Genomic DNA, 115,609 nt, shown 5'->3' on the forward strand with positions numbered 1-115,609 from the left:
AGATGGAGGGGAGTGAGTGAGTGAGTGAGTGAGTGAGTGAGTGAGAGAGAGAGAAGGAAGGGATAGAGAGAGTGGTGAGACAGAGGTGGAGATAGATAGACAGCCACGTACAGAGAGGAGATGGAGAGAAAGAGACAGAGGTATGGGGAGACAGAGATGGGGTGGTGGTGGGAATAGAGGAGAAATATACAATATATGTGGAGACAGAGAAGAATGCAAAGGAATGAACCACCATGAGTAATAAGACAGAGAAATAGAGCAAGAGAGACAAAGAAGAAGAAAGAAAGGAGAAGAGAAGAGAAGATGTTTTTTCTGGGAAAAAAATAATAAAATCAAACTCGCCTTCAAAAAGAACTTTCCAAATACATTACAATCCCTTGGCATTTCCCCCGCAACAAAGACGACCCAATTCCTGATAGACAACACCATAAAAGATGTCTTTCAACACAAGACACTGAAACGCCAGACTGCTTTCACTGCACAGTCCACGGGGGAATCACTCAAAACGGCCTTGATAACTGACCCATTGGTCAGTGTGTGTGTGTGTGTGTGTGTGTGTGTGTGTGTGTGTGTGTGTGTGTGTGTGTGTGTGTGTGTGTGTGTGTGTGTGCACGATTGATTTATTATGGAATATCCCTGCATGATCATATCTCTTTGATGGCGTGTGATCATCTAATTTATACGTCTCCCAGATCTCACAGAACAATACACTTCACAGAGCTTTATTAGCATGCTGAGAGATGTCTCTTGTATTGCCATAACAGATGCATAACGGCACAACAGCAACTATCTTCATACACCACTATCCCTTTCCATCTCTTGCTCATTCTGTCTATCCATTCCTTTGTCTCCCTCTCTCTCAACATTTCTGTCCGTCTCTCTCTCCAGGCCTCTCCCTCTCTCTTTCAATGTCTCTCCCTTCTCAACCTCCATCACTGTTCTTTCTCTCTCAGCATAATGTTTGACTGATTGGCTGGCTGGCTGCCATGAAACCACTGGTAACTGACTTAATGAATTGACTGACTGACTGACTGACTGACTGACTGACTGACTACTAGACTGACTGAATGGAAAAGCAATTTGACTGGCTGGTTGACTAACTGACAAATTGAATGTACAAACAGCCAACTGGTTAACTAACTGAATGGGAAGCTGATTGGCTGCTTGGCTGTCTGAACCACTGCTTGGCTGACCTCCTGACTGGCTGAGCAAATAGAGGGCCTGACACACTGATGCAAGATATTTTGTAATTTAGCTGAAGTTTGTAGAAGTCCAAACTCTGCCAAGGAAAAGTGGATTGTCACGGAAATGTTAACCTTACTGGAATGATCATTTGTGGGAGGAAAATTAGCATGGCTGAAAAGAGTTCTAAGTGTGATGGAAAGGACATGATGAAGCAACAGTTAAATGAATTAAACAAGCAGCTCTTTGCGTTAGATTCTTCTATATGCAGATATAGTCCTTGCAGAGACTGAAAATGAAATGCTGTTTGTGTATCAAGTTTTTACAAGTACTTAGCAGGACTTACTTGAGACTATGTTTGATGTCTTGTCGTTGCCTCAGATATGCCTAAATTATAATAGGTGTAAAGTCTAAGAGGATTGTGCTTATATTTCGTTTGACACTGATTGCCATGTGTAAGTTTACTGCATGTGTTCTTTCACTTTCAGTATGAGACTGACTGACTATGAGCATGTCAACCAATAGAATTCTCATGGGAAAATATTCCCAGCATATACTATGTATGTTTTATACATACATGCATGCCTACTGCTGCATCAAACATAAATATGTACACAGGCAAACCCACACTGGATGCACAGGCCCATTCCCCAGACCACAAATAACACACACACACACACACACACACACACACACACACACACACACACACACACACACACACACACACACACACACACACACACACACACACACACACACACACACACACACACACAGAGTAGTGATTTGTTCTGCCCTCTGTGGAATGTTGACCAAATGGCTTACATCCCTCTGCTGTCTCAGACACATTGAACCCCTCCCCCAACTCTCTCTCTCTCTCTCTCAAAGACCACAGACAGCCATACACACCTCTCTCAAAGACACTGAAAACACCACATACACACACACTGACTCAATGTCTCAAAAGGACACGCACGCGCATTAAGAACCACAGACACATATTCTCACAGGTTGACAGACATACACACTTGAAGGACCACGGACACACACTCACACGTAACCTCAAAGGTTGCCATGCTGAAGAACAACATATCCACACACACAGTCACACACACAGAAAACTATGCTCTTCATACCAATCAGAGCTGATCTAATTAAAGTAAGTAAAGTTGTTATGCACACCACCGCCCCACTGTTCATGTACACACACACATTGGAGGATCATGCACATTCTCATTTCTATGAATGGAAGTAAAGTTGCACACACTGCATTCATTCAGGTAACAGTGACGTTATGCAGAAAGACAACTTAAATATGATACAAATAACACACACACACACACACACACACACACACACACACACACACACACACACACACACACACACACACACACACACACACAACCTGGAAATTACAGTTCACATGAAGATTACGATCTTATTTCCATTACACATTAGACTCCCAATGAGCAAAATGCAATTCCGCCTCTCTCTCCCCCCCGCTGTCTGCTTCTCTCTCTCTCTCTGTTTGTTTAATTACGAAGAGAAAACAACATTTGATAAGTAATCTTCCGATGCAAGGTGATTATGTATTTCCTCAGTGCTTTAATAGCAGTGATTTAGGCCTAATAGGCCGGAGGTGAAAGGCCTCCCTTAGTCCCTTACTCTATATGTCGACTCTACAGTACAGTGAGAGGGCTGAGACAGCTCCATACAGATCAGTAAACTAAAGCTGTGTGTGTGTGTGTGTGTGTGTGTTGGAAACTGCTGTGGCTCTTGCCAAAACTAAAAAAAACACACACACAGACACACACCTTTCACACGTACCTCTCTCTTTCATACTCCTCCTCTCTCTCTCTCTCTCTCTCCTTTACCTCTGCATCTCTCTCTCTCTCCCGCTCTCTATACATATATATATATATATATATATATATATATATATATATATATATATATATATATATATATATGTAACACTCTCATACATAACACTTAATCATTAAACACTGACTCTTGTACACATTTCCCAGGCCAGAATTTGGCGCCTGGGCACGTGTGAACGTGTGTGTGTGTGTGTGTGTGTGTATGTGTTGTAACTACCCACTGGACACTAAGCAGCCATAAGACCACCACCGTTTAGATTTGTATCTCCTTCAGCAGTCTCTCAGTCACATTTTCCCAGGGGCTGTGTGTGTGTGTGTGTGTGTGTGTGTGTGTGTGTGTGTGTGTGTGTGTGTGTGTGTGTGTGTGTGTGTGTGTGTGTGTGTGTGTGTGTGTGTGTGTGTGTGTGTGTGTGTGTGTGTGTGTTTCCAGATGACTGTGCCCGGCTTTTCCATTCTCCCTCCTGTTGCGGTGAATACAGATGTCACCGACCTACAGTTACACTGCTGCTACTACCGCTGAAAGTTCTCAATGAGTGGGTGAGAGAGGGAGAGAGAGAGAGAGGGGCGGGGGGAAGCAGAGAGGGTGTGGGGGGGGGGAGAGAACACAAGAAGTTGGAGGATAGTATCCTATACCTGCTTACAAAATCTTCATAATCTCACATCATGCATAGTTGCACACAGACTATATATTATAAACACACACTACCCCCACACCACCATACACCGATAATTACTATCATTTAAACCGGGAACGCATCTGTGTCATCTTTAGATTTCTTTGGCTATTCAAAAATAGCACATATACAAGCTCATAGCGCAGCACCGAGTGCCGCGCTATGAGCTTGTAGATCTGCTATTTTTGAAAAATCTTGAAGATTTGTGCAAATTGTTGAATGTGTATTTTTTAAAGCGAACATTTGTAACTCAAATTTTTGCTTCTGGGGGTCCCTGGAACAAAACATTTTCAGATGGGGGTCCGAGGATCCTTACAGTATATTGCTATATCAGTGGTGTTCCAACTTTTCCATGTCAAGGAGGACCCCCCAAAATGATATGTATTTGGCCGCGGACCCCCATCTCAAAATATGTTGTTCCAGGGACCCCCAGAAGCACAGATCGGAGTAATTGTTTTTCAAAAACACATAAATATATTCAAAGATTTGCACACACTTTCCACGATTTTTCAAAACATAGCAGATCTACAAGCTCATAGCGCGGCACTAGGTGCCGCACTATGAGCTTGTATATCTGCTATTTTTGAACAGCCAAAGAAATCTTAAAATGACACAGATGCGTTCCTGATGTTAATGGATTCATTCAAAGTCAACCGTGGTACCACCACTAGCACACACACACACACACACGCCGCGTGATACCGTGAGAACCGGGGGAAACGTGGCCCTCCGGTCAGCGGACTGCACAGAGGCGGAAACATCCGAGGCTGACCCCTCGTGTCAAGTCTGCACACCAACGGCTGGACGTCTTATCAGTGCCCCGCCGTGCAAGATTAAATAATAAATGACGTGGAAGACTACTTCCCCCTGCAAGAAATAACAATGGGAGTACTATATGTGTGCATTAGAAATGCAGGATGTGTCCTTTCAACTACCACATGACTATTGTGTTCTATAGGGACTGGTTCATTGCGAAATAGGTCGATTTTAAAAAAGCCACAGTCAGTAATGTGTATGTAAGATATCCATCCATCAACTCCCATGCACATACCTATTCGATTCTGTCTGCTTTACAAGATGCTTGATTGTTTCAGTGCATTTGCCAGCATTATGCTACCGTATTTAACCCATTAAGACCAGGAAAGAATCTGTGTCATTTGAGCTTGTAGATCTGCAATTTTTGCAAATCTTTGACTATATATATTATGAAAAGCGAACATTTGTAACTCAAATCTTTGCTTCTGGGGGTCCCTGGAAGTGAATATTTTGAGATGGGGGGGTCTGTGGCCATATACATATCATTTTGGGGGTCCTTGACATGAGAAAGTTTGAGAACCAAGTATATAGAAACATGCGTTTTTTTCAAAAAACTGTTAGGATCGAAACTCACTGACAACACCTCTGAGGCTCTGACAGATTTCATTCCATTTGCTTTGAACATCTTGACTCAATGAATGGCCATGGCCAGCCCTAGCAGCTACCATTACATCAGTGGCTTTTTTTGTGAGCCTTTAATACTTGGGGACTGACTGACTGGACAATTGGATTAACATGTTGGCTGGACCAGACAGTCCACAGTTGAATGAAGTGACTGGATTCTCTAGACTGTGTACAGTAACAAGACACTGACAGCTGACTTTACAGCAGTGGTGCAAAGTAACTAAGTATGTGTACTCAAGTACTGTACAATTTCGAGGTTATTTGTACTTTACTGGAGTATTTCCAATACTTCTACTTCTACTCCACTACATCTCAGAGGCAAATATTGTACTTTTACTCCACTACAATTATTTGAAAACTTTAGCTACTAGTTACTGTGTAGATTTTGATAATTATTACAAAACATACATTAACCACTTCAGCCCTGAGCTTGTAGATTTGCTATTTTCAAAAGATTTGTATACATTTGAAAACATGTGAAATGGGACATTCTGCATAATGAGCACTTTCTACTTTTGGTACTTTAAGTATATGTTGATACCAATACTTTTACTCAAGTACATTTTTTACAGAGCATTTCTACATTGAGGTATTGGTCTTTTTACAGTAAAAGTTACTTAAGTAATAGTGCTACTTAAGTACAAAATGTGAGTAGGTACTCTTCCACCACTGCTGACAGCTGACTCAACAGCATCCAAGGCAGCAGCAGCAGCACAGCCCCGGATATGAGCTTTAGTCTCGGACAATAAGAACTTCTCACTCTTCGCGTCTCAAGATGCAGACGTGCTTTGCAGTCCAGTTTTTAGGGGAAAGTTCCTCTCGAGCTTACAGAGGAGTGGGATTTTTTGTCGTTACTTTTTCAGCACGAACACAAAACACTTAGCTATACGACAGTCAAAAAGTGACCAGCAGTGGCCACGCAAACTGAAAGATATGCAAGAATGCAGAACACAATCCACATTGTGTTCTGCACAATCAGAGACGTTGCAAACCGTTGCAAACACACGCCACCTCACAATAACATCAGGACACACACACACACACACACACACACACACACACACACACACACACACACACAGCGCGAAGAACAAAAAAAACACTCACTTTAGTGATGATGAGGGGCTCTCCGTGCTCCAGACCCCCTTTCAGGGTGAACCCCCACGGCGCGCCCCCGACCAACTGGACCTGGACGTGGATGAAAGACACGAGCTGCTCCACCGTCTCCATGCTCTGTGGAACCGTCTGGAACCTGAAACCCCGGGGTTCAGTGCGTGGTGCCGGGTCCGTGGGTCTCGCTCCTCCACCGGCTCTCCATCACATCACCACGGCTGAGAACTAAATGGGTGAGAGAGGGAAGGAACTGGAAAGAGTGTGTGCGTGTGTGTCAGTGAGAGAGAGGGGGAGGGCAAAAAAAAGAAAAAGAAAAACTTTGCACGCGTTCCAAAAACTTCCAAAGTGAGGGAAGCCTGTCCCACTCTGTGTTGGAACGGCCGGGTGTGTGAGTGGCAGCCGCGCCAGCCACTGGCAGAGAGGCGTGGCTCTGTGTTGTCCAATGGGAAGTGCCCAGAAGGCGGGACCAGGGAGTATCAACCGCTACATTGTATCAGCACAGCAGCAGCGGCAACATGAGTGACAGTGTTGCCATGTCCGCTTAATATAAGCGACGTTGGGTTTGTTTTTTCTTTGTAGTTGCTTGAAAATATTGGTGGTTGCAGTTTTTTGGGCTTGACTTGTTTGTAAAGTGTAGTGTTGTTGCTTATTTGGGCTTTTTTGGAAAGTGTAGTGTTGTTGCTTATTTGGGCTTTTTTGTAAAGTGTAGTGTTGTTGCTTATTTGGGCTTGTTTGTAAAGTGTAGTGGTGTTGCTTATTTGGGATTGTTTGTAAAGTGTAGTGGTGTTGCTTATTTGGGATTGTTTGTAAAGTGTAGTGGTGTTGCTTATTTGGGCTTGTTTGTAAAGTGTTGTTGCTTATTTGGGCTTGTTACCTAATGTTATTTAAACCAGTGTTTCTTAAACATTTTCATGTCAAGGACCCCCAAATCAATATGTATTTATTTGTCTGCGGACCCCTATCTGAAAATATTTTATGCCAGGGACCCCATACAAGATTTGCATTGTTAAAATGTTTAAAACTTTATTTTTATTTTTTGAAAATAGCAGATCTACAAGCTCACAATGCGTCGTGATGCGATGACTAGTGAGCTTGTACTGTAGATTGGCTATTTTCAATATAAAGTGCTCATAATGGCTAGTGCCATTGTTGCTTCTTTTGGGCTTATTTTCATAGACCTGTTTGATTATTTCTCTCACAAAATCTGGCAACACTGCAGCATGAGCGACACATAATTACAACAACATAGAGTCACCGTTCATTAGAAACACGAAACCTGCTACTTTGTTGCACAAAAACTACTGCATAGTGCATACTGTTACTGTTATCAGTGTAATTTCACGCAACGATGCTTTCTGCCCTTCTTCCACAATAGCTATTATTTGGACTAACTTTAACAATATACTATTCAGCCTGCGTGCCAAGCAGTGGTGGAAAAAGTACTTAAATCTTTTACTTCAGTAAAAGTATCAATACTGCAATATAGAAATACTCTGTTACAAGTAAAAGTCCGGAATAAAACATTTACTTGAGTAACAGTACAAAAGTGTTGGTATTAAAATGTACTCTAAGCACCAAAAGTAGAAAGTACTCATTATGCAGAATGTCCCATTTCACAAGTTTTAAAATGTATACAAATCTTTTGAAAAATAGCAGATCTACAAGCTCACAATGCTTGGCGATTTGAGCATTGTGAGCTTGTAGCTGGCTATTTTCAAATGGCCGAAATGTAAATAGGGCTGAAGTGGATGATGTATGTTTTGTAATAATAATCAAAAAGTAAGTACAAGTATAATATTTGCCTCTGAGATGTAGTGGAGTACAAGTAAAAGTACAGATTGTTTTTAATACTCCAGTAAAGTAAAAAATCCTCAAATTTGTACTTACAGTATAGGACGTTACTTAGTTACTTTCCACCACTGGTTCCAAGCCTAAAGCTAGTGGTTCTTAAACTTGTATTTATTTATTTCAAGGACCCCGAGTTTGGTATGCATTAGGCCACGGAACCCCATAACTCTGAAAGTGTAAATGGAACCAAATGTACCCGCAAGGGTCCATTTGGTTCAATTTGTATAGTATACAGACCTTTATGGGTCCATTTGGTATGGGGATCCTCTGGAACATCCTTGGTTCAGTTTGAGAACCACTTGCCTAAGCCAATTGGCAGTGGTTCTCAAACATTTTCAAATGCACCCCCCCATTTGGGGGCACCATCAAAGTTGGTGCCAGGCATCCCCATGAGAGAAGATTTGTCAAAAACTTTCCAAAACAGCAGATTTTTTAGCTTGTAGATAGGCTGTTTTCCAATAGCCGACACATAACATGGTTTGTTATACATAAGAGTGTTTAAAATAGCCAAACTGTTCCTCATTTTGCTGAGGACCCCCTGGAACCAGTGGCCTAGTGTTGTACAATGAGACATTAATGGCCTGATCTCACAGTTTGGTGAGCAGATATGATGTGTGTCTGTGCTGACTGCATATACCGTACATACAGTTCTGTTCTTTAGGCCAAGAATAATATTTGACAACACATAACCTACATTTCTGCATGAGGCCCCATACCAGTCGACCTGTTCCGACACTTTGCGAGCGTTCACAGACAGTGGAATGCACAACATTGTTTCATTATTTTGATTTGGTTTAGAAGTAAACACAAATATATTAATGTTATTTTAATAAAACATTTCAATGCTATGTACAGCCAGCAGCAGTCATTGCTGTCAAAGTTTTCCTCAACAACGTAATGTAAAAAGTGAAATATCAAATAACTTAATAGATGCAAAGTAAGCATTGTGGTGTTTTTCCATCATGTATTTATCCTGCTGCTTGATGTTCGTATCGCACAGTGAAAACAAAAAAAGAAGCCTAAATATCACAATGTACTTGTTTGGACAAATAATACAGTTTCAATTTACTGTTACTTTAATCTCCCGTTGTGTTCTTAAGGACAGTACCATCATCAACAAGTCCAAATCCTTAGCATTTATTGTGCTTGGTGAATTTAATGTTTCTGATTCACAACCGTTTATATTTTGATGTTTTGTTGACATGTTCATGCCCACAGCAGTGCATTATGTATTTGCTCTCTATTATAGGCCATACTTTTCCCACACACTCTCTCTTTCTCTCACTAGACAATGGTTGTGATTGTACATAATAACTGTTGTTGAGTGCTACAACAGAAAGAGACACTTAAAAACTCTTTCCCCCTTTGTGTGTGTGTGTGTGTGTGTGTGTGTGTGTGTGTGTGGTGTGTGTGTGTGTGTGTGTGTGTGTGTGTGTGTGTGTGTGTGTGTGTGTGTGTGTGTGTGTGTGTGTGTGTGTGTGTGTGTGTGTGTTGTAAGAGAGTCATATGATGAATGAGACTGAGATGCTTGTACTTGTACATGCCCAGGCAAAATACCTCTTGCTTGGACCTCAAGAACGGTCAGTCAGCTGAAGATGATGATGCCTTCCTAAGTACAAATTGTATAAGTGAAACAAACAAACAACAACAACCAAATGCATTGAAACCTCCAAATACGTCCAAAGTGGTATCATAATGGACTAAAACAGTTCAAACATTTAAACCATGAGGTGGGTGTTGTGGTAAGTGATCCATGACGCTTTAGGTATTAAGATGTGTTTTATACATGACACTGCCAACAATGCAGGCCCTTGTTTTCAAGTGCTCTCTAATGCACAGAGCTTACCTGCTTTCATTCCTGCTCGCATTCCTGGCAAGAAGCTATATAACTGCATGCCCCGGGGGCATAACGGGGCAATAAATAGGCCTACTGTCTGTCCCCATCTTCGTGTACATTCCTCAGTGTAAGACCACCACAGGCTGAGGAGCCACCTGTATCCCTGCAACGCAGGACCACCAGTATATTAAATGATTAAAACCAGTGCTTCATCGAGGAGCCCTGTCATTCCTTAGGAATCTCCCCCTGGTGTGTGTGTGTGTGTGTGTGTGTGTGTGTGTGTGTGTGTGACACACACACACACACACACACACACACACACACACACACACACACACACACACACACACACACACACACACACACACACACACACACACGTGTGGTTAGACTGGGTCTTCGGGTCATGTGGGAATATAAACACTAAATCTCTTGCAGAACATCCCAGGATTCTTCTGATATCTAAATAAATATTAATTATTTCCATACTTGTTGTGACACTGCAGTGGTATGCATACCATGGTGAGCAAAACATTTAAAGATTATTCTTTTGTTTACATGCAAATACATACCATGTTACAGACCTTAAATCCTGGTCTAAAATGTATTGAAATGCATGGTTTCTTTGTCTAGCCTTGTGTCTTATTCATAGTTGTACAGTTGTTAGGTATTTTATATTGTTTTGTAATGTTGTGTAAGCTACATACATACATGCACCACAAACCTGGAATAAAAAGCACATAAAAGTAGGCTACAGTTCTATACAAAGGGATGCTAAATAGGATTAAACCCAAGAAAGCACTATGGCTTATTTCCATTGGGGCCCTGACTCCTGTGTATTCAATTCATCGAAACATTTAGTGACAGACAAAAATATACAATACTATGCAAATACGGGGGATGAATATAAAAGAGTAGTAATAAAAAAAGAAAAATATGTAGGCTACAGTAAACAGTTGGGGAGGACACCTGTGAGTGCGGTTTTGAAGGAGAGTAAGGATTCACACTTTTTTTTTATGACTGTTGGTAGGGCATTCCACATTTTGGTGGCATAGCAGTAGATCGAATTCAACCCCTTGTTTGAGCAAAATCTGGGTTGAATGTGATTTGTGGAGCTCCCTCTGGTGTTGTGATTGTGGACGTCTTTGAAGTAGTTTGACAGGTAGGCTACATGGGTGTCTTTGACTTGAGACATTGCCAGAACAGGTGGTGTAGTAGTGTATCTTGTAGACCAGGCCATTGCAAATTGTTCTACTCTGTCCTCTACCCTGAGCCATCCCACCCTAGCAAAATGAGTAATCGGTAATGGTAATTGGAAGCTAATTTGCGGGAAGTTGATTATTGTGTAAAATGGCTCAGCTGATTGATCGCGATTTAGACGCTCAGGTGATCGGATGATCGTCTCTAGATGAGATCACGCCCTCCCTCGGCACCACATACCACTATGGCCGCCCCTGTAGGCTAGCCTTGTGGTGGTCGAGTGGAGCTCACTAGCACCGGAGGTTTTTAATATGAGGGCCCCTGTATTGAATGTCTTGTCGTGTATCGTGTCGTTGATGTTGTTGACCCAGGTGGTCATGGCCTCGCCGCGCAGCGTCCGTCGACAAGACTTCAAAAGACACAAAGGTCTGCATCATCTGCCGTTAACGGCCGAGCAGCAAGCGGACCAGAACCTCCAGTTCATGCTCAGTCTGTACCGCAGCGCCGCCGGGCCGGACGGCAGGCCCAAGAGGCATCGCATGTTCGGCTCCAACACGGTGCAGCTGCTGAGACCCGCGGCGTCCTCTGTGGACTACCTGTTGGCGTCTGAAGGTGAGCGGTCATAGGTGTTCATAGCCCTGATATGACAGTCGTGGATGGACTTCAACCTGGTGTTTGCACTTTCTCCATTTACGGCCCGTACATCGACATAAACGTTCAGATGTCAAATATAAAGTGCTTACCCCATGGCCACGGATGTTACAATTATGTACGGCTCCTCAGAAGTACCCTTATCTTCCGTATTGTTAAATAAAGAGCATTTTAATCCGATCGACGGCCATTTTCTGATAGTTATAATGTATCAGAGTGCAATACACCTCCCAACCGATAGGGTCGCATACTTGAAAGCGTATAGAAAAAATACGAAGAAAATGGCCACCGATCGGAATAAAATGCTTTTTATTGAACAATACGGACAATACGGGTACATCTGAGGGCCCGTACCTAATTGTAACATCCGTGGCCATGGGGTAAGCACTTTATATTTGAAATCTGAACGTTTATGTAGATTTACGGGCCGTAAATGGAGAAAATGCAAACACCAGGTTGAAGTTAATCCATGACTGTCAGGATATGACAGCCATGTTTCAGGGCTAAGCTAGTAGACTAGACTTATTAAGTAACTATTAACTTCACATTTCAAGTTCATTGACGCCTCCTGATAATGTTAATATCCGTCAAACGTGATAATGAATCCATTGTAGAAATAATTAGGCTGATAAATTGCTTTGAGGAATTTTGTAGTGAACCATTAGCCACATCGACTAATTTAATTTCAGTACAACTGTGTGTGTGTGTGTGTGTGTGTGCGTTTTATTTATTAAATGTATTTAATATAGGTCAGTCAGTTGTACACCCCACCACATCTTTAATACAGTCAGAATTTTGCTGTGAAAGATAATGAATTTCTTTGAACAAATACTGAAACGCAAATGCTAAATAGTTTTTTGAAAGTGAAGCATTTTCTTCTAGATACCTTTTATCTCTCAGAGTTACTACAAGGGGGCAGCCAAATCGTTGTGTGATCGGACCACTTGAACCCCACTGAGCATCCCTATTCTGAGGAGAACTTTAGCCAAAAATAGCAGATCTACAAGCTTGCAAGGCGTAGATCAGCTATTTTTAGCAAAGAGGTTTATCGTAGAGGGGGGAAAAGAGCAGACTAAGTACAAAGTGAAAGGTCAAGTTTACTAAGTATTGATGGTTTAAGTCAGTGGTTTTCAACCTTTTTCGCGTCAAGGACCCCCAAATTGACACATAGTAGCCCACGGACCCCTATTTGAAAAAATATGCCAGGGACTCAACCATTTAGGTTTATTGGGGGTCCCAATCGACACTGTATCACCATTACCATTATCAGTGTTCATTGTACAAAATGGAACCAAATGGACCCGTTAGGGTCCATTTGGTTCCATTTGTACACTCTCAGAGTTACAGACATATAAGGGTCAATTTGGTTCCTAACTATTAATTTGGCTGGGGACCCCCTGGAACCCCCTCAAGGACCACTGGTGGTCCCCGGACCACTGGTTGAAAACCCCTGGTTTTAAGTGATTAAATGTCTGGAAATACACATTAACATCAATCCAACACGTATGACAGTGCTGTCAAACAAGTCTATGAAGCTATGTATGAAATCTATGAAAAAGTTAATTCTGCAACACATTTTTATACAATGTGTAGTCTCCATAATCTTCATAAATGCAAGGCTTCATGGGGTGTGTAATTGATTGAAAATACGTAATTTTTGGGGTGAACTAACTAAGTATTAGCTCTATTTATATCTTAAGTCCTTCAAAAAGAGCTGGCTGAATAGCAGATGGACCTAATCATTTACTCTAGCCGCAGCAGGCTAGACATTTTCCACATTTCCACATTTCGCATGTAGTTGTTGTTCTAGCTGTTTTTATATTTGACAAAAATGTTGTTATATGCATTTCATTTAATGTAATGTTTATATTTGCTTTTGTATTGCTCTTATTGTATTACTCCCTCTGCAACCTCCCCATGTGGCACACATATGCATAATTGTAATTGTTAAATCTATCCTTTTGGACAGTTGTGTGTATTGTACATATCATTGCTGTTGGGCAGAAACTTTCTATCTCCATTTAAACTTTTTTTTTTTGTAAAAACCAATGCCCTACTTCGTCGTAGTGCCACTCAAAAGTAGCAAAAATAGCCCATCTACAAGCTCACAACCTGTCATAGAGCTTGTAGATCTGCTATTCTTGCTTATTTTTCAACAATGTTGAAAGGGAAAGTGGTTAAGTCTGTCTGTTTTTTTAAATAGTGACTACAATAACTATGGAGCCTTTGGAACACAGGTTATTTTCTTTTCCATTACCTGGAAAGTAACTATTTTGGACATACAAGGCTTACATCCAACAGTGACGATATGATCATTGTCATTAACCACTTAAACCCCAGCATCCAGTTTCTGGGGATAACATTCTCAGAAAATGGCACATCAACAAGCTTGAGCTTGTTGATCGGCTATGTTCAGCGATTTATATTTAGTGTTGCAGAGCGTTAACACAAGAGTAACTAGGTATAGAGCCTTGAGGGACTCCGGTCAATCGGATTTAAGTGGCAGCTTGGAGGGAATTCGGACGAAATCATCAAGATCGTGCACTTGGTGACAAGTTTTAGATTTTTGGCATGCTGTTAGATATGGCCATAAGGTTTTCAAAATTCATCGGAAGCAAGTTGGGATCGCGCCCTAGTGGTCTGTTTCCAATGAATCCAATATTAGATAGGTTAGTGTATGGTTGAAACCCCAAATAATTTATAGAAGGTATTTTCAATGGATTCTGTTACTATTGGGTATGCTAAATAACATACTAAAAAATGAGGAAAATCAAACTCCTGTAAAGACATCATTTTCAAGATGGCGGGGGCTTAAAATGCCAGGAGCTTAAAATGCCTATAAACTGGGAGGGAATATATGCCATCTTGAAAACGATGCCTTTCCAGAAGTTTGATTTTCCTAGATTTTTTTGTATGTTATTTAGCATACCCAATAGTAATAGAATCCATTGAAAATACCTTCTATAAATTATTTGGGGTTTCAACCATATAGATTGATTCTGATTGATTCTGATATTGGATTAATTGGAAACAGACCACTAGGGGGCGATCCCAACTTGCATCCGATGGTTTTTGAAAACCTTATGCCCATACCTAACACCATGCCAAAAATCAAAAGCTTCTCACCAAGTGCACGATTTTTCTGAATTCCTTCTGGGCTATGGTTAAAGATGTCATGTCAAACTCTCCTAATCCCTCTCTCACTCTCCTCTTCTGTGTGTGTGTGTGTGTGTGTGTGTGTGTGTGTGTCTCTCGCCCCCAGACCACCAGTACACATTCACAGTGGAGTACAACATTGATGGCGTTCCCTTGGAGCAGCTGGTCAGAGCTTCGTTTGTCCACCTCCGCTCGCCTCCCGAGTCCGACGCCACCCAGGGCGGCCCGGCGGCGCTCCGCTGTCGGGCTCAAATCACTTCGCTGGGCGAGGAGAGCCGGAAGTCGACGACGCCCCTGCGCAGGAAGCTAGTCACCCTGGAGCCCCACGACCGGTGGACGGAGACGGACATCACGGCCCACGTCAGCGGGCACATCCTCCAGGACGAGAGCACGGGGGCCCAGGGCCATCACTTGACCCTCACGGCCCAGTATTGGTGCACCGAATCCGGGCCCGTCGGAGGGCCACATCCCGCCTCCTGGTGGCGGCCGCTCAACTCTGGAGGCATATACGGCACTCCGCTCATGGGTTCGAGGGAGAGGAGCAACCACCTGGAAGTCCCTTCTCTCCTTCTGTACCTGGAGGAGGATCAGGATGTGGACGAGTGGATGGAGGAGCTGCTAGGGATGGAGGTGGAGAACGACGAGGCTGGGGTGCAGGAGCCGTCGCTCCTTCGCCCCTCCAACCACCGCTACCGCCGCTCCAAAGACTCTGCCAACAACTCCTCATTGTCATCATCATCATCATCAACTTCAACATCATCCTCAGGCCCCAACCGTCCCTCTCCAGATATGCTCAAAGGTGCTTCTTCGCCAGAATCGCCATCATCCTCCTCATCCTCTGTCGACCGCAAAGGCTCCACCCCGCGCAAAGCGAGCGCTCCGGCGGGCCGCTGCAAGCTGCACTCGTTCCGCCTGTCGTTCAAGGAGCTGGACTGGGGCCACTACTTCATCGCGCCGCCCATCTACAACCCGCGCTTCTGCCGCGGCGACTGCCCGCGCATCCTCCACTACGGTTACCACTCGCCCAACCACGCCATCGTGCAGACGGTCATCAAGGAGCTGGAGGTGGGCGACGTGCCGGCGCCGTCGTGCGTCCCGTACAAGTACATGCCCATGAGCGTGCTGGTGGTGCACAAGCGCAAGGTGGAGTACCGCGAGCTGGAGGACATGGTGGCGGAGTCTTGCACGTGTAGGTAGGGCCTCTCTCTCTCTCTGTTCTCTGAGTAGGGCTGGGTGATATGACTTGAACTATTATTTAATAAAATTGCAAAAATTGCAGATCTACACAATTTTTGTACACCACAACAATTATGCTTGGTACAATGTATAATATAGGGTTAAATTATTATTACAAAAAAATCAATTTGAAGTGTTTGATGTTGATTCATTGATATAAACAATTAAAAATAATTAGCAAAATCGATGAATTGCCCAGCCCCATCTCAAAACTTTGTGTAGCACTTTCAAATCTGTCTCTCACACACACACACACACACACACACACACACAACGTGCAACAGTTGGAGTTTTAAATGAATTTACTTGTGAAATGTACAGTTTCAAACAATAGCCGCCATGTTCTGTGGTGTCCGTGTCATTGTTTTGGGTGTGAGAGTGAAAGCAACCTCCTGCACGTGAAATGACAGAGCATGCACTTAAGAAAATTAACAAAACCAAAACCATTTGGCTCAGATAGGCTCACTCACACCATACTGAATGTAATTCTGCCTCGAGCTTGCCAGCGCTAGCTAGTGGGGTGGAGAAATGGATTATTTGTCTGGCGATACAATAACAACTACAGGCTTAACGGAAGTGGGGCATTTGGTTTGTCTTCATCAGGAACGCATGGATTGAGAAACTTTTTAGCAGCTAGCAGAGTTCTGTGTTTGAATGTTAATGTTTGTGTGTAAGTACTCTGTACATATATCGTCTGTATCTGTTGAGGTTTGTCTGTCTTTAACGTTTTAAGGCCTTGCCTATTCTCAGTGTGGGCTGTGATTCGGAAACATCCGCACAAGGAACAAGCAGCTAAGCCCATACATGCAGTATAAAAGTTGGTGTCAACACTAAGCACAAAAAGACAAAAAAAACGAGTGCAATTTAGTGGTCTGACTCAAGGACAAAGATAACGAAAAGGCCCCGAAAAGGCCCGATCACAGCCTGTCTTGATTGTGAAAAAGAAAAGTATTGTAAGTGAAAAAATGTATAAAAGAAAAGTATTGTAGTTTATTGTGAATTAAATTGAAAAGGCTAATAGAATAAAAAGGAATGTTTTCTAAAAGCCTATTTGTTGTTTATGACAAGAACGGTAAATCAGTGTTAATGCTCTGAGCAGAATATATTCCGGTTATGCTCTTCCATATTCCAGATATTGGTGCTTTGGATGTAGTACTGCTTTCTGTCCAACAGATGGCACACCTGTACTATAACTAAAATCTGCCGTCTTTTAAAAGAATTGCCTCACACATCACGCAGTAATAAACTAATGGAGTCCGGAGACTCCCGGGAGTCCATGGAGGGTTCCAGGGGGTCCCCAGCAAAAGAAGTTAATGTAGCATCACAATCATTTAAACCACTTTATCCATTTATATGTTGGCGATTCAAAAATGGCAGATCTACAAGCTTGTAGACCTGTTGGCTATTGAAAAATAGCAGATCTACAAGCTTGTAGATCTGCTATTTTTGAAAATCTTTGTTTTAGTGGAGGTGCTAAGCAACATTTGACTTCAAGTCATGATGCAAAGGTCCCCTTTGGTATGGAAGTACCTTAGGGCCATAGGAAAAGAATTATCCAAAGAGACGAGTTAGATCACCCTTCTTTTTTTTTTTATAGGCGTTTTTAAAAAATGGCCGCCGACAATTAACCACTATTACACCAGACCCCATATCTTTGCTTCTGTTAGAGCTATAATAATAATATTGGTGTCAAAGTGTACATTTTTGGGGTCAAGGAATTCAATTAAATAGGTTTCAATGCAAAAAAACGAATACTTCATTAATTGCCATGACAGCGGGGGGTAAAATATGCAAATTTCATTAAAAAAATACGTTTTAACAGGGTAACTTAACCCCTCCCCCTCTAAAACTTGTATTTACTTGTCCCTTTGTCATGGAAGTACCTTAGGGCCATAGGAAAAACAATATCCAAAGACACAAGTTAGATCACCCTTCTTTTTTTTTTATAGGCGTTTTTAAAAATGGCCGCCGACAATTAACCACTATTACACCAGACCCCATATCTTTGCTTCTGTTAGAGCTATAATAATAATATTGGTGTCAAAGTGTACATTTTTGGGGTCAAGGAATTCAATTAAATAGGTTTCAATGCAAAAAAACGAATACTTCATTAATTGCCATGACAGCGGTGGGTAAAATATGCAAACTTCATTAAAAAAATACGTTTTAACAGGGTAACTTAACCCCTCCCCCTCTAAAACTTGTATTTACTTTTCCCTTTGTCATGGAAGTACCTTAGGGCCATAGGAAAAAAAATATCCAAAGAGACAAGTTTGATCACCCTTCATTTTCTTTATATAGGCGTTTTTAAAAAAAGGCTGACGACAATTAACCACTATTATACCAGACCCCATATCTTTGCTTCTGTTAGAGCTATAGTAATAATATTGGTGTTAAATTGTACATTTTTGGGGTTGAGGAATTCAATTAAATAGGTTTCAATGTAAAATACCCAATGCTTTACTAATTGCCATGACAGCGGGGGGTAAAATGTGTAAATTTCATTTGAAGAATACGTTTTAACAGGGTAACTTACCCCCCCTCCTCTAAAACTTTGATTTACTTTTCCCTTTGGTATAGAAGTACCTTAGAGCACTAAGAAAGAAATGATCCAAAGAGACAAATAAGATCACTCTTCATTTCTGAAATATATGCGTTTTTAAAAATGGCCGCCACCATTTGAAGTGATACAGCAGAACCCATATTTACTTCTGTTAAAGCTATAATGGTAAACATTTTTAGGGTCAAGGAATCCAATTAATTAGGTTTCAAGGCAAAACAAATCCCCAATACTTTTCTTACTACCATGACAATGGGGTTGTTGTGGTAATTTGAGTCTTGCACTTGCAAATAACCAGTTCTGGCAAGTCCCTTGAAATAATTGAAATTGAAGCCATTCATCAAAGGGCAAAAGGAAGAGGGGGCTCGACTCATCATTTACAGCCTTTTCCAAATATCGCTCATAAGCCTTCATCACAGGTACAGAGCAGCTACAGACACCTGATGCATGTACCAGGTTCTGCAGATGTGGTCAACACCAATGAAAGACTGAGCTTTGCCACTAGTTGAATTACCACTATTGGTGAGAGCTGTAGTCCATCCACTGTCATTCATCCAGCCAGTCTCCAGACACACTCCAGAGCATCTTTTTTGGCAAGTGTGAATAGGGGTTGATCAGCTAACATGACTGGTGTCTGACCTGGATTTAGGTAGTTGATTGCTTGAAGGAGGACATTCATTGCATGCCAAGCCAAGCCATAGTGGGACTGGTAGGAGACTCTGTGAACAGTGGCAGTATGTATGATCTGGATGGGGGGGCTGAACAAATCTCTGCAATGCTTGCATAATATGCACCCCATGAGATCCATTCTTCATCCTCAAGGTTGTCTTTCCCCACAAGGTGTCGGTGACTCTCTCCAACCACTGGGAGCCTTCTTCAAGTATGTTGCTGAGATGACAAGAGGCTGGCTGAGGATGACTGTTTGTATTAAGGGCAGGAACATCAGTTTGGATTTAAACATCCAGATCCATTGTTGTGTAGAAAGCTGGAAAGGATTGTACATGCTTCTTCCCCATCTTAGCTGGAACTAGGATGTTAGTGAGATTGGCTGTTTGTTGGTCATCTGACGGGAAGTGCTGCTGAATGCTTATGCATGTCCCGTGGAGGGCTGATTTTGCTGTTGTTGACGATGGGTTGAGGTCAATGTTGTCAAAACCACCATTAGTGAAGACACCCTTAACTGCCTGAGGTGGGACCACCACACCAATCTGCTCCCACTGATTGATCACTGTACTCAATGTTTTCAAGCGATCACATGATACACCATACCTCGCTTATGCATGGTATCCACCTGGTGTTTACTGCCAGTATGCAGGTGCAGATTCATTGCCAGATACAGTGAAGCTGTGGTTCCCTTTCTCTTATGTGACAACTAACACTACGGACATTTCTTGGATCTGCATTTCACAGAGTTGTAAATGATTTGCTGCCCAATTGATGTAGCAACCTGGCACTTCTCTGGTTCAGGGGCTGGCTGGTCAATACCTTATCCATCCAGAAGCATCTTTAGGAAAATTGCAGCAGGGGAGGGATTGAATCAGGAGGCTGTGAAGGAACCTGTAAATTATTGTTTCATCGGAAGATATTCTTCCCGGAGGATTTTAGCTGCTTTGAAGATGATGGAGACATCAGTAAATGTGTTGCTTTTCATGCCAACAACAGCTTTCAGGTCATCATCAGCCACGATCTAGTCGCACAGATCTGCTACCATGTCACCAGCAGCTTGTTTAGCTAACAGACACTTGTCACCCAGCACCTGAGCACATTATTTCACTTTTCGATCCAATCCCAGGGTGGAAGCCGTCCTTAGTTCCTTTCTGTTGCCAACTTCACCACAGAAGAAACACGGTGTGGTTTATTCACATGAGGATGATGATGAGCATGAGAGTATAGCCTGTGCAGTGAACTTGCCACCACCATTCATACACTGTGTTTTTACTGGGCTCACAGACTCTTCATGTCTTCTTCTTGCTCTGTCCACTTTTTGATCAATAATGGCACAGTTAACATAAAAAACATTCTGTATTCAATGAGAAAGTAATACAAACCTCAAATTGAACCTCAAAGTGTCTCAGATTTTCTGTCACCTCTGATTTAATAAAATTGTCGCAGTCCCTTGTGCAGAATTTATGTTTTGTGGCATAACAGGTGTAACTCTCAGGTGATAGCAGTCAGACATATACACTTGCAGTCAGACAGACACTAATCTCTCAAGACAGATTCAGAGCTCTGCAGCTGAATCTGTCGGGAGCTCCTGATACAACGTGTATAGTTAGGAATGTTAGGAATGTAAACAAAGACACGTAGACCGGAAGTGGAGGGCTGAGGGCGGACCTAATGGCCACCATCCTGTTATCCACATTCTATTGGGAGGTCCCCCCCAGAGTCAAATATTAAGGAAAAAATAGCAGAGGGTGCTGTTTTTTCCTTTTTTTGACTGGGTTCCTAGATTGGACAGACACACATAAAGCATATGGCATGTGCATAAGAGGTTGTACTTCTTTAAGTTTTTTTTATAGGGGGAACATTTTAATGTCACTTATTTTGTTGATGAAATGTGCATATTTTACCCCCATTGTGAGGGTAATGAGAAAACTATTGGTTTTTTTTTTGTCTTGGAACCTATGTAATTGTATTCCTTGGCTCCAGAAATGTACACTTTGACACCAATATTATCATCATAGCCCTAACAGAAGCAAAGATATGGGCTATGCTGTAATGCTGTAAATGGTGGCGGGCATTTTTTAAAACACAAATACTTTAGAAATGACGTCTTATCTAGTTTGTGTCTTTGGATAATTTATTTCCTATTCCCCTAAGGTACTTCCATGCCAAAGGGAAAACTAAATTAAAGTTTTAGAGGGGAAATAAATGGAAAGTTACCCGTTATTTACGTATTTTTCTAATACAATGTGCATATTTTACCCCTGTTTTCAATGGCAATAAGAAAATTATTGTTTTTTTTTGCCTGGAAACCTGGAAAATTGATTTGGATTATTTGACCCCAAAAATGTACACTTTGACACCAATAATAGTATTATAGCTTTAACAGAAGCAAAGATATTGGTTCTGCTGTATTGCTGTAAATGGTGGCGGCCATTTTTTAAAACGTGTATATTTCAGAAATGAAGGGTGATCTAACTCGTCTCTTTGGATAAATGTTTTCCTATGACCCTAAGGTACTTCCATGCCAAAGAGGAAACTAAATTAAGGTTTTAGAGTGGGGAAAAATGGAAAGTTACCCTGTTAAAACAACATTTTCCAATGAAATTAGCATATTTTAGCCCTGTTTTCATGGCATTGAGAAAATGATTATTTTTTTTTGCCTTGAAACCTATTGAATTGGATTACTTGACCCCAAAAATGTACACTTTGACACCAATATTATTATTATAGCTTTAACAGAAGCAAAGATATCGGTTCTGCTGTATTGCTGTAAATGGTGGCGGCCATTTTTAAAAACGTGTATATTTCAGAATTGAAGGGTGATCTAACTCGTCTCTTTGGATAAATGTTTTCCTATGGCCCTAAGGTACTTCCATACCAAAGGGGACCTTTGCATCATGACTTGAAGTCAACAGCCTATTTTTTGGTCCTAACACCTCCACTATTTTGGAACATATTCAATCATTTTGAATTTTCTTAACACAAATATTCTCTGCTGGGGGTCCCTGGCACAAAACCTTTTCAGATGGGGCTCCGCGACCAAATGCATATCAATTTGGGGGTCCTTGACTTAAAAAGGTTTGACAACCACTGGTATAAACGGCCCTTGAATCAAGGTTTTTATATGTACAACCTCACTCACATACACATTTTATCTTTAGTAGCCTGATCCACAATTGTTCATGTAATGGTGCCTTCACAGCAGGCATTTTGATGTGTTGTATGTATGTAACCTATGTGAGGGGGCCGTGTTTTTTTTATCATTTTTTTGTATCGTCTCCACCAGGCCGACGGCATGTTTTGCCCCCTGTCCGTCCATGTGTCCGTCTGTCCGTTCTCCCTGTGTACAGCTAATCTCCGCCACTGTTGGCCCGGTCGACGTGAAACTGCACACACACTCCCTTGATGGTGGATGCCAGAGCAGACATCGGCCTGTTATAGCGCCACCAGGAGCTCGATTTTTGGCAAATCGGTACACATGATCTCTATAGGGCATCGCAGTTCCCGCCCACTTCCTGGTGCCACTGCAAAATACTCAATGCATTTTTCCCATTGACTTTTCCAAAAATATTTATATCAATTATTTTAAGCCTAGAATCAAGCTATCCAGGCTCCTGGTGAATCATGACCATAAAACGTTTGATTCTGTGAAAACTTTTTTGAAAACGGCAAAACAAAGGGTATTTATTAAATATAGTATATCATATAATTAAATATAAAATAAAAAAATCACAGAAAAAAATGTTTAATGGTCATGATTCACCAGGAGCCTAGATAGCTTGATTCTAGGCTTAAATTAATTGATATGAATATTTTTGGAAAAGTCAATGGGGAAAAATGCATTGAGTATTTTGCAGTGGAACCCGGAAGTGGCCGCAACTGCGATGCCCTATAGTCATGTGATCAAGATGGGTATTTTTCATTTGTCATATTCCATACTGATTGGCTGAGATTGACATCTAAAGTTGCAGAAGTGCCCCGTTTTGAACTAAATGCCTCAAATCGTGAATGCAGCATACACATTTTGCACTAAGTTGAGGGAAAAATGCCACCCTTTTGCCCTATTATAGCGCCACCAAGAGGCTGATTTTTGCAAAACATTTTTAGATATTCCTCGGCGGCAGTGGCTCAGGGATAGAGTGGCCGGTAGAGCGGCCGGATGGTAACCGCAAGGTTCCCAGTTTGATCCCGGGCTCCCGCAGAGTTGGTGTCGAAGTGTCCTTGAGCAAGACGCTGAACCCCTAATTGCTCCTGATGAGCAGGTTGGTACCTTGCATGGTTTCCTCCGCCATCGGTGTAGGGGTGTGTGAGTGAGTGAGAATGGGCGAATAAAGCGCTTTGGATAAAAGCGCTATATAAATTTACCATTTACTCCTACAGATTTTGTCCAGAAATCACGTAAATCGGTACACATTATCTCTATAGTTATGTGATCAAGATGGATCTGTCCGATTCTTAATATTCCATCAACCTGACCTGGTGGAGACCTGTGCTCCGAGGAGCACTTTTTCTAGTTGTATTTAATTTCTTTCATTTTCACGCCCCTCAAGCATTAGAAGGACAATATAAGTCACCAGAACCAACGACGGGTGTCTTAGATGAATCCATCATAGTTAAAGAGTTTGAAGGTCGAAGGATTTGTATAGGAAGGGGGCGTGTCCAATAACAAATAATAATATACTGAATATACTGAATAAAGAAACTTAAAAACTGTCCGGGGTGCTCACAGAGGGAGCCTGAGTAGATGTTAAAATTACCCCAAACATGTTTGAAAGTGAAATATCCCTTAAGCAGTTAATTTGTGTTTGTGTGAGTAAGTGGAGTGATAAGTAAAATATTTGTCTTTGCAACGTTAGTGGAGTAAAAGTCATACGCTTTAAAAACAAAACAAAAACAACTAAAGTACAGATGCTAGATTAAAAAGAAGTTTAACTACAGTAGTTAAGTAATGTACTGTCGAACACTACCCCACATTGCTTGCCAAAATTAAGATTTTCAACTGGTAAACGTGGCGAGTGTGGCCACAGTCGGAGGCTAGTAGCGCGGATAAAACTGGAGGTAAAAAAGCAGCTTGCCACCACCTTGGCTGTGCCATGGGTGTTGGTGTGAAACAGCATCTGTGTTTAACCATCTTACGCTATAATTATAAAAATGTATGCCACTATATAAATCTAAAACACGTGATTCTCTTCATTTGCCTGAGAAATAATGGCCGCCATGACACGATAACCTAAATAATTTGCCGGTGTAAAGGGTTATTTCTGTCTCGGTTGTTTACCAGTGACCTCATAGGTCGTAGCCCCCCTTACAGTATGCCTCGTTATCTGTTTGGGTTGTCGGACGCACAGACACACATGTTCAATCACACACACACACACACACACACACACACACACACACACACACACACACACACACACACACACACACACACACACACACACACACACACACACACACACACACACACACACAAAGTGTAGATTTGTCAATATACATAAAGTTAAGGTTTTCAGTTAAGGCATTTGGTAGATGCTCTTATCCAGAGCAACTTGACATGAACCCTATAGTCAACAGATGACAGGCTGGCCATGTAAACAGAGTGCAAAGAAAAACAATGAAGTGCTTCAAAGTAACTAGGATACCAGATGAACATCAAACCTAAAATCTGTCTAAACATCGTGTCGTGTAAATAAGATTATTATTGCTATCGAGCAAATAGTATAGCGCCTCTGTCAGGTGGAAACCTACAGTAACGGTAAACTGTACATTTTCAGGATTCAAGTTCAAAAATAGCAAAAGTAGCAGATCTACAAGCTCAAGACGTGTCGCTTCGCGCCGCGTTTCGAGCTTGTAGATCTGATACTTTTGATACTTTAGTGTGACGCTGTTGTGTGATTTGAGTAAGGCGTTAATGTACGAAAAAACACAGTTAGAATATGGAAATGAGAGGTTTCTGCCCGACAGCAACGATATGTGTGAAGTATCCAATATCTGCCACCTGCATAGTTAGACATTTTTTGACACATTTTGTACATTTGTCCAAAATAAGGATGCCAGGGTTAAAGGTAGGGTAAGTGATGTTTTTGGTTAAAACAAAACGTTTTTTGTTCAAAGGTTAAAGCACTCTATTTTGATAGTAATCATTGTTGTTCAGTAACGGAGGTCTCCCTGTCTCTCCAGCTCTTCAATAAACCAAAAATACATTTTCAGCTGGGTTGCAAAACGTCAGCCAATCGGTAGAGAGTACCCATTTATCGGACACGCACGCACGCACGCACGCACGCACGCACGCACGCACGCACGCACGCACGCACGCACGCACGCACGCACGCACGCACGCACGCACGCACGCACGCACGCACGCACGCACACACACACACACACACACACACACACACACACACACACACACACACACACACACACACACACACACACACACACACACACACACACACACACACACACACACACACACACACACACACACACACACACACACACACACACACACACACACACACATGCCACCAGCAGACAGTCAAAGTAAGGGGTTTGCTACTGTAAGTGCTTTTATTGTGTGTTTTATGTTATAGATTTACCAGGCCAATCTCCTGTACTGTGCACTACAATGTCATGGTCTAGACTGTAAGCCAACACATTTACATGATAATCCATAACTGGACTATGGACCAAGTACAGTACAGAACTGGTTTTCATCCATGAATTATGGGAAAAAATGTACAGAATGTTACGTAATGCAGTGGTTCTCAAACCTCTTCATGTCAAGGGACCTTTTATGCCAGGGACACTCAGAAGCAAAGATTTGAGTTAAAAAATGTTGCTTAAAAATACTTTTCAAAAATAGCAGATCTATAGATCTACTATTTTTGAATAGCTAAAGTATAAAATAAGGTTAAAGTGGTTAAAATGATCGTTATATTAACACATTTTGCTGGGGACCCCTGGGGTTCCCCGAACCCCACTTTGAGAACCAATGATGTAATGTACTGTCCTGTCCTGGCAGTGCCAGTCAAATCAAGGACTCTAGTTTTCACAGTATTACACAGGTGAACGCAGCAACGCACACACAACAAACAGTAACAGATTCAGTGTTCACCACCCTCCACGACGTCATCCGATCCTTGTCTTCACAAGTCATATTTTCTGGTTCAGATTTCAATGTGATTCACCCTGAATGAGTTCCGCAACACTGCTAAATAGATATCATATTTGTCCAGGACATGTTGGATGTTCATTTTGCACAATGTGTGACTCCCAACCGTGTGAACATTGAGCCAGCAGACATGGAATGTGATAGGGCTGTGCAATAGGACTTCAAATCACATATTTATCGCAATTTTTGTATGCCACCATTTGTACAACGGAATATAATTTAGGGCTTAAGTGGTTGATCACAGACTGACTATTTAGTCGATTAAAAAAAAAGGGGGAAAAAATGCTTCTCGATTATTCGATTAACCTACATACTGTAAGTAAGATTAGGTTGATTATTGGTCCTAAATATAGGTTTTGGTATATTTTTTGTCGGCCCTAGCTAGACTGACTAATGAACTTACTAATGAACAAATGGGAGTTGGCATTTGTTACAGAAACTACATTCATGTAACTCAAAGAGCTCTAATAAAGCAGAGTTCTATCCACACGTTTCCTAGTGGGTGGTGGGCATCACTTCCTGTCGATTTGATCAGGTATGGGTGCATCCACACATGTACGTCAAGTTGTCGTACGGAAGTCGGAAGTCCCATCCACTCCCATGTTAAGTTAAAAACCGGACCGGAACTTCCGTTTTTTCCTATAACATGGGAGTGGATGGGACTTCCGACTTCCGTGCGACAACTTGACGTACATGTGTGGATGTACCCTATCAGGGATCAAATCGACAGGAAGTGATGCCCACCACCCCTTAGGAAACTTGTGGATAAAAGAAAAGTAAAACAAGTCAAGGATGCATTAGGAACAATGCATGGATAAAGCATGTACAATGGAATGAAATAGATAAAATTACAAGTACAAATAGATACATTTGAAATAGAGGTAAAATAAAACCTGCTTTAAGATAAAGCTATTGAATATTTTAACGTAATATTATAGCATGTTGCATAATGTTATGGAACGCATACAGTTATGGAACGCTGCAGAGAGAGAGCCAGTTGAAGATGTTATTGTAATTCTAATCTATAGCGTTCTGAGCGAGTTTACGGTTCTACAGCGGAGGCCTGTTACGGTAACGTCTCACTGAGGACTGACTGGAAGACTCCATCATGTCACTCTCCCTGTGGGAGGTTGTATGTGTGTGTGTCCAAGAGTGTTTTGTTCCATCGCCCTAATTTGTTATGACAGACGCAGTGAAATTCCAGGACTCCACACAGGCCTGAGTGTACGGTTTGACAGGGTCAAATACATTAGTGAATCATCTTCCCATAAATGTGTCACAGACGTTGCAGCAACAAAAAACTGACCAGCTACTTGTCCCGTTTGACCATAATGACCTATATTCCCAGGATCCTATGCTTCCTAGGGTAGGTTTAACGTTGGGGTTATGCTAGGGTGAAGGGTCACCATATTTTCAACCCCACAGACTGGGACCCTTAAATGAATGTGCCCGTCCGTCCGTCCGTCCGTCCGTGCATGCATGCATATTTTTAGATATATATTTTTTTTTTTCTGCCTTTCATTGATAGTACTGTATACAGTAGACTGACTGGCAATGGGGAGGGAGACATGGGTAGTGCCACGCAGCAGCTGGAAGCTCATTTCCATCCTTTCCTTTGTCCCACATGCAAATACACCCCAATGACAACATGACAAATGCACGTTGATGTACATGCACATTCATGCATGCGCACATGAATGCGCACCATAGGCATTTTCATCCGGATGGGGGACAATTCATTTAGCGCTTAGTACTCCATAGTGACTGCACCTTTCAACAGAACTTGAGAAGTGGTTTTGGTAATTTGGTAGTGAATGTTGAAAACGGGGACATTTCTGTGTTTTACAGATATTTGTCGAGACTTGGGACACCCAGAGCCGTTGAGATCAATGAGGGGTCAGAAACACTACAGGTCACATGGTTCATGTATCATGTGTGCTTCATCGACATGCATTATGAGGATCAGTGGTGTTTTGGTCGCTGGACGGGACACCACGGCGTGTGGCCAGTATTTTTTCACGTGCATGTATGGCACGGCACGGTGCACGTGCGTGCACGCCACCGCCGTACCGTACTGCTGGGGAAAAAAATCACCATTACGCCAGGATTCAATGTACTGTATATCGTAGTGTGTGGAACTATTGGTTGCCTGATGACAGGCGTTACTTCCACATTCTTTTTGTTATAAATTGTTGTTCTAGTATCTACGAGCACAGAGGAATCAAATTCCAAATCAACTTTAAGTTGGTTTTGGCAATAAATGATTGAATATTGAATATTATATGAATAGTCTTAATTGGTCCAATGGAGTGAACAGAGATGATGCAAGTCTATCTCAAGCTTGAAACTGGGATAATACCGAACAAACAAATCTGGTCTCTGTAGGTCAGGGTTGGGATTAAGGTTAGGGCTAATTTAGGGCTGAGGGGGACATTATAGAGACACTGCCATCAATGAAACCAATTGTAAATAAAACCTTTAATTTTATCTCTTTATTTATCTTGTGTTCGAGATGGTTATCGCTGCTTTGTGCTTTCCTCTTCGGGGAATCAATAATGTTTATCTGAGTGTGTTATTTACTAAACTGGGTCGCGGGGTGAAAAGAATTGCAGCCGGTTACATTCTGAGTCAGACGGTACAAACTGCTCCCTTCTGTCCATCTGTCCCGTCTGTCAATGGCCCTTGGTCTAAATTAGACCCAGTGTGTGTGTGTCCAGAATGGTCTGAAATATCCCTTTTTTTTGTCTACAGTATCTGTCTGTCTGTCCACCCCGTTCTGTCCTCATGTTACATTACAGCCCTTTGCAATCAACCTTCATCTGATTGCCTTTGTAATCAGCTGATGTCCAGCCAGAATACACACAATCAGCCCATGCGTCAAGTTAACCTCTTATATTCATTCGAACATCACGGTAGAAAAAGAGCGAAATCCAAGGTAGTCCTGTGGTGGAAAAAGTAATTAATTTAATAATATATACGCGTATATTAACCACTTAAACTTAGTTCCTAGAACTTTGCGACCCGTTGCCCCCGCTACGGTTCATTTATGATATAATTGTATGCTTTATTTCAGATAGGTCACAGGAAACCAGGGCAGAGAGAGAGAGAGGAGAGACATGCGAGAAAAGACCCGGGTCCAGGCATGGTTGTAGCCTGCTATGTCCTATTTTAGGGTGGGTTGGTAGAGGTCATAGGTGGGCAACTTAATGATAAACTTTTTTCTAGGAAGAGGGGGAAAGGGGTGGGGGGGACAACGAATACAAGAACGCTCGCACCAAAACACCCTCGCCCCGGGTCAAATCAAGTAACCTTGGAGTGGTCGCCACCAGGTATTACTAAACGTAACCTCAGCAAAACTATGCCTAAACCTAACCTTATTCTTATACGTAACTTCAGTAAAACTATGCCTAAACCTAACCTTATTCCTAAACGTAACCTTAGTAAAACTATGCCTAAACCTAACCTTATTCCTAAACGTAACCTCAGTAAAACTATGTCTAAACCTAACCTTATTCCTAAACATAATCTCAGTGAAACGAATACAAGAACACTGTACAAGAACCGCTGGGGCGAGCGGTCCGGTTACCAAAACAACAACAGGTTCTGATGAAAACAGCTACAGACACTAGTCGGATAGCACTTGCAGTGTGAATTTGCACCGGCTTCGAATGCTATCAATGCATTGAATGGGAGATTATCACGTTTTATCAGACCATTGAATGGGCGAAGTAGGCGAGCTACCGTCTACCCCGCGATTTGTCAGACCATTCATTGGGCGTAATCAGGAGCTACTGACCTACCGACGGAGGCGGAGCAGTCCCCACAACAATATTTACGATTCTGTCCATATCGGTACATAACTCGAACGGCGCTGAGTAGGCACAGGCGAGGGTCGCACCGCTCCGGACGGCAACTCAGTCGCCTTAGCTCCTTCGGTGGCCCGTCGCGGGGCTCCACCTCGCCTGAGACTGCGCGCCTCCGTCATGGTCCGAAACCGAAACAACCAAAACCAAAACCGAAACTAAAGTATTTAAGTCATCTCCGTCGGTAGGTCAGTAGCTCCTGATTACGCCCACTGAATGGTCTGATAAATCGCGGGGTAGACGGTAGCTCGCCTACTTCGCCCATTCAATGGTCTGATAGAACGTGATAATCTCCCATTCTATGCATTGATAGCATCCGAATCAGGTGGAATTTGGGGATCTGAGGACAAGGGAGAGAGCTGCTTGCCCAGCAACCAGCGTTGCCACAGTTATTGCGCTGAAAATGCGTCACTAAGGTTCTGGAACCCAGCATTTATCAGGTTATTGGCCCATCTTTGGGTCACCGACCAACTTTTATGGGTCGCGAGTAAATATCTCCTTAATTCCGTTTACTAAGAAATAAATTATTTCAAAAGATTCTAAAAAGTTTAAACTAGAAAATGTGCTCCTCGGAGCACAAGTCTCCGCCAGCAGACCCGTGCTATTTTAACCAAAGGAAATCACTTACCCTATCTTTAACCATAGTTTTCTAGAAATGTTCTGATTCTTAGATTAGAACATCTAAGGATTAGAACATGTTAGCTTGGCATGTTCAATCAGCCAAGCTAACATGTCCAATGTTAGCTTGGCTGATGGCGCTGATGTCACTTCAAAACATGTAAACAACTAGAAGTTCGGGCCGCTATGCGGCCCGAACGTCTAGCGTGACGCGTCGTTCACTTTGCAGTGCCACCTTACAGGCACCTCACAGTGTGAGAGAGAGTTTTGTGCTCTCCTAAATCCACGGCAGGCTTTGAAAGTACCCACTTCAGAAAGAGGTGACGTGCATCACCTCTCCAATGACCAAAACCCACTATGGAAGCCGTCGAACTGGTGCGATCTTGTTTTGAAGTGACACACGTATTTATAGGTCTCTATTTCGTCATGCGTCTCGCTAGCCAATCAAAGCACACCCTTTCAACATATTGTCACGTGTCACGTGAAGCTTGACCAATGTTAGCTTGGTCGACACACGGAAGGACGAGAACGAAAACATAGTCTCCTGGCGGAGACAACAAAAAAGAAATCACAACTGACGTTGATTTATGCTGATGTCGGGCATGCAGTCCAGTCCATATATGGGTTTGTTTGCTGATTTGTGCTGACATCAGGCTTGTCCATATCTGGGCATATCTGTCCACGCACCAGAGACAGACCCACACACACTGCCTGCCCACCCACCCACAACTTGAACTGGTTCTCAACCTTTTCACTTTTCAGACTGTGACGCCCAGAAGTAATCATATTCGAACTGTTTCCTAAGAAAGATTGAGAAAGTTGTGAGCCATTCAATTTAGTTTGACTCGGTTCCACAGATAAATATTGTGAAATTAGCAGATCTACAAGCTCACAACGTTTCTATTTTCACAATTTTTGTCTCTTTCTTATATTATTTGACAATTTGACCAATGTTTGACCAGTTTTTATAATATAATTTGTTGATAACTTTTGATGCAGTAATAGTCTTTTTCCATTTATAATTATTTTTCAGGTATTAAAAAGATCTTAAAAATCCTTAAATTGCTGTCAAATTACTGTCATCTGGGGACCCCCCCCAAAAAAAAATCATGTGGGAACCACTGGTGTAGATTAGGGTCCCAGTGATAGAAAAATGAATTAAATGGGGGTCCTTGGCCTCGTGCATATCAAACTGGTTGTCCTTGAAAATTCAAAAAGGTTTAAGAACCACTACTCTATGACGCAATTATTGACTTTGAATCGAGGCCCGTGTCCACGTTTAGACCATTTTTGTAGATAAGTGTTTCTGTGAAATTCCCTGGGCAATGAGGTCGTGTTTGTAATCCACCTCTCTATCTTATTTGATCAAGGCAAAGTGTATCTGCGGAGATATCGGATTAATTATCCCATCCACCGGTCATCAAGGTTTGAAGTTCAGACATTGCTATTAGGTCAGACGTGTTGTGCTCTGGATCATGTGGCAGGAGGATTATGGAATTCGGTGTGTGCCAATACCTCGAACCTGAACATGGAGTCTGTGGCCTCCGTTTAGGGCATGGGTCGGCAACCTTAGGCACGGGTGCCAACATTGGCACAGGAGTCTTATTACAATGTCCTGATATGAAAGACAATATTATTTCAAAAGAAGAAATAGTAAAAAAAACAAAAAAAGCTTATTATGTAATATATGTAAAATCGGTTGGAAATGTTATTTTGTCATAATTATATTTAATGTTGATATGGCACACCGACTATCAAGAAAATAAAAACATGGCACTTCCTGTCAAAAAGATTGCAGACCCCTGATTTCGGGTTTGGACAGTTTGTTTTGGTAAAATGTTCTGTTTTAACATTTTGAGAAGTGGATATCTGAAATGTATATTGATTCTACACTTCTTCCTGTAGCATTAACCCCATCCTTGCTTCTTGTACTGGCTTCAACATGGTCAATATGGGAACACACATACTCAACCATTGTATTTGTGTGTTCCTACAAACTTTATGTTCATACAAAGTGACCCCTGGGGTTCCAGGGGATGGAAATTCGCCATTTAATATCAAGATTCAGTGATGTTTTTGTGGAATTTTGTTTTTCAAATTCCACGCAAATCAGTACACACGATCTCTATAGTCATGTGATCAGGACGGATCTGTTAGAATTTTCATATTCCATCCTGATTGGCCAAGATTGACATCTAAAGTTTGCGGGAGTGGCCCGCTTTGAACAAAATGCCGCAAATCATGAACGCAGCGTCCGATTGCGGTGAAACTTTACACACTCATTCGCACTACGTTGAGGAACAAACGCCACCCTTTTAACATTGCCCTATTATAACTCCACCAGGAGGCCGATTTTTGCAAATCGGTACACATTATCTCTATAGTCAAGTGATCAAGACGACCCGTCTTGACCTGTGCTCCAAGGAGCACTTTTTCTAGTTATTATTATTACTATTTATTTTTTAAATAGCAAAAAAATGCAGATCTACAAGCTGACAACGCACCAGTGAGCTTTTAGATCGGCTATTTTTGCTATTTTGGAAATCGGGCTTAATTAGTATTTTTTTTGCCACCCTCTATTTTTTATAGTAGTACAATTTACAATTGACAATTTAGGCATTTAGCAGACGCTCTTAATCCAGAGCGACTCACAGTAAACAAGGACACAAGATAATACATCATAATACATCAATAATACATCAAATGCATAGAAATAGTAATCTAATAAGAAAGTAATACATAAGAAAACCAATCATCTAATAATAAGTAATACGTAAACCAAGAACCTATCATCAGCCTGTACATTGCAACTATACACACTATAGGATGCCAGGTCAACAATGATAATCTGTTGTAGAATGTAGAATGATCTGTCTATAACATGGTATCTAAGTTACATTTTAGCCTTTGCATAATCCTGCAAGGTCATCAGTCAGGCTAGGGCAAGTGCTGAGGTGGAGTCTGACTCTGAAGAGGTGAGTCTTCAGATTAAGGCAGAAGATTGGGAGTGAGTCTGCAGTTCTAATTGCAATGGGAGTTCATTCCATAGTCTGGGAGCCAGAAGGGAGAAGAGTCTGGGACGTGTGGAGCGTTGTCCCGGATGTTGTAGCGAAGGTTCTGACGTACGTGAAGAACTAGCCTGCAGATAGACAATTATAAGGTAATAAAAGTTCCACGTCCACAAGCCACAAAACCCATTAGTCATGAGTTAAATAGTATCAGACGTCTTAAATATAATTTAGATAGCATGTTATGTAGACAGATGCCAGGTCATCCCCCCCCCCCCCCCCCCCCACACACACACACACACACACACACACACACACACACACACACACACACACACACACACACACACACACACACACTTTGTTTGTCTTCATGGTGACTAAAGGGTCACACACTGTAACTATAACCATTGTCTTTGTTATAGTTGTGGTGTGGACTCTGCCATCCACTTGAGTTTCAAATGATTTTTAAAACAATATCTTTATAGTTATAGTGCTTGGTGTGAACTGCCCTTAGTTCGTCAGATATTATGGTAAGCATTATCTTCCATAATTATCGTCATTGTGGGAAATTATCTGATGGCAGACTTACTGATTAGTTAAGTTCCTTGAACTTCACCGATGATTCACATTCACAGCAGAAATGGTATGGAGAGCAATATAACAGACATAAAGCCTATCATCGTAAGAAATATGATAGGTGCCATGTGCCAGACACTTTGATAAGCGTTGTGATATAACCAATCGTGTGATGCCTGATGGCGCACGTTCTTCTTTTTTTCTTCTTTTTTATTGGGGACAATTAATCAGCATATGGCAAAAGTCATTGCATATGAAGTCACCCTTTTTACACATCACAAAACAAACCAAAAAATAACATACAATCTAATCAAAAACAAGAGCAAACAGCACAACAAAGCAAAACAACGACAACAACATAACAGAAAACACAGGTCACAGTCATTGTCATTGTGTTATACACCAGTGGGAGAAATGTCCGCTACACCTTAAATCCACTGTTCGCTACACTTGAAACACAGAGAGCTATTCTATTCTGGAGAGGTATGGTTATTAAAATATTATGATAGCGCGCGTTCTTGGCTGGCATTATGATTTTGTGAAGTGCAGACGTGGTCAAAACTGTCAAAGAATATTTGTCACCTATTGGTGACATATTAATGTCACATATTTGCAGAGACGGCCATTGTAAAAGTATAACATCCTGAACTGAACATCTGCTCTGCAGGTTTTTAACGTGAAAACCCATTTTTTCTCTCCTTAGTATTAACGCCAGTATGGCGTTGATACTGTTAACGCCATACTGTTAGCGTTAGCAGTATTAACGCTACTCTTTAACTGCAAAGCCTCACCTCTTTTAAATCCTATTCTAATTTGTCAATTTGAGAAGCCTATGTTCTCCTAACAGATCCTCTCCAGTAATGAGCCACAGTCTAACAAGCACATTCTGATGACTCAGACTTGGCAGTGCGTTATGGTGCAGATGTTTTGAGTTAGGTATTACATTATTCCTGTCAGTCCTGTGTTTTCCTAATGCTACAGCAACAGTAATGGCAGGAACTTACAGTAATTTAGCAGGAAGCCATGGTGGAAGTTTCTCATTCTCAACCTTTCCCTGTCTGTGTTACATATTAATGAACAACACATACTGTATAATGCACTGTAGATACACAGATGCTCATCCTCAGTGCCCGACATAAAAAAAGTAACATACAAGACAGAGCATACAGTAAAACGGTAATACTATCAAACACCATAAATAACGCAGTACATTACAAAAAAGGGTTACAAGCTAAAAAAAAGTCAGTCCGAGACTGTATTGTCTTGGTTGCATGATTGGTGCTCTAGTAACTGATTTTAGGAATTGTCACTCAGTGATGTGATTCAGTTAAACGAGACTAAAAGAGTCTAAAAGCCTGCTAGCCACACCCAACCTGACCAACCCAACCAATCGCGTTGACCTAAGTGTTAGACGGACAGACGGACCGTCCAATCATCCGAACGTCATCGCCATCCTTAGAAAAAAAATTGTCTCTCTTCTCTCTCTCTATCCTCCTCCTTCTGATAAATTGATATCAGTTTCTGCTATGATGATGGAACACTCCGTCTAAAACGAATGCGCTGTATTATCATTATTATGATATTTGATTGTTCCAGGCAATCAAAGTGTTCACTAGGACAGATCTTCCGGTGCGGATGGCTGGCGTAGTGGTCCGGGCACCTAGGCTCATTGCAGTCAGACAGCGTGTGGCGGGATCGAGTCCCGATCCCGTCGACCAGGGGCGCAGATTTATGCGCTGTTGGGTGCGCAATGCACGCACGCAGCGCACATTTTTGCGGGGGCTCACAACACCTCTGCTGCAAGGCGATGTGAGCTTGTAGATCGGCTAATTTCACAACATTTATCTGTGGAACCGAGTCAAACTAAATGTTATGCCTCAACTCCTACAATTCCAAGTGCTTATCAGGGTGGCGGGTCCCCAGTTCAAATATGATTATTTTGGGGTGTCCCCAGTTCAAATATGATTATTTTGGGGGGTCCCCAGTTTAAATATGATTATTTTGGGGGGTCCCCAGTTCAAATATGATTTGAGAACCACTGCCTTAGTGAGTGGAGTGTTGTTCGAGGTCAAAGCTGTGGGAAATGGTGCACAGTCAAATCCTCAGTGTACATGTAACCAAATGGACCTGTAGATTTGGCACAGAAATCCCATGTTTCTTTTTAACCCTTACTTTCCCTTTGTATGTGCATGCAGCACCCATGCTCCTTTTCAATGTAGCTCTGCCCTGCTAGCTAGCTTGGTTCATTGTTAGTAAGTGCCAGTAGATGATTGCGTGACCACTGTTCAGCTGTGCATTTAACAAAGCATTGTGTTTGTGAATGTCTGTATACGCATTGTGCATGCAGACACTGTGCATGTTTTACATGAAACCTACGCAAACGGTAAAGAGAGGTAGTGATGGACAAAAGTAAATCGAGTCCAACTATTATTATTTTTTTTTAAAAGAATCTGGAAAATCTTTCAATACAGCAATGTGTTCATATTAAAAAGAACATGTACTTTGTACTTTTGAATACTTAAAGCAAGTACTCTGTACTTTAACTCAAGCACACATTTGACTTTCACGTGTAGTTGAGTAGGCTAATATTTGACCAGGAGTATCTATACTTTGACTCTGGGGTTGAGTACTTTGTCCACCACTGGCTATCTACTGACAGCTGCTGTCTGGACCATGTCTCCTTCTTTACACACAGCAGATTGTTGACCTCGGTTGGATTGACCCATTTATATAATGTCTGAATCACTAATACATAACTGAATTAGGAGCGAAGGAAAGGAGACAAAGAATACCTGACCTTTGCCCCTGTAACACGGTTGGTCAGAGATGTGGCACAGAAATCCCATGTTTATTTTTTAACCCTTACTTTCCCTTTGTATATGTGCATGCAGCACCCATTCTCCTTTTCAATGTGCTCTGCCCTGATAGCTAGCTTGGTCCATTTTTAGGAAAGTTGCTGTAGGATTTGAATCTGTACACACATGCACACTGGCACGCACGTGCACCACGCTCACACACACACACACACACACACACACACACACACACACACACACACACACACACACACACACACACACACACACACACACACACACACACACACACACACACACACACAATTCAAATGTGGATTAGAATGTGTAAAATATTCATGATTTGAATGTGAACTTTGGTGAATCAACCTTAATAATTTCAAGGAACACCAGTTTGATATGCGTTATACGCACGAATGTATAGGATCTCTCTTCTTAGGATAAGAAGAATGACTGATGTTGGTCTATTATAGGATCTCTCTCTTTTGGACTGTATAGCCCATTATGAGTGTTCAAAACATCTGAAATGTATTCATTTTATTGTACTGTACTGTCCGAGAAGATTTGCGTGTTCTAAAACAAAAAGAATAAAAACAAAGTATAAAAAAAAGAATAAGATAAGAAGAGACACAATTTAAAGTACATTTGGCCACGACTGGTGAGAAATGAGTCAGCGATTTAGTAGGCTATGGGTCAATCTTGATATCAGAATCTACAATCGAGCTTTCCAAGAATGTGCGCGCAGGTGTGGATGCGTGCATGTGATTTGGCGCTTTTCCAACTACATGCAGGGTCCCCAGTCCCCTTTTCTATGTGGATCCTGAGATCCACATCCTTTCCTAGTTAATCTTCTAGATCAGTTCTCCGCTGTGCTGTACGGTACACTCCTTCAGACAGCGAGGTGCCACTGGATGGGTGTTTACTGTTCAGTGGGTGAATTTGAAAACAATGATTGGATATATGACTACAGCCTGTCCCCAAGGTTGTCATAGTTTTCCGTTTTGCTTACATTTTATTTTAATTTCATTTTGGCATTTTGTTTAGTTTTAATTAGTTTAGATTTGCTAGATTAGTTTAGATTTTGTTTTTTGAGAAAACTAAGTTTTGTTAGAAATGTTCATTCAGACTATAGTAGCTCTTGTATAGTGACTACGAAGGGTAACCCAGACCCTTTCAAGAACCTGTGAAGTTCTGTGACTGTTTTTTCTGTGACTTTTTTTTGTTTGTTTACGTTTATAACCAGAACCGTTACTCGTAGCACTGAAACGCTTCGTGATCTTGTAGATTGGCTATTTTAGTGTAAGTTCTGAATTCTGTGTTCCCAGAACTCAGGGTTCGTACTGCACCTCCTGAGCAGCAAATTAGGTTCTGAGAACCCTATCTGAAATCTATCCTATCTATCTATCATATCTCTGCTGTCCGGCAGAAACCAGCTAACTCCAAAATGTTCATTTTTCAGGAAATGACAAAAACAAAACAAAAAGTGGAGTTAGGAGGTTTGGTTCAACATTGATAAGAACAGCTGAATGGACCTCCAAACTCACAATGAGGTTTTAGGTCAAAAGGGGGTGGAGCCTGGAGTCAGCAAAACCAGCTAACCCCACCCCTTTTTGGTGGAGTTAGCTAGTTTAACAGAAAGTTTGAGGATCCAATGGAGTTAGCTGGTTTTGTCAGAAGCACTTTTTAATACTTTTTATTGGTTCAATATTTTTTTAATCAACACACAGACGTAAAGGGTGTTCAATAGCACTGATTTATGGAAAAAAAATGCAAAAGCGGAAAAATTGAGTTAGCTGGTTTCTGCCGGACAGCAACGATAGCTATCTATCTATCTATCTATCATATGCTGCATGGAAACGTATCTAGAACCTGTGAAATACGTTACACACCACGGTATCTTAGTTCTTGTGGCCGAAAAGAGACATAAAACTAAGGACATTAGTTAGTTAGTTTTTGTAAAGCCTTATTTTCATTTCATTTATTTCAGTCAACTAAAATGTTTTTGTTTTGTATTATTATTTTTAGCTAGTTTCAGTTAACTATAATAACCTTGCCTGTCACTGGAGGAGCAGATGTCACGTTCCAAGGCCACTGAGATGTGGATCAGAAGAGTCTCCGGACCCCCTCCACTCCCACCTACATGACCTCCATAGGCTGATACTGAACGTGACATAGGTACTGTATCATATCAGAGGCCATGAAGTCAAAGATATGGCACACGGATGGATAGAGTGATGCAAGCCAAATGACACAGGTTATCTAAAAAGGGCACACACACACACACACACACACACACACACACACACACACACACACACACACACACACACACACACACACACACACACACACACACACACACACACACACACACACAAATGCATAGTGCGTTTAACCCTTACTATTTGTCCTTTCTCTGTTGACATTCCTTTATGTTCTGATCACGTGGGCGCTTTAGTCTACCTCTGGTCATGCTATCCTCCTATAATTTGAGTAACCTCTGTCCGTTTGTCTGTAGTGGTGTAGTGGTGAATGTAGTGGTGAAGCTACCCGGTTCTCCTCAGTGGCTGGAGCAATTGCTCTGATTTTGCACACAGCCATTGACCATTACCATCTGAACTTAACTGTGAAGCCCGTTTTTCAATTTCATCAAATCTCAGCTTCTTATTAGCGTTTATGTGTGAAAGAATGTCGCCTCCCGGGTTGCCAGATCATGTGCGCATATCCCCCCACGGATGCGTCGACCGGGTATGGTCTAGTGTATATAATTTATATAGGAACAATAGCAACAGTATAGTTTCAGTTTTTTGGCGTGCGTGTGTGTGTGTGTATGTGTGTGTGTGTGTGTGTGCGCATGTGTGCGTGCGTGCGTGCGTGCATGTGTGCGCGCGTGTTCACACTGGCCCCATCCAAGGGAATGACTGCATGGTGTTCTGTAAACATAACGTCACTTCTGAAAAATAGAGAAAAAAGACAGAAAGAGAGATATGGGTTGGGTGGGGGTCAAGTCTCCCCCTCTATCTATTTATGTCCTCTATCTATCATTAACCTATCTATCTCTTCTACTGTCTCTCTTCTCCCGATCCCCCTCCCCTCCCTCTCCTTCCCCATCTCTCTCTCTCTCTCTCCGGGGACAGGGGCCCGGCTATAAAGAGGAGGTCCCTGCTCCACTCCCAGCGCCACAGCTGAGGTTGCAGGTTGTAGTGATCTGACAAGAAAGAGAGCGAGAGTTCACTTTGGATTCACCTCATCCACAGCTTTACTCGTCTCTTAACTCCAACAGACCTGAGACCAGTCTAGGGTGCAGCGATTGCTTGTTCTGAGACCTGAGGGCAGATCAGAGCTGCAGCAATCTTTAGAGACATTATTAGACAGATCGCAGGACAGCTCATCATTTGTCCAAAGCTGCTTCTTCTTTTAAGTTGGAATAGCAGTGATAGGTTGAAATCAGTTGAATCAAGTGTTAGTGCCTCAAAGCAAACTTTGATCAGTGACTGACCGATAATAAAATTACACTTAAGACTCATTGATTGATCCCTTGATCTAAGTGTACCTTGCCGGTGCTGCCAGACAGGCTTAAAGGCTGAAGAACAAGACGTTTTGGACACTGGGTTCAGGAGTCGAGACTTGTCGTGTCCATACAACTCTCTGGATTAGTCTGCCATTGGTTCAAGATGCAACAGCAAAGCTTCTTTGTGAGGAGGATGGCAGTGGTGGCTCTCAGCCTGCTCATTCTGATGGCAGCTCAACAGGTGGGTTGATTTCAATACTGACTGTAGTACTTTTTAAAGTGAATAGATTTTATTTTTTTCCACATAAATGCAGTATGTATGTTTTCTGTTTGTGCACACACCACATCATTATGTTCTGTGCTTGGGTCTGGTTTGAACCATGATTTGCATTGCATGTCATGTCCTCTCTCAGCCTAGAAATGGAGAAATACCGGTATAGTCCTGAAAAAGAATACCTCAAGACCAATTCATATTTCATTGCAGTGATACAAAGCTGTAAATTATGAAACTAGAACGAATAACAGCTAAGATAAAGCTAATAGCAGTAATAGCCATGTCATCGATTAGTAATGAATATATTACTAGTGTTGTCCCATCACGTAAATGATGTCTATATTTTAATGCTCCAACACTGCGAAGGTACAGTACTGTGTACTCATACAAATCCTCAGTGTTAATTTAACTCTGAGAGTGAAAATAGACTCATATGGGTGCCTGAATAGACTCAAATGCGTGCACGGACCATTATGCTCCTAGTGAACGCAAGGACCCGGGTTCAAGTCCAAACCCCATATTGTCTAGCACGTCTTTCTCTGTGCTCTTTGTTTACTGTCTCTCTCTCCTATCTGAAATAAATCATAAAATGCTCTCTTTCTGAGCCAAAATACAGTATATTTCTGTTCTACTCTCATACAGAGCATACAAAATGGAATTTCCTCTCTCTCCATTAAATACACCTGATGAAACCTACAATGCTAATGTAATCCTAACACAGTCATGGTGAACAAGGAGAGACGCTTGACACACATAAAATAACAGTGTACAGTATGCTGTGTAAACCAATGCAAGTCTGAAGGAAAAATCATTATCTGGACTTCTGAGCAATATTGTGATATCCACTGTTTTGTCATTGTTAAGACAAGAAGTTTGATTGTTTACTTACTTCATTTGTTAGGCAGTTTTGTTTTAATAAGAGAGAGACGGGACGCAGGGGACAGAGTGTCTGTCTGTCTGTCTGTCTGTCTGTCTGTCTGTCTGTCTGTCTGTCTGTCTACCATCAGCTATTCTATGCCAGTCTTACTCTACAGTATGTATGTCATCCATATATGTAATGTATGCACTTTTATGTTCCAGGCGTGTGCGGCTCCAGTCCAGTCTCATGACGTGGACCAGTCCAGTTCACAGCAGGCTGCTGGATCTGTGGCGGACCAGAGCCTTCACACCCCGAGGAGAGTGGCCCGTATGACACCTCTGTGGAGAATCATGACCAAGCCATTGAACGCACACTGCAAGGACAACATGGAGTGCTCCACTAGTCTCTGCAGGTAACTGGAATATACTCACTACAGTATAATATTCATTATGGTACTTCCTACGCAGTCTGATATGATACCTTATAGTGCAAGTTTCAAGTTAGTCATTTTCAGTAATTGCATGGAGTGCGAACTCTTTTTATATCGATACAGTACGATATATAAGTCAAAATACATGCAGCCTCTGAGAATGGTAATACAATACTGGGCATGTCAAATGAACATATACAGTATAGTATGTATGCAGATTATTTCGTATTCGTACACATGACATGCTACCTCAGCCGACTAAGTTCATGAATGATTACATCTGTGGGGAAATGGTACCTTTAACACACACACACACACACACACACACACACACACACACACACACACACACACACACACACACACACACACACACACACACACACACACACACACACACACACACACATATACTATACTATAGGAACAAAACTAAAAACTCTCCTTTCCTCTCCTCTCCTCAGGAATGGTTTCTGCCGGTCTGCCTTCGAACCAGCGAAGTACTAGTTTGAGAGACAGAGAGAGAAAGAGAGAGACACAGACAGAGACCCTACAATGCTACAATGACAGGGTTTACATGCACAATGATATTCTTCTGAACAATTCTTCAGGACAATCAATATTAATCATTTGTTTCATATACCGTATGTGTTGATATGTAAACACCAAATCCATATCTATATACACATTCCCGCTAATTCTAAAACACCATATCCATATCTATATACACATTCCGGCTAATTCTCTGTGCATGTAAACACGGTCAGCAGTGTCTATGAAGTTACTCTCCTTCTCTGAGTAAAAGATGACACCAGCCTTCATCAAAGACAACTTCAGGGATTTCAGCCGCACCAAAGAATCTCTGTGGTGGCCATCTGTCTTGTCGTCTACGGGTCAGAAAACAGACACTTTACAGATCTGGGTACCTTTATTTTTTCCAAGATCTCTTTTTTGTAATGTTTTTTTATATACCATAGAACCAAAAAGGTGCAAGCAAATCTCAGCAGATACTTCCAGTTAAAAATCTAAACTAGAGATTTTCCACCAAAAGCTATTGATTTAAACTAATACTAAATACTTGAATTATTATATGAATGATATATGTTTTTTTTTGTTTAGTTTATTTTAAAGTAAAAGCTGTCAGCCAAAAGCTGACATTGTTGACAATTCTGGCTAGCTAATGTATCCTTGAACCTTAGCCCACAATAGATAGTGTATAAATAAGTAGGTTATTTAAACTCCCTGAGGTTTATCTAAGATACATTTACATTGTTGGTTTCAAGCAGTTCACCAGATCACGTTTTAGACCCGACAAAAGAGTCTGACACCAAAATGATGCTCCCATCTTGAAATGCCATGTCTGTTAGAGAAGTTCTTAAGATGGCTCACAATGCCAAGCATAACACATAATGATCTGCTTTAAAGACAGCAATCATTTTGCAAGACATCGCCTCTCATTTTGGATAAAAGCTTTTTGATATAATCTTAATCATCTTCTCAATATCCTTTTCCCTAACTATTCTCTTTCCCCTGCCTTTGAGGCTTATGTAACCTTTAGACTTTGTTTTATCTACTGTATTACAGTAGTTCCTCTGTCAGTTAATGGTGTCAGAAAGTGGGGGGAAGGTTCATTGTGCATTGAAGATTGCAGACTTTTTTAAAGGTTGCTGTCATTTACACTACCAATGATTTCACCATGACCGTCACGTGTACCAGATATATGTTATCAGCGGACCAAGGACATAACCAACCACGGGAAACGGTTCCTTTCTTGCCAAGCTATACGTTTCCGAAACTATAAAGCTATTCATTTTCAGGGCAAAACGTTGGTCCTAAACGGACGATGTCCTAAACATCAATCTTAATGTAAATGAACACTGCTGGAGATCTATTGTCTTGTGGTAACCATCAATAGAAATGAAAGAAGCAAGAGGTTTTTGGAGGTAAAAGTACGTACAAATATTGGCCCAAAATTGCTAATCCTTCGGTCCAGAACATCTATGGTCCATTGCTTTATGGTCATACAACACACCAGAGCATGCTCTGTGATGGCTAAAATCTCCCAACTATTGGGTACACTGTCCATCATGTTTGACTTAAAGATGCCTCTAAAAGGGACTGACTTTTAGACTGTAGCGTGTAAGGTTGCGTTGTGAAAGAACGGCTTAGTCTTTGGACACTGACATGCTCTGTGACCATGGTTGTACTGGTTCTCTGGTCCCAGTGGGAACATTCTAAAAGAACGAAGGGTTCAAGAAGAGATAATAGATAAATGCTTTTTTTTGGAAGGGTAAAGGGTAAGAGAAAGGCTGGTAAACTAGAGAAAGAGAGAGCGAGAGAGAGAAATGGAGCAGACGTTACACATTTATCATATGTTGCTCAGGCATCCATTGTAGCTATTTTTTGTTTGTTTTGTTTTATTTTATTTATTTGGAGGGGGGTTCAAATTTAAAAGGTTTGTATTACATTACAAAATTACAATTGCCCCGTTGAGTTCACGTTCCTTTAACAAAAAAATACTTTTCTTTTGTTTGTTTGTTTTATTTAAAATAGATAGAATACAAATTTGACATTGTTTTCCACCTTGGCTTTGCCAAAAATGCCTATTCTGTATCCATTTTACTTGCTGTTGAATGTAGCTCTATTTTTATGCATGACTTTTTTTATTTTCTTGATGGGTTATGTTCAAAATGATTTAATCACCTTGACTGGATTGTCTTATATTTTACAGCATATAGGGTTCCCAGATGCAATATACATTTATCCTGCTCAGACAGAAATGTTAAATCTTTCATAACCTGAACCTTCTTATGAGACATATTTAGGTTACATATACTCTTCCACTAATTTGTGGAATGTTTGAGTAGGATTGCACTTTTAAGTCCAGTTTATCTTTGTACTGTGTATCTATCCTATCTATGTACTGTGTTACTCCCATGCAGTGGTTATGGGAGAAATGTCTGCATTAATAAAAATAATGGGAAATGCCAAGCATGAGTGTGTGAGAGAGTTTGTACTGCAAGTGACTGATAGATGTTCTGAAAACACATTATAAATAACATTTGTTCAATATTCAAGATTTGTACTATTTGTCTATTAGATTTGTACTATTTGTCTCAATATGAGTACAATTCTTTGGTTTCAGTTCCTCAGTATTGTAGTATCAATGGCAACATTAACACAGAGATAAATAAGAATAGCAACAGGTAGTAAGGTAAGAAAGAGTATGTACATAGCATAATTTGAGGTGATTTTACAATGAGTGACTCTGCCTCTATTTGCGTGCATACCAAGGGGTTAGCTTTCAAGTTGTAAATTGAGGCTGTATAGGAAGTGACAGTTCATATGAATGGCCTGTAGTCTCGCTGTTTCCCCCCTGCTGGTGTCAGTGGCAATTAGGCTCCATTCAAGCGGATGGGTTTTTGCCAAACTTTACACTTGATTTTATTACCGTAATACGATGACATAAAAACGATATCCTTCCAATCACTAGTTTAAAGTCTTCTTTCAATCACCATGATATGCGTTTTGGTAAATTATGGTCCCAATTATTTTAAAATTGATGATAAAGTAGGGTATGCTGTAGGAGGGGCGAGGCTACCTTGTGATGATTTGATTGACAAGCTACACAACCAATAGCATTCATTCCCCACCCCCGCTCTGGTCCCAACCAATAGCCTTCATTTCCGTTTCCATAGGATATAGAAAGATGGCTGATTTGAAATTGCTGAAAAATAGGCTTCATTTACGGTTTGTAGAGTCTATGGGCGTACCGCTCTCCATACTTTTTACCTTCTATGGTGCATACGTGCGTGTAGTAGGCAACAGGCCTTTAGTATATCTACTACTATGGAGGCCTGAGAATGTACTGTAAGTATGAAAGCAGTATTTTTATAGCATGTATCATGCAGTGTAACAATGTAAGGGAAACAAGCGACCCTGTTTAAAATGTTTTGGGTGAAAAACTCATTGGCTTTAGTAGACTGTCTGCCTGGACACACTGCCCATTCAAACATGAAATGTTATGTAAGAGAAGAAGAGGAATACCACTGCGCCTAAGCCAGAACGAGGCAGGTCTGCTGCGTCACAGGAACGTCCCGCTCAACAGCAGCGAAGAAGGACACTGGAGCAGCTCGGACATTTAAAGGAGCAGTTCACCCCAAAAAAAGTACTTATTTTCTATCAATTACACACCCCATGAAGCCTTGAATTCATGGAGATTCTTTTGTTAATGATGCATTCCTAAGTCAATAATTTCATAACCGGGTCATCAGCCAGTAGGAGACTCAGTAGGAGACTCAATTTACTCAATTTACTCTCCTACCAGACAATCCGTCAGTCATCAAATTATTAGGAATGTGACAAAAACAAAAGAAATCTCCATGAATTCAAGGCTTCATGGGGTGTGTAATTGATAGAAAATAAGTCATTTTTTTTTGGGTGAACACCTTTAAGCCTTTTTTATTTAAAAAGGTGCTATCAACGGTTGACTGACGTTTCGGTGTCAACTACATCTTCCTCAGAGTCATCGATGCCATGATGACTCTGAGAAAAATGTAGTTGACATCGAAACTACCGTTGACTTTTTCACACGCACAGACCTCATCACCAGTATGACATCAATTCAGCCACTCCGTCCCCGTCACACCCATGAGTGACACTGCATTTCTCAGTTCAACAGGGTCTGGCATCCATTTCTTTCCCAATGACAGGGGAGTCAGCCAAGTGGGTGACGCCAGGGATTTGTCACAGCACAGGCCATGTGGACCTACAAATCACAATAGCCTCCTGACAGCTCTTGCGACATGTCATGGAATGTGTTGAAACAGCGCAAATGTGAGCGTTGTACATGTGTGCAGTTATGCTTACGCATGTGCACACACACACACACACACACACACACACACACACACACACACACACACACACACACGATTCTGCTGACTGCACATTTTGTGGAGTCATCTATAGTGTATGGTCTGAGAAAACAGGCTCACTGACTTTCAGACATTAGGATTTGAATTATTTGGGATTTGAAAGCCGATCGATCGACAGGACAACTTAAATATCCATTACAGCTGCGACTATCGAATATTTTACATTACTCCTACAGATTTACATTACTCCTACATTACTCCTACAGATTTTATCCAAACGTCATGCAAATTGGTACACAGTATCTCTATAGTCATGTGATCAACACGGATCTGTCCGATTTCCCATATTCCATCCTCATTGGCTAAGGTTCGCTTCCAAAATTTGCAGGATTGGTCCGTTTTGAACAAAATGCCTCAAATCATGAACGCGGCTTACGATTTCCGTGAAATTTCACAAACACATTCCCACTAGGCCAAGGAAGAAATGCCACCCTTTTCACATTGGCCTGTTATAGCGCCACCAGCAGGTCTAATTTAGCAAAACACATTTTTGGAACAAAATGCCTCAAATCATGAATGCAGTGTCCGATTGCCGTGAACGACCTAAGAATAAATGGCACCCTTTTCACATTGGCCTATTATAGCGCCACCAGGAGGCCACAATAACGTGCCTGACCTGGCAGAGACCTGTGCTCCGAGGAGCACTTTTTCTATTTTTTTCTCTTGTTTGTATTAGTAATGTTTACATGTGCTCTTTTTTTGTAATGTTGATTGTTTTCTGTATGGGGACTACGGATGGAAATTAGCATTCTTGCTAAATCCGGTGTATTTACACAGCATTTTATGTGTGGTGTTCATTAATATGCGCTGTCCCATCCAAATAAACATATATAAATAAAATAATAAACACGTTTTAATCTATAGATCTGCTATTTTTTAATCCTGAAAAGTAACAGTTTTGGACGATATACACTACATAGTTTTATATCTGTATATCAATGCAAAACATTTCCATTGATGCAATGGCTTAGTCGGGTTAAGTCCTATTTCATACTTTGTCATACAACAGTGTCCTGCAGAAATAGTGAAAATAGCTGATCTACAAACTTACAACGTGTCACAATGGGACGTGTTGTGAACTTGTAGATCTGCTATTCAGTTATTTTTTTTAATCATTTACTTCAATTATTATGTTCTATAATCACTTAAATTCATTAGTTTGATTAACTGTAGCACCCAAAGCAGATAAACAGAACATGATGTACACACACTATTATTAACCAATATTCATTCATGCGCAAACATGCACATTAGACCCACTGCAATTCCCAGGCATGGCTACAGCTACAGTATGTGAACGAGGCAACACAGATATCCAAACATACCATTTAAAAAAACACGCACACACAACCACTTCTGGCATGCAACAAATTGGCAAGTACAGTTTGTATAGAGAACAGCAGATGTCATAGTTGCAAGGCAGATGGTTTCCAAAGTGTGATGACATATGTGTTTGGCAAATCAATCATCTTACTCAGCAATGTCAAAACGAACATACTGTACCAAAGTATCATTAATTATATTTAGAGCTGCAACTATAGATTATTTTCTTAGCGATTATTCTATCGATAATTATTTTAGTCAATTGAATAATCTTGAAGTGTGCGTTTTTAAATATATTACGCAGCCTTCAAATCCAGTCCTACATTGCGTTCGTTGATCAGAGCAATGGTCACCAAGTTATGGTTTTGTGGTGTGACTATTGTCATATCAGTGTTTGTCTTGTTTGGCGAGGATTGGAGCAATGGTGTGCGTGTGCGTGTGCCTGAGGCCGCTGGGGGCCCCTGACGTGGCCCCTGACGTGGCCCCTGGTGCGCGTGTGACTATTGTCATAGCAGACATCTGAACAGTGTTTGTGTCAAGTTTAGTGCAGATTGGAGCAACACTGTGCCTGTTGCCCCCTGACATGGCCCCTGGGGGCCACACATACGTGGCCCCTGGTGTAGACTATTGTCATGGCAGTCCCCTAAACAGTGTTTGGTGCGGATTGGAGCAACGGTGAGCCTGTGGCACCCGGGGGACCCCGGGGACCCCTGATGTGGCCCCTGGTATACTTGTCAAGGCAGACATTTTTCAAGTCATGCAATCAGAAACATTTCCACCTATGGCACCTAACTTCTGTAGATTTTTGCACCATTTTACATTTTCTTTAAAACAGAGTCTTGATACTCCATACTGTTTGCCTGTAATTGAGGTTAAAATGTGTGAGTGGACTATGCTCATACAACTCACAGCCCTGATGGGCAACCCAGACCGGTGCACTCCCCAGAGCCTCCTTTTTCTACTGTTTTTATTGGTGCTGCTGCCAACCAGACAGATCATCTGATTTGAACTGAACTGAAGAATGCACCGTGTTGCACAACAGTCCCTGTGGAGCCTGATGTGAATCAGAATGTATTGCTTTTATCAGCTTTATTGTCACATCACAGGTCTACAGAAGTAAAAATGCGAGTGAAATTCACCTTTGTGCATAGTTCCCAACGTATCGTAGTTCCATAGAAAAAAAGAAAGGGAAGAAGAAGAGTCAAGGGGTCATGGGATTATCTACTTATTTACACATGGTACCTGAGATAAGATATAAAGGTGCGTGAGCATAGCAGCAGATGTACACTGTGCATGATACACCCATGGACGCTAGTTAAGGTGCAAAATGTCAGCGCGTGTCGACCGCATAATCTACATTACAGTAGACTGACTGACACTGGTAGAATACGCACGTAGGTCCATGAGGAAGAGCAAAGAAAAAAAGTGGTGTCACTTGTCCCTGGTATAATCTACAGGTAGGTCCAAGGAAGAGCTAAATCTGAGTCATTTGTTCCTGGTAAAAATAAAAAGACTAGGATGTGGTTAGTTGTTTAAGGGAAAGTGCTCCTTATTTACATTCTTGATGCCAGTGGTTTTCAAACGTTTTGTGCCCAAGCATACAAATAGACAAGTCAAAATCTCAACGCACACCTGTATTAAATATATAAATAGCTGATCTGCAAGCTCAACATGCGTTGCACTTGCATTGCCACCCAATGCTTGTAGATGTAGACCTTCTCCTATAAGCCCCTAAGGTACAGTGGTTAAAATGTATATTTGAGTGTATATAATTTGCCTCTGTATTAGGAAATGTACAATACACAAAGTTCTAATATAGTGAATAAAAAAAGAACCACTGAACAATCCTGTTGTCAACAGCTGGTGGTAGGATTTTCTGATTTGAGGAATTCAATCCCAAAGGCTTCAACCCCAGATTTGTGCAACTCAAGACAGTTCAATCAGTTCAAAAACATTGTTGTCGGTTCAAAACATTCTAGTGACCTACTGCCAACTTGACATTGTGTTGGTAGGGCAGTTGTTATTGCTCTGATAGCCTTTGCCTCTCAGTGATATTTTGTTCCATAAGTCAAAAACAAAAGTAGCTACAGTCCCTTTTCAAGGATATAAACCAAGAACCTGATAGGAGCATAAAATGAAATAACTCCCATAAAGTGTAATAAACCTTTTGATAATCAATGTGATGGATGTGTAGGGGCTAGGGAGGGACAGACAGACAGACAGACAGACAGACAGACAGACAGACAGACAGACAGACGTCAGTGGTCCACAGTTAATGTTTAAGCCTTTGGCGCCACTCTGTGGATAGGTAGGGTAGTGGCAACCTGCATTAGGTGCATACATGATGGTGGTCTCAGTGAATCCACTGCTTTGATCCTCATCTAGACCCTGGTCATTTTTCATCTTTTTACAGATTATTAAAGTACAGAATGTAACCTTTCATATATTTGTAGAAAATATGCTTATATTCAAATGTTGTTCGACCTGAAATCTAGAAACAGGCAGTTGTGCAAACACAGCAGCAATATTTGTGGTGTAGTGACAGGGGAAGGGTGTCCATTCATTAAAACCACTTTAAATATTGATCATATGTGTGTTCCTGCACTATCTGCCCTGTGTTGATATTGGTAGATAGAGTGTACATACAAACACAGCAACTGCCTTTAAATACATGTGAAGAATTGCTACTTTTAAGTTTTCCACCAAGCTATCCTTCCTTAGTAGCCTAGATATAATGATTTAACAACAAATGCACAATGTTTGTTTCTGGTCTAGTTTTAAATGTTATTGTTATCTTTACATTGCTCTACACCCTCTGTTATTTTTAATCATACATACATTTCTTAGTTTTACTTCACACTTGTAAATGTATGTTTCCCATGCCAATAAAGCCCATTTGAATTTAATTGAATCAAATTGACATATTATTATGTGACATAAACCAGTGTCCCTAGGGAGGAATAAAGTAACCTAGAACCTTGATGTCTTAGGGGAAGCCATGGCAAAACTATATCAAAATAATGTATAAACTCCAAAACTCTCAGAGTCTAATCCAGGGATGACTTCTGTCCTGCTTATAAGTAATCGTTTTAAATATAGTTTTGCTCTTGTTAAGATAAATTAAGAAAAGCATTAAATTAAGGAATATTGGATCAGGAATGTGACAAAAACTAAAAAGAAATCTCTATGAATTCAAGGTTTAATGGGGTGAGTAATTGATATAGAACAATTAAAAAGAATAAGAGAAGTTCAAATTTATTTTCATATAATTGATAACAATGCACATCCCCATTCACATCTTGGCCAACTCAAAAAACAAGAGCATAGTGAGTGATTACATAAAAACAGTAAGTTTTAAAACAGTATTTAAAAAAATAAAACTCCACAACATGCTACAAGTACTGTAAGTAAATATGTAAGCATGATAACTATATTCGGACAGTGATTCTGTTTCCGTGGAATCTATGTTTCTGTGGATTGTATGTTAATCTGTATATTCATTTATGCCCTTGAAGGGTTCAATGTTAATGCATTAACTCTGTATCTTATGCTCTGCTGGGGGGGTTAGTGATCTCAGATTCTGTGTCATGCTTAATAAATCTGTAGTACACAATGGTTAATCCTGAGCTGAAGTGTCTAACTGAAATACAGTACATTCCTAAATGGCCATGTCCAGTCCAGGTGGGGACCACTTAAGACAAATCCATCCGTGGAACTGTCTTCCTCCTGCGTGGCACTCCACCATTCTCCTTGTAGGATGTGAGAAGGGCCTGGGTTAGACTCTTGCTGATCCTGATCAAAAACGACACAAACACACTCGGTTTCAGACTAACAGACAATGCTTGCATGAGCAAAACAACTGAAACAACGAAATATAACTGTCTGACTGTAGCTGAAACTCACCCATAGACGAACTGAAATGTAGCTCGGCAGATGACAATGGTGTGAACCATGTATGTTGATCTGCAAAACTTTCGCTTCGAAGCCACTTTCTTGGAGGACTGAGTCATTTCTGAATCATTTATACACGTCTTTAGAATTCCTAGAAGAAGCATGTCTCTGTGGTCTTTTGGCAACGACGCCTTGTCCATTCTGGTCTCGTAGATCAATTCGGGAGACAATTTTTTACTGCAAGACACGGGCTGCCGTTCTGAATTCTCCTTTCGTCTCTGTTGGCATTTGCAATCGAATTTTCGTATCTTTTCCATTTCTGCCAGGCGATTGGTGTCCGCTGCTATATTATCAACTGCTGGACCTTTCTTCTTCTGGCGTAGTGCTCCCCCATTCTCCTTGTAGGACTGGACAAGGGCTTGGAGAATTGTTTTGCTGATGCTGAAGAAAAAAGACAAACACTTTCAGAGTCACTAACAGCAAACACAGCAATATACTGTACACACAGGGATGTACAGTAGTCTGTAGGCTTCACATTACATAATTATGGTGGAACGGCTGGTCTATATTCACTGAAGTGCTCAAATTCGGTCTAGAGCCTGCCTTCTGTATCCGGTTTTGTGTTGTTTCCGTATCTGCTATATCTAGTTATTACTGGTAACCCTAGTGTTAGCACAACGTAAAACACAATTAAGAACATTAAGCAGACGCACAGATTGCCTTAATGCCTTATTGTGATTATCTTTTTTTCTATGAACAAATAATTTTGCACAATGTAACAATGCTCGCATACGGCAGGATATAGCACATCACATGATCGTTTGCGATGATAGAATGAACATGTTATTATAAACACACAAGACATTGGTTATCATATATAGATGACACTCACCCATAGACGAAGCAAAACGTAGCTCGACAGACCACCACGGTGTGAACCATGTACTTTGATTTGTGAAACTCTCTCTTCCTGGACACTTTCTTAGAGGACTGGGTCATTTCTGAATCATTCATACACGTCTTTATAATTCCTAGCAGAAGCATGTCTCTGTGGTCTTTTGACAACGACGCCGTGTCCATTCGGGTCTCATAGATCAAGTCTGGAGACAGTTTCTGACTGCAAGACACAGGCTGCCGTTCTGAATTCTCCTTTCGTCTCTGTTCACATTTGCAATCAAAGTTTCTTATCTTTTCCATTTCTGCCAGGTGATCGATGTCCACTGATATTTCGTCTTCTTCGTTTTCCTCCTCGTCAGAAAACGCCAAATCAGACTCATCCAAGACGTGCAAGTTAATCAATAGAGGATGTGACGCATCCTGCATCTGGGCAACAGGCTCGCAAACCTCAGTTTCACCTTCCGCTTGTTCTCCATCTTCATCTAGTGGCATGGGTGCTGCCCCTGACTGTGAAGTCTCCTCCACTGCTGGAGGTGTGCTGTTTCTCTTTTGGTGTTCTCTCTTTGACTGTCTGGCAAAACGGTCAGTCCCTGAAGGCTTGATGTCACTATGGCCCAGGTGTAAGGACGGTGCCCAGTCTGGATTGCATTCTTTCATTTCATATGCTGGTTGACCTGGGGGAACACGCAACAGAAATAGTGCTGTCAGACATTGTCAAGCTGGCTAAAAAGTCAATAATAATACCTACTGTATATTATCACATGCACAACTTTACATCCCAGCCTTACAGAAAGACAGAGAATGAGTGATTGAGTGTGTGTGGTGGAAAAAGTATTCACATTTTGTTACTTAAGTAAAAGTATCAATACTACTACAATGTAGAAATACTATGTTACAAGTAAACGTCTGGATCTTTTGAATCTTTTGAAAATAGCAGATGTATAAGCTCACAATGCATTGCATCAAGAAAGACACAAACAATCTCAAATTTGTAGGCCTACCTAAGTACGGTACTTGAGTACATGTACTTAGTTACTTTCCATCCCAGTCTTACTGAAAGACATGGAGAGGGAGAAAGAGACGTGATTGAGTCTGTGCTTGTGAGAGAGAGAGAGAGAGAGAGAGAGAGACACAGACAGACAGACAGACAGACAGACAGACAGACAGACAGACAGACAGACAGACAGACACACACACACACACACACACACACACACACACACAGAGAACATAGACTGGATTGCAACATAGACGAGAAACATATATTCACATGTCATCGCACAGTCTCTGTGGCGCAATTGGTTAGCGCGTTCGGCTGTTAACCGAAAGGTTGGTGGTTCAAGCCCACCCAGGGACGAAGATTTTTTTTTCAGAGAGAGAGGCACACAGACATAAACATAACATAAAACTCACCAGAATGAAAATGACGGGAACACACTCTTGCATGTTCAGGAACGTTGTTAAACGTGTAGTCGGCTCGACGTACAGCAGACAGCCATGCCACACGCCGTCTCTTCGTTACTTCAGAGACCAGGCTCGACTCACACTGCTTCCATGTGGGAATGCGGTGAAATGTCAGTCCGTTGACTTTTTTAGCCCCTCTATTCTCACCTCGTCGATGGTGAGACGCCGTGGAACAGTTTTTCATGCAACAATTCCATCCCATTTTGGCTTAATTAAATACTGTTGTTGAAAGAGCACTGGCGCTGTGAGAATCGATACACACTAACTAGTAGCCTACTAGAGAAACTTCCAGTGAAGGGATTAAGATCTAGTAACGTCCATGGTCGTACTTTCATTCTGATAGCCAAGAAGAAAGTAAACATAACAACTGAACACACACACGCGCACGGTTTTTATGTGCGGTGATCGGTAGCCGAAACCAGAGGACAATAGGCAACATTAGCCAACCAAAATGCACATGTAAATGTTGTCTTGATGTGCGTCTCCTCTCCAGTCTCCACCCCCAAAGGGGGTACAAGACTTTCAATGTTTTAGGTAACCTAAAGACACACCAGTATGTCCACACTGCAAATGTAAACAGTGTGACTAGCCTTTTAGTCACTTAGGTACTCTTGTAACTGTCCCAGAAGGAGAGACAGTGGTTTCAGTTATAATTATAAATATGTCTTGTTTATATAAAGTTCATGTACACTGGGTTAAAAGATTCATTTCATTATGAATAAAAAGTACTAAAAGTTACAATAAATATATTAAAAAGGTTTATATAGTACAAGATTTAAGGTAAAAACGCTGTGCCCATTGCTTGGAGGGTTTATGTTAAAGTGGGCAGGGTCACGTGGTGAGAGTGAAGCTTGTCAATCAAATCAGAAGCAAGCAGAGTTGACACAGAGAAGTCACGTCTATGAGAAACTCCAGAGAGAGTGATAATATTGCTACAGTTCTGCACAAGGTTCAAGAGGCGCACACGGTAAATGTTATTTCATTCTGTGCCTTTAATTGATTCATGTGTTTATTTTTGTTGTATTTATTATGTACAACTGTAAAAACTTCGTTTGAGAGACTTCTTTGTAACATGGCAATTATTAGATGCACCTGTGTGGACTTAATAATCAAGAGGACTCTGCTTCACAATGACTATGGAATCAATAACTGAACAAATGTATGTTTTATTTCTTTTATAGTTTTCACGGTGTCTTATGGTGTTTACTGTTGGAGGAGTTTGGAGAGTTGTGGAAATAAAAACCCAGAAAAGACATCTGTATGTATGATGCGTGGACATTTGTTGAACCTGTGGCAGCTACAACTCTGGAGCGTTGGTTCTCAAAGTGGGGTCCGGGGACCCCCAGGTGTCCTTGAGGGAGTTCCAGGGGGTCCCCAGCTAAATGATGGATAGTTAGGAAAATGGACCCTTGTGGGTCTGTAACTCTGGGAGTGTACAAATGGAACCAAATGGACCGTTAGGGTCCATTTGTACACTCTGTGACATCATCGTTAGGCAGGATTTTTTTCCCCAAAAAAGATTACAATTTTTTTATTCAGATTTTTATTAAGGCATTGCAACTTTCCAGGAAAACAAAGCCTGCAGTTTCTATTAGCTTGGATTCCCCATCGATGATGTCACTGGTAGACGGGTTTCTGAACTGTCTATACAGCCCTGCTCTGAGACACAGACTGATTAGATTTTTTTTTAACCATTTTATCATGAGCATTAGTGAGGACCTACTATATGAAGATATGTTGAAACGTGGTGAAGTCGTCCTTTAACTTTTTCCTTTCTCTCATTCATCACCGATCCAACATCTCTGTGTGAAGTATCATGTAACATGAAGTAACATGGGTGGGACTCCCGGTCCGTAGTAGTTTAGGGTTAGGCATAGTTTTACTGAGGTTACGTTTAGTTATAAGGTTAGGTTTAGGCATAGTTTACTGAGGTTACGTTTAGGAATACTAGGTGAATACCGACAGATTTGCCCCAGGGCGGGTGTTTTGGGGGCGAGCGTTTTGGTATTCTTAGAAGGTTCAGCAAACTTATATAATCATGTAAACAAAAACAACAACCAAAAAGCACAACAAAATAATTTTCCACAATGACTCACTGTTTTCTGGACCATGCAGGACAATGTGTCATTGTTGACTCGTGCACTTGTCTTAATATGACCTAATTTGTTCAACAAAGTAAAATGACTGGAGACATTGATGTGGCTTCTCATCACATAGGCCTATTGTGGTTGTGCAAAATCATAGGCCTACTAATGGAGGCACCAGAGTAGCCTAATTTCAACCAATGCTTCAAGGCTCAGAGACCCAGTGGGAAGACCCCACATTGCTTGACCACCACAGCTATATAAATTTGGTAGATATTATGTCAGATAAAGCCACACTGCTATACAGGGGAATGCAGGAAAGGATCCTAGGTGGCGAACATCATGTTCTCACTGATATCCACCAGAATGCATGTTGCAACGGTTCCAACTTTAATTTGGTGTGTTAATGCCTTTCATTCAGTAAGCTGTCATTTACATTTCCTTGACCAAATAATGATGACTTTAATGAATATAAAACTAAACCCTATCTCAGGAAATATTGCTTATAGTGTTGAGTAGGCTTAGCAAGCAAGGTGATTACTGCATAGATGTGATGGGTAAACAATTTTTAATCCTCCCCTGGCATCCAAGAGAAACCATCTGTTTCAGCATGCCATTGTCATTTCAAAAGAATGATCTTATGCTTCATATTGATCATCTAAATCTGTAAAGTAACTCGTAGCTGTTAAATAATTGTAGTGGAGTATAAAGTATCAGGAGATACTCAAGTAAAGTAGAAAATATGGACAGTGGGTTCCTGGATTGCCTGAGGCAGTGAGGCCTGTTGATGACGTAATGTCAGCCCATCATAATGGTGCAACTCATCATTCAGCATACATTGTTTACACACCATTGAAGTTAACTTGTTCTGATGACAACCATATATTTGATAAGCTGCTAGAACAATAATTCAAGATTTTATAAAAATAATGGCTGCTCTACATCTACAAACTACTTGTGCAGGTGATTTGCATCTGTGTGCAATACTGCTTGAAGAGACCCAAAGACATCTACTACCTGAGTCAACGCTTACATAACAATTGAGTGACAACGACTATAGTCTGCTATGAATAGCTCTGGCGTTAGAAGTGTATTGTTCTCTATGGCAGGCAGTAATTAAATTGTAAATTGTACTTTTGGGGCAGCCTTTTCAGTTGACTCAAAAGGCTGAATGTCCTGGTCATGCATTTATTTGTCACCTGAATGTCTAAATCATTCCAGCAATTCCTGCTTAAGTTCCTTTGTTCTAGTAGTGCAAGGTAGCCTATAAGAAACGTTTGTTACTATAACATTGTTACATCTTAGTACACAAGATTAATAAACAGTAACAAATAAATAATGAAAAATAGCAGCAATAAAATAAATACATAAAATGCAGTATGTGCATTGGCACACTTTTGAGGTGGTTTAAGGTGCCATTTGAATGGTACTGTGGCAATATGAACATGGCATATTTACATATAGATAGCTACAGTGCAATGCAATGAATAGAAAACAAAAACATAAGAAAAGAAAAACAATATCTATCTACTGCAGATGATAAGTGTATTGATGTAAACCATAAACATCTGATACTAAATACCCCCCTTTTTTGCCATATCACCACTGGTTGCTGCTACTGTTGTCTTACAGAAGGTTAGAATGTGCAGAGGTGGACAGTAACGGTGTACATTTACTTGAGTACTGTACAAGTACATATTCTGAGGATCTGTACTTTACTTGAGTATTAGGTTTATTTGATACTTATTATTATTCTTACTTGAGTACATTTCCAAGACAAATATTTTACTTTTGTACATTTCTAAAAAGGCTGAAAATTACTCGCTACTTTTAGGTATACGCACACAGCCGAACGATGGAGAAAAAAAAAAGTTTTCTGTGCGTGCGCCAGGCAGTGCATCTGTCTGCCTGCCTATGTGTTTGTGTGCTGTATACGAAGGGCGCTAGGACCCTGGGGGTGCCGCTCGTGTGTGTGTGTGTGTGTGTGTGTGTGTGTGTGTGTGTGTGTGTGTGTGTGTGTGTGTGTGTGTGAGATAGATTTCTGTCCCTTTCTGCTTTTTCTCACTTCCCTGTTGGCTGGAAACGTCTGTTGGTCAGAAAGAATCTTTCCAAGGTCCCTTTTAGAGAAAATTGTGAGAAATATCTCCCATGGTACCTGGTACATTTCTATTGAGTGCAATATTTTGTTTTCTTTATAAATAAAAGTACTCACTTGAAATGGCCCATTAATTGTTAGGCTAATATTAAGTCAGTGTCACTCACTCCCGACCCTGTTTATAACCATAATAACTGAATTTATAACCATAACATCCTCTTATACATCACGTACACTATCATGTACATACCTATTACTATACAGTATGCTGCTCCTTTTATAACAGCCTGATACATTGGGCTCAATTCACTGAGCTGGTCGTAAATAACGTGTAAATAAAGTGACTAAAGGAGGGTGTATTTTCTCTAAGCAAAACTGAAGTGCAATTCATGAAATGGTGTCTAAGTCCCTGAAATGTGTGGATCACATGTGTATGTCATGATGAATCCGGACGGCTGCCAGCTGATCGTAAAATCAAAAGCTCCGAGACCTAGGAGTACAACCAAGCATGTGCGACTGGATACAAGACTTCCTGTCAAACCGACATCACGTGGTGAGAAATGGGCAGCATCACATCTGACCCCCTGACCCTCAACACTGGAGCCGACACGACAGTGATAGGTCGAATTGTCAACAATGACGAGTCTGACTATAGAGATGAGAACAACCTCGCCTGTAACATCGACAAGACCAAGGAGCTGATCGTGGACTTCAGGAGGCCGCGGAGAGATCATGCGCCCATCCTCATCGATGGCGCTGCAGTGAAAAGGGTCAGAGAGTTCAAGTTCCTCGGAGTACACATCGAGGAGGAGCTCAAATGAGACACACACACCACACACGTGAGGAAAAAGACTCAACAGCTACTGTACTGGCTCTGCTGCCGCCTGAAGAAGTTCGGAGTAGGACTCAGGCTGTACTACAACAGCTTAGTTGAAGGCGTTCTATCGGGCTATGTTACGGCCTGGTATGAAAACTGTACTGCCCAAGAAAAGATAAACCTACAGCGAGTGGAGCGACCGGCAGAGTGCAGAATGGGAGGCGAGCTCCCTGCGCCAAGCAGACAAGCACCACCCAAGTCACAAACTGTTAACCCCCTACAGCGACCGGGTAAGGGGGGCTACCGCCCCTGGATGGCCAGCGAAGCCTCTCCACCTGCTCACGCTCCTCCTCTGGAACACACACACACACACACACACACACACACACACACACACACACACACACACACACACACACACACACACACACACACACACACACACACACACACACACACACACACACACACACAAATTAAATTAATCAAGTTAAATAAACATGTTTTAATTTTTTTTTAAATAAGTGTTAAAACAATGACAAGTCTGACTATAGAGATGAGTATCAAGAGCAGCACCACCAGGTTCATGAACAGTCGAGGTTGTACAACATAATAGAAGTTACATTTCTCACCAATCACTATATTCAAAATTCAAAAGACCATTCAATTATTGCTCTTGAATACAGACAGACCACCCACCCCTCCTCTACAGTACTTGACACCCTCTGCCAGCACTGCAGAGGAGAAACAGTTGAGGTGACCACACCCATGATTAGCACCACTATTAATGATTCAAAAACTTCAAACATTAAAATGCATTGGGATGTTAAGAACACTGTCCATGAACCAACACTTCCACACAGTCATTTCCAAAGCCGGCCGGCAAAGTTAGTAAAATGGAAGCCACTGTGTTGTTAGGTGTGTGTACATTGTCCTCAGTGTTTGTAATTCATTATGTATGTTTCTGCGTTTGGATTCCAGGGACACACCAGATTTAGCTTTTGGGATACAGGGTCCCTAGCTGGAAAATAACTCGTGGTCAGGGTTCTGCAATGTGTTCATCTACTTACAGGTGAGACCCTCACAATTTTGAAGTCTTATTATATGCTTCTAATTAGAAGAGTAATGTGAACATAGAATAAGTCAATAATAAGTAAGTGTATTATCAATAAAAGCAAGATCAAAAAGAAAGTGTGTGACTTCTAAAATGCTGATGACAGCACTTTCAGTTTCATGTACTGAACCTACTGTGAATACATATGGTTTACATACATTTCAGTTACTTTGGTATTTTTCTCTGTTCACTGTTGGCTGGAAACGTCTTGCCAGTGGCAAATGCTTTTTCCTCTTGAAAAATGTATTCTCTCTACCAATATGTAAGTTTCCTGGTGTCTTCTCATTTTACTGAACTTCAGGCTGTCATTGAATACTTTCTTGCCACAAAATGAGCCATTCTGGCCGAGTCCCATCCTGTCCTTCAATAAAACCAGTTAAGGTAACTCTCAAGGTATAGCCTTACTTTCTTAGCACTTTTGCATTTCTCAGACAAGTGCCATTCATAGAATTAGTGAGAGTGCAGGTGGTTGAGAGCTCACAGAGGTGAGCCCCCCCCCCCCCCCCCACCCCCCCCAACCCCAAGTTAGTTCAGCCAGCTGGCCTCCCAAGAATGTCAGGTCCCTGCTGAATTTATGCTACCATCAAATTACCTTATGTGAACCCCCCAACGGGGGGTTGGGGGGAAAAGAGAGAAAAAAAAAGGAAAAAAAACAGTAACTTCTTGGTAAGTGAAAAGTACCTCAAGTCCTTGTGTAATAGGTCTATTCCCGGAAAACACAGTTTTCCTATTAAATTAGATATTTCTGTAGCCTTATTGACAAATAACATGTTGGACTACGTCCAGTATAGAGAACTTGAACTGTATATACTGGCTCAATGCTGTAAGTGTAGAAACTTGAAGGTTAAAATGTTCCTCTCTATTATCATGTCGGTGATTATATTGAATAACTTGGTTCCTTATTATTTTCTCCATCAGGCCAAAGGCCTGGCAGTGACAACCAAGATATTTTTTTTCGCCACCAAGACCAAAAGTATGATGATGATGTATTTTATAAAAAACAATGTTTTCTCTGTCATTCTAATATCTCTATTTGGATGATTATCTGCTGGTGGTAATGTAAATTTCCTCTTTGAGAATTAATTAGTATATCGTCATCACACCACATATGTTTTCAGTCATGATATACGTTATATCAGACATACCTAATACTTATGTTTATCTTTGTTTGAAAAGCCAAATTCTTTATACCCTCACTGTCCACTCTCCCCAGAACTCAAGTGACTTCACAAACACTATTAACCCATACAGTACTTAAGAAACTAGCAGACAATTTGTACAAAAATTGTGGGGAAAAATGCTGATGACAGCACTTGCTGTTTCATGTACTGTACATAGATACTTATGATTGACATTTCAGTTCCTTTTTTATTTTTCTCAGTTCACTTTTGTCTAGAAACGCCTTGTCAGATGATTTGTGCTTTGTCAGAAAGCGTCTTTCCAAGTTCCCTTTTTCACCATCGCTGTTGCTAGTGGGACAAAGCTGTGACCTCTTGACACACGCGATAGGAGGTGAAGTGTCCTTCTTAACTTTAACAACCAGCTTAATGAAAACAGACTGTAATGTTGCTAGTTGAGATTTCAGCCATCACTCTGCAGTTGCCCATTCTGCATGGACATTGTGGCCCTGTCTTGCGCGCCGCCTTGCCCCTTATGCCTTAACGTTTCAGGTATTTTTTTTAACTATTTTGAAAAACATTTTAGAATAGTGAAAATTTTGTGATGTTTGGATAAAATCTGTAGGAGTAATATAAAAAAAAATGAGTTTTGCACAAATCGGCCTCCTGATGGCGCTATAACAGGGCCATGTAAAAAAATTGGGCCAGAGGTTCTGAATTGGCATCCAGGGAGTGTGTGTGCACAGTTTCGCAGCGACCGGGCCAACGGTGCCGGAGATTAGCTGGTCACAGACAGATGGACACACGGACGGACGGACGGACGGACGGACAGACAGGGTGTAAAACATACTCTCTCGCCATGCCTTTCGGCCTGGCGGAGACAATAATGATGTCTGGTTTAAAAGTAGTAGTACCCAAGTACTAAACAGGTTACACACCTGGACCAAGATATGCTGCCAGGGTCATTCCTGCTGCACTGCACCTCTCCCCTGATATGATTGGTTGGGGTTCACATTCAGACCAGCAAACCTGAGCATGGTTGGACAACTATTTGGCTTGACTTTTGTCCAGAAAGGCCAGAAACCAGCATGAGCACTGTTTGGAAAATGGAAATACATCACATTTGAGGTGAAATGACAAGGAAAGACAAAGGATAACAGCAAGCCCATATACAAGCAATGGGCATATGGGGGATGTGCAATACAGACCTATTTACTTATTACTTTTTATCTTTTTTTGTTTAGTTTAGTCAGTTGACATGTACCTTTAATGTTTGCCTGGTCTGTGATATAATATCTTCTGCTACAAATGACAGACACCCATATACAAGCAATACTACAGAGCAGTGACAACCATGACTGCTAACATAAGCATAACACATTTAACACATTTGTTGCACTACTCTTTGCCGATCTCACAACGCGTCATGCTGCAATGTGTTGTGAGCTTGTAGATTGACTATATTCACTAAATGTACCCCCCAGAAGAGGGATGCTGAGTTCAAGTGGTCAATAGGGAACACTGGAATTAAGCCTCTGTGTCTCTGTGCAAATCACTGTCTGCTCTCTCAAATGCTTTTTCTGATGTCTGTCTGTGGATCTTACTGAGGGTGTCAACTGCTTTTTCCTCTTGAAAATTACATTCTCTCTACCAATAGTTTCCTTGTGTCTTCTCATTTTACTGAACTTCATGCTGTCATTGAATACTTTCTTGTCACAAAATGAGCCATTCTGGCCGAGTCCCATCCTCCTGTCCTTCAATAAAACCAAAGTTAAGGTAACTCGCAAGGTATATGAAGAAAGGTATATTTAAAAAAACATTTGTAAAATAGTCTAAGAAATTTCAGTGCCTTCAAAGTTTTTTCTATATATGACACTATTTCCTAGATGCCAAATGATGTAAAGAAGCATGGTCCTAGGATTCTCCATTTTGTTTTTAATTAACAATATGCATCCACTCTCAATGTGTATGAGGTCTCTCACACAGGAGTCCTGACACACTAGTCTCTGCCACACTTGATCATCTCCTCTCCTGTGGTTCTGTGATCTGGGTTCTACGATTGTCATGGATGTATTGTTGCTGTATTCATATGTCCACTTTTTTATTATTTTTTTCAATACTTAACTGAATGTATTGTTGTAACTATATATTAATTGTTACAAATGTTATGTATGTATGCATCTTTGTTGCACCCTGCAAGCTTGCTAATGGGAATCAATCACCCAATTTGGGCGTGAGTCAATTTGAGGACACTCCCTAAGGACTCCCCTTTTGTCCCACAGTCTACATAAGCAAGCTGCTCTTACATGCCTCTCATACCCTGATGAAGACATAATTTGTCGAAACGTTGGTAACTTATAAATAAAAAAGTTGATTGCATCGTGGCTGCGAGTCTGTGCGACCTCTCCTTTCCCTTTATTAGTTTACTATTCCAGTGGTCAGCACCTCCTTACTGCTGGTGTGCGCTTTTGTTCTTTTGTTTGATATGAAGAAAAAGAAAAAGAACAAACCCGCACACTCATCTGCTCTGCTCTAATGTAAATTTATTGACAACGCCAAGGCTCTTCATCGGGTCAAACCCGACCCGTTGAAGAGCCTTGTCTCGAAACGTTAACAATACATTTACATTGGAGCAGATGAGTGTGCGGGTTTATTCTTTTTCTTCGTGTTACTTTCCAACCCAGCACCTCAACCAAGTGATGTGCGTATTCTACTAGTTTTTATAACTCTCAAGGTATAGCCTTACTTTCTTAGCACTTTTGCATTACTCAGACAAGTGCCATTCATAAAAATAGTGAGAGTACAGGTGATTGGGAGGTCACAGAGGTGACCCCCCCCCCCCCCCAACCCCAACTTAGTTCAGCCAGCTGTCCTCCCAAGAATGTCAGGTCCCATGCTACCAAACCATCAAATTACATTATGTAAAAAAAAAAGGGGGAAAAGAAAAGCACAGTAACTTCTTGGTAAGTGAAAAGTACCTCACACTTCCTCTTAATAGGAACACAGAAAAACAAGTCCTTGTGTAATACTGTAGGTCTATTCCCAGAAAACACAGTTTTCAAAATGAAACCAAAATAAAAGAGGAAGAGAGGCACATGAATAAAAGAAAAAACACTCTTCTCCTTAATTCAGAGTGTAGTGAGGAGGTGGACCATGTCAAATGCCTGCAAGAAGAATTGAATCACAAGGGTAGAAATGGCTGCAGATAACATTTATGATCACCTTGAGCTCCTAACAATAGACGATGCAACCTGCGAAGATGCTGAGATCAAGACTAGGCCTACAGCTAAGGAGATAGATGTACAGAATATACGGCAGTCTGGTAAGAGATGTTACTAAAACTAAAAATCACACCCAAATACTTACAGGAAATTTTAAGACTTTAACTGATCTCACAGACTCACTCCTCCATTGTGTGTGTGTGTGTGTGTGTGTGTGTGTGTGTGTGTGTGTGTGTGCGTGCGTGCGTGCGTGCGTGCGTGCGTGTGTGTGTGTGTGTCCGTGTGTCCTCCAGACATAAGACGGTACAGGCGGATTGGAATCAGAGTTGGATTGCTTTGTGCTGTTCTACTTCTCCTCAACATTGCTGTCCCACTCTATCTCTGTAAGTCAAGTCTAAGAAACAAAGTATTATTTGTATTATTATTTGTTTTTTTATTATTACATTATTTTGTTATGCATCTATGATGATCCATCCAACATATATTTAATCCATACAATTAATTAATTTGAATGAGACTGTTGGATCTCCATAGACACAACATTATGTGTTTTCAAGCCGCGTCAGCTTTCATCCTGATTTATACTTGGTTGCGCGCTGTGTCACCAAACACAACTGATCTGCAAGATCACAACGCATCACGCTGCGGTGCGTCGTGAGCTTGTAGATCATATATTTTCATAATTCAAAATAAACTCCACTCGATCCAAGAAGGTTTTTGTAGGCAGTCTGCCCACCTAAATGCTGTCTACAGGTCAACTTTATTGTATTGTAAGTTTATTACACGGCTTGGTTGAATGCTCGATTCTGATTGGTCAGTCATCGGTCATTATTTCTGGATAATGACCGATGAGCTCTATAACGGACCGCTGTGTAATCAGAGACTCAGAACACCTGCTCATGTCAACCTGTGCTGCTTGGTTATATGCTTTATCCAACATGACAGCCATGTAAACAAACAAACAATGTCATTTACAACTAAACGTTGCTCTCAAGAATGTTTTTGAAAACATTTGAAGTGAGAAATAGACGATGCAATAACCGAGAAGTCATTCTATTTGATCCACTGCGCTTCCTTGTTTATCGTGGCACAACAACGGGGGAATACCAAAACGCTCGCCCCAAAACACAGTCGCCCCGGGGCAAATCCGGCGGTATTACAGGCAAATCGGCAGTAAATAGAATGGGGGGCGAGTGTGTTTTGGGGCGAGTTTTTTTCCATTTCGTCATTTGTTTTTGCGAGGCGAACTTGTCCGCCCCGCCCAATACTTATGGAATACTTTCATTGCCGTAAGCAAGGAAATACTTCGTTTTGTTGTTACTTTTGGGTAAATGTATTTATGTATTTATTAAGTAGCCGTGTAATAAGCGTGTAATTGAAATTTAAAGCCCTTCAGGGCGATTAACCACCTCGGCTGCGCCTCGGTGGTTAATCGCCCTGTCGGGCTTTAAATTTCAATAATGACTACCTCCCCATGCATTATCCCTTGCATAGCCTATTCCTTGCCTAGATAGCTTGCAAATGACATATTTTATATCTGTTGCATTAGGATTTGACAGTGTGGGCTGAATTTGTTTTAAACAATTGCCAATTTTACTGGTGATACTCAATTTGTGCTGATCTTCCATTCTGGTCCAAATAGTTAATGTTGGCAGGGAGTAATAAGTAAGTAAAGAGCCCAAGACTGATGTTTTTTTTAATACACTGGCATATATGACACCTCATACATGATTATTATTATTAGGGGGGCAAGCACATAGTGTGTAGGCAGTGGCACCCTATTGTGTTTGTTAGTTGTATTCTTCTTCTATGATTGATTTACTTTATTTAGTAAGACATGAGAAAACAGTACATGGAAGTACAAATTCACAATACAAGGTCTACTAAACTGGAAGGCTCATAAAGCACTAAGCTTGTCTAAAATTACATCCCCATGCACACAAATCACAATGATCTGCTTTTTTCGGTGGCTTCTTAATGTGCAAGAATGAGTGCTCATGGGTGCGTATTGCGTAAGAGTAGCAAGAAGAGTCGGTCTGTGGTGGTGCCGTTCCAAAACTTGTGGTGCATGGCTGTGTGTTAGGCCTGTGTGTGGGTCTCCCAAGTTCGACTGGCTCACTGGCTAGGCCCGGTGCTCCCATGGGGACCCCCAGGTGGGTCATGGTTTTCAATATTAGTTAATAATGACTAGCTCAATTAATTATTATTATTATTTAATTAATGATTACATAACATTAAGTTCATAATAAATTACCGTATGTACCTTATATATACATTATATATATAAGGTGTATGTATGTATGTATACGTGCCCGCGCACACCATGACCCACATGGGACCTCCGGGCCTACCCAGTGAGCCAGTCCAACTTGGGAGATCCCCGTCAGCCTAATACACACCCACTACGTATGGCCCTTAACTAATGATATATTAACTTTGGTTAATTCATAGTGACTTCATCATTCAATTAATTCATGATGAATTAACGTATGATTTAAAGACGGGGTGCCCCCCCCCACAACATAATCATCAGTTATTATGGTTATACTAGGAGGAAGATTTTTTTCAAAAAAGTGTACAGAAATTGTTAAAATTATGTTTTTATGTGGACACGCCTCCAGTTCATTCAAGTATACCTGGTTCTCACCTTAGCACCTCCTCCACCACCTTATCACCACCCACCTGTCCTAGTCCCTCCTCCTCCTCATGCCCACACCACACTTTCTTGGCATATTGCTGTTCGCTAATTGTCATCTCTCCTTTTAGTGTAGGTTGAGGTTCCACTACTCTTTCCCATAGCTTCATGCTGTGGCTAATGAGCTGTATTACCTCTATAGTTATTGTTCTGCCCTGGCAATTGCGTCCTAGCAAGGCTTAGACATACAGATAACAAAATTAAGTTCCAGTCAAACCGTTTCCCTCAGAGTATGGTCTTTACTGGGAGGTTCCAATTTGTAAAACTGAAAACACAGACAGAAAAAAATGCATTTTAACAAACAGCATAAGGCATGACATTTTTTACACTTAACATTGTAACAATGAAATATAGCTTTGGTTACAAGTTGCTTTTCTAACCATTTTAAGTATTTTAACCATTAGTGTGTTTTTAACCTTTTACAGTAGTCTAGGCAAGTATGAAATATATTTTTTACAGCTCACCAGGCATGTAATATTGATATAGTAAGCCCAATACTGATCTACAACAACCAGGAATACATACAAACAAGACAACAATCTTGTTTGTATGTATTCAGGAACAAGAAAATTCACCATCAGTTATCATTGCAAGAATATAAGCATGTATAATATTGAACTATAGAAGCTTAACTTGGCGATGAGGCAACATAGAAAACAACAAGAATTCTCTTAAGTCAAGTTAACTCAATATCAACAAATATCATCCACTTGACTAAATAATCCACATTTGTCCTTTATGGCACTGTTGACACTCTGATACTCACAGATAAATCTACTCCAAGGTTTAGACTAGAAAGGCAACTGGAATTGTACACACTGCTTGTATTCATGTAGCTCAGAAAGTAATGGAGGATAAACAGGAAGTGGAATGTAATACAAATGTCTCTAGTGCAGTACCAAACTCTGTCAATAGATGGCAGTCACTAATACCTCACTGTAGTTAGAAGTCAATGTAAGGAGCATGTATTCAATAGAGTACAGAAGTCCTGACGTCACTCGCTCATCCCCAGGTTCGTAAAGTAATTTCGCTATGGAGAATAACATTCTCACACAGCAGCGGAAGCAGATGTTGTTTTCTCTTAGGTAGGCCTTCCTATCATCTGTTTGTCTCTGAAAGCACGACACTTTGACAAGGTGTGCGACATGTTGTGAATGGGGCATTGTTTGTCTGGTTCTGGTTCTGGTTCTGGTTCTGGCATGTCAGGCTGTGCTGGAGTGGAGGCTTCCACCTCTGTTCTTCTTACAGCGATGACCAGAACAGTTATACAACTATGTACATCGGCCCATGTTCTTTAATTGTGTTGAATAATCTTATTAGGAACTCCACTCCAGTCTCAATCCTACAGAGCACCATGCGGCCTGCTCTGTCTTTCTGTCTATGGTGCTGAAGCGCTGTTACGTGTTTGCTTCAGGTGGGGGCTCTAAAACCAATGCCTTGCTCAAGGTCACTGACAGGAGTTTCTCCCTCACATGCATGTGTTTTGGTATGGAAGGAAAAGTGAGCAGTGGGAGAACATAGAATAGAATAATGAGACTGTGTTGGTTTTCAAGATAGCTATTATTTACTCCTCCTGATGGATCTGCTAGCATGAAATATACTGTACGAGCTCTTGTTTTATTGGATCTTGTTTATTTGATACTCTTAGTGGTTTTAGCTCTTGCTCATTTGATTTTCCTACTTGTCTCATCTGTTTAAGAAAGTAGGTAGCTGATATATTGCACTTTTACCTTAGCGCTAGGTATACTCTTAGTTGCTTGTTTTAGAAGAGAATGCACCTAAAACTGGTGATTAGTAGTTTCCTTGCCTACCTATGTTGAATGCACTTATTGTAAGTCGCTTTGGATAAAAGCGTCTGCTAAATGACTGTAATGTAATACTGTACTTTAATAATAACAATTAACTTGCTGCAGTAGGTGTACATTTAATTAGTAGATCTCCCATTTTTATATTGTTTCCATACAGATCAGTCCAACAAGGTGGAGAGAGACCAACTAGTGAACAATTACAACCAATTACAGGCCAGGAACAACAACCTGACTGAAGACCGAGAACAGTTACAGACCAGTTTTGACCAGTTGCAGCAGACCAGGCATAATAGCCCAGATGAAGAGAAAGATCAGCTACAGACCAGCTATGACCAGTTACTGACCAGACATAACCAACTGACTCAACAGAAAGATCAGCTACAGACCAGTTATGAACAGTTACAGACCAGTTTTAACCAGTTGCAGAACAGACATAACAACTTGACTGACGAGCGAGATGACATGAATATGAAGCTTTGTGGTCAGTGAGACATCACTTTTTTTTATTCATTGTTATATCATGTTGTACAACATTTGTCATTCATTTGAGAGAGAGAAAAAATAAAACAGTGTCCAACTTAATTGTTTTACTGTTAGAATCACCTGGATGGCAGAAATTCGACAGAGGTTGCTATTACATCTCTACTGAGAAGAAACACTGGGAGGAGAGCAGACAGTGGTGTAGAGACAGACAATCAGACCTGATTGTCATAAAGAGCAAAGCAAAACAGGTAGTTAGTGTGTGTGTGTGTGTGTGTGTGTGTGTGTGTGTGTGTGTGTGTGTGTGTGTGTGTGTGTGTGTGTGTGTGTGTGTGTGTGTGTGCGTGTGTGTGCGTGTGCGCGCGCGTGCGCGCGCACATCTTGGCATGTGCACACACACATTATGTGCATTGTATCCTATTCCACTTTGTGGAGACACACATCTATTGTACAGTTTGTACATCAGTAACCAGCAGCTTTTCTGTCCAGGACTTTGTTGCCAGTTTCAACAAGTCAGTATGGCTGGGTTTGACTGACAGAGACAACGAAGGATCATTCCAGTGGGTGGATGGAACACCACTGACCACACCAACGTAAGACTGATCATCTTAATTTGACCTTCATTATTCTACATGATATTAAATGTTTACACATATACTACGCTGTCACTAAGACATCTGATGTCTACTTCACTACCCAGTTAATTAGCATCTAATATCTAGAACAATGGTTCTCAAAGGGTGTGCCTCGACACAGTACGTTTCATTGAGTACTTTATTTGTTTTGTTTCAATTAATTAATGATTATCCTTTTAGTTTTATATAAAAGCCCTTTACATAGACTCTCCCACACATAAGTAGGCTATAGTTAAAATAATCAGACAAATGACAGGGATAACCTAGTTATCTGTGTCTGGTGCAGCTCAATATTTTCCCCATGGGTCTTCAGCTAAGCGATAATAATTACAATACAACTTTATTTATATAGCACCTTTCATGACATGAATGCAGCTCAAAGTGCTTTACAGAGCAAATCAAAAAAAATAAATAAAGCAGAAGTGCTTTGCAGAAAAAGCTATGATAATATAACATTAAAACAAAAAGATGAGCAAAAACATTCAAATCATTTAAAAATAATGGCAGAAAAGTGTGATCTCTCAGCCAAGTTATCACCTTCAAGGATTGGGGGTTGATGATATTCATCTGGCCGCTGAATCCCCTTTCGCACTCTGTCTGGGCTATCGTTCTCGTGGGCACGCATTTGCACCTTCAGAGCTGCGCCCCGCTATAGTGATGGTAATGGTACTGTAAATTTGGGCCCCGACATCTGAGATTCGGGTGGGGGCTGATCATTTCGGGTGGGGGCTTATGCCCCGAGGCCTCCACAGGATCGGCGTCTATGGGGGCAGGTCAGTGTGTGGCTCAAAAATGAAGCCACCTCCACGCATAGTACATGTGTGTACAGGAATACTTTCAACATTTAGAAGTATTGTCATTGTTTGGAGTTTATTTCAGTCAAAGATACAAACATTGTTGTCCATTATAAACTTTGTGCAGGCAGGTTTAAGAGGCGTCATTTTGATTAGTATGGCTTTTTGGTAGATTTGTGACTCCTCCTGTAAGGATCATTAATTAGGTTTCGAGAGCCTGTAAGGCTTCGAACCCTATTACATCTCTACACTTTCACTATTCTTCCGCCGTTTTTGCCAGTTCTGGCCTAACCGCCTGGTCACTTCTTATGAAATTCGGCAATATGGTAGAGGGCTATGCCAAACGGCGAAAACCCGAAACTCACAACCATTGGCCAAAGGGTGGCGCTGTAGCACTCAATTGAACATGCCAACTTTGAACAGGTACAGCTCATGCCCTGTTCGACCTACAGCCATGAAACTTCGATACACACATGCGTCTCCTCATGCCTAACAACTTTCACTGTTTGACTTTTGACCTCTGACCTTTAGATCTCCCACCATTTCGAATTCTATGAAAAGCAGTAAAAAGCAGTAAAAAGCCTACTCCTCCTGGGATTTATGAGCAATCTGTACGAAACTGTATACACATGAACTTTGGACCAATGCCGACAGACGTAACTTAGCGGATTTTCCATAAGTGAAAACGTTAAGCTTTTATAAGCCAATGAAAATTGCAGCTTTTTTTAAATTATTCATCTGCCCCTAACACATACATGCAGACTCACATTTGTTTGACACTTTGCAATATTGTAGAGGGTCCTTCCAAGTATCACTGAAACCAATCTTACTCCAATTGGTCAAAGGGGGGCGCTATAGCAATTTTTTGAAAATGCAAACTTTAAACAGGCAAAAGTCATGCCTCGTTTGGCCGACAGCCGTTAAACCTGCTTACACATGTGCCTTGACTCATGAGGAACACATGTATCACTTTGACCAGTAAGCTCTGCCCTTAGATTGTCTGCAATTTTGAGCAGTTTGAAAAACATTTAAATCCAGGATTTCTGAGCAATTTGCATGAAACTGTGTCAAATACATGTTTGAGGCCCTTTTCACAGGTTCAGGTGTGTTGGTTCAATAGCTTGATCGCTTAATCATCTGCCTTGAAACCATAGGGTAGCCGGTTCGAATCCCACCTCAGGTAGACTTAATTATAATTGCATTGCACACAACATGACTATATCAATGAATACATGTGCAATTGTTAAAGATGACGAGAAATGCATACTTGAAAGTAGTTATTTTCAATGTATGACGTACTTCATTCGCGCTTTTGTTTTGTTTTGTTGGATTCTCCCTTTTCACTGTCCAAGGCTGTGTATTGGATAGCTCCACCAGTAGAGTGTGAGTCTCATGTGCCGAAGGTCCCTGGTTCGAATCCCACTTATTACAGTTCACCTTTAAATTGCATTGTACAAAACATGACCCTGTTAATTCAGACAAGTGCAATGTTTAGACAATAACACGAAATGCTTTGGAGAGTAGTTTTTTTTTATGTATGACATACTTTCTTGTGAAAATAGCCGATCTACAATCTCACACCTTTTTAGATAGCAACGCGTTGTGAGCTTGTAGATCGACTATTTTCCACTAGTTTCCATTCCGAAATATATTGAGCAGTTTGAAAAACATTTAAACCAAGGATTTCTGAGCAATTTGCGTGAAATTGTGTCATGTGTTTGAACTCCCTTTTCACTAGTACAGGTCTGTTGGCCCAATGGCTTAATCATCTGCCTTGAAACCACAGGGTTCCTGGTTCGAATCCCACGTCATGTAGAATTCATTATAATTGCATTGCACACAACATGACTGTATCAATGAATGCATGTGCAATTGTTAACCAGTAAACTCCGCCCTTAGATTGTCTGCAATTTTGAGCAGTTTGAAAAACATTTAAATCCAGTATTTCTGAGCAATTTGCGTGAAAGTGTGTCATGTGTGTGAACTCCCTTTTCATCAGTTCGGGTCTGTTGGCCCAATGGCTTAATCATCTGCCTTGATACCAGAGCGTCGCCGGTTCAAATCTCACCTCATGCAGACCTCAACTCAATTGCATTACACACAACATGACTGTATCAATGAATAAACATGCAATTGTTAAATGAAACGCTTATTGAGAGTAGTTGTTTTCAATGTATGATGTACTTCATTCCCTCTTTTGTTTTGTTTTGTTTTGTTGGATTCTCCCTTCTCACTGACCAAGGCTGTGGATTGAATAGCTTGATCAATACAGTGTTAGTCTCATGTGCCAAAGGTCCACGGCTCAAACCCCACTTGTCACAGTTTACATTTAAATTGCATTATGCAAAACATGACCCTGTTAATTCAGACATGTGCACTTTGCTCTCTCTCTCTCTCTCTCTCTCTCTCTCTCTCTCTCTCTCTCTCTCTCTCTCTCTCTCTCTCTCTCTCTCTCTCTCTCTCTGTCACAGTCTGTCTGTCTGCCTGTCTGCCACTCTGTCACTGTCTGTCTGTCTGCCAGTCTGCCACTCTGTCACTGTCTGTCTGTCTGTCTGTCTGCCAGTCTGCCAGTCTGCCACTCTGTCACTCTGTCACTCTGTCACAGTCTGTCTGTCTGCCTGTCTGCCACTCTGTCACTGTCTGTCTGTCTGCCAGTCTGCCACTCTGTCACTGTCTGTCTGTCTGTCTGCCAGTCTGCCACTCTGTCACAGTCTGTCTGTCTGTCTGCCAGTCTGCCACTCTGTCACTGTCTGTCTGTCTGCCAGTCTGCCAGTCTGCCACAGTCTGTCTGTCTGCCAGTCTGCCAGTCTGCCACTCTGTCACTGTCTGTCTGTCTGCCAGTCTGCCACTCTGCCACTCTGTCACAGTCTGTCTGTTTGTCTGTCTGCCACTCTGTCACAGTCTGCCAGTCTGCCAGTCTGTCACAGTCTGCCAGTCTGCCACTCTGTCACTGTCTGTCTGTCTGTCTGCCAGTCTGCCACAGTCTGTCACAGTCTGCCAGTCTGCCACTTGTCACAGTCTGCCAGTCTGCCACTCTGTCAAAGTCTGCCAGTCTGCCAGTCTGCCACTCTGTCAAAGTCTGCCAGTCTGCCAGTCTGCCACTCTTGTCACAGTCTGCCAGTCTGCCATTATTCTCGAAACCGCTAATTGCTGCTTGCAGCTATATTTCTTAGTTTTGACTTTTTAATATTTTTCATAAATTAATGCCGTACTTCAAGAGTGTTGCACAATTGTAGTGAAAATAGAAGATCTAAAAGCTTGTAGATTGTAGATTGGTCATTTTCACTATTTAAAAATGTTTTTAAAATAATGAAAAAGGATCAGTTTTGACATCCGGGTTTCCACCTGACAGCAACAATATGGAATAAAGAAAAGCAGTAAAAGTACTATAATATGTAAGATAAGTTATTACTCTTGATACCAAGTAATAAGTTATATAATTACTAAGGAGTAATAAGTAACTAGTAAGTTATTACTATTCCTGAGTAATATGTCCAACACTGGTCATGAGATCCAGGTGAACCTAGGGATTTTGTGGCAACCACAATTGTTTTGTGAAATATACAATAATTATTTGTATGTATTTTATTTACTATATATCAGTACTATGTCTGCACTGATTTATCAATGTGGTGCCCCTATTTTGTGTTATTTATTTATGTATTTGTTTATTCCCCAAATTTTCGAAAGTGGCCAAACTAAGCCCATCAACAAACTCACAAAACATCGCGATGTGTAGATTGGCAAATTTCCCTATATGAATACTGGTGTGCCGTGGACACAAAAAGTTGGAAAACAATTGAATATAAAATGAGGTCATGATTATTAATTAAATGTTAATACTTCGACAGGTACTGGATCACTCATCAGCCTAATAACGGACGGGCCAAGCACGGTGAGGAACAACACTGTGTTGAGTTTTATGATGGGTCTTACCCTGACCTCTCTACTGAGAAAGGATGGAACGATTCATGGTGCACCACGAATTCCTTTTCCTGGATCTGTGAAAGACTTGATTGATTGATTGATTGAATACTTTATTGGAAGTTTGCAGAAAAAAGCACATGAAATAACAGTTCAATACAAGGTCAGCTATATAGGATTTAAAGCCCAAGAAAGCCTATGGCTTGTTTCCTTTGTTCTCGATTCATAGAGGAGTTCTGTGCTGAAACCATTAATGTTCACAATGTATCTGTTTCAGCATGCCATTGTCATTTCAAAATAATTAGCCTATGCTTCAATATTGATAAATTGTAAAGTAACTAGTAACTAGTTGTCAAATAATTGTAGTGGAGTATAAAGTCAGAAAATGAAAATACTCAAGTGAAGTAAAAAGTATGGACATGGGGTTCCTGGACTGCCTGAGGCCTGTTGATGACGCAATGGCAGCCTATCATTATGATGCAAGCTCACCATTCAGAATAGCCTACATGGTTTACACACCCCATTTAAGTTAACTTGTTCTGATACCAATCAATGAATAGATATTTGATAAGATGCAAGAACAATAATTCAAGGTTCAAGATTTTATCAATTAATTTGCTTCTACTCTCGTCATGTCAGCTGCTCTAGACAAACTACTTTGCATCTGTGTGCAATACAATGTGTGTGCTTTGCACAAAACCTGCTTGAAGAGAACCAAAGATTGTTAATTAAGGAAGATACACCATCCTAAGTGGAGCCACTAGAGGCACAAATCCTACAAATGGTCTCTAAGTAGGCGTGGTTTGCTTCTCCCCCGACCATCCCACCACCCTCTCCTGAGTCCCCTCCCCTCTCCCTGGCTGACAGAGTCATGTACTGTAGATATGCATTTGTGTATTTTCTTCATTAAATAAAAAAACTGCTTTACATGTGAAAGTGCACTGTTATTGGCAAGGATGCTTTTAAGAAACCCATACAATTCCCCCCACTAACACACATGTATTATTCAGTCTTATGTTAGATGTGACTCCTGTTTCTGCTCAACATTGTAACTTATTTACAATGTTATAATGTATATATTTTACCACTATCGTCTATAATGTGTTAGCATGAATGTTTAGCAAAATGTAATGATTCCCAAATCATACCCCATCAACCAAGACAGTTAATAATGGAAAATGATATTATTGAGCATTGGAACACATATTTTATTGCATTTTTAATAGGTCCATAATGATTTCACGTACTATATTCACATACAGAATCTCAGTTTATGAGTTTTTAGAACATCTTATGGGGACAGAGCATAGAGTTAAAAAAATAAGGAACAGAGCCCTCTAGGTCTCGTCCGTCAAATCTCGCGAGAGTGTTAATGGGATAGAGAAATGTCGATAACAAAGTAGATTTTCTCCTAATTTGTGTTTTTTTAAAAAGCCATTTTAGTATGAAAATCTTGTAAATATTGTGTGGCTTGTGATGATTGGGTTCAATATTATAGTTCAGTGAAGCTGTGTTCACGTTGACTCTTCCATTGGAATCAATAGACTCCAACCTGCTTCCGCTCTCCTAAAAAGGCGTCCACCTACGTCACGCAGATACGGGAAGTAAACCGGAGATGGCATGTCTTGCTATTTCCGTCTTGGAGACTACCTGAGTCAATGCTTACATAACAATTGAGTGACAACGACCATAGTCTGGTATGAATAGCTGTGGCGTTGGAACTGTATAGTTGTCTATGGCAGGCAATTATTCAATTGTAAATTGTACTTTTTCAGTGGACTTAAAAGGCTGAATGTCCTGGTCATGCATTTATTCGTCGTCTGAATGTCTTAATCATTCCATCCATTCATGCTTACGTTGCTTTGTTCTAGTAGTGCAAGGTAGCCTATAAGTGATTTTATATTGTTTATATGAAGAATGTGTCACCTGTTGATAAGTTACTATAACATTGTTACATCTTAGTACACAAGAGTAATAAACAGTAACAAACAAATAATGACAAATATCAGCAATAAAATAAATACATAAAATGCAGTATGTGCATGTGTACATTTTTTAGGTGGTTTAAGGTGCCATTTGAAGGGTAGGCTACTGTGGCAATATGAAAATGCCATATAGATATGGATACAGTGTAATGAATAGAAAACAAAAACGGAAGAACAGATAAACTATTTCTATACTACTGTAGATAAGTGTATTGATTGATGTATACCTTATACAAAATCAAAATCTGATCCTAAATACCCCCCTTTTTTCTTTACAGAAGTGTCCTGGCTGTCTGTACTTTATCTTGTTATTAGGGCCCGAGCACTGCACAGTAGTGCAGTGCACAAAAAAAAAGTCTCTTGGAGCCATAGAGGTATAACTAGAGGGCGGATTGCCCCGCCCCCAGCTATCATTTCAATGAATGTGCTCAGTGGCGTTTTGAAGCACCCGGAAGCCTGTCGGAAGTAGAATTATTGGTTCGATTTTTACCACACATAGAGTTATGAGCATGCGTACTAGTGTCCTTTTTGCGTTCTACGGCAGCCCGTGTGTCAAGGATTGAACGCGAGATATTTATTAAATACACTCGAGATGCCTATGTATATGTAAATGCATATGTATTTATGCATAATATGTTTACATATTTATATCTATATATATGAATATCTCTCAGTATGTTTTGCTCGTGCATGTATTTCTCCCCGCCTGCAGTTCCAGCTTTGGCCACTGGGGTGGCGGCTTCAATGTTTCTCAGCAACTCTGGGGGCTTGCTTGGAGCCATGACCAAAACCAAACAGGAAGTCGGCCATCTTGAATTGATAGTGACGTTTTTGTGCATTTCACGCCATTTTCACACGTTATTTAACAAACTCCTCCCAGACGAAAATAGCCGATCTACAATTCCTATTCACCTGTTTCCTAGGCTGTGTGTGTTTCACTTCCTGTCGATTTCATTGGATATCATTGGTCATCTGACCAGTTTCATTGGATAACTTTGGTTAGCAGCATGCTACCGAGTACAAATTTGGTATGTGGACTAAAACCGCCAATAGGGACGAGCTGTAATTTCGGAAGCCCCGCCCTCTCTGTTTTCCTATTGGCCGGCCTTTAAACAGCCATAACTCGAGTTCGCAGCATGCTACCGAGTACAAATTTGGTATGTGGACTAAAACTGCCAATAGGGACGAGCTGTAATTTCTGAAGCCCCGCCCCCTCTGTATTCCTATTGGCTGGGCTTTAAACAGCCATAACTTCGGTTCCCAACTTCAAATACCTACAAAATTTGCTATATACACTTAGACGGCCAATGCCATTCCTGAATATTACAAAATCTATATCTTAGTGAATATATTTACAGCATCTCTGTTCTGTTGATTGATTGTCAGGTTGCTGAGCGACGCGTTCAGTGAAGTCATCGCGGACAGGCTGAAATTGCTTAAAGGGCAAGACCACTTTGGTAGAGGTTTGGGTTGTGTAGTTACCTTGCCATGATGCAACTCTAAAGGTGGACAAGAAATCAAAAATAATTGTTCCATTGTTTAGAAATTGATAATTCAAAATTTGCTCCTCATTGACTTACATTATACGGTCAAACAGCTCTCAAAGTCACTCTTTTAGCATGTAAACGAACACAAACAAAGTTGATTCAGACAATATAGAACATCACCAAACCCAGTACTGTTTGTTTTTTTAATAAAAAAAAATAACTTCCTGTTGATTTTGCTATTTTTATTAAGAAGAAAACCCGGACTGGATCCACGGATCCGGATCCGGATCTTCAAATAGTAAAATCAACAGGAAGTTGACATTTTTATAAAAAAAAAAAAACAGTACTGGGTTTGGTGATGTTCTATATTGTCAGAATCACCTTTGTCTGTGTTCGTTTATGTGCTAAAAGAGTGACTTTGAGAGCTGTTTTACCGTACAATGTAAGTCAATGAGGAGCATATTTTGAATGATCAATTTCTAAACAATGGAGCAATTATTTTTGATTTCTAGTCCACCTTTGGAGTTACATTATGGCAAGGTAACTACACAACCCAAACCTCTACCAAAGTGGTCTTGCCCTTTAAGCCCCACCCCATCTGTGTTCCTATTGGCTGGGCTTTAAACAGCCATAACTCCAGTTCGCAGCATCCTACCGAGTACAAATTTGGTATGTGGACTTAGACCACCAATAGACAGATTTCCGCGCGACGTCATCACAGAGCAGAATGCTCAATCTGCGCATGCTCGGGGGAAACGAATTGTTGCGCCGTTCACTCTGTTGTTATGTTCGGGAGTTAGATAGCCATAATTCTGCTATTATAGGCATAATAGGCATAATGCTGCTATTATATACAAACAGATCCAACTTCCGACAAATCATTTTTATTGAGTAAACAAGGTATTACAAACTGCATAATTTAATCTACTTTCATTAAACCCGGTGAAGATCATTTCTTTTATGAATGGACATTTGACCAGAGCTGCTGCGGGTAATGGCGCCCTCTATAGACTTCCCCCTCCTCTGCGCGGTCATATCCTCTCATGTTTACTAACAGGAAACCTGTCTATAGAGACGAGATGTATCAGCTTAAGCCCTGCCCCCTTTGTGTTCCTATTGGCTGGGCTTTAAACAGCCATAACTCCAGTTCCCACCATCGAATACCTACAAAACTTCCTATGTACACTTAGACGGCCAATAGGGACAGGCTGAAATTGCTTAAGCCCCCCCCCCTCTATGTTCCTATTGGCTGGGCTTTAAACGGCCATAACTTCGGTTTGCTGCATGCTACCAAGTACAAATTTGGTATGTGGACTCAGACCACCAATAGGGACGAGGTGTAATTTCTGAAGCCCCGCCCCCTCTGCCTTCCTATTGGCTGGCCTTTAAACAGCCATAACTCAAGTTCGCAGCATGCTACCGAGTACAAATTTGGTGTGTGGACTTAGACCACCAATAGGGACGAGCTGTAATTCCCGCCCCCTCTGTCTTCCTATTGGCTGGCCTTTAAATAGCCATAACTCGAGTTTGAAGCATGCTACCGAGTACAAATTTGGTATGTGGACTTAGACCACCTATAGGGACGAGCTGTAATTGCTGAAGCCCCGCCCCCTCTGTGTTCCTATTGGCTGGGCTTTAAACAGCCATAACTCCAGTTCCCAGCGTCAAATACTTTCGAAATTTGCTTAGTACACTTCGACGGCCAATAGGGACAGGCTGAAATTGCTTAAGCCCCACCCCCTCTGTGTTCCTATTGGCTGGGCTTTAAACAGCCATAACTTCGGTAACAAGCATCGAATACCTACAAAACTCCCTAGGTACAGCTGGACGGCCAATAGGGACAGAGTGAAATTGTTTAAGCCCCGCCCCCTCTGTATTCCTATTGGCTGGGCTTTAAACATTCATAACTCCGGTTCCCAGCATCGAAAACCTACAAAACTTCCTAGGTACACTCTGAAGGCCAATAGGGACAGGCTGAATTTGCTTAATTTAGCCTAACGTTTCAGCTTATTGCCATTCAGGCTTTAATCGTAGACAGAACGTTGAGGGCCCGGTCATTTTTCAAGGGTCGGCATTGCTTCTCAATCAATCATAGACCTAGTGTTGACGATGGACCAGTCCGTCGTCAACACCAGTTACCACTGGCTCACGGAAACCACCGGACATTCTCACTCACAAGACTTAAGAAGACAAGGGAGGGATTATCCTCATAAAAATAAGGAGAGGGAGGGAGAGAAGGGGAAGTTTATAGTTTGATTGTGTTTGGCCTGACGGGGGGGTATTTTATACTTTTTATTTTTTGTTTTATTTTCTACGAGTTGCCGTTTGAAACACTCGGGACACTTGAGGTGTCAGGTGCCTTCGCAATTTCGCCTAAGCGTTTGGCGCTTCGAAGAGGGACGTTCGGCTCAACTCACCTTGACGCACTTGTGACACAAGACAAGCGACCCTGGGATCCGTTCTCTCTGCCTTGAAGGGTTCTGTGTGTGCAGCACTGTAGGTAAGAGGCTCTCGCATCTTTGGCCGTCTTCGTTCAAACTCCTCGCCCTACAGCCAAACAAGGCCACCGGCCTTGACAACATCCCCACCAGATTCCTCAGAGACGCAGCGGTCTCCGTTGCTCCCATAGTAGCCCACATTACAAACGTATCCATCAGTCAGTGTCACGTCCCACAAGAATTCAAGTTGGCAAGAGTAATCCCTCTATATAAAAAAGGAAGCAAACTAGATCCTGGCAACTATAGGCCTGTTTCCATCCTTTGTTCCATCTCAAAGGTTATAGAGCGATCAATCCAAGAACAAATCAACAGCTACCTCATCGAGCGTAAACTGTTGTTTGAATTCCAATAGGGCTTCAGAACATCCCACTCCACTGACACACGCCTACTGTATTTGACCGATTACATCAAACGTGAGGTAGACTCGGGCAAATACTGCAGCATGGTCATGCTGGACCTCCAAAAGGCGTTTGACACTGTAAACCACGCAATTCTACTTGATAAGCTGAAGGCGATTGGTTTTGATTGCACATCACTAAATTGGATGAGATCTTACTTGGAGGGTAGAGAACAAGTGGTTCCCCTTTTTTTGTATATATATTTTTATTTTCTCATGTTTTTTTTGTACATAGTGGTATTTTTTTTTCCTCTGTATTTTTATGTTGATTTTTGGACTGTTTGGTTGCTACTATATATGTCTATGAAATGAATTCAACGACCCCAACGGAAACAAGTCCGCAAGGACTTTTTTGGCCGGACCTTTTAGACAAAAGCATTATAAATCTAACTGTGTTGTTTTACATTCTTTTGCCTAATACAAATTTCAATCAATCAATCAATACTCAAGTACTTTACTTAAGTACAGTTTTGAGGTATTTTTTACTTTACTTGAGTACTTCCAATTTTTTATCCTTTTCTTCTATTCAACTACATCTCAGAGACAAATATTGTACTTTTTACTCCACTACAATTATTTAAAAACTTAAGTTACTAGTTACTTTGTAGATTTTGATTATTATTACAAAACATACAGTAACCACTTCAGCCTGGTATAATACATTTGGGACATTCGAAAATAGCAGATCTACAAGCCCACAATGCGTTGCGAACTTGCGATGCGAGCCATTGTGAGCTTGTAGATCTGCTATTTTCAAAAGATTGTTTTGAAAACTTGTGAAATGGGACATTCTGCATGACGAGTACTTTTACTTTTGGTACATTTTAGTACATTTTGATCCCAATACTTTTGTATTACTTTTGTATATATGCTACATTGCAGTATTGATAATTTTACTTAAGTAAAACATTTGAGTACTTTTTCCTCGACCAGACCTACTGGCATGTGTTGTCCTTGGAAACTTAATTCAGTGATTTACACATTTCCAGCCAGCAGGTGGCGGCAGCTCTGTGTGGTGGAACGCCCGAGCATGGGAGAAATACGTTGATACAGTGTTGCCATGTCCGCTTATTATAGACTTTGGGCTTGTTTTTCTGTAAAGTTGCTTGTAAATATATTGGTGGTTGCGTTTTTTGGGCTTTGTTTCTTAAGTAGGCTATTTTGCTTATTTGGGCTGTTTCTAAGTGTAGTTGCTTATTTGGGCTTGTTTCTATAGTTGTTTATTTGGGCTTGTTTCTAAAGTGTAGAACTTTGCTTATGTGGGCTTGTTTCTAAAGATCTCTGGGGATCTCATTTGAAACAATTAAGCCATTGCACCTTTTATGAGTGATCCATTTTAGCTGACCTTTTATTGTAAACTGTGACCCGGCCCCGTACAAGATTTGTGTTGTTATATTAAATGTTTTCTTTTTTAAATTCAAAATTTTCCCATTTTCTTCAATATTTTTTTGGCAAATGGCAGATCGTCTATTTTCAAATAGCGATGCATAAAATAGGTTTAAAGTGCTCATATTGCTTCTCTTGGGCTTGTTTTCCTAGACCTGGTTGCTTATTTCTCTCTCAAAACCTGGCAACGCTGACATGGACCACCGGAAGTCTATCGTTGTGTTTACAATTTTCACATTCTGGCGTGGGCCGTGGCGGGCAAGAACAACACATACGAAAAATGTCGTTTACACGACTTAAAACGTGTAAAATACAATCTCTCAGGGCGTCGGTAAGCGACAAACTGACGTCGGTCGGAGATGAGATATTCAGGTGTTTGGAAAAAACACGCGATCTGTCAGAACTCGAGCTCAAAGTGTTTGCCAGAGTGTTCGTCAACGAGCGCCTCAGTGCGGCTGCAGAGTTCATCTGCAACCTCTACCAGAGAGAGATAGAACAGCTGCACACACAGCTGGACCGACAGCGCCATCTGCTGGACGTGGTTCTGAATCCATACGTCAAACTACACAGAGCAGGTTGGTGGTTAGAGCAGTTGTTCTCAAAGTGGGGGGTCCGGGGACCCTCAGGGGTCCTTGGGGCGGAGGGGTGTTCCAGGGGATCCCCAACAAAAGTAGTTAACATAGCATCACAGTCGTCTTAACCACTTTATCCATTTATATGTTGGATATTCAAAAATAGCAGATCTACAAGCTAACAGAGCTTGTAATCAACAAACTATACTATAGTTTAGTATAGTTTAAATATGATCCATTATTTTGGGCGGGCACAGGCCTGAAAAGGTTGAGAACTGAAATGAACCACCTGTTTACATAGGCAGAACACTTACACGTACAACTTTTACTTTGTTTAATATCAAGGAACCCCATAAGGACCCACACAAGTCCATTCATTGAATACTCTTAGCTGCTAGCAGCTTAGATTCTGCCTGTCTGTATGATTAAGTTGCAACAAGCAAGCTCCATTGACACTCCATTCATGAAACAGAAAAGTCATAATGTGATTGTATCAAAAGGCGATACATACACAAATATTGCACTTAAATGGACGGCTTGGATTATCTGTGGTCTCTGTCAAGACTTCTTGACTTTATATAAGAAGGCCCCCAGATAGTGCAACCACCTGAAGGGGCTTAAAAAGGAAAAATAAAATTGTATAATAAATAACATAATTTAGTTACATGTCACGTCAGTCCATAACCCATGTTAAACCCATTAAGACCTGAGGCAGATTCCAAGTTTTTTCTGAAAAACTTATAATTTTCATTCAAATAATATTAATAATAATATTTTTTAAATCATGTTGCTTTATGTCGTTTTTGCCAGGTGGAAACCTTGTATGTCTGTTAACTTGTACAATAGCTATTTTTACCAAAAAAAAGGATTAGTATATAACGTTAAGTACAACACAAGCTGTCCGGTGATTGTTTTACATAAGGCAACTGTTGGATGACAGTACAAGATACTGTACACATTATTAACATTCTATATTATGTATGTCATACATTGCAGGTTAATAATTAATAATGTTTCCCCCCTCCACAGTCTTTGAAAAACACTTCTTGTGTTCAGTCTGTCTATCTGCAACGCATGTCACATAGTAAGTCCTTCTATTCTATTCCTTCATTCATTTCAGACCAGAAGATTGAGAGTTCTCCATTGCCAGCCCGGACCATTTCTATTAAACAGGAACCTGAAGATGAGCTAGGCTGTGGTAAGTTTCCAAATTTTCAGAATAAAAAAAAAATAGTATATCTACAAGCTCATAGTGTGGCACTATTAGCTTGTATATCTGCTATTTTTGAACAGCCAAAGTATTAAATAATGGTTAAAGTTGTTAAAATCTAAAATGGCTTTCCCTGTTTGAATGGGTTAAGAAGGCACACATTCGCAACACTAGTAGCTCTTGTGTAAATGCTTTGTGTTCCTGACCTGAGTAAACAGTTCTTCAGGAAGCTAGGAAACCTCTCTGTTGTAACATTGCCTCTTAATAACTTTTATACCGTTGGAAAGCCTGTTGTAATGCTGTGATAAGCCATTTCCAATTCGCTAAGTATACTACTATGAGCTCGAGTAAATTCTATAGAGAAGTCATGCTTGTTTTGATCTGACACATCACAGGAGGTGTTCACTCTCCATTCCGACATCTCACCACTCCGACTAGTGGCTTCCGCGTGCGGCTAGGGTTAGGGTTAGGGTTAGGTATAGGGTTCGTCAACGTCGGAAAGGCGACATGTCGGAATGGAGAAATGCACCCATCACAGGAACAGTGGAACACCACCAAATACAAATGTGTACCGTTGTTAGAATAAATCGTTTACATCTCGATACGTGTTATGTTTTCTCCTCCTAGAATTCCTGCACTTCCTGTGTAAAGAGGAGTCTCCCCTTGAACAGCAGGAGAGGCGTTCCGACGTAGTCAATGAGGAATCAATACCTCCACAGGATTGGAGCCGCGTTGTAGTCAAGGAGGAATCAATGCCTCCACAGGATTGGAGCCGCGTTGTAGTCAAGGAGGAATCAATACCTCCACAGGATTGGAGCCGCGTTGTAGTCAAGGAGGAATCAATACCTCCACAGGATTGGCGCTCCAGTGTAGTCGAGGAGGACTCAAAACATCCACAGATTAAAGAGGAACCGGAGGAGCTACTTCAAAGACCAGAGGAGCCTGGGACAACGGTGAGCTGTGATGACATCCATCCCTCAATATTCGTACCTCAAACTCTTTTTATTGGTTTAGATCTGCACACTTCTTTGTGCCCGTTCCTTTAATACAGCTATTGTGATTACAACATGGATGACGAAACCGTTAAGATGACAACTTTATTAAGAGTAAAGGAAATGGCACAGTGGGCGGACAGGACAGCACAGTAGCTTCTCTGGCCGCGCCCTCACTTTTACGTTCCTTGGCCGACTGTCAGCTGCAGCATGCACAAGAAATCTATGCATTCAATGGATTGTAGCAAAACTTACAAATGCAACAGGGCCTGTATTTCAGTGCAGGATTGTGGAAATAGCGCATATTTTTATAGATTCATGCAAATTCATCTCTCATAATGTGGGAAAGTGTTGATCTGATGAGCGGGGGGGAAACGGATGGGGAAAAACTGGGGATCCCAGCGCTTTTTTCCTCCAGATCGGGTTGGTACAGACTATATGAATCACGCTACAAGTTGACAGGTACATGATTTGTATAGCAATACAATCTACTTGGAAGCCGGTATTTATATATCAATGAAATAATTATATTCTGGGCATGTCATAATAGGTTGAACAAACGGCAGATCTACAAGCTTGTGACACGTGCGCTTGTAGATTAGCTATTTTCGCTATTTGACACCCAACAAAAATATATAGGGTTCAGTAGTTAATTTATCTCCACAGTGACCAGCTCAGTGGCCTTGTGGTTAGAGTGTCCTTCCTGAGACTGGGAGGTTAGGGTTCGACCCCTGGCCGGTTCATGCCAAAGACGCCCGTGTCTCCCTGCTTGGCATACAGCATCAAGGGTTGGATTGTGGGGTAAGTCCCTGCGACATACTAGCGTCATGTCCAGGGGGTAAACTTGTACATTAAGCTGCCTCACGCTACAGAAACAGGAGATAGGCTCCTGCCCTAGGGCTGTCACGATTACAACATTTAATTTGACGATTAATTGTCATACAAATGATTGTCATTGAAAACTGGAGTATTTTAATTCAAATTACATTTATGTTTGGCGTTTAAGCTTCGTAATGAAAAGCATAGGTCAGATAACTTGAGTTTACAAACAAATTACTGACATATTTAATAATCTTATACTTTAAAAACATATTTAAAAAGATGAAATAGCTGATCTAGCTTTTTTTATATTTGAAAATGTTTTTTTTTATCAAGGAAACGATTTTTACGATTATGCAAAAATAATTGCGATTAGACGATTATGTAATAATTGTGACAGGCCTATCCTGCCCTATGGGCCAGGGCCACATGGCCCGGCAAGGCTTACTTACTTACAGTGACGTAGGCTCACACCTAGTGCACGTACACATACATACGACATTACGACATCTGATGATTAGATTAACACCAAAATATCATTTACAAACGTGACATAACGGTGCAAACAAACAAAACAAAAAATCTCTCCAACATGCATTCATAGATTCACTTTCACAATTTGTTTTAGGAAAAGGCGGCGAAATCGGCGACATCCGTCATGCTTGAAGACATGCAGTGGAGTGATGTGGACACGGACGATGAAGATGAAGATGATGACGACGACGACGACGAGACTGGGCGGGCAGAACCAGAGGCGCACCACGCCGAACCAGAATCTTTCCAGAATTCCGATTCTGAATCAGAATCAGAAGCCTTGTTTTTTCAGAGACAACAAGCCTGGTCCTACATAGCACGCTAAGACGACGATTATCGATCAGCAGAGCAGTTTCCTGTGTTTGTTGGACATGGACATTTTGCAGTATATCAGAGATTGTACAGTCAAGATGGCCCGCTTTAAGGGAAATAATACAAATTGGGATTTGTCTGTGAGTGAGCTGAAGGCATTCATTGCTATTTTATTCATGCGTTGCATTCACACACCGGGCAAGCCCTTTGATGAACTCTGGGCAAACCACAATGGATTGGACTTTGCTAAAGAAACTATGTCTCGGGATCGTTTTAGGTCAATCATGCAGTACCTTTGTTTTGATGACAAGGAAACGAGGTCTGCTCGCAAAAAGCACGATAAATTTGCGGCAATGACCGATGTCTGGAATGGTTTCATAGAGAACTGTCAGAAATGCTTTGTACCTGGACTCAACATCACCGTGCATGATCAACTTGTTCCCACGAAGACGCAATGTGGTTTTACGCAGTCCAGTAAATCCTGCAAGTTTGGCATAAAGTTTTGGATGGCTGTTGATGTGGACGCCAAATACTTATTAAATGGATTTCCTTACATTGGGAAGGACCCGAAATGCAGGTAATTTAATGATGATTTTTCTAAAATATGTATTCACATTTCACAATATCTAATTATATCTAATATTATATCTAATAAGGATATTTGCCTCCCCCTGTCATTCATTTGCAGCAGTGACGTGCCTCTGTCTCAACATGTAGTTATGGAATTGGTCAAACCATTTCTCAACAAAGGGCGAAATATTACGATGGGCAACTTTTTCACCTCGATCAAGCTCGCACATGGTCTTCTAGCAAACAAAACGACAATAGTCGGGTGTATGAAAAGACGGAGACGTGAGTTGCCTCCTAGTGCACGGAACCAGAAGGCAGAGAGATGCAGCACGACGGTGATGAAGAGCACAAATGCAACTCTTACAATCTACCAAAGCAAACCCAACGAAAACGTGTGTGTCTTGAGCACCAAGCACCCCGCCGTCTCCATTGGCACGGACACAAAGCAAAAGCCAGATTCTGTTACGTTTTACAACGAGACTATGTGTGGAAAGGGCATTTTCGATCAGATGGCACGCAGCTACACGGTCAAAGTTGCTAGCCGTCGCTGGCCAGTGGCCGTGTTCTACAACATTCTGGACCTGGCCGCCATCAATGCCTACGCGTTGTTCAAAGAGTGCATGGACACGCCGCGGACCACCAGGAGAACCTTCACACGGAACACCAGGAGAGACTTCATAAATGAGTTGGGACTTCAGCTGCGTCAGGACCATATTCATGGACGGTGTCCCGTACCCCTACCCGATCCGCCGCTACCCACAAAGAGAGCACGATCGCCACCGGACACAGAGATCCGTCCGTGGAAAAGAAGGCAGTGCCAGCTGGGCAGGTGTAGAAACAAAACCAAAGATGAATGTGGCAAATGTGAGAGAAGGGTGTGTGGATCATGTCGCGTAGAACCTCCTCCTCTTTGTTATGAGTGTCATGGACCAGACTGACTTGATTCAGAATCTGCTTTATTGTCACATCACATCACAGGTTTACAGAAGTAAAAAAAAGTGGGTGAAATTTGTTTTTGTGCAAGTTCTATCGTTTTTGTTATTTCCATACAAATATATTTTTTAAAGGGAAGAAGAAAAAGGGGCGGGGGAAGAGATCAATCTTGTCTATTTTCTGTTGGCTTGGTTTATGGCAGGGGTTCGCAAAGTGGAATCCAGGGACCCTCAGGGTTCCTTCTTGAGGGGTTTCCCAATGGACCCTTGCAGGTCTGTAACCCTTGAGAGTGTACAGATGGAACCAAATGGACCCCATTTGTACACTCAGAGTTATGGGGTCCTCGGAAATTACAAAAGTTTGAGAACCACTGTTTTATGGCAATGGTTTCCAACCTCTTATCCCATCTGACAGAAGCTGATACCCCCCCCCCCCCGATGCGATGCGATGTGATATTAACGTTTGACTACCTCAAAACTGATATGGCCTCACGCCCCTCTTATGATATTTGGGGTCCCTTGTCCCTAGGTTGAGCAACACTGGTTTAGGGCTTATTTTTGCCTTTTCTTTTCTCATATTGCTTATTTTCACCTTTTTCCCACAAGATTGTAAATGATTGAAAGTTGGCTGTAAGTCACAGGGGAGGGGGAGATGAAATGGTTATCCTTGGCTAATTTTCACAGAGTTTCATTTGTTTGATGGAGTTTAATAAACATTGCTCAAATAAGACACAACCTTCAATTTGTACCATTGTTATTTATTCAACAGGTAGAATATGTTGAAGAAAAGAGAGAGCGTTTATATGAGATTCAATATTGAACTGAAACAAAAAAAATGTATAAACATTTATAGCCCACCATACTAGAATGTTCTCAGAAATGGCTAGTTTGCATGGCTAGTAAATGTTATACATACACCCCTCTCTCCTCACGTCAACGTGAATGGTTGACACATAGAACACATAGAAGGGAAAGAGAACTAGACAGTATAAATACCGCAATATAGAAATACTCTGTTACAAGTAAAAGTATTGTATTCAAAATTTACTTGAGTAAAATTATGAAAGTATTGACATCAAAGTATACTTAAAGTACCAAAAGTAAAAGTACTCATCATGCAGAATGTCCCATTTCACAAGTTTTCAAATGCATAAAGTGTATAAAAAGCTTTTGAAAATAGCAGATCTACAAGCTCACAATGTGTCGGGATGTTACATGATTAATGTATGTTTTGTAATAATAATCAAAACGTACAAAGTAACTAAAGTTTTCAAATAATTGCAGTGGAGTAAAAAGTACAATATTTGCCTCTGAGACGTAGTGGAGTAGAAGTAAAAGTACAGAAAATTGGAAATACTCCAGTAAAGTCAGTACTTGAATTCATGTCATGTACTTAGTTACTTTACACCATTACATTGCCATTTACTCTGATCTTGCACTTGTAAGTTGCTCTGTATTAGGATGTCTAATAATAAGTTGTCTATAATAAGCAAGTTTAGTGTGCTAATTTACCAGTTACCAGTACTCTATTACATTAACCACATGAACCCTAGCGTCCCTATTCTAGGGGGAAAACATTAGGCGGCGAAAAAAGCTGCTTGTAGATCGGCTATTCTGGAAATGATATTGCAACGTTTTGTGGCCCACTTTAGGTTTAATTATTTTATTATTATTTTTTTTATTTAATGGGAAAGAGAACTGCAGAGAAATCCTCAAGGTTGACATAGAACCGCCTAGCAGTGATGTATAATAATGTTACATTAGCATTAGAAGTGTCTTATATTAAATGTGGCTTGTGGGCAGTACTCGCGTTTGTGAGTAGCCTACAGTACATTATACTGTATATGGAAGCATCATTATGAATAGTTACCGCAGTATCCAATTGATTAACATTTTTATTAGGCAAAATAATGTAAAACAACACGGTTACATTTATAATACTTTTGTCATATTTCATATTCATATATAGTAGCAACCAAACATTTCAATTCAACATAAAAATACAGAGAAAAAATACACTATGTACAAAAAAAGAAAGAAAGAAAAAACAGTATATAACAGTATGAGGCCACTATTAAAGGTGTATGAAACCTGCTTTTTTAATTGAAATGTATTGAAATGATTTAAGTTAGATGTTAACAGATATACAGTTGTTGCTTGTCAGGGAGAGAAAAATAATATCAAAATAAAGATCTGCAGTTTTTCCCTCTCCGGGTTGAAAAAACTAATGTTAGTAGCAGAACTGCAGTGACAATAGGACATGACATCTTCTGTGTGCGGAAGAGAGGAGAATCAAACTAGAAAAAAATCAAGCACAACTCAGTGAAAAGTAATCAACTAAATTATTTATTGGGTGCACACTGCACAGCTCAGAAGAGTTCAATATCAGCAATATCAGCAATAAGTTAAAAGGCACACTCCGCTCTACCCCCTTCCCTTCACCTCACACCTCACACCACCCACCTCCACAGCTGAACTGTTGCATTGTTTGATAACTTCAAATCAGATTTTTAAATAAACTATTTAATATACTACAGTAGTACAAGCAGCAGTAAGCTCTAACGTGCTTTATTCAACCTCTGTGGCTGCCTGTAACTTAAAACGTTATTAATCCATTAATCAATGGTCAATTTACAACACGCCTGCCTGCACAAATTCACGTCGTAAGCAATGGTTTGTGTTGCGTGTGACGTCAGACCAAAGCTTGGTCAGCCTATATAAGTACGTATCGGTATGTACGGGTATGTGAAGGTAGACCTGGCACCATGGCACATGTCGGTAGCACCGCCTCAGTTGAGTCAGACTGCTGTCAAGGTGCCTTTGACAGGATACCTGGCTCCTGTCAGCAGGTGGATCTACATTCGGCCATTCAGGAGACCCAGTGTGCGCTCGATCTGGTCCTCAATAACAAGTACTCAGAAGCTCTGGGCCTGCTTAAACCACGGTGGAGAGACAGTATGTACCATGCGTTGGGGTACAGCAGTATCCTGGCGATACAGGCTACCATGACGTTTGAAGAGAGAGACATCCAGATTGCCATGACGACCGTCAATGATGCTTTGCAAACATGCCAGAGATTCAGAAAGAGAAACTCCATATTTGGTTCTCTGTTCGGTCTTGTTTTCAACCAGCCCGTCCCGAAGGAGGAGCAGATGCATGCAGATATCTGCTATGCTCAGTGTTTGCTGTATAAAGCTTCGCTAACCTTTGTACAGGATGAGAACATGATCAGTTTTGTCAAAGGAGGACTTAGGATCAGATCAAGCTATCAGATCTACAAGGACTGTCAGAAGGTTATGAATGATCTAGCCAGCAGCTCTGATTTGTTCAGACAGTTTGAGGGTGGAGTCAAGTTTGGCATTGGCTCCTTCAACCTGATGCTATCTCTCCTTCCTCAGAGAATATTGAGGTTATTGGAGTTCATTGGAGTCTCAGGAAACAGGGACCATGGTCTGTCTCAGCTCAGAGAGGTAGTATCTAGCTGCACTCTTCCATCGGTAATGTGCACTCTGACACTGCTCTTCTACCACACATTTACCACACTGATAATGGGAACAGGAGAAGTTGATCTAGTGGAAGCTGAAGCTTTGTTGGAGCCTTGCCAACAGAAATACCCCAACAGCGCAATGTTTCTCTTCTACTCGGCTCGCATCGCAACACTCAAAGGAGACTTTGAGAAGGCCATGTCCAGGTATGAGGAGTGTATTTGTTCCCAACAGGAATGGAGACAGATCCATCATCCGTGTTACTGGGAGTTGATGTGGTGTCATACCTACCAGCAGAATTGGATGCAGGCCTACCAGTATGCTGACCTCCTGTGTAAGGAGAGCAGATGGTCCAAGGCTATGTATGTGTACCAGAAAGCAGCGATTCTCAGTATGATGTCAGAAGACGAAGTAGTGGAAACTGGAGAGAATCTGGTGGAACTGTTCAGGCAGGTAGAGGGATTGAAACGGTGTGTGGCAGGCCAGACTATACCTCCAGAAGAGTTTGCAATCAGGAAATCTAGAAGATACAACGCAACCACGCCAGTTAGACTTGTCATACCTGCACTGGAGATGATGTATATGTGCAATAGTTACTCCATCGTTGGGAAGAGAGCAGATTGTACCGAAGCTCTCCTCACCACTGTAGAGAAAGCGGAGGAAATGCTGCGCAGCGACCCCAACCCATCAGAGTTCCATGCTGATGACAGTTGTTTGGTCCAGATGTTGAAAGGTCTTTGTCTCAAACACCTGGACAGACACGTGCAGGCCGAGCTGTGTTTCACACAAGTACTGTCCAGTGAGCATCGAATCAGGTACGATCATTACCTGGTTCCCTTTACTCTGTTTGAGTTGAGTTTACTCTTCAAACAGCGGGGAGACATCACCAAGGCTACTGCCTATATAGAAAACACAAAGAAATATAGAAACTACTCCATGGAGGACAGGCTCCATTTCAGAATCCATGCAACGCTCAACAGCTTCAACAAGTCACCGGCCATCAGTAGTGTAACGTAGTACATTTACTCAAGTATTGTACAATCTTGAGGTATTCTTTACTTTACTGGATTATTTCCAATTTTCAGTACTTTTACTTCACTACATCTCGGAGGCAAATATTATACTTTTACTCCACTACTTATTTGAAAACTTTAGTTACTAGTTACTTTGTAGATTTTGATTATTATTACAAAACATACATTAACCACTTCAGCCCTATATACATTTTAGCCATTTGCAACGCATTGTGAGCTTGTAGATCTGCTATTTTTTATACATTTTTTTACAGCTGAGAATCCATTCAAACGGCACCAAAATGATAGCATTGCACTTATATTTATCAGGACATAAAACATGAAAAGGAATTAAAAAAAGCTATGGTCTGGCGTGCTCTGTCTTGTTTGTTTGTTTATGTAGCCGAGGTGCTCTTGGAAAGGAAAAATGCCAAAGGCCACTTACTGTGGGGTCGGTGGTGGTCTTGACGCATCCAAGGCTGCTCTCGGTTGAGGGAGAAGGAAAGAAACGTACGTGTTTTGGCCAAGTGGCCTTCGTCAGGGCAGGAACTGTTTGCACAGGTGTGCAGTCAATTAGTGATAGGCGACAGAAGACTGGTTTATCAAGCCTGGATAAACCATGGCATCCAGCTTGAAGATCCAGAGCGTTTCTCTCTGGAGAAGTTTCTTGAGGTGATCCCCCTGTTTTCAATTCCCTCTGCTCTCAGTAGGGTGTCATTACTGCATGGCATGGAAAGTGCCTGGCGGATGGGGTAATCTCGGTTGTTTGTTCTGATGCCGTATTTGTGTTCACTGATGCGGTCACCGTCTTTGAGTCCGCGTTGAAAAGAAATCGACTGAATATCTGTTGCGTTCCCACATTATTCTTTCGAATTTTTGAAATGTTTAACTGATTTGATAATGAAAGTCAATGGGGCTCTGATCAGACCGAGGAGACCTTGCCCACATTTCGAGTCAGACGTCATAGATGCATCATAGACCAGTGGTTCTCAAACTTTTTCATGTCAAGGACCCCCAAGTTCATTTATGTATTTAGCCGCGGACCCCCATCTCAAAAATAATTTACGAGGGACCTCCAAAAGCAAAGATTTTAGTAAAAAAATTATACAAATACTGTATATATTCAAAGATTTGCAAAAAATCACAATAAAAAAAATAGCAGATCTACAAGCTCATAACGCGGCACTCGGTGCCGTGCTATGAGCTTGTGTATCTGCTATTTTTGAATAGCCAAAGTATAAAATATGGTTAAAGTGGTTAAAATGTTTGTGATTGTGAGGGGGATCCTGACGGCCTTTGCTGCATGTCACTCCCCATCTCTCTCCCCATTTCCTGTCAGACTACTATCCTATCAATAAAGGCATGAAAGACAAAAAAAAAATCTTAAATTGCCAAACAACAAAAAACATAGTGCACCCATTGTCTATTTTAGCAAATTACTATGACAGTTAGTTTAATCACTTTAACCCTGGCGTCCCAATTTCGGGTATGTCATCATTGAGATTTTTTCTTATTTTAGTTTTATAGCAGATTGAATCAATCACTCACTGTGATCTAGATCAGCTATTCTCGATAACTGACCTTATAGTTCACCGTGGTGTAAGCAACCCACCTGCAGCTGTAATAAGATTACTACTGGGTGAGTTAGATTTAGGTGTGTGAATGTGCAAGCATTGACCAGTGGGACATCCATGGCAGCCTAAATCTGACACAGCCATCGTTATATTGATCAGCTGCGTTGCATACTAATCTGACACGTTTTTACCCTGCTGTTTTTAACCTGAACTTGACAACAAACTACAAAATCGGCCTTGGGTTTCATGCCCCTTTAAGTGGCTATAACAGCTGTATGACTAAGATGCTCAAGTCATCAGGATTGACTAAATAAATTACATCGTCAATATCTTTCCCAAGGCCATTAGTTCCAGGATGTGAAGTATGTATGGTATGAGTTATTACAATGTCAGTGTCGTGTTCTGGAAAGGGCGCACTGTGATTGGCCAGTGGTCACTTTGATTGGTGGTTGTGCCTTGTGAGACTTCTGCCGTGCGTTTGTGAAACTATGCCTGATGTTGCGAAATTGGGTGTTTTTGAAACTATGCCTGATGTCGCAAAACCTTACAAAAACTATGCCTAAATCTAACCTTAATCCCAACCCTATTAAATTATTCACAATACATGTTAGATAAGGGGAAAAATTGCGTTGAGAGTGGGATTCGATCTCATGACGTCACTGTAACTCTAATGCTTATTGAAATCATGTGTCTTGTCTTAAGGTTCGATTAATGAATCCAACAGTTTTTATTTCAATGGAATAGATAACAGAAATCCTGCAGGTCAGTACAGAACTGCTGGCAGGGATGTAATAACATTAATAGTGTTAGCTTGGAACGGTTTCAGCTGGAAGACGGCATCCAAAGTCAGTGACAGATAACATCATCCAAGTTTTAAATGCCAGCTTAAATCACAGACTGACAGGATGACTATTATGTGAAACCCCATTACTTTTTCCCATGGCACTGGCCAGCATGTCCTGAGAATATTCATGTGAAATTAACAACAAGCCTGCCCCAATTGTAAGAAAAAATGGTTTCTGTTGCGTGTGACGTCAGACAAAAGCTTGGTCAGCCTATATAAGATAAGTGTAGTGCGAAGACACACCTTCAACGCGTGGACACTCACTCGGTCCGCACTCGGAGGACAGACCTACATCACCATGACACACGTCGTCAACGGCGCCTCAGCTGCGGAGGACTTCTTGGAAGATGCCCTTGACCCAATACCTGGCTCCTGTCGGATGGATCTACATTCAGCCATTAAGGAGACCCAGTGTGCGCTCGATCTGGTCCTCAATGACAAGTTCTCAGAAGCTCTGGACATGCTTAAACCGTTGTGGAGAGACAGCATGTACCATGCGTTGGGGTACAGCACTATCATGGCGATAATGGCTCACATGTCGTTTGATCATAGAGAAATCCAGATTGCCATGACGACCCTCAATGATGCTTTACACACATGTCAGAGGTTCAGAAAGAAAAACTCCATATTTGGTTCTCTGTTCAGTCTTGTTTTCAAACAACTCAACCCACAGGAAGAGGAGATGCATGCAGATATCTGCTATGCTGAGTGTTTGCTGCTAAAAGCTTTGCTAACATTTCAGGATGAAAACATGATCAGTTTGATCAAAGGAGGACTTCAGATCAGAACAAGCTATTGGATCTTCAAGGACAGTCAGAAAGTGATGAATTCCACTCAAGATATAGCCAGCAGCTCTGATTTGTTCAGACAGTTTGAGGGTGGAGTCAAGTTTGGCATTGGCTCCTTCAACCTAATGCTATCTCTCCTTCCTCAGAGAATATTGAGGTTGTTGGAGTTCATTGGATTCTCAGGAAACAGGGACTATGGTCTGTCTCTGCTCAGAGAGGTAGCATCTAACTGCACTCTTCGGTCGGTAATGTGCACTCTGACACTGCTCTCCTATCACACATATACTAACTTTATACTGGGAACAGGAGAAGTTGATCTAGTGGAAGCTGAAGCTTTACTAAAGCCGTGGCAACAGAAATACCCTAACGGCTCCATTTTCGTCTTCTACTCGGCTCGCATCGCAACACTCAAAGGAAACTTTGAGAAGGCCTTGTCCGGGTATGAGGAGTGTACTGGTTCCCAGCAGGAATGGAGACAGATCCATCATCTGTGTTACTGGGAGTTGATGTGGTGTCATTCCTACCAGCAGAATTGGATGCAGGCCTACCAGTATGCCGACCTCCTGTGTAAGGAGAGCAACTTGTCCAAGAATGTATATGTGTACCTGAAAGCAGCGATTCTCAGTATGATGTCAGAAGATGAAGTAGTGGAAACTGGAGAGAACCTGGTGGAGCTGTTCAGGCAGGTAGAGGGATTGAAACAGTGTGTGGTAGGCAAGTCTATATCTGCAGAGAAGTTTGCTATCAGGAAATCTAGAAGATACAACGCAACCAACCCTGTTAGACTTGTCATACCTGCACTGGAGATGATGTATATGTGGAATGGTTTCGAGATAACTGGGAAGAGAGCAGATTGTACCGAAGCTCTCCTCATCACTGTAGAGAAAGCAGAGGAAATGCTGCGCAGCGACCCCAACCCATCAGAGTTCCACGCGGATGACAGTTGTTTGGTCCAGATGTTGAAGGGTCTTTGTCTCAAACACCTGGACAGACTCCCGCAGGCCGAGCTGTGTTTCACACAAGTACTGTCCAGTGAGCATCGAATCAGGTACGATCATTACCTGGTTCCCTTTACTCTGTTTGAGTTGGGTTTACTCTGCAAACAGCAGGGAGACATCACCAAGGCTACTGCCTATATAGAGAAAGCCAATAGGAAATATAAACATTACTCCATGGAAGATAAGCTCCATTTCAGAATCCATGCTACGCTCAAAAGCCTCAGCGGGTCACCGGCCAGCACACCATCACCTTCTGCATGCCTCTAAAACAAAAGCACCTTTTAGTATGACTCAATATAAGTAATTAAAGCTGAAAATTGGGTACTCCTCATTGGATGAAATTGGCAACCCACCTGAAAATATATTTTCTGTGTATTGGAGAGAGTTACTGAACAAACACTCTAGCGACAATTACTATCAGAATATAAAGCTTCTCTTTTTCTTTTCAAAATCTTTTTCTTTGTTTTTTTTTAAGATAAAGCCCAGGGGCGAGTATACTGTACATAGCATTTTCTTCATATATGGTATCACAAAAAGGACAGAGACAAAATGTATATATACCACATTCCCCTATCCCACCCTCCCCCTACCCTCAATCCCCAGGACAGATAGAAGTAAGAGGAAAACAAAAGGCACGAAAAATAATCAGAGCAGGGTTAGAAACCCAGAGATAGAATAGAACAGATATGTTGTAAAGCTTTAACTTCTTACCAAAAAACATTTTGTTTTCAATGTAAAGACACTGAGGATCTCTGGTGGACAGGCATGGGAACACAGGAGGCACAGGCGCAGCCATCTCTGTGATATATTAATTCATTGAAAAAATGAAATGGCTTCAGATTTTCTTTTCACGTATATGCCAATCATGGTAGCCCTGTCCCCAGAAGAAGGTGGAATAATGATGATAATGATAGTGATAATAATGATGATGATGATGATGATGATGATGCTTACAAGGTGAGTGTGTTGAACAAGCTGTGGATGCATTGCCAGGAATGTGAACAAAGAAGTAGGGTGGGGTGAGTGAGATCGCAAAACTTAGAGGAGAGTAGAGAGAGGAAATTAAAGTATGAAGCTTGGGGGAAACTGTCCGATGAATATCATTTTTATACTGTATATTATTAGTGTTGTCACGATACTGGAATTTCTAACTTGGATTACGATATCTTGCAAAATATAGATTTTCGATACCACAGGGAAAAATTGCCACAGCATTGGGGGAATTATATATATATATATATATATATATATATATATATATATATATATATATATATATATATATATATATATATATATATATAGTTTTATTTATTCAATTAAAGGCTGTGAGTGTGTTGTTAACTATATATTACACATATATACATATATTCTCCTCGTCTTATCTCTGACATTGAAGTTAATTGTACTGTGTGTGCGTGCGTGCACGTGTGTGTGTGTGTGTGTGTGTGTGTGTGTGTGTGTGCGTGTGCGTGTGTGTGTGGGTGGTGTGCACAACAGGAAGGGTTTTTTACTTTTTAAAACCCTTCTGTTGTGCACACGATTTGTAATAATAATGAAAATCCACAAAGTAACTTTGTGGTGGAGTAAAAGTACAATATTTATCTCTGAAATGTAATGGAGTAGAAGTAAAAGTAATTGAAAATTGTAAATACTCCTTTGAAGTAAAAACACCTCAAAAGTGTACTTAAGTACAGTACTTGAGTAAATGTACATAGTTACTTAGTTACACCACTGCTGTAGATGTTGACAATAGCCTATGTTATTGACAACATAACAACCTGGATATCAATGGCTCTTTTGCTCTGCAGGGCATGTCCTGATATGTAAATAATTCTTGGTTCCCGTACTGTATTGGTTAATGTGGTATTTAAAGAGTCAAATGATCTCCCTGGAGCTGACCATGTGCATGGCCTGTATTCACAGACACCTTTAGGTGTGGGGGACAGCGGCAATGTTTTTTTTTTAATGTAAACCAACTAAATCAAACAAAAGCTACTTTGTTGGTTTTGAAAAATAGAGCTTTTTTGTTCAATAAATAATTAGAGGAATCAAGATAGGAAGGACTTGATTGATTGGTACAATATATACTGTATATATACGGTAAACATAGACATACTGTAGAACTGAAGCTTGACATTAAGTTGGTGCTCAACTAGCTGGTGCACTGAGCACACGCTCCGTTTAAACTGTAAATGGAGCATTAGCCATCCATTAAAGGGTTCGAATCTGACTCCTGGTGTAATGTGTCCCCCATCTCTGCCATCGGTTTCCTGCCTGGTACACTACTATCTAATTTTTTTAAAATCAAAATCATAATTATTTTCCCCAACTCGTTCATTCAGCTACATTGTCCATATAACTTCTGAAAAGGAGAGTACATATTTTCACAGTGAAGTATAAAGCCAAATAAGTCCAAATCTATTTCATTCACATTTCTAAAAGCCAGCGTTCCAGGTTTCTACAGGTATGTGGTGTGTGGTGATGGGTGCATTTAGATCAACAAACAGCCACCGTGCGTTGAAGGGAAGCAATTTGAATAGGACTTTGGATAGCATGACAAAATCATTTGACTGTACCAATAATAATTTGACTGTACCTCAAGGGCACTAAAATCAAAACTACAGACCTCTCAAAACAAACTAACGCTCATTATGCTAGGGTGGGATGGCTCAGGGTAGAGGACAGAGTACATCAACTTGCAAATATTTACAATACGAAAAATGTATTTACTTCCCTTAAAAAAAACAAATATGTAAACAAATAAATATAAATACATAACAATACATATAATATGCATACAGCCTGTGCTTTGTATATATTGTGTACAGAGTAATTAAAACACATATTACCTTTTAATGGTAATCCTGCAAGATCATGCTGGTGGACCAGCATCATTAATTAGGCCTTGCTGATGGACCATCATTATTAAAGCGGCACTATGTAACTTTCCTCTTCTACCCCGGATTTGAACCCGGTTTCCTGCGCAAGTGCTGAAATGTTTTGCCATTGAGCTAAGCCTGCTTGCTTGCTCAGGTTATAAATTGTATCTTGAGACCTTCAGGTCAACATTGTTTCAGATCCTGTGTCTAGGTGAGACATGACCTTGGACACAATCTATAGAAGAGCAGGGAGACAAAATACAACCACTCCAAATTGTATAAGTTATATTGTATTTACATAATATACCATACAGATTGTATAACGTCGGTGTCCAGCCGGGACCACCTAACTCCATTTTCAGTTTTTTTCTTTTTTTCATAAATCAATGCTATTGAACCCCCTTTACATCTGTGTAAAGTTTTTTTTTATAATAACCTATGAAAAGTATTAAAAAGCGCCTCTGACGAAAACTCCCAACTCCATTGGATCCTCAAACTGTCCGTCAAAAACAAACAACACTGCTCCATACTATATGTACAGGGTTTTTGCAAATATAATATATATATAATATATAAATATAAATACTACAGATTTAAAAAAACGTAATTCAGACTTTTTTTTTTACCAATTGTCAGATATAAATTTGGACAGTTTTCACTGTGTAATTTCAGCGTTAAACCAATATGCAGGATGTGACTGAATATCACTCATGTCAGACTGCGTTCATGCTTTACCCTCCACCTTTAGCAGAGACTTTAAGTGAACAGTCATTTGCTCTCGGCTCTGGTCACCGTTTTGCGGGGTGTTTTCACCAACCCAGTGACTGGAAGGTTTAGGCAACACACAACACACAACAGTGTAATAATAAAATGTTGATGGATAGGTAAATGCAACTGTGGTTGTTATTGTTAGTGCAGTAGGCTACAGATTTGATAGGCTACAGATTCTATTATTCATGAATGTATTTTTTTTATTGATATGCTATTTATTTATTGTTGGTGTGCCATGATTGCTTTTGTTAAATACATTTAGTATTGAGTATTGAGGCAGAATTGTTTGTTGTACTCAACTGTAGAAGAACAACAGTGGTAACAGTTAGATCCATGGACGTTTCAATGCATGTTAAAATAAAAGTTGTTTAAGTACAGTATTCAGCTTGATCTATACTTAGTATATGAGGATGGCGCACACCATAAATAGCTGATCTCCAAGCTCACAATGCGTTCACATGATGTGTTGTGAGCTTTGAGATTCATTGTCAGCTGTTCTTATCAATGATGGACAAAACCTCCTAACTCCACTCAATGATGGACAAAACCTCCTAACTCCACTTGAGCTGGATTTGGGTAAAGTGGTGATAATATAATGACACATGCAAGTATCTGATAATATATAAAGTCACAATACCAAGTTTGATGAGGCAGTATTGCTTTGTTTTAAAAATATAAGGTTTTCTTCATTTTCTGAAAAATGTATATTTTGTTTTTCATTTCCTGAACAATTACCATTTTGGAGTTAGCTGGTTCCGGCCGGACAGCAGAGATAAGTTATATTGTATTAATATACTGTACCATACAGATTGGACAACATTTAAATGTATTCATAAAATAAAAGTTACATAGTGCTGCTTTAATAATGATGTGGACCAGCTTCACTCCAACCTACTTACTTTATTAGTTAAGTTACAGTATACTTAAAAAATTGTCCTCTGCGTTTGATTCGACCTAACTAGGTGCAGGAGCGAATGAGCAGCGCCTGAGGATCATCTGCAACTCTGCAAAGGACTATAACTCTATGACTAGAACAGTGGTTCTCAACCTGTGGGTCGAGACCCCTAGGGGGGTCCCCACATGATTTTGGAGGGGGGATCCCCAGATGACAGTAAAGTGACCATTTGAGGACTTTCAAGACCTTTTTAATACCTAATAGAAAAAGAAAGAAAAGGAAAAAGACCATTACTGCTTCAAAAGTAACAAACTGTACTATAAAAAGTGGTCAAACATTGGCCTGATTGTCAAATAATAAGAGTTCATAAGCTCACAACGGCGGTGTGAGTTGGGTCCCCAGTTCAAATATGATTCTTTTTTGGGGTCACAGCCTGAAAAGGTTGAGAACCACTGGTCTAGAGTCATGACAGGAGTAGGACTAATAATATGCATGTCTTTTGGTGTGGAATAAAATGTACAAATAATAACCCACTAATGGGGTTGTGTACTTTGTCCATCACTGACCTTACAGTACATGATGTGACCCTTCACATAAACATGGGAAGAGTGTCGGGGATTGCTAAATGGTAACATTTCATGTAAATCAAATAAATAAATAAAACATAGAGACCTTTTATGAATTGTACAATATAAATAATGATAGATTGGGACAGGGAGGGTGAAGGGAAAATGAGAATGCAGGGGGGAGAGAGAGAGAGAGACGGGAGAGGTATATGAAAATGAGTGTTTACAATGTTTAGATATTTAAATATTAAGATTAAGATGTAAATATGTGTCATGTTATACTAGACAACCATCACATCACCAAAGAAACCTTTGAGAAGAAATGCGATCACTCATGCAGGAGGACTGGATTTGAACGCCAGGTAGGAGACATTTTGATTGATTAATTGACGTTTTTATTGACAGAAATGCATAGGCTTACTATACATTAACAAAGTCTTGTATGTGTGTGTGTGTGTGTGTGTGTGTGTGTGTGTGTGTGTGTGTGTGTGTGTGTGTGTATGTGTGTGTGTGTGTGTGTGTGTGTGTGTGTGTAGCGTATTTAGACATACCTTTGCGGTATCAAAGGACCATGATGTGGAAGATTTTGGAGATCTCGCTGACTTGTACTTTTTTGCTGGGTAAGTACCAGAAGTGGAAAGTAACTGAGTACTACATGTACTCAAGTACTGTACTTAAGGAAAATTGTTGTGTATTTTTTACTTTACTGGAGTATTTCCAATTTTCAATACTTTTACTCCAGGCAAATATTGTACTTTTCACTCCACTACAATTATTTGAAAACTGTAGTGACTTTGTAGATTTGAAGTCTTATTACAAAACGTACATTAAACACTTCAGCGCTATCTATACTTTGGCTATTTGAAAATAGCTGATCTACAAGCTCACAACAAAGCGTAGCAAAGCGACGCGTTGTGAGCTTGTAGATCCGCTTTTTATACATTTGGAAACTTGTGAAATGGGAACATTCTGCATAAAGAGTACTTTTACTTGTAGTCCTTAAGTATATTTTGTTGCCAATACTTTTGTACTTTTACTCAAGTAAATTTTGAATACAGGACGTTTTACTTGTAACAGATGCATTTCTACATTGCACGTAGAACCATATTCTGTGGCCAATTAGCCACAGAGTATGGTGAAGCATCGAATGTACACCTGTGTGTAGAATTGGACCCATATTCTGTGGTCAAAAAGCCACATAGTATGATGAAGCATATAACATTGTATTTAGTGAAACTTGACATGTTTCCTTCTGCTCTCTGTTCATGGACAGTCTCTTGTTTAGATCTTTTTGAATTATACAATGCTTTCAGTTTCGTTAAACCAATTCAATTCTCTTACACAAATCCAGTATTTTGTTCTCCTTATTATTATTATTTTTTACAATACTGTGTTTTCTCTTATCCTCTTTTCAATACAGTAGCAAATGACTGAAAACTCTTTTTTTTACGCGCGCTTTGTTTTGCATTGCGATATTTTTTTATTAAATCGATTTAAATTGTCACCAGTTTGAATCGATTATTCGAAGAATTATTGCGATTAACGATGTTATCGCGATAATCAAAATGTGCTTAAAACTTAAAATGCCACTTTTGTTAACCACTTGAACACCCAGCATCCCTATTGGGGGAACGTTTGCCAAAAATAGCCGATCTACAAGCCGGTTGTGGGCTTGTAGATCGGATTGTGAGCGTTTTTTTATCACGATAAACGATAATAACGATTATCGTCCCATGCCCAGCTGCAGGAGAACCCGACAGTGTTGCTGGTGATGACTGTGTTCATCTCAGCGGAGGTCTCTGGTTCTCCACCACATGTACAAATACAATGCCCTTCTTCTGCTATGGTGGTGAGTGACTGGCGTTTTATTATTCTCTATTAAAGCTGCAATCTTTTATGAATACAACATTATTTTAATCAATCTGTAGAGCAGGGGTCTTCAATGTTTTTCTGGCTGGGGACCCCTTAGCTGAGAGAGAGAGAAGAAGCAGGGACCCCCGCTTCGTATTGGATTCACACTAAATGTGTATTTTCAGACATTTAACCACTTAAACCCTCAATACTTTGCAAACTTGACCTTTTGGCTCTGTAGCCTACTTGGCCTTCTCTTTTTTCCCTCTGCACCAGACCATTTAGCCGAAAATAGCCGATCTACAAGCTCACAACGCCTTGCTGGGGTGGGATAATCCTGGGGTGGGTTATTAAAGTTACGGATTGCAGCTGTAAAATGAAATCCATAAGCATAATTTATGTTACATTTAAAGGGATAGTTCACCCCCAAAATTACTTTTGTTCTATCGATTAGTCACCCCATGGAGACTTGAATTCATGGATATTTTTTTGTTTCTGTCGCATTCCTAAACCAATAATTTGATGACCGGCAGCGGTTCCAGTAGGAGACACAAAGAGTCTCCTTTGTATCTCCTACCGGAACCACTGCCTGCTGGTCAGCAAATTAATGGCTTAGGAATGCGACAAAAACAAAAAAATATCCATGAATTCAAGTCTCCATGGGGTGACAATTTTTTTGGGTGAACTATCCCTTTAATTTCTACAATCACAATACATTATAGAGCAACTTAAATGTACTCTGTCCCCGAGGCATGAATACTGCCTGTTTTTTCTTTTGGAAGTTCTCAAAGTATGTTCTTGTTCACATTTCACACAAACATACATTTTATTTGACAGGCATGGTAGAGGGCGAAGCTCTTTACCTCCTGATAAATTCCTCCAAGACGTGGCTGGATGCTCAGCTCTACTGCAAGGAAAAATACACAGACCTGGCCAGTGTGAGGAACCAGACGGAGAACCGGAAGATCGAGACACTCACCGACGGAACTGCTGTCTGGATCGGCCTGTTCAGAGACGAATGGAAATGGTCTGATGGGAGTGACTCCTCATTCAGACACTGGTGGAAGGGGTATCCATCGACAGCCTCCACCTACAACTGTATAGCAGTAGATTGTGAACTTGGCGCGAACCAAAACAAATTGTTCAACTGGCCCTGTACGACACTTCTTCCCTTCATCTGTTATAGTGGTGAGTTGCCATTCACAATTACTGTTACAATTACACTACCAATACTGCAATGTAGAAATACTCTGTTACAAGTAAAAGTCTGGAATTCAAAATGTACTCGAGTGAAAGTACCAAAGTATTGGTATCAAAATGTACTTAAAGTACCAAAAGTAGAAAGTACTCATTATGCAGAATGTCCCGTTTCACAAGTTTTCAAATGTATAAAAATCTTTTGAAAGTAGCAGATCTACAAGCTCACAATGCGTTGTATTACTCCCTTCAGCCAAAAACAGTTTAGTTCTTTCCCACTGGTGGATTTATTGAGCACTCTTACGGCACACGTCACCCAACAGTGAGAAAGAACTAAACTGACTAGTTTTTGGCTGAAGGGAGTGATAGTCGAACTTACTGGCTGCTGCACGTAACCAAAGGGAATAAGTTCCTTGAATGCCCATGAATTTGACCAGAAGAACAGCGACGCACAGACTGTTGGTCTCGCTGCCAACAGTCTGTGCTGCCAACAAACACCAAACCACCGGATGTGTAACCACCTAATCATTCAATTTGAGAGGAACCATATATAGTGTTCCGGTGTACGTGAAACAATTGGCACTTCCGTCACAATATGATCTAAAAAAACACCAAGTTCAATTGGGCAAATAAATAGCAATAAAGAAACCAAAATGAAATATAATAAAACAAAATAATTACAAAATTATCCTTACTGGGGGTGTGCATGTAAACAGCCCTGGTATAACAGCCCTGGGTAGGCAACCCGGCCTGGAGTAGACCTGTGCTCTGTGCTTTTTTTAATCATTAATTCCGCATAGAAACATATTGTATTTAGTGACACTTGACTTGTTTCCCTCTGCTCTCTGTTCTTGGACAGTCTCTTGCTTAGATCTTTTTTAAGTATCCAATGCTTTCAGTTTCGTTAAACCAGTGTTTGAAACTGTGTTTTGTTTTTAAACTTTTGTTACTTTTCAAATAGTGTAGGCAAAGGTATTTTGCTCAGATTATTATTATTATTATTATTTCAATTTGTCCGATGTTTTCAGTTTAGTTAAACCAATATTTGAAACTGTGTTACTATGTTTTCTTTTTTTTTTAAACTTTTCAAAAAGGGTAGACAAAATAAGCCTCGGCTTCAGCCACACCTTTTCGGTGCCACTAGCATTAGTGGACTTAACTGTATATGTATATCTGCTCTTTTAAATGGACCGAAATCAAATTTACTACTACTACTACTAACAAAACATTGTTGTATTTGATATCCCCCACCCCCTTTACATATTACAGGTCTCACCTCGAGTGCTGTGCATGTGTACCACCATATTCATGAAAGAAAGACCTGGTCTGAAGCTCAGAGCTACTGTAGAGATAACTACACTGACCTGGTCACTATAAACAGCATGGAGGAACATAAAACAATCATGAACTCATCAAATGTTGGGTTCTGGTACTGGACTGGGGGACTGAGAGGAGACACCATGGGGTGGCACTGGTCTCTGGCAGATCCTGGTTTCTATGGACCACGTCAGACTGCTTACAGGAACTGGGCTGGAGGTAGGGTTGGGACTAGCTATTCACTCAACTCACAATACGATTTGAATCACGACTCTAGGTTCACAATACGATTTTTAAACACAAAATGATTTGCAAATGACATACAAATGTCATTTGTCGATGTCAATGTCATACAAATCCTAGTTTTCTTTTAATTTTTCTTTGTTTTACTTATGTTGCTTTAATCAGTGCTTCTCAAACCCATGTCAAGGACCACCCAAAATGATATGTATTTGCCCCCCCCCCCCCCCCCCCATCTCAAAATATGTCGTTCCAGCTAGGGACCCCCCCCCAGAAGCAAAGATTTGAGTTAAAAATGTTCGATTAAAAAAATGATATATTCAAAAATGTGCACACATTTTCACGATTTTTCAAAAATAGCAGATCTACAAGCTCTCTACTATTTTTGAATAGTCAAAGAAATCCCAAAATGACACACATACTTTCCCGGTCTTAATGGGTTGATATTCATATTTCAACTGAGAAGATTCATTTTTTGCTGATGTCAAATCCCTGTCACCAGAGTCCCCCGTCGTCCCCAGAGAGACGAAGCAGGTGTTGAAACTGAAGGTGACCCCAGACGACCCCACGGTGGACCTGAATGATCCTGCTGTGATGGAGGCCGTCTTGAAGCAGGTTAGTGTCACTTGACCAGTGGTTCTCAACCTGTGGGTCGGGACCCCACATGATTTTTTGGGGGGTCCCCAGATGACAGTGAAGTAACAATTTAAGGACTTTTAAGATCCTTTTAATACCTTAGAAAAAAATACTGCATACATTGAATACACAGGACCAATTGAACGAGCAAGACTCTTAACCCCTAATTGCTCACAGGCCCTCATTGGAAACAAGACCGCAAGGACTTTCATGAACGGACCTGTTAAAGGAATTATCCTTATCCTTACGATGGAAACAAGCCCCTAGGGCTTTTTACGTTATCCTTTTAGCATCATTGTAAAATCTTATCAGTGCACTATTTGCAAAAAAAACTGTTAATAAAGTATTCAATCAATCAATCCAGAGGGGTAATGTCTGCTGAGCAGAATCAAATGACCATAGGGGTAATTTCTGAGGATAATAACAAGACTGTCTTTTGCTCTCAGATGGAGGAGAAGCTGAAGCAGAGAGGGGTGAGTGGAGACGTCAAGCTGACATGGAAGAAGCAGCCTGATGGAACAGTCTTCCAGGAGGAGAAAGGGGAGAAGAGGGATAAAACGGAGCTCTGAAGCACACGCATGCACGCACACACACGCACGCACGCACGCACGCACGCACGCACGCACACACACACACACACACACACACACACACACACACACACACACACACACACACACACACACACAAGGTTACCTTACATAATTTGACTTTGTATGTAGTTTGTTATGGTAATGACCCCCCCCCACAACACACACGCACGCACACGCACGCACGCACGCACGCACGCACGCACGCACGCACGCACGCACGCACGCACGCACGCACGCACGCACGCACGCACGCACGCACACACACACACACACACACACACACACACACACACACACACACACACACACACACACACACACACATTTATTTATGTATGCCTTATAGTTTGCAGTGATGTTACACACAGTTCCCCTTTCTAGCACTGAGTGAAAAGCTTGATTTATTCTTATGTCTTTTGCTGAATGAAAGATGTATTGTACAAATTAAAATAAAACAATAAATAAAGATACAAAATCTTGTACTTTGAGGATAAAATATCTTGACAAGACGAAGAAAAACTGTTTATACACACAGTCCAGGGGTTTTCAACTGGTGGTCCGTGGACCACTGGTAGTCCGTGAAGGTATTGCATGTGGTCCCTGACTAATAACCATGCATTTAATGTAGGAAAGTGAAGATTTGTATATATATTTACTTTTTTATCGACCACTAGTTGAGAAACGGTGCACTAAATTACCTGGTGACGTAGAATGACGCGTCAATGTTGTCAATTACTGGAAAGTTGGACGTCAAGAACTTCCACAGAAAAGGGAGTTAGAATCTCAAGGGACCACAAGTTGAGAAACGGTGCATTAAATTACCTGGTAACTTAGAATGACGCGTCAATGTTCCAATTACTGGAAATGCGGACGTCAAGAACCACAGAAAAGTTAGAATTTCAAGGGAAAGTGTGCCCACTGCCCATATAATATAATCAATCGCATATGTCTAAGGATAAAGGATAATTCCTTTTAACAGGTCGTTCATGAAAGTCCTTGCGGTCTTGTTTCCAATGAGAACCTGTGAGCAATTAGGGGTTAAGAGTCTTGCTCAAGGACAAATTTAATTTCATCGACACATATGCTCGCTCATACATAAAGTTAGTTAACATGAGTTTAATATGGAAGGTTAAGAGAACAGAATAGGGAAAAGAATAGATCAGTGGTTCTCAATCTTCTTTTAGCTCTGGACCACATCTCAGTTAAATAATGACTGTTAAGGGCACACTCCCTGAATGCCACAGCAGAACCTCTGCCCCACATTTTTCAGATCAGCCTGTCATAGCGCCACCATGAGGCCAACTTTTGCAAAACACATTTTTTAAATATTACTCCTACAGATTTTGTCCAAAAAACACGCGCATCTCCATAGCCATGTGATCAAAACGAATCTGTCCGATTATTCCATATTCCATCCTGATTGGCTATTGGCTTCAAAAGTTTGCAGGATGGTTCATTTTGAACAAAATGCCTCAAATCATGTACGCAGCATGCCACGTATTTAGCTATAACTGCACCGATCTGCGTGAAACTTTGCACGTACACTCCCTAGAGGCCAAGGAAAAACCTTTGCCCTGCATTTTCCACATATGCCTTTTAGAGCGCCACCAGGAGGCTGAGTTTTGTAAAACAATTTTTTTGCTCTTACTCCTTCAGATTCTGTCCAAAAATCACGCAAATCGGTACACAGTATCTCTATAGTCACGTGATCAAGATGGATGTGTCTGATATTTCATATTCCATCCTACTTGGCTAATATTGGCTTCCAAAGTTTGCAGGATAGGTCCGTTTTGAACAAAAATTCTCAAATCATGAACGCAGTGTGCGATTTCCGTGACATTTTGCACGCACATTCCCACTAGGCCGAGGAAGCAATGCCACCCTTTTCACATTGGCCTGTTATAGCGCCACCAGCAAGTCTAATTTAGCAAACCACATTTTTGGAACAAAATGCCTCAAATCATGAATGCAGTGTCCGATTGCCGTGCAAGGCCTAAGAAGAAATGGCACCCTTTTCACATTGGCCAATTATAGCGCCACCAGGAGGCCATAATAACCTACCTGACCTGGCGGAGACTTGTGCTCCGAGGAGCACTTTTACCAGTTTAATTTCAAGCTTTTCCCCCCACACCACGCCCATATCCCCCCTCCCAACACAACAGTGGTCCCCAAGTTGATTCTTAGTCAGGGTGGTGGTCCCTGGTTCATAATCAGTTGAAAACCCCTGCACTAGTATACGAACCCATGTTAATCCACATGGGTGCATGTATCAAAGCCTTTTTGCTAACAAATACATTTCAGAAAAGAAAAATAAATATATATATATATATATATATATACAGTATATATATATATATATATATATTACAAAATATGTAAACGTAAGTGTGAATGTAAATGTATAGTTCAGTATATGTTTTACATTGTCTTTAATACTTCACAACATATTAGAAATCCTACAAAATGGCAAAAACAGTTCTGTCTCAAATATGTGTCTCCTCAGTGGGTTGACCAATCCATCTGAACGAGCTCATTGCAGGGACTGAGGAAGCAGATTTTTCACTTTTCCCAAAGTGAAGCTGTTTATTAGCATTTTTGTGAACTTTGTTACTCAGTTACAGTAAGTCTCTGTCCACAGGGATGGAATGAAACTCAAGGAGGCCCATGGGGAAATTATCAACGTTTAGGATGTGCAAATATTTTCTCTGCAAAGATTATACAGGGTTTACAGTCTTTAACTATTTATATGATATTCATTTGCATTTCAAAAAGTCGACTCAGGGCAGGCTGCTATATACTATAGCAGAGGACTTGTACTGTAGGCTGAAGTGTTATATATTTAATATATATTTAGTGTAATGTACACAGGGGGGCCTTGTCCCTTGGACACTGGCCCCATTGGCCCGACACCCGACCTTCAATTTCCTATTATAATCTAAATAATAATAATAATGTTTATTGTCCCCAAGGGGAAAATTATCTTCACAGGTCTGTTCGTTAAAACAACAAAAACAACATAACATAACAACAAAAACAAACAACATATCACAAAGACAAAAACATGAGGTCCCCACTGTACACAGAAAACCCTCCTAAGGATGGGGCAGTTGGTTCAATGCCGCGATGGCTGAGGGGACAAAACTCCTGCTAAAACAAACCTTTTTCCACTTTAAGGTTCTGTATCTCCGACCAGATGGCATGAGGTCGAAGTAGCGATACAGGGGATGATCAGTATCATTTGTTATCGAAAGTGCTAAGTGTGTTATTGTTCATATCAGCAAGTGTGGGTATGGGAAGTCTGATGATTTTGGAGGCAATACGGGTGATAATGTAAAGTTTGTTTCTGTTAGGCATGGACAAACATGCGGAACAATACAACAAAACGGGTTGAATGATGCTTTTGTACAGTAATAGCAGAAGATGAGGGGCAACAGATAATGATCTTAACTTGCGGATTACATGAAGTCTTTGCTGAAAACGTTTATGGATAGATGTAATGTGTTGATCAAACCTAAGTCTGTTGTCCAGAGTGAGTCCAAGATATGTTCTACTGTTTTACCATGAATGAGGAGTGGGTTGAGTCCAGTTTGGGTTGTGTTAATGACCAGTTATTTTGTTTTGTCCACATTCAACTCTAAGTAGTTGTCAGTGCACCACTGTGTGAAATGAGAAATGGTGTTATGGAAGTCCGTAATAGAGTTATTGTCATGGAGCAGTCCAAGAATGGCAGTGTCATCAGAGTATTTAAAGTATGTGATGTTGGTGGGTGAAGGGCTGAGACAGTCATTTGTGTATAATGTGTAGAGGAAAGGGCTGAGAACACAGCCCTGAGGGGCACCTGTGTTGGTAATGACAGTTGATGAAAATGATGAGCCTACTTTAACTGTTTGTGGTCTATTACTCAAAAAAATTGAATCCAGTGGATGAGGAGTGGAGGGATGCTGAGGTGATGCAGTTTCTTGATCATGTGATGGCGTTGAATGGTGTTAAAGGCAGAACTAAAGTCAACAAAAAGAATAGAGGCACAATTGTCCTTTGATGAATCCAGGTGTTGGAGCAGGGGATGAAGGAGGCATGCCACAGCATCCTCTGTCCCCCTCTTGGCCCTGTAGGCAAACTGATACGGGTCCAGCTGTGACCTGACAGCTGGCAGGATCATGTTCAGTATCAGTCTTTCCATAAGTTTCATCATTATTGATGTTAGTGCAACAGGTCTATAATCCTGATCACTAGTCTGACCTGCAGTGACCTCAACATCCTGCATCCTCAGTGAATTCTTATATCAAGTTGGTTATAGAAAGAACAGAACTTTAATACTTCTCATACTTTATTAGTTACGACGTTTCAACCCTCAATGGGTCTTCAGGTTTAACCTGAACCCATGCGCTAAAACATATCCTACCTCATGTAATAAAATAGCCTGTTAATAGGCCTATAATCTGCAGGCAAAAAATGATGGGGAACTTGCACTTGCACTTTGTGTCCAACAGCTGGTGCTAAAACTCAGACAAACATCCATATGTAACAGCCAGTGGCTGTTGAGAGAAAGAGGTGTGAGTGAGGTGTATTCACCATATATCTATCGATGTTCACTTAACATCTGGGTTTGGTATAGGCTCTATGCACAGCAGCCATATTATCACTTCCTTCACAGGTGTTACCAATGATACTAATGAAGGCTCTGTTCCATTTAGTGTAGCACAGTGGTTGCCACGACCCCCATAACTCGGAGAGTGTACAAATGGAACCAAATGGACCCATACGGGTCCATTTGGTTCCATCTGTACACTCTCAGAGTCACACACCCGTAAGGGGCCATTTGGAAGCCCATGAGGGTCCCTGGACCCCAACTTTAGACCCACTGGTGTAACAGAGTGTTTCCAGTCGAGCCAACATTCACAATATCAGCACCCTGACTCTGTTTGACCAGAATGGAACAGAGCCTTCATTAGTATCATTGGTAACACCTGTGAATTTCTTCATAATATGGCTGCTGTGAATAGAGCCTATTGAACACATGGGAGCGTCAAATGGACTATTAGCTACTATTCATTTTTGTTTTCAGAGCCCAGTTACAAATCAAATTATGATCTAATTTGATGTTGTTCTGGAGCAGGAGCGAGGCATGTAATGAGTACTGAGATTAGATAGGCACAGGGGTCAGTCTGGGGTGACCCAGGTGAGGAAAGACCCCAACCAAAAGTCAGAAAAGATTCCTCTGGCTACTTTAAAAGTGTATTAAATCAATGCTTTAAAACATACAAAACAACTCTAATATTATGAAAATCTGACATTAACTGGCTGGCGTGCCTACTGTTCTGGGAGGTCCCAAAATAGATGTCCGAAAATGTTTACCCCATCAATTTCTCACAGTTTGGACTCTATAGAACCAAGATCTGCACAACAATCCCACGGGAGCTGGGTTTTTGTTACGCCTCGTACGACACTATTATGTGCAACTGAGAAAATGAAAAACAGAAACCATGATTAAACTTCCTTGACAGATATGCAGGGGCCACTGGGAAGGGAACACATTCTGAGTGACAGGGGTACATTAATGTGATGACTACTGTCAGCAGCTATGTTCATTGCCTCTCCTCCCACACTGTTCCTTTAACAAGTGTCAGTTGGGTATTTTGATTTAAAGTACAAAAGTGTTGGTATCAAAATGTACTTAAAGTGCCAAAAGCATAAAGTAGGTTACTCATTATGCAGAATGTCCCATTTAACACGTTTTCAAATGAATAAATGTATGAAAATCTTTTGAAAATAGCAGATCTACAAGGTCACAATGCATTGCATGACGCATTGCGAGCTTGTAGATCTGCTATATTTGTAATAATAATCAAAATCTACAAAGTAACTAGTAACTTTGTAAAAGTAGGCTACTGAAAATTGGAAAAACTTAAGTAAAGTAAAACAAAAAAAGAAATACCTCAAAATTGTACTCAAGTACAGACAGTATTTAAGTAAATGTACTTATTTACTTTCCACCACTACTGGTCAGACAGCAGCTATGTGTATCGCCTCCCCTCCCACACTGTTCCTTTAACGCGCGTCATTTGGGTATTTCCGCACCGTTCGAGCTGCGTTCGAGGGGGCGGTGAACAGTGTTGCCATGTCCGCTTATTATAAGCGACTTTGGGCTTGTTTTTCTGTTTCTTGTGGTTGCGTTTATTTTTTTGGGCTTGTTTCTAATGTGTACTCGCTTATTTAGGCTTGCTTCCAAAAATCTTAATGATTATTTAAACCGGTGGTTCTCAAATATTTTCATGATTTTTTTTTGTGCGAGGGAGCATTTGTGTTGTTAGAATGTTTCAAAAACATATTCCAAATCCAAATATTCCGCATTTTATTGCAAGTGTTTTTCAAAATAGC

At 40.9% G+C, this 115,609-nt stretch overlaps 8 protein-coding genes across 8 annotated transcripts in view; 6 read left to right on the forward strand and 2 right to left on the reverse strand.

Annotated features, from left to right (window-relative positions):
* shroom4 (shroom family member 4) overlaps window positions 1-6,513 on the reverse strand; it is a 91,401-nt gene extending 84,888 nt beyond the window's left edge. Inside the window, exon 1 of the mRNA XM_084042972.1 lies at window positions 6,293-6,513. Coding sequence (XP_083899098.1) covers window positions 6,293-6,415 — 123 coding nt within the window. The 5' untranslated portion in view covers window positions 6,416-6,513. The remainder of the gene's footprint in view (window positions 1-6,292) is intronic.
* A 4,914-nt stretch (window positions 6,514-11,427) lies between these two features.
* bmp15 (bone morphogenetic protein 15) lies at window positions 11,428-16,187 on the forward strand (the record flags this gene model as incomplete). The annotated part of the gene is made up of 3 exons (XM_084042344.1): window positions 11,428-11,439; window positions 11,555-11,795; window positions 15,097-16,187. 3 exons carry the CDS (start codon window positions 11,428-11,430, stop codon window positions 16,185-16,187), a joined length of 1,344 nt encoding a protein of 447 aa, XP_083898470.1.
* Window positions 16,188-40,723: 24,536 nt separating this feature from the next.
* leap2 (liver-expressed antimicrobial peptide 2) lies at window positions 40,724-43,257 on the forward strand. The gene is made up of 3 exons (XM_084042599.1): window positions 40,724-41,268; window positions 42,382-42,572; window positions 43,055-43,257. Exons 1-3 carry the CDS (start codon window positions 41,191-41,193, stop codon window positions 43,095-43,097), a joined length of 312 nt encoding a protein of 103 aa, XP_083898725.1. The 5' UTR covers window positions 40,724-41,190; the 3' UTR covers window positions 43,098-43,257.
* Window positions 43,258-52,496: 9,239 nt separating this feature from the next.
* Window positions 52,497-54,064, reverse strand: LOC311034463 (uncharacterized protein; the record flags this gene model as incomplete). The annotated part of the gene is made up of 3 exons (XM_084042345.1): window positions 52,497-52,642; window positions 52,754-53,182; window positions 53,634-54,064. The coding sequence occupies 3 exons, from the start codon at window positions 54,062-54,064 to the stop codon at window positions 52,543-52,545; spliced, it is 960 nt and encodes a 319-aa protein (XP_083898471.1). The 3' UTR covers window positions 52,497-52,542.
* An 11,413-nt stretch (window positions 54,065-65,477) lies between these two features.
* Window positions 65,478-76,720, forward strand: LOC311035353 (uncharacterized protein). The gene is made up of 6 exons (XM_084043509.1): window positions 65,478-65,652; window positions 65,845-65,934; window positions 70,212-70,535; window positions 70,652-70,785; window positions 71,024-71,127; window positions 75,815-76,720. Exons 1-6 carry the CDS (start codon window positions 65,526-65,528, stop codon window positions 75,981-75,983), a joined length of 948 nt encoding a protein of 315 aa, XP_083899635.1. The 5' UTR covers window positions 65,478-65,525; the 3' UTR covers window positions 75,984-76,720.
* Window positions 76,721-83,920: 7,200 nt separating this feature from the next.
* On the forward strand, window positions 83,921-90,073 carry LOC311034464 (uncharacterized protein; the record flags this gene model as incomplete). The annotated part of the gene is made up of 5 exons (XM_084042346.1): window positions 83,921-84,215; window positions 85,333-85,410; window positions 86,050-86,375; window positions 87,862-88,656; window positions 88,768-90,073. The coding sequence occupies 4 exons, from the start codon at window positions 83,921-83,923 to the stop codon at window positions 88,090-88,092; spliced, it is 930 nt and encodes a 309-aa protein (XP_083898472.1). The 3' UTR covers window positions 88,093-88,656; window positions 88,768-90,073.
* A 2,273-nt stretch (window positions 90,074-92,346) lies between these two features.
* Window positions 92,347-94,083, forward strand: LOC311034465 (tetratricopeptide repeat protein 39B-like; the record flags this gene model as incomplete). The annotated part of the gene is made up of 1 exon (XM_084042347.1): window positions 92,347-94,083. The coding sequence occupies one exon, from the start codon at window positions 92,347-92,349 to the stop codon at window positions 94,081-94,083; it is 1,737 nt and encodes a 578-aa protein (XP_083898473.1).
* Window positions 94,084-96,795: 2,712 nt separating this feature from the next.
* On the forward strand, window positions 96,796-98,550 carry LOC311034466 (tetratricopeptide repeat protein 39B-like; the record flags this gene model as incomplete). Its single annotated transcript, XM_084042348.1, has 1 exon — window positions 96,796-98,550. The coding sequence occupies one exon, from the start codon at window positions 96,796-96,798 to the stop codon at window positions 98,548-98,550; it is 1,755 nt and encodes a 584-aa protein (XP_083898474.1).
* Between the last annotated feature and the right edge of the window lie 17,059 nt (window positions 98,551-115,609).

Source organism: Gymnoscopelus microlampas (genome assembly GCF_963454915.1).
Source record: "Gymnoscopelus microlampas genome assembly, chromosome: 19".
NCBI classification, from domain to species: domain Eukaryota; kingdom Metazoa; phylum Chordata; class Actinopteri; order Myctophiformes; family Myctophidae; genus Gymnoscopelus; species Gymnoscopelus microlampas.

What these genes read in the sequence shown, in the direction of transcription:
- LOC311035353 (XM_084043509.1), top strand. Translation starts at nt 65,526, where the DNA reads ATGGCTGCAGATAACATTTATGATCACCTTGAGCTCCTAACAATAGAC. An exon ending in TGCTGTCCCACTCTATCTCT is followed by an intron (nt 65,935 to 70,211) that starts GTAAGTCAAGTC and finishes GTTTCCATACAG; the next exon opens with ATCAGTCCAACAAGGTGGAG. An exon ending in TAAAGAGCAAAGCAAAACAG is followed by an intron (nt 70,786 to 71,023) that starts GTAGTTAGTGTG and finishes TTTTCTGTCCAG; the next exon opens with GACTTTGTTGCCAGTTTCAA.
- leap2 (XM_084042599.1), top strand. Translation starts at nt 41,191, where the DNA reads ATGCAACAGCAAAGCTTCTTTGTGAGGAGGATGGCAGTGGTGGCTCTC. An exon ending in TTCTGATGGCAGCTCAACAG is followed by an intron (nt 41,269 to 42,381) that starts GTGGGTTGATTT and finishes TTTATGTTCCAG; the next exon opens with GCGTGTGCGGCTCCAGTCCA. An exon ending in TGCTCCACTAGTCTCTGCAG is followed by an intron (nt 42,573 to 43,054) that starts GTAACTGGAATA and finishes TCCTCTCCTCAG; the next exon opens with GAATGGTTTCTGCCGGTCTG.